Here is a 101,272-nt window from a genome sequence, read left to right on the forward strand (position 1 = left end):
GGGAAGATGCCCGGAGTTCAAAAATGTCGACCAGAATATCCAACTGTGAATCAATTTACTTTCCACAGGATAGCGTTTCCAAAATAACTGTGCACCGTCTGACGAGTTTTCCCGGGTTTTAGAAGAAAATTCGGGCAGTATTGCCATCGTTTGATGTACTTGCTTCCAACCCGATTTTGAACTAGCTCTTTCTCTACTTCATCGACCAACTCTTTTGGCTTTACAAAAGCCAAAGTTTCATTCTTTCATATTCGCTCTTAGCAGAAATGTTTTATCGGGGGTTATTTTTCCATACAAACTTTGGGTAAAAAAAATGGATATATCTTGAAAATTTGTATTAGAAATTACGAAAAAATAAAATAAAAAAGCTCTACACACCAAACGCTTTCAGCAATATTTTGCCGAGCTGAAGGGTCCAGTATTTTTTTTGCTGAACTTTCAGCAAAGTTTGCTGAATTTCAGCAAAACGTTACTGGTGATCAGCAGAGTTTACTGAACATAGCAGCAAATTTTGCTGAATTTCAGTTTTTTTTTGCTGAAACCTTCAGCTCGGCAAAATTCAGCGAAATTTTGCTGAAACCCTCAATCGGTTTTTGGTGTGAGAATTCCCGAATAGAACATTTTCATCTTAGCACCAAATTAAAGAGAAGACCCTTAGCTTTCATTTGAGGTACACCGCAGCAAGATGAAACGCGGTTTTAGAAAAGATTTCAATTTAATTTAACCAAAAGATTGTTTAAATCAAAGACTTTGTGTTATGAAATTCAAATGGATCATTGAAGCCGACTTTTCCGTTACTCATCGCATCAAAACAAAAGCGCCACCGTATATGGACGGTAACACAGTGACAGCAGTCGAGTTACGTCAAACACACAAGGCTACGGTGGCGCTATCTGCTCATTTCATAGCGATCGTTTTAGTTATTTTAGTGATCCATTGTTTATCATGATAAAATATCATCATATTAACCCGCTGTTTAAGCTTGCCCCGGTGTACCTTATTGAGTAAATTAGCGATACTGATTATTTTTCGATAATATTTTTTGTTACAAACATCGTGTATTAAACATAAACGCGTACTTATTTCAAATTAACAATGCTTTAGGTATGCTCATAAAACACTAAGCTCATTAACATGATTGGAACTAGTTAAACCTTACGACAAGAAGAAGAAAAAAATTATGGTAGTCATCCCTCAACAAACCATGTAAACTTTGTGTTTATTTATATCTTTATTGTGGATACCTCACACGATTTCATAATCCATATTTATTATATTTTCCCAGCAACAATATCCACTGCTAGACCGCTGATTTGATGATCCCACGCTTTGTTCCACTTTTCTTTGGCTTCGGTTTTCTCCTCCGAGTTCATGGCACTGTACTCGATCGAGTTCAGAGCCAGTTGCTTCAGCAATCGTAAATCCTGTTTGGCTGATGCAATTCCAGTGAATGCCACATAGAAGTCGTGACTTAATGGTGTTGACCGCCAAAATGAAGGATCATCCGAAGATACCACCACCGGGTAGTTGTCCGAAAACAGTAGGGCGGCTGGATGGTTTCTTTGATCCTGGACCAGTTTCAACACTTGGTTCGAGATGGGATTGATTTCGATGCAAATCTGGCGACGTTTTATCTCCTTGAGCACTTTGGGGTGTTTCAGAACAGCAAATCCATGGCCAATGCGCTTTGTGCCCAGCAGAACTGCGTCGACCTGGAAGAATGAGAAATTAGTAATCACAACGACAAGGATTGATCAATTCATACCAAATTCTGATCGGTTTTCATTCCATACCAATTGGTTTCACCAGCGTGGAAGAAAAAGTTGATCGATGCTGGAAGCTTCAGCAGTGCTGGAGCGAATTCAAACAGTGACCTTCCCGGATCTTCTTGTCCGACCAAGTCGAACCCTGCTAAGAAATTGGGAAACTTTTTGTGTAGACGATTGGTAGTGTCCAAAAGCTTCTGGAACTCTTCATCAGTCGCATAGCGACCCGGAGCGTAGATGAACTTGACACCGATGAAATCTGGGTATTTTGCTTTGAATTGCTCTGTTTCTTCGTAGTACAACTGAACAATCTCCTCCGCACTGTAAACTTTCCCATCCAAATCGTAAACCTCCGGAAGAACTCCTCTGAATTCCAAATATTGCACATGGTCGTCGTAAAATTGCTTCAAAGAGTCGTGATAATACTGTCTCCACACCGGGGCGTATGTGATCAGCGGTGCGAGGCACACGAATAGGTTTTGGAATTTGCTCCACACGTTATCCAAGCTTTTGTAGGCATTCAACGGATCTGCATTGTATAGACTGAATACCTCGGCCACCTTAGCGTCGTAAACCTCATTTGTCATCCACTGACGTATTTCCGACACTAACGACCATTCCTTTCCAGGGCTTTCTCTGGAAAATTTAAACTCTGGCCCGTGGTTTAATCCGAAGTTCCCCTTCTGCCACAAATTCTCCAAATAGGTGGCATTCACAATCAAATCGGTACTACCCAAGGCCATGTCGTGCGCATGTAGCACACCCCCTTTGGGCAGCCTTCGAATAATATTGAACACTTTGGATTTCCCAAATCGATCCAGCACTTCGAAGATATGCCTGGCCGGTATAAAATTGTAGCTATCGTTGAAGCCCTTTTCCATTTCATCCAGCTTCATTTGCATGATAAACTTATTTACAAGTTGTTCATTCTCGGTCAAAGTCACATTGGCCCCGAGAAGGTGATGATCTTCCGTTTGCAAAAAACTTTCCCGTTGCTGTTTGTACTCTTCGTATGTTGGTCTTCGCCCAACCGGTTTGCTCTCCGTGAGGGATGGGCTTGATGTAATTAGATGTTTTGGCACGGCGAGATTTGTCAGGTTTAAGACAAAAATTACTGCTAATAGAATCTTCATGATGTCTTTGGTGGGATTTTTTTTCTTTTTGATTACTTGTTGGTCAAACTAGTTTTTGTAGGATATCTGTAAAAAGGTTTGGGTTATAAGTGCTGTGAAAATAGTTCATAACATGTAATTAAAATGTTTATTAGTCGAGCTTTGTCGCTTCTATACACAAATCTCGACAAATATTAAAGCAGGTTGTCCGTTTTGTCGTGCATGTGGAAGTCCTCAGGCTGGTGTCGATGTATAGTGTCTTACTTCATCTCAGCTTGGCGCTTTTAACTACATTCACAGTATGTACTTAAAAGATTTGTTTTCATTCATGCATATGCAAGGAAAAAACAGTCTATATGCCAGTTATTTGAGAATCAATAAATTCGGTATTTTGACTTAGAATTTAACATGATATTGATTAATAGTTTACCGTTAATTGTATGGGGACGAGGCACGTTATCTTCCACTTTGGAAATTTGTGCCACTAGGTATAAACATTTTTGTGTAAACCTTTTATATAGCGATTCCCGAATTTCGCAACTTTTATAAACACGGGTCTTCAATCTCAATTCGGAAGATAACAAAACAATCTAAACTAATTATTTAGAGCGGATCACTTCCACAGCTCATTACGCATGTTAGTTCAAGTTGTGTGATAAGATAAAACGCCATCGATGTTACGATGCAGGGTCGATGAATTACCTTAATTTTGCTGTCATGTTGTAGCGATTGATAATGACAAAAAAAAACAAGAACCACTTCATTATTCTTATCTAAACATCTAATTTTGCTGTCATTTGCATAACTGATTCCTGCTAAAAATACCTAATTATGCCACCTAGCGGATGTTTGAGAAAAGCACATACAAAAATATTTAAAAAATATTTATTAAATTCGGTATTATTAGCACATGAAAACCTACCCTTCCTAAAGCTTATGTTTTGTTAATATTTTATAATTCAACCGATTTTTTTAAGAATCTTCTCGAAGAATGTTTAAAAATGTTTGTGATATGGTGTCGTTTCAAATTTCAGAAGAAACAGTTTGTGGAAGTTTTGCACGATCTACTAAAAGTATATCTGGCTTGGTTTCTAGAGAAATTCAGGATAAGAATTTTTCAAACCTCATGGGGATTCATTTTGAAACTCCTTTAGTTACTTGTTTTTTATGATTGTACGCTCCCACTTGACTTGCCTGTTTATTTAGCGTTCTTCGAGTATATTTCATAGTTATTAATTGGGGGACTTTCTTTGCCTGACTTTTGGAGGATTTCCCAGAGAATTTTTATTTTTACGATTTGCTCTAAATTAGTTTGAACTAGGGTAGAGTTAGCGTAAGTTGAAAAATAAATTTCTGACACGCGTGTAAAAACTCTGTTTAGAAAAAATCTTACCGAATTCCAAGTGGTAACCATGTGGAAAGCTATGAGATATCTTAGAGGATCCCAGAAAAAAACCTTTAATGGAAATCTAGACTAAGTTTTGGAGAAATTCCAAGTATAGAAAAAAAATATATTTTCTAAAAGTATTAGAATGCCGGGGCCCGTGGCGTAGTGGCTGCACGTTTGCTTCATAAGCAGATGGTCATGAGTTCGATCCCAGCCCCGGCACTTTTGTTAGTTGCTCTTTCCCCCTGAGAGCAGCTGACACTGACCCTCTTCTGAGCCCATGGCTCAAATGAACCCGGATACTTGGACATCGACGAACGGCAACCCATAATGGACCCCCAATCGGACTGGAAACAGGAACAACCAACAGCCACACATCAACACAACCAACAGCCACACATCAACATCCTCGTGGGTCCCGAGATGAACTAGCCTCTGGGGCTATAAATCTTGTTAATACAGATAAAAAAAAATCTAGTACTTTCAGAGGAAATTAAGTTGTCTGAAATCTTAACGTCTAGAAACAATTTCTGATACCGAAGAAATTCTAGATTATTCCTTTTATTTATCAAGCATTCTGTCTTTCATTCGACGATTGCATCATGAAATTCTCAGAGACTTCCCAGGTAACAATTTGGTGCTGTACAAACGTGTTTCCAACTATTTTAAAGCAGGCTTCATTTGAACAAAACTGAGCACAAGAGGTACAATCCTTTATTCAGCTCCTAAACATCTAATTTTGGTGATTTTTTTCTACCTTAATTAGTTTGAGGTTCATTGGAAGGCTGATTTAAGGTTTAATATGCGCTTAATCAGTAATCAATAAAAGTTATTAATTGTGTAGAAATAAAATGAAAACTCTTTCGTGAGCCTATTTTTAACCATTAGTTACATCTATTTCCAGGGGAGATGTTTAGAAATATACAAATCAATCTGTGGGAAAACTGGGAATTGAACCTGATCTTGTACCGACTTTTCGAACCCTCTAAGCAGAATACCCTCTATGGATGAGTGTAATCAGTTTCGTACCTTTTAATTCCGCCCTATGTTGATTATCCTTTGACAGATACGCGTATTTCGACTACCACTTGTAATCTTCCTCAGTGTCAGTTATCCACTTAGTGGATAGTGGATAACTGACACTGAGGAAGATTACAAGTGGAAGTCGAAATACGCGTATCTGTCAAAGAATAAGCAACATGGGAATTGAACTCGGACCTCCAGATTTATAGTTACTCGCCTTAGCACATACACCATACACAATTGTATACATATACTCGAAAACAAGAGCATTACCTGTTGTGTCTGAATAGTCAAGAACATAAGTTGAACTAAGTCTGTATTGAGACTGAAGATATGGACTCCATGAAAACATGCTCGGGTCAGCTGTCAAAAATTATTTGATTAAATGTTGAACAACAGATGATTAATTTTGCATATTAGTGATTGTTTTAAAGCTGATTACCCAGATGAATAATGTGGAGTTTAGGATTTCTCTGGGAAGGAATCACCCCTCACGTGCAGCACACACAACTTACCCAGGCTGACGTTGGTTCGCAAGTGGCAAGAGTGAACGCGGTTGGGTGACGCCTGGAGTTGTTGCTACGGAAGCAGGGATGCTAACATTGTCTGCTTGACAGTTCGCATCACATTCAAATGCGCTATATCGCCTGCTGTGATAATTCTCTTTATCACAGCTTTATTCAGTATATCTTATATCTCACATCCTTCTTCTACTCTAAAGAAGTTTTACACATTTTTAACATAAAATTGAATTTCCGTATCTCAATTTGGAGTATTTACTTACAATAATTCAACATAATTAACTGTTATACTACATCGTCACATACGTTGCAGCTGCTGCCTAGGCTGCTGCCATGGCTGCCGAATACAGTTTTCATTGTGAGGTACCATTCCGACTATGCTGCTGCTACTTTGTTTTCCAAAAAGATCGAACATTTTAGTACTTAATTGTAGGAATGATGTTTTCCGACGAGCAATGGTAGCTTGCACAGTGACGTCATCATTATCTCTCTCTCTCTCTCTCTCTTTTCCTCTCGTTCGGGGTCGCCGTCCTTGCTCTCAAAATACTTTTGAGGGCAAAAAATCATGTGATTTTGTTGAAGTTTTGTTTGTAATGCAAGGCTCTATACTTGTAATATTTAAGGAAATTACCGTCTTTATTCAATCTTATTCCCGAATATATCCCATTGCTCCGTCATTTAAATTCGAGATGTATATCTATAGATAAAGTGAATAAAACATTGTCATTCATGAAACACTAGCCACAGAAAACAAACTGCATCAACATAGTCCTTCTTTTGGCTAGCCGACATTGACGACACCTTAAACAATACATATATTGTAACCATTCGATCCCACATTGGTACGAATCAAAACTACGGGATTTTTCTAATATTTTTTTTTGCGTACATTGCTAAGATTTATCGGCCACGACAAACAACACGATGTAAGCTTCAGATCCGACATTTGCACGAAAGAAAACAACGCGATCTTGCTAACCAAGCTTTTCGTCAGCGGACATTGCCGGGACTGTCCCTCCACGGTAAGCAACACGCTGTAAGCTTCCGATCCGACATTTGCACGATGCAAAACAACAGGATTTTTCTAACCTAGCTTTTCGTCAGCGGACATTTTCGGAACTCTCCCTCCACGGCAAACAACATGCTGTAAGCATTCGATCCGACATTTGCCCGATGCAAAACAACAGGATCTTTCTAACCTTGCTTTTCGGCAGCGGACATTGCCGGAGGTTTTCCCCCACGGCAAACAACACGCTGTAAGCATTCGATCCGACATTTGCACGATGCAAAACAACAGGATCTTTCTAACCTTGCTTTTCGGCAGCGGACATTGCCGGAGGTTTTCCCACCCGGCAAACAACACGCTGTAAGCATTCGATCCGACATTTGCACGATGCAAAACAACAGGATCTTTCTAACCTTGCTTTTCGGCAGCGGACATTGCCGGAGGTTTTCCCCCACGGCAAACAACACGCTGTAAGCATTCGATCCGACATTTGCACGATGCAAAACAACAGGATCTTTCTAACCTTGCTTTTCGGCAGCGGACATTGCCGGAGGTTTCCCCACCCGGCAAACAACACGCTGTAAGCATTCGATCCGACATTTGCGAGAAGCAAAACAACAGGATCTTTCTAACCTTGCTTTTCGGCAGCGGACATTGCCGGAGGTTTTCCCCCACGGCAAACAACACGCTGTAAGCACAAAATAACAGAATCACTATAGCTTTTCCTTACCAGTTACTGCTGCTGCTTTATTCTTTTCGTGTTTTATTTCTTCCTCGATAATTGTCCAAGCAAAAAACAATCATCCGGAAGCATGCACCATCCGGAGCCCACGATGAAAATCACACCACATGTTTCACTTTTTTGTGTTGTCGTAATTTTCTCACTTTCGCATGCAAATTGAAGAGTGATTCCTCCCAGCAAAATAATAGATTGGTTCGATTTTTTTTTCGCAATTGAACGAAAAACTGGCAGGAATTCGCCAATGTGGAGTTTAGGATTTCTCTGGGAAGGAATCACCCCTCACGTGCAGCACACACAACTTACCCAGGCTGACGTTGGTTCGCAAGTGGCAAGAGTGAACGCGGTTGGGTGACGCCTGGAGTTGTTGCTACGGAAGCAGGGATGCTAACATTGTCTGCTTGACAGTTCGCATCACATTCAAATGCGCTATATCGCCTGCTGTGATAATTCTCTTTATCACAGCTTTATTCAGTATATCTTATATCTCACATCCTTCTTCTACTCTAAAGAAGTTTTACACATTTTTAACATAAAATTGAATTTCCGTATCTCAATTTGGAGTATTTACTTACAATAATTCAACATAATTAACTGTTATACTACATCGTCACATACGTTGCAGCTGCTGCCTAGGCTGCTGCCATGGCTGCCGAATACAGTTTTCATTGTGAGGTACCATTCCGACTATGCTGCTGCTACTTTGTTTTCCAAAAAGATCGAACATTTTAGTACTTAATTGTAGGAATGATGTTTTCCGACGAGCAATGGTAGCTTGCACAGTGACGTCATCATTATCTCTCTCTCTCTCTCTCTCTTTTCCTCTCGTTCGGGGTCGCCGTCCTTGCTCTCAAAATACTTTTGAGGGCAAAAAATCATGTGATTTTGTTGAAGTTTTGTTTGTAATGCAAGGCTCTATACTTGTAATATTTAAGGAAATTACCGTCTTTATTCAATCTTATTCCCGAATATATCCCATTGCTCCGTCATTTAAATTCGAGATGTATATCTATAGATAAAGTGAATAAAACATTGTCATTCATGAAACACTAGCCACAGAAAACAAACTGCATCAACATAGTCCTTCTTTTGGCTAGCCGACATTGACGACACCTTAAACAATACATATATTGTAACCATTCGATCCCACATTGGTACGAATCAAAACTACGGGATTTTTCTAATATTTTTTTTTGCGTACATTGCTAAGATTTATCGGCCACGACAAACAACACGATGTAAGCTTCAGATCCGACATTTGCACGAAAGAAAACAACGCGATCTTGCTAACCAAGCTTTTCGTCAGCGGACATTGCCGGGACTGTCCCTCCACGGTAAGCAACACGCTGTAAGCTTCCGATCCGACATTTGCACGATGCAAAACAACAGGATTTTTCTAACCTAGCTTTTCGTCAGCGGACATTTTCGGAACTCTCCCTCCACGGCAAACAACATGCTGTAAGCATTCGATCCGACATTTGCCCGATGCAAAACAACAGGATCTTTCTAACCTTGCTTTTCGGCAGCGGACATTGCCGGAGGTTTTCCCCCACGGCAAACAACACGCTGTAAGCATTCGATCCGACATTTGCACGATGCAAAACAACAGGATCTTTCTAACCTTGCTTTTCGGCAGCGGACATTGCCGGAGGTTTTCCCACCCGGCAAACAACACGCTGTAAGCATTCGATCCGACATTTGCACGATGCAAAACAACAGGATCTTTCTAACCTTGCTTTTCGGCAGCGGACATTGCCGGAGGTTTTCCCCCACGGCAAACAACACGCTGTAAGCATTCGATCCGACATTTGCACGATGCAAAACAACAGGATCTTTCTAACCTTGCTTTTCGGCAGCGGACATTGCCGGAGGTTTCCCCACCCGGCAAACAACACGCTGTAAGCATTCGATCCGACATTTGCGAGAAGCAAAACAACAGGATCTTTCTAACCTTGCTTTTCGGCAGCGGACATTGCCGGAGGTTTTCCCCCACGGCAAACAACACGCTGTAAGCACAAAATAACAGAATCACTATAGCTTTTCCTTACCAGTTACTGCTGCTGCTTTATTCTTTTCGTGTTTTATTTCTTCCTCGATAATTGTCCAAGCAAAAAACAATCATCCGGAAGCATGCACCATCCGGAGCCCACGATGAAAATCACACCACATGTTTCACTTTTTTGTGTTGTCGTAATTTTCTCACTTTCGCATGCAAATTGAAGAGTGATTCCTCCCAGCAAAATAATAGATTGGTTCGATTTTTTTTTCGCAATTGAACGAAAAACTGGCAGGAATTCGCCAATGTGGAGTTTAGGATTTCTCTGGGAAGGAATCACCCCTCACGTGCAGCACACACAACTTACCCAGGCTGACGTTGGTTCGCAAGTGGCAAGAGTGAACGCGGTTGGGTGACGCCTGGAGTTGTTGCTACGGAAGCAGGGATGCTAACATTGTCTGCTTGACAGTTCGCATCACATTCAAATGCGCTATATCGCCTGCTGTGATAATTCTCTTTATCACAGCTTTATTCAGTATATCTTATATCTCACAAATAATATTCTATTCAACTTGATATCCAGCCATCTATGTATTGCTGATTAAAGAGGTTGAAGAAGCCATACTTCAGACCAATAGTACGCTGCCATTGTGTTCAGCCATTGACAAAACTAACCAGCTATTGTTCAGCTAATACTCTCACTGTTCAGCATTCATTGTTACTTGGGTTTTATATAGTGGCCTTAGATAATTCCTGGGCTGCAAAACGGTGAGTCGATAAGGAGAGCATCCAATATAGCTCTGGTCCTCACAAGTTCCTACCTCATGCTTCCACGGGTCAAGCGATGACAAATACCGCCAGCTAAGAATTGTGTGCTTAGCTGATAGTGCAGCCTGGGCACTGTTGTCCTTCTGGCTTCAGCTAGATTGAGGAGGTACGATCCGAGTGTCTGTTCACCAAGGAGGTGCGGCTCAAACAGCGTCTGTTCTGGCATCCAGCGGCTGAGCAAGAAACGCTGCACCACGCCCAGCTAGATCCAAGGTGGTAGCCCCATCAGCGTGGTCGTCCCAGTGTTGGTTGGGACGTTAAACAGAACTGGCAAGATGGCCCTCCGGCGAGACAGGAGTGTTGGCGTAGGCCCAATAAGCAACCCGTAAAAATCCCCATTGCGAATAACATAGGAGAAAATACGACTCGATACAATCGGCAAAGACCCACGCGACGAAATAAGGACTACGATTGGAAACTTGGAACATGGAATTGCAAGTCACTAGGTTTCGCAGGATGTGACAGGATAATCTACGACGAACTACATCCCCGCAACTTCGACATCGTGGCGTTGCAGGAACTTTGTTGGACTGGACAGAAAGTGTGGAAAAGCGGGCATCGAGCGGCTACCTTCTACCAAAGCTGTGGCACCACCAATGAACTGGGAACAGGATTTATAGTGTTGGGCAAGTTGCGACAACGTGTGATCGGGTGGCAGCCGATCAACGCAAGGATGTGCATGTTGAGAGTTAAGGGCCGTTTCTTCAACTACAGCATCATCAACGTCCACTGCCCACACGAAGGGAGACCCGATGACGAGAAAGAAGCGTTCTACGCGCAGTTAGAGCAAACATACGATGGTTGCTCGCCGCGTGACGTGAAAATCGTTGTCGGCGACATGAACGCGCAGGTAGGAAGGGAGGAAATGTACAGACCGGTAATCGGGCGAAACAGCCTGCACGCCGTATCGAATGATAACGGCCAGCGATGCGTAAACTTTGCAGCCTCCCGTGGTATGGTAGTCCGAAGCACCTTCTTCCCCCGCAAAGATATCCACAAAGCCACCTGGAGATCACCCGACCATCAAACAGAAAACCAAATCGACCACGTTCTAATCGACGGTAAATTCTTCTCAGATATAACCAACGTCCGCACATACCGCAGTGCAAATATAGATTCGGATCACTACTTAGTCGCTGTATGCATGCGCTCAAAACTTTCGACAGTTATCACCACGCGTCGAAGTCGAACGCCGCGGCTCAACATCGAGCAACCTTGTAACGTAGAAGTGGCTCAAGACTACGCGCAGCAGTTAGCAGTGGCCCTACCAACGGAAGAGCAGCTTGGCGCAGCTACACTTGAAGATGGCTGGAGGGACATCCGATCCGCCATAGGTAGTACCTCGGCTACAGCACTAGGTTTCGCGACTCCGAATCACAGAAACGACTGGTACGACGGCGAATGTGAACAGTTGAAAAACGAGAAGAATGCAGCATGGGCGAGAATGCTGCAACACCGTACAAGAGCGAATGAGGCACGTTACAAACAGGCGCGGAACAGGCAGAACTCAGTCTTCCGGATGAAGAAGCGCCAGCAGGAAGAACGAGATCGCGAAGCGATGGAAGAGCTGTACCGCGCTAAGGACACACAAAAGTTCTACGAGAAGCTGAACCGCTCGCGCAGAGGCTTTGTGCCACAAGCCGACATGTGCCGAGATAATCACGGGAATATTCTCACGAGCTAGCGTGAGGTGGTCGAGAGGTGGCGGCAGCATTACGATGAGCACCTCAATGGCGACGTTGCAAGTACCGAAGGTGGCGTGGTAACAGATCTAGGAGTATGTGCACAGGACGAAAGACTTCCGGCCCCTGACCTTCAAGAGATTGAGGAGGAGGTTGGCCGGTTGAAAAACAACAAAGCCGCTGGAGCAGATCAACTACCAAGCGAGCTTCTAAAATACGGTGGAGAAGCACTGGTGAGAGCACTACACTGGGTCATTACCAAGATTTGGGACGAGGAAGTATTACCGGAGGAATGGATGGAAGGTATCGTGTGTCCCATCTACAAAAAGGGCGACAAGTTGGATTGCGGGAACTACCGCGCGATCACACTACTGAGCGCTGCCTACAAGATACTCTCTCAAATTTTATGCCGCCGTCTATCACCGATTGCAAGAGAGTGCGTAGGGCAATATCAGGCTGGATTTATGGGTGAACGTGCTACAACGGACCAGATGTTCGCCATCCGCCAGGTGTTGCAGAAATGCCGCGAATACAACGTGCCCACACATCACTTGTTCATCGATTTCAAATCTGCGTATGATACAATCGATCGAGAACAGCTATGGCAGATTATGCACGAATACGGACTCCCGGATAAACTGATACGGTTGATCAAGGCGACGATGGATCGAGTGATGTGCGTAGTTCGAGTATCAGGGACACTCTCGAGTCCCTTCGAATCTCGCAGAGGGTTACGGCAAGGTGATGGTCTTTCGTGCTTGCTGTTCAACATTGCTTTGGAGGGTGTAATAAGAAGAGCGGGGATAAACACGAGTGGGACGATTTTCACGAAGTCCGTTCAGCTGCTTGGTTTCGCCGATGATATTGATATTATTGCTCGTAAATTTGAGACGATGGCGGAAACGTATATCCGACTAAAGAGTGAAGCCAGGCGAATCGGATTAGTCATTAATGTGTCGAAAACAAAGTACTTGATGGCAAAGGGCTCCAGGGAGGAATCACCGCGCCCGCCACCCCGAATTCATATCGACGGTGATGAAATCGAGGCGGTTGAAGAATTCGTGTACTTGGGCTCACTGGTGACCGCCGACAACTACACCAGCAGAGAAATTCAGAGGCGCATTGTGGCAGGAAATCGTTTTTACTTTGGACTCCGCAGAACTCTACGATCGAATAAAGTTCGCCGTAACACGAAGTTAACCATCTACAAAACGCTTATTAGACCGGTCGTCCTCTATGGGCACGAAACATGGACCCTACGTGCAGAGGACCAACGCGCCCTTGGAGTTTTCGAACGGAAGGTGTTGCGTACCATCTACGCCGAAGTGCAGATGGAAGACGGGACTTGGAGAAGGCGAATGAACCACGAGCTGCATCAGCTGCTGAGAGAACCAACCATCGTCCATACCGCGAAACTCGGGAGGCTACGGTGGGCGGGTCACGTCATCAGGATGTCGGATAGCAACCCGACTAAAATGGTTCTCGAGAGTCATCCGACCGGTACAAGAAGACGTGGAGCGCAGCGAGCTAGGTGGGTCGACCAAGTGGAGGACGATCTGCGGACCCTACGCAGAGTGCGGAACTGGAGACAAACAGCCATGGACCGAGTGGAATGGAGGCGGCTACTATGTACAGCAGAGGCCACCCCGGCCTTAGCCTGACCGGTAAGTAAGGTAAGTAGATAATTCCTAAGACATTTCTTAATGTATCGTACCACGATTTGTAAAACACTTGAATATTTTAAGTATTGCCTTGAAAATCTAGTTGTGGAAGAACTGCATTATTTACAAAATTCTCTAGGACTATTCCAGATGTTTTTGAAGACCTCCCTGGAATTAAGTAATATAGGTAGGTAGCCCTATATCTAGGTACCAAAAATTTCTTCAGGAATCCTTAAAAAAAATCTTTTTAAAAAGTCTTTATCCAAATTTTATATTTGTTGAAAAGTCTTTATCCAAATATTCGGACAAAAACTCCCGCACCGATTCTTTCAATACATCTTCCATGGATTCATTCGGAAATTTTTTTTTAGAGATTTGATCAGAAATTCCTCTTATTCCACTAATTCCATAAATAATACTCTTGAAGCATCTTGCCTGATTCACTTCTGAAATTCCCACTTTTTTTTTAATTATCCATGAATTTGAGCAGAAACTCCTCCATGAGTTCCTTCTAAAATGTATTAAGAAATTTCTTCGGAGAATCTTTTAATAAAACTTTCAATGTTGCCTTCAGAAACTATTCCATTTTTTTTTTTCAGAAAATGACAAAAGTTCCTTCAACAATTTGTACTGAGGTTATTTTGAAAAATCCTCCACGGGTTTCACCAGAAATTCCAACAGCAACTTCCAATTGCTCCAGCAATTGCACAAGGGATTCCTCCAGAAGCTTCACAAAGAGTTGTGTGACAAAGTTGTGTATGAGTTTCTGCAGAAAATCCTACCCTATTTTCTAGATTTTATTGTTCCGAAGAATCATTCGTGAATTCTTTTAAGCATTCTCTCAAACGATTTTCCTAGAATTTATTCCAAAACTTTCTCCTTGATCAATAACACTAGTTTACAGCATTTTTGAACTCGGTAAGCTGATGATCGTTTTTGGTGTAAAATCATACCCTGAGCTCGAAAACGCGAAGAAAAAAAATTACAGTAGAGCGGAAATTTTATCGACTTTCCATACAAGGTTGATGGTTTGAAATCGATTTTTGTTCTATTTTTAAGCAAAGTCGCTCACTTCACACATCTCATTCTCCGTAATCAATGCTCTGATTTAGCTGAATTTTTACTGAATCTCGCCTACTTATGATATGTCAAAAAAACGTTGAGAAAGGATTTTTAAATTGTTTTTTTTTTCTTATTGAAAAAAAAAATACAATTCTTCATATATTTTCGGAAATTTTGCTAAAATTTGAGGAGATCGTTCCCAAAACTTAGAAATATCTTGAATTTCATCAATCTGAAAAAGATTTAAAATTGGTTGAACAAAACGCAGAATATTTCAATTTTATTAAATTCCATATTTTAAAAATTTGTAATACTCGATATTCAGCTAAAACTCAAAAACTGTTCTACTTTAAATTTTTTGAAGCACGGTTTCAAAATTAGCTTAGCTTAGACTAACTGCACATATCTATGGTTGCTACTCCGTGATTGACTCGAACCAATGACAGTTGCACAATGAATCAACTGAATAATTGACTGGGAGTGGTCAACATTCTCACTGTGCACGCTTCAGAGGCTCTCTTTAACAGTACAATAACGGCGCCGGCCACGTCCTTGCAGTCAGGTTGGAAGAGTGAAGGAATGTTAATAGCAACCTTTGTTATGTGAAAGTTGGCGTTTACCGCACGTCTCCACCAAAGGCTGCAGGAAGGAGTGATTGTTAGTAGGGCAGGTATCGTTGGGTCAGGATTCACTTCGATAAGTAATATGACCTTTTAGAGTTGCAGTATGCCGTGCAAACTGCAGTGATGTTGTTTGCTTCACGCGGAAAGCAAACAATCGACCACCCACGTAAGGTGAGATATTTATTCATAAAAATACATACAACAAATATACATGGACAGATACATAGAAAAACAGTATGTCGTTAAGAGATTGCACAGAAAAATGAAATTCAATAAAAAGAAGAGATAGTTTGTAAAATGCCATCCCGAACAGTGACAAAATGGAACGAAAATCCAAGTCGACACTCATGGTGACGAACTATACAAAGTCAATGAAAAAATATTTGAAAAGAGGATATTATAAATATATGGTATAAAATTGTATTAATATAATAACTGATGTAGAATCCATAGTTAGAGAATAACAGGGAACAAACTCACCGGATAATCGCTTGCCATCAATCGAACCAAAAATGCGAAACGAAAAAAAAAATCAGAGCACCGAAGGCAACGCGCGCGCGAATCCGGCCTCCAGCTGCTGAGCCGTCACTACACACACTGACTGAATCCGGGTCTTCTTCCTCTGCTATCAATCGGACCAAAAAGCGCAAAAAGCAAATGGAAAAAAACTAAATCGGGGTACCGAAGGCAACGCGCGCGCAAATCTGGCCTCCAGCTGCCGAGCCGTCACTACACACACTCTTTGAAGCACGGTTTCAAAATTAGCGCTAAATTATGCATTAGAAATTTTGGTCGTTGACAGAAGTTCACGCCTTTCGTTTTATTTTGTAAACTAGTATAATTTTTTCAAAAAGATCTCCAAATTTTCCTCCAGCGAGTTCTTTACAAATTTCCACAAGGATAACTATGAAAAAACTTCCACAGATTTTTCGATAATTCTTCCATGGACCCTTGCTGAAATCCATCCTAGAATTCATTTACAGATTTTTTTACGAGTTCCTGAAAAAATCACCCTGGGATTATTGAAAAAATTCTCAACGATTTTTTTCAGATTTTTCCGTAGGTTTTCTCCAGAAATTTTCTATGAACTTTCTCAAAAATGCTCCATGGATTTTTTTTTCAGAAAATGATTCACTGATATTACTGATATCACTGATCAGAAACTCAGAACTACTTTAAACACTTCTCAGCAGCTTTCTCAAGATTGTTCTTCAAGGATTGCTTTAGAAATTCTACAAGAGATTATTAAGGAGATTCCCAAAGTTTGTTCACATTCCTTGAGATATTCCTTCAATACATTTCCCTTCCAGAAATTGTTCCAAGGATTTCTTAAAAAAGTCTTGAAAAATCCTGCAACGATTCCTTTAGAAACTTTTCTATAAATTCTTTCAGAGATTCTTATAAGGATTTTTACGGAAAGCCTGGACGACATCTTTGCTGGGATTCCTGCAGAGATTCACACAGAGATTTCATCAGAAATTTTGCCGGGTGTTCCTCTATACATTCCAAGCGTACCTCTAGAAACTTCTCTACGCATTCAACCAGAAATTCATAAAAAAAATGTTTAGAATTTTTATTTGGGAATTTCTGCAAGATTTTTTTTTCAAAAATATCTCAAGATGTTTTGTTAGGTATTCCACTATGTGTTTCCAGGTACTTCTTCATATATTCCTCCTGGAATTTCTTCAGAAAATCCATATATGGCTTCTCAAAATATTCCTGTTTTGTTCTAAGAAATTCTTTGAGGAATTTATTTATAATTTTCTTAAATTTTTTTAAATACCTTCTGGAATTTCTTTAGCGATAAGGAGAAACAATGATAAATAATTTTATTTAGGGAAAATACTTTCTGTAAATACTCTAATGTAAGCTGAATTACTTGATTTGAAAATATGGCACAGAATTATGGTTGCAAATGTTTAAACTATTGCATAAAATATCATGAGAAAATTAATTATATAGATTTTCGGTTGGTTAAACATCAAAATGGGATTGATAAAAGCTAAAATAAATAGTTCTGTGTAGAAATAAAGACGTATCCTCATGCCTCTAAAGTAAAACTGTATAATACTAGCATTACTAAATGAATTGGAAGACTTCCAAGCGGAAGAATAGCTAGAAGAGTCGAAATTTTTCAACCCTGTTTATTTTAAAGCAGATTTTCATACCGAAATGCATGACATGGTCAAAACTTTATTATTTCATTCGTTCTGAAGAAATTTATTATAAATGAGTCTTGGATTTTAATTTCATACATTCTTAACTTGATATATTTGAAAACAAGTAGTTCATGCAAAAAAATTGAATACTTTGGGTGCCATTTCTCGAAATGTATGTTATTTCAGCCAGAATATAGTCTTGAAGACATTAGAAGCTAAAAGAAAACGTAAAAGTAGTAATTGCTGTGATTTATGCAAGTGATACAATCAAATTTTATCAAAACAATACTTAAATGCGTGATTTTTTGATGGTTTACAACATTTTTTTCTGTTAAATACTTTCTTTTTCGTAGATTTTCAACCTGCACTCGTCGTGATACTTTTATTAGAATCTTTTGAAACCCTTCCGACAAGGTTGCAACCATCCATTTGCAAAAATTTACATTCATTTGCTATTATCTCAGTTCAGAAGCATGCAATCGAAAAACAATGTATGGATGAATTGATCCTTGTAGTTTTATCTGAAAGTTCGCCGAATAGCATTAGGGTCGCACACGCATACCAAAGTCGTGAGAGAGCTGTGAAGGCAACTCTCCACGCGATGAATATAAATTTCATTCACGCTGTGGAAAGTTGCCTTCACAGCTCACTCACGACTTTGGAATGCGTGTGCGACCCCAATGTTATTCGGCAAACTTTCAGATAAAACTACAAAGTTAAATTCATCCATTCATTGTTTTTCAATAGCATGCTTCTGAACTGAGATAATAGCAAATGAATGTAAATTTTTGCAAATGAATGGTTGCAACCTTGCCTTCCGATGAAAATAACTACAACAAATCTTAAACAGTTTCAATATTATAACATATTTATATGAAATGTATGTAAAATGACTGGCAACACTTCCAAAAACGATCAAATTCATGATTTACATGTCGATCTATAATGCAGGTCACCATACAAAATGTTTGTGTTGAATATTTTCAAAATTTGATAGTTTTTTATTAGAGAATTCTAAAAATTGTCCAATTCGGCTAAACGAATGTCTAGGCAAATTTTCATTTTTTCTTATATTTAACGACCAAAAAACAAACAATATATTGTTTCATCCCATTGGCTCAAGCAAATTACCTGGAAGATCCTCCAGAAATTAAAAAAAAAAGAATATAAAATTATTACAGTTGCGAAACAAATAGAAAAAATATGCCTCGGCTAAACAAATGTCTACCCCTGTATTTTAAGGCATCATCCTTAAAATATCCGTAATATATTACAATTCTCGGTGAGGAAGTCATAAGAAATCTTAAAAAAAGTTGGTTAGAAAGCTTTGAGGAAAAGTCTGGCGAATGGGAAGTTTGCGCCATAAAATCACCCCTCCGCCCATCGTGATCATCGACAAAACGAGAGATATTTATAAAAAACCCAGATTAATCCACCTAGTGGTGATAGTGCCTTTCTCGTCGAATATGTACTCAACATTTTTTTCCGGCCATAAGCCGAAGTGTTTCTGAATCCTGAGAATACTCTTGAACGGAATAAATCTCATTTTCTTCTTTTGTCACAGTGCTCGTTGACTCGTCAATGGGGGGTGAAGTTGATAAATAAGAAAAATATTTGATGAAAAAATTCTCAAAAAATTAAGCAAAACCGCTCAACTTATCGGTTTTGATAAAAAAAATTTCTAGAAGACTCTAATGTCACTTTAATATTGAAAAATTTAGCGGTTTATTTATTTGTGCCCTTCTTCAAAATGTTGAATTTCGACCAAAATTTCCAAGGGGGGACCCCTCTGGACTTAAAAGAAAATCGAAATTTGTGTCAGCCTTATTCAGAAAAGCAAGAATTTTATCAAAGCCATAATTAAATTTGGAAACTTATTGATGGCTCATATTCCGACTCTATGTTAAACGTATAGGCCGAGCTGAAAAATATCAAACCTCTTAGTTGACTGCTTGACCACCTTCACTAGCACTGGATGCCGATCATTATCATGACATTTCGGCATTTTTTTTTCTGCGCACTTTAGCCTATATTTTATTATCATCTTCTATATATATAAAAATGCAGTGGCATACGTGGGACCGTGCATAAGTTGCGAACAGATGGTCCAATTTGGGTCGTCTAAGTTTTGTTCTGTTAGTTTTCACCCAAGGAAGGTTTATGATACACAAAACATGGGAAAATTGAGAGTTTTTAAAAATCGGGTTTTCATACACTTTGAACGGGAACTTGGGCTTGGCTAGGGGCTTGAAACGTCAAAAAACGCAGTAGGCAAGACAAAGTTTGCCGGGGAAAGCTAGTTAGTTATAAGGTTCATGTAAAATTTGACAAAAAAAAGTGCAAGCTAGCGAAATTTTCCATATTAAAGCCCATTCAAATTTCAACCGTGTTACAGTGCGCGAGGGCTCAACCAGTTGCATCAAAATTGTTTGCAGTAATTTTAGATGCAAAAGGGGATTGGTGCTATAAAATTTAAGTTTTTCCATGCAACGTTGATCCATCCTACTGCATTATGACGCCTCAGGAATCTAAAATGATGTAATTTGACAAGATCGCTTAAATTTTTATCAAGATTTTGTTCTTTTACACATATTAATCGCTTGCATCGATTTTGTTCACCTGCGTAATTTCAGCAATGGATCCAATCCTGATTCTGTTACACTGCCGGTAATCTTAAGTGTGGTCAGAGACTATTTTCTTGCTGCCCGTTTATCTGGTTAACGAACATTTTTGATGATTTGATGTTTCGCATGCATGGGTTTGGTTTAGTTTTTTCATTGGTCATTTCCGACGGGACACCTGGAACCGGTTCCGGAACACAACCGGTTTAGATACGCTATGAAACTATTTTCCTGCTTACTCTTCATCTGGTTATCCAAAAAGCCACTCTTCGATGTGTCACATGCCTGGGTTTAGTTCACCTTTTTAATTGCGGCCACTTCCGGCAGGACATCCGGAACCGGTTCCGAAATACTATTAGTTCAGATATGGTCTGAAATAGAGGTGGGCAAAAAGGCTCACTTCAGTGATCGGATCCGAACCGGATCCATCACATTAGTGAACCGGATCTTTTGAGCAGATCAGCGGCTCAGTTATGGCATGAATGACCAAGCTTCACCGAACCAGATGGGATTGCTTATTTCCAGTTTATTCTCTCAAGGGGACCACGAGCATCAATATCGCTACTTTTTGACGAAATTTCCATCAAACCTTGAGCTTAATCAAAAGATTTTCCAAAAAAACATTGGGAAAACCACGAGTTTGACGAAAATTCCAACAAAAAGTATTGATATTGATGAAGTATTGATGCTCGTGTGGGGCCCGCTTCACACACAGCAAGCGACACTCAATCTCTTGATTTGTTTTAACATACAAGCATTATCTCTCTCCCAGCGCCAGCACCACACAACATACTGGATACTGCTGAAGAACCGAACGAAAGAAGTGATAATGTGTGAGTTCGTGTTCGAGTTCGGGTTGTTCGGATCAGATCTGTCCGGACTGCCGGTACTGCTCTCCCGCTTGAGCTGAGAGCGAGAGATCGTGTGCGTTGTTTGCGGCTGCATGACCAGAGGGAGGGAACTGGACCAGCGCTGTTGGTGGTGTTTACTTGGCGCGTTTCGTAGAGCTGTGTATTGGAAATGAGCCAGAGCAAAACAAAGAGAACATATCGGTTCTTTTAGGCTCTTTCTCACGGAACCATGTAAACTAGTGACGCGGCTCTCTCTGTAAAAGATTCACGGTTCACTCACTCACTTTACTGATACGAATCTTTTGAACGGGTCCGGATCTGATTGCCCATCTCTAGTCTGAAACTATTTTCTTGCTTACCGTTCATCTGATTATCGAAAAAGCCGCTCTTTGATGTGTCGCATGCCTAGATTTGGTACACTTTTTTAATTGGTCACTTCCGACAGGACATCCGAAACCGGTTCCGGAACACAACCGGTTCAAACATGGTCTGAAACTATTTTCCTGCTTACTGTTCATCTGGTTACCGAAAAAGCCGCTCTTTGATGTGTCGCATGCCTAGGTTTGGTACACTTTTTTAATTGGCCACTTCCGGCAGGACATCCGGAACCGGTTCAAACATGGTCTGAAAATATTTTCCTGCTTACTGTTCATCTGGTTATCGAAAAAGCCGCTCTTTGATGTGTCGCATGCCTGGGTTTGGTACACTTTTTTAATTGGCCACTTTCGGCAGGACATCCGGAACCGGTTCCAGAACACTACCGGTTCAAACATGGTCTGAAACTATTTTCCTGCTTACCGTTCATCTGGTTATCGAAAAAGCCGCTCTTTGATGTGTCGCATGCCTGGGTTTGGTTCACCTTTTTAATTGGCCACTTCCGGCAGGACATCCGGAACCGGTTCCGGAACACTACCGGTTCAAACATGGTCTGAAACTATTTTCCTGCTTACCATTCAACTGGTTATCGAAAAAGCCGCTATTTGACGTGTCGCATGCATGGGTTATGTCCACTTTCTTATTTGGCCACTTCCGGCGAGACTCCCGGAACCGGTTCCCGAACACTATCGGTACAGATATAGTCAGAGACTATTTTCCTACTTCCCATTCATCAGATAATCGAAAATGCCGTGGTTTGATGGGTCGCATGCATGGGTTTGTTGCATTTTCATATCTGGCCCCTTCCTGGGGTACCGGTCCGGAACACCTAAATGGCCATAACTCCGGAACGGCTGAACCGATCTGAACCATTTTCAATAGGAAACAATGGGACAATGTACCCCGTCGAATGAACCATCGGTCGTTGAAATCGGTTCTTATTTACTATCTAAAAATGAGGTGACCTTTTTGTACACATACACACACACACACACACATACATACACACACACACACACACATACATACACACAGACATCACCTCAATTCGTCGAGCTGAGTCGATTGGTATATAACACTTGACCCCTCCGGAGGCTCTATCAAATTTTCGTTTTTGGAGTGAACATATAGCCTTTCGGTACACCTTGGTGTACGAGAAAGGCAAAAATGAAGTCAGGAAGAGAAGTAGATTAAGATTAAGGTAAATAGAACTAAACAGGTATGCTTTGGAGCAATTATGGGTGCTTCACAAAATAATTTAATGATATGAAATGCTTCGCGTGTCAAAAAGCTAAAATCCCTGCATTAAAGGTCATCATAATATAAACTGCATGTTTTTAACTGATTGGATGTAAAAAATTTTCCTTCAAAAAAATAAATAAAAAACGAAGTAGGGGGATTAGGGGCATAATGGACACCCGGGGCGAAATAGACACCACTGTTTTTGTCGAAACCGTTGACTTTTATGTAAAACTTTTAATGCATAAGTGTAAAGGAACAAGTCATTGTTCTATTTCTCAAAAGTATCATTAATATTCCTTCAAAATAATGAAAATATCATTGAAATTGAAATATGTTTTACATATGGTGGATTTCTTATAATTTCGAAGCAGCAGCAAATAAGGTACTACACGTGTTTGAGTGTGTCCACCATAAAACAAATAAAATGTTAGCATATCTACATGTATACGCAGATTTAGCAATGGTTAAAGTATTATATTTTTTATCAGAACTTACTCAAAATAGAAATTTCAATGTTGTAGTCGATTCGGGGCGAAATGAACACTGGCATTTATGAATGGATGTATGCGAGTTGCATACTGTTGGGCGTTTTAGAGAGTTGCGTTGCGTTGCGTTGCGTTGTAACGGAGTAATTCGTAGATTGCATACTGAAAGTTGTCATGTTAAAACTTTAATACTCCTATTCTAATTGCTTATGGAATGCTATTTGGGAAGGAACAGCTATCCAATCAGATATTGAAGTAAAAAAGACATGAAAACTTCCATTGCCGGCCACGCCCATCTTCTCCGTTACGAGGATAGGAAAGGATGTGATGATATGACACCTACTTTATGAAAGGCCAGCGACTCACCGGCGCCCCCATAGGTGTCAAGGAGTTGGATATTTGGAAAGGGTTGATTGGGGATTCACTATAAGCGAGTGATGCGGCAAGATTCAGATTGTGTGAGTGTATTTGAGTTGATTATGTTGATGTGTTGATGTGAGTGTAAGTGATTTTTAACACCAACGTTGGGAGTGACATAGCTAAGAAATTTTGTCACTCCTTGGGCCTTTTTGCTTCCGGGATGGGGCACAGGCATTTGGACCATGTGTCCTGGCTAATAAGCCTAGGCTTAAGCGCCATTGATCGCTCTCTGAAACGATAAGAAACACGTTATGTGGATGGGAAGGGATAATAGGGAAGGGATGATATCTATTTATCGAGATGCCAGCGACTCACCGACGCTCTCGTAAATAGAATGGAAATAGGATTTTGGAACTGGAATGGTCTGGAATTTAGGATGATTAAGTTATGTTGGAATTTGGATGAGATGTAATGGGCGAAAAACACAACAAATACGTCAATAAAATAATTTACCTTTATCGCTGAAACAGAAAGTATTAGGAATAATTATTCAAAACTTAAATAAATGATGCCCTTCTTATGGCGTAAATGTTCAATTGTGATAAAATGCAAATCCCTACTTCCGATTTTTGCTCTACAGCATCATTGAGTTTCTTCATACTGTTGGGCGTTTTAGAGAGTGTGGAAAAAATCAATCCGATTATTTTAGCCTAAAGTTTATTTATTTAACTTTGATGTTATGTAAACTCGTCTAAGATGGAGTATTATATCTGTGGTATTGATCTACGTAGGCAAATTACTTAACTGGTCGATATTATCAAAGATACAGCATAAAATATGGAGGGGTGTCCATTATGCCTCGATGGGTGTCCATTTCGCCCCGTACCTTTCCTGCCAGCCCCAAAAAACACACGGTTTACAATTCATTATTTCTTCGCAATAATGACATTCTACCTGCTGTAAATGATTGAAATACGTAGGAAACAAGTTGAAGTTGTAAGCCAACTGATAATATGTTAAGTTTTTGTCTGTTATACAGGCCAAACATACTCATTTGCTAAGGGTGTCCATTATGCCCCTAATCCCCCTACCTACACGAAATTAAGGGTCTATATAATCGAGCGTCTGCTAAATCGAGGTATACCTGTAAACGATGATTTCTAGCGCCATGAAATAGATGTTTGTCAAACATATGAAAGTGTGATATTCATCAACGAGTCACTTGAAATTTGTTGAAATGGGTTTCGTGCCTTCGCGAGAAAGGCGCCGGGTAGGTTAATTAAGGGTTTTTTATAGTGTATTCGTTCTTCCTATAGTCCCATGAATTGCCCAAAATATTTCCGAAGACAGTTCATCAATCGGACAAACAGTTATCGATGTTTTGCTTTGGCCCCTCTCAAAAGTAATGCTTAAGTCAAAATAGCAAGCTGATGATATAAATTGTTCGCTTTGGTCATGAAAAATAGCTATGAAAAATATGAGGTAAATAAAAATATACAAAGGATCTCTTAGCTTAGCCTTTGTACTTGCCTCACAATCTAAAAATTCATGTAATGGCAAGGCAAAGGAAGTATTTCAATTAATAACTGTGGAAGTGCTCAAAGAACATAAGTTGAAGAGAGGCTGGTCAAGTTTCGGTGGGAACGTAGGTCCACATTAGAGTGGGTCAACGTTGTATGGAGAAACTTTAAATTTGATCGTATCAACCCGGAACAAAGCTTTTTCAATCTATATTAGCGTCCAAAACAACTGTGCAAAATTTGGGAGCGATTGGTTGCGTCCCCGTATTCCGCATTGCGATTGAAATTTGTATGGAAATTGGTTTGAGAAAACGTACTTTTTTGCATTTTCCTCATAAGTTGAATTCTTTTGCCCAATACCATGTAACTAATAACGTTAAAGTATAGCCTAGGATATGCTGAAAAACTTTGCCGAAGACCGCAAAGTGATCCGACGCCTGTGAAAAAAGTTATTCGCCTGGTAACTTAGACCAAAAATTGAGATTTTATTATTGATGTTATTCCTTTACATGTTAAATGTTAAGCACCACCCGGCAATCTGTACGTTATAGCTTTTTTCACAAGTGTCGGATCACTTTGCGGTCTTCGGCAAAGCTTTTTGGCATATCCTAGGCTATACTTTAACGTCATTGGTTTGATTGTTTTAGACGAAAAATTTCAATTTAAGAGAAAAATGCAAAAAAAGCACGTTTTCCCATACTAATTTCCATACAAATTTTAATCGCAATGCGGAATACGGTGAAGCCACCAATCGCTCCCAAATTTTGCACAGTTACTTTGGGCGCTAAAATGAATCGAAAAAGCTTTGTTCGGAAAAATCGACTTTGTTGACCCAGTCTAGCCCACATAGAAGAAAAAAAAATTGAAAAATAAAATTTTAGAAAAAAAAATGTCATTTTTAAAGGAAATGTTCTCCTTTCATCTTGTCTACTTCATTTTCTCACAGTTGGTACATATTTGGATATTCCAAAAACTATACCACCCTTCAAAAACACTGTTACACCAAAACACTAAACCTTACTTACTTCCCCGATTTGGTTTCTTAGATTTCTTCATGTCAGTAATGATTATAAGTGTCAATGATAAACGAGATCGATTCTGTTCTCAACTGTTGCATTTGGCGGCTATTTGGATTGCTGCAGGAAGTATGTATTACATTTATCCAAGAATCGGTAGTTGAATGCTAATTTTGACCAATGGTACCGTACAGGCTATGACCTGTTTTGTACATCAGACTAAAACATTACCACCCACGAACTCTCGAAATTGACCACTTCTATTATAAGTTCTGATTCTAGTTCAAGATTATCTTCCATAATGGTTTTAACAAATTCACATCACCTCACACTTGAAATTTCAATCGAATCACAGCCATTGATAACTAATATCACATTTCACCGTTTATATTCTTACTCCAGGAAAGCAAAAAATACTGGGAATACCGGTCTGGAATTTTCAACTCTTATATATTCTCACCATTCCCACCGTGGTCAGGAAACCACACTTGATAACTCATTTGACCACGCTACTTCACTCATTACCGACCTAAATAAACAATCCTGAACTGAAACTAATTACGTTACGCTCCGCGTTATCGTTTCGTTTTGTTTACAATGTGAAATCGTAAATGGTTTATTTTTTACCTCAAAAGTGAGAAGTCTATTTACGTTTCGCTTTTAAATTAATTTGTTCACATACGAGCTACTGAATGCCATGCATTGCCATTGATGAAAGTTACCATGTCCACATCAAGGAATTACCTTTCCAATGTTCTGGTTTGCTTCGGTACGCTGCGCCGGGTATCTACGCCGCTAGGGCATCAACCTAATCAGCGCTTCAAATCCAATTGAACTTTTGATCCCTTCGACAGCACGTGTAGATCTCAGCTGTGCGAATCCTGAACAAATTCGCTGATTACGGGTTTTGTGAATCGTGCAGCAGCTGCTTTCACTAAAATAGTGACTGGGAACCTGATGTTCGGTGTTCGGTTGTGTCGATGAACCGCATGCACGGAACGAAGCTTTGCGCGCGCCGGGTGTGACTGGCTTCCCTGTGATCTATTATATGTTATTACTCGCACCGACAAACGGCACAGACTGACCGCGACGGTACTGCCAATCGCATCTTATACTCCTTACATTTGATATGTGGTAGGGGAGAGCGGAACAATGTGGCTTCTGCGGAGGAAGTACCTACTCTTGAGAGTTTGGTCGGGATTGGGATTTGGCAGACAATTCGACGAACGTGAGATATGTACCTAAAATTTGCTGCTAGCCGAGGGCGGAAAGTCAGGAATGTTGGATGCTAATTGAAAACTCAATTCTGAAACGCTGATTTAGGCCTCCATTTAGGTTATACTTACTTACTTTCAGGCCTGGGCACCCACGGTGGTGCAGAGGGCCGAATTGAAAGATTTCTATTCTGGGCGATTGCCAACCATCGCCTTGACCTGTGGCCATGTCAAATTTCTGTCAACTTGCTTTATTTCCTTGTTGAGGCTGCGCCGCCACGAGCCTCTGGGTCTGCCTCTGCTGCGATGTCCTGCTGGGTTCCAATCTTACGACTGTTTGCAGATTTTATTCCCGCCCCTGCGTAGAGTGTGGCCGACCCACCTCCTCTTTCGCTCCCAAATTTTTCGCGCCTACGGCTTTGCTGAAATAAACGCTGGAGCTCCACGTTGGAGATCCAATTGTGAGGCCACTATACACGAATTATATACCGCAGGCATCTATTGATGAAGACCTGCAGCCGTTGCGTATTCTCCACTGATACACACCAGGTTTCACTGGCGTATAGCAGGAAAGATTTCACGTTCGAGTTAAAAATTCGGACTTTGGTTCGTCGACCAATCTGGTCGTTTTTCCATACATTTCTTAAACTCGCAAAGGCAGCCCTCGCTTACTCGACCCGCGAACCTATGTCCATCTTGGTGCCACCATCATCGGCCATCATTTTTCTACCAAGATATTGGAAGCGGGGGTGGAAGCTCAGGTAAAATATTATCTCCTGGGCGCCCATTAAAAACACCACCCCCGGCGAAGACTGGCGCTCGAGCCTAGCTATTTAGCACTGTAGTTGGAGGAAATGCCAATGCAGAACCCGTAGCTTCCGGGAAGGTAAGCCCAGCTCCCTGGGTTAGTGGGTTGGTGTCAGGCCCTGCGAGCCAGCCGTAAAAAAGACTAGCACCGGAAAATCAACAAGAGAAGAATGCGAACCGATACCAATGGCGACGACCACAGCGACGAAAAGGGACTTGCGATTGGAAGCTCGGTACGTGGAACTGCAGATCTCTCAACTTCATCGGGAGCACCCGCATACTCGCCGATCTACTGAAGGACCGCGGGTTCGGAATCGTAGCGCTGCAGGAGGTGTGTTGGACAGGATCTTTGGTGCGAACGTTTAGAGGTAATCATACCATCTACCAGAGTTGCGGCAACACACGTGAGCTGGGAACAGCTTTTATAGTGATGGGCGACATGCAGAGGCGCGTGATCGGTTGGTGGCCGATCGACGAAAGAATGTGCAGGTTGAGAATCAAGGGCCGATTCTTCAACATTAGCATAATAAACGTGCACAGCCCTCACTCCGGAAGCACTGATGATGACAAAGACGCATTTTACGCGCAGCTCGAACGCGAGTACGACCGCTGCCCAAACCACGACGTCAAGATCATCATAGGGGATCTAAACGCTCAGGTAGGCCAGGAGGAGGAATTCAGACCGACGATTGGAAAGTTCAGCGCCCACCAGCTGACGAACGAAAATGGCCTACGCCTCATCGATTTCGCCGCCTCCAAGAACATGGCCATTCGTAGCACCTTCTTCCAGCACAGCCTCCCGTATCGTTACACCTGGAGATCACCACAACAAACGGAATCGCAAATCGACCACGTTCTGATTGATGGACGGCACTTCTCCGACATTATCGACGTCAGGACCTATCGTGGCGCTAATATCGACTCCGATCACTACCTGGTGATGGTTAAACTGCGCCCAAAACTCTCCGTTATTAACAACGTACATTACCGGCGGCCGCCCCGGTACGATCTAGAGCGACTGAAGCAACCGGATGTCGCCACCGCATACGCGCAGAATCTCGAGGCAGCGTTGCCGGACGAGGGTGTGCTCGATGTGGCCGCTCTAGAGGACTGCTGGAGTACAGTGAAAGCAGCCATCAACAACGCAGCCGAGAGCACAATCGGGTACGTAGAACGGAGTCGACGAAACGATTGGTTCGACGAGGAGTGCAGAGTGGTTCTGGAGGAGAAGGATGCAGCGCGGGCGGTAATGCTGCAGCATGGAACCCGACAGAATGTGGAGCGATACAGACAGAAGCGGAAGCAGCAGACCCGTCTCTTCCGGGAGAAAAAGCGCCGCCTGGAAGAAGCGGAGTGCGAGGAAATGGAACTGCTGTGCCGTTCACAGGAAACACGCAAGTTCTACCAGAAGCTCAACGCATCCCGCAAAGGCTACGTGCCGCAAGCCGAAATATGCAGGGATAAGGAAGGGAGCCTCCTGACGGACAAACGTGAGGTGATCGAAAGGTGGAAGCAGCACTTCGACGAGCACCTAAATGGCGAAGAGAATGTAGGCACGGAGGACCAAGGCAGCGGAGGAAATGACTATGTTGGTGCAGCAGAGGACGGGAACGAACCAACTCCCACGCTGAGGGAAGTTAAGGATGCCATCCACCAGCTCAAAAACAACAAAGCAGCTGGTAAGGACGGTATCGCAGCAGAACTCATCAAGATGGGCCCGGAAAAGTTGGCCACCTGTCTGCACCAGTTAGTAGTCAAGATCTGGGAAACCGAACAGCTACCGGAGGAGTGGAAGGAAGGGATAATCTGTCCCATCCACAAGAAAGGCGACAAGTTAATGTGTTAGAACTTTCGAGCGATCACCGTTTTGAATGCCGCCTACAAAGTGCTATCCCAGATCATCTTCCGTCGTCTTTCACCTAAAAAAATGAGTTCGTGGGAAGTTACCAAGCCGGTTTCATCGACGGCCGGTCGACAACGGACCAGATCTTCACCGTACGGCAAATCCTCCAGAAATGCCGTGAATACCAGGTCCCAACGCACCACCTGTTCATCGACTTCAAAGCGGCATACGACAGTATCGACCGCACAGAGCTATGGAAAATTATGGACGAGAACAGCTTTCCCGGGAAGCTGACTAGACTGATAAGAGCAACGATGGACGGTGTGCAGAACAGCGTAAGGATTTCGGGTGAGCTATCCAGGTCATTTGAATCTCGACGGGGACTACGACAAGGTGATGGACTTTCCTGCCTACTATTCAACATCGCCCTGGAAGGTGTTATGCGACGAGCCGGGCTCAAAAGCCGGGGTACGATCTTCACGAAATCCAGCCAATTTGTCTGTTTTGCGGATGACATGGATATTATTGCCAGAACATTTGGAACGGTGGCAGAACTGTACACCCGCCTGAAACGTGAAGCAGCAAAGGTCGGACTGGTGGTGAATGCGGCTAAGATAAAGTACATGCTGGTAGGTGGGACAGGACAAGCCTTGGCAGCAATGTTACGATAGACGGGGATACTTTCGAGGTGGTAGAATTGATTGATTGATTGATTTGTCTTTATTAGAGAGACTTTCAGCCCTTGGCTGGTTCGTCTCTTAGGTGGTAGAAGAATTCGTGTACCTCGGTTCCTTGCTAACGGCTGACAATAACGTGAGCCGTGAAATACGAAGGCGCATCATCAGTGGAAGTCGTGCCTACTATGGGCTCCAGAAGAAACTGCGGTCAAAAAAGATTCACCCCCGCACCAAATGTACCATGTACAAGACGTTAATAAGACCGGTGGTTCTCTACGGACACGAGACATGGACGATGCTCGAGGAGGACCTGCAAGCACTCGGAGTTTTCGAGCGACGGGTGCTAAGGACGATCTTCGGCGGTGTGCAGGAGAACGGTGTGTGGCGGAGAAGAATGAACCACGAGCTCGCTGCACTTTACGGCGAACCCAGCATCCAGAAGGTGGCCAAAGCCGGAAGGATACGGTGGGCAGGGCATGTTGCAAGAATGCCGGACAACAACCCTGCAAAGCTGGTGTTTGCAACTGATCCGGTTGGCACAAGAAGGCGTGGAGCGCAGAGAACACGATGGGCGGACCAGGTGGAGCGTGATCTGGCGAGTGTTGGGCGTGACCGAGGATGGAGAGCTGCAGCTGCAAATCGAGTATTATGGCGGCAAATTGTTGATTCAGTATTATCATAAATTTGATGTGAACTAAATAAATGAAATGATATTGGAAGCATTCAGGCCCGGATTAAGGATTGTGGGGGCCCGAGCGGATGCGGAGGCCCCTTGGCGATGGACATAAAACAAATTTCATTGTTTTCAAACAGTATTTGAGCAATATAAAACAAAAAGTTGGTGTGTAATAACCAAAAAAGGTCTTTGTGGGGGTCCCTAAAAATTTCTCAGTGACACGCTTGCGCCTGAGGGCTCGAAGGGTCGAATGTTTTTAGTTATTAAGGACAAACGCCTTGAAAGCCCGCTTCAACAATGCATCAGAACTTCAGATGCACAAATATCATGAAGCAAGCTTCAAACAATAGCGCATTTCATTATTCTGTTCTTGCTCACTTCGAATAAGCCTAAAATAAGAAGCTCAGGTGCACTGATTTTGTATACGAAGAGATTTGTGCCCGCGAAATCGTGAGTAGGTGCCAAAGTCGGCCATTGTGGCGGCCATTTTGGGATTCTAACAAGTCTGTCCTTAATGAACACCAGTTAGAGAAAATCTTGGAGTTTATTGATTTGCTCCAAGATGGTACGGAGCGTGACAATATAGTACACACAAGATCATTCGGCACGGTTGCTTGCTGTTGCCGAAGAGTTGCGCCAATCTTACAGGAATTCGTTTAAGGATCACTTTGCACAGAAACATGAAATTTTATTTTTGCTGCCTTTTGATAACCACATTAAAAGGGAGTGCCAATATAGAAACTAGTATAAATAAAACAGTCAGGAACAACTAGTCAGACCTGAATCTCCATTTGTGTAATGAGTTGAGACTGCCTAAATAGATTTTTAACTCAAATGGATACATTACCCAAATAGATTCCGTTCATCTTTCAGACGTAAAGGGGCTAGAGGAATTTCAAGGAGGGGGACGGCGTTTCCAGGCGTTCCAGAAAATTTGAGAGAGCTTTCAGGGGGCTTCATAGCAGGGATGCCATATGTACAGATTTATCTGTACTATACAGATTTTTGAGCATCCGTACAGATTTCATTTTATATGAAATACAGATTTTTGAGCTAGAGGGGCTATTTTATTTTTGTATGGGATACAGATTTTCCTGCCAAATTTTGTATGGGATACGGATTTTTGAAAAATTGTGATACAGATTTTTCAAAAAATCATCTGACATCCCTGATTCATAGGCTCTCAGATGATTCAGCAGATTCAGACTCGTTTTAAAGCGTTTCAATGCGATTTGGGACGTTTCAGAACGTACGAGAGGCTGCAAGAGGGGGCTTCGGAGGTTCTTCGGCTAGTTTCACAGTGGTTCCATGGGGATTATAAAGGCGTTCCAATGCATTTCAAGGCGTTTCAGGTGGTTTCGAAGGGATTTTATGGGGCTTCAGAGGCACTCAGTTGAGTTTCACATAAATTTCATGGTGATTTCAGGAGCGATTTCGGGGACTTCAGAGACTCTCAGTTTTCATGGAGGATTTCAGGGGCGTTTCTGAGGCGTTTCAGGGGACTTTTGAGCGTCTCGAGTGAGTTTCACGGAGATTTGTGGGAAGTTTCAGCAGCGTTTCAAAGCATTTCATGGCGTTTGAGGAGATTTAGGAGGGGTTTTAGGGGGTTTCAGAGGCTCTCATGTGATCAACTCGGAAGTTTCATGTGAGCTTCAGAATTATTTCAAAGCATTTCAAGGCGATTCAATGCTTGTCAAGGAGTATCAGACAATTTCACGAGGTTTCTAAGGGGTTTTGGAGGACTTTTGAGGCTCTCAGGGGAATTTCACGGCGGTTGCATGATAATCTTAGGGGTGTTTGAAGATGTTTCAGGAGGTATCAGAGGGGTTTTATTGCACTTCTGTCCCTCTCGAGTGAGCTTCATGGAGGATTCCGGGGATGGTTAGAGACGTTCCGGGGCATTTTAAAACGGTTCAAAGCGTTTCAATTTGTTTCAGGGTGTTTCAGGAGGTTTCAGATAAATTTTAGGGGGCTTCACAGACACTGAGGTGAATTTCATGGAGGTTTCAAGGAAGTTTTAGAGGCGTTACAAAGCGTTTCAAAACATATCAGAGAGGTTTCTTGGAGATTCTGAGGCTTTTAGGTGAATTTCTCGGAAATTTCAAGGGGGTTTTAGAAGCGTTTCAAAGTGTTTCAAGGCATTTCAGGAGGTGAGGGATTCTAGGGGGCTTCACTTCAACTTTCAGAAGCGTTTGATAGCGTTTCAAAGCATTTCAATACGTTTCAGGGCGTTTGAGGAGGTTTAGGAGCAGTTCAGAGGCTCTCAGGTGAATTTCACTGATGATTCATCGGGGTTTTAGAGACGTTACAATACGTTTCAAAGCGTTTCAAGGCGTTTCAATGCATTTCATGAGCTTTCAGGGGAGGGGGTGTTTAAAGAGACTTCATAGGCTCGCAGGTGAAATTAACGAAGGTTTTATGTGAGTTTCAGAGGCGTTTAAGGCGTTTCAATACGTTCCATTACGTTTCACAGGAATTTTAGAGTGCTTCAGAGGATTTTAAGTAAACTTCACGAGCATTCCAAGGCGTTTCAGGGCGTTTTAAGGTGTTTCAAGGCGTTCAATGCGTTCAGAAGCGTTTCAAGAGGTTTCCGGGGTATTTAAGGTGGCTTCAAAAGCTCTCAGGTTAATTTCACGGAGATTTCATGGGGGTCCAGAGGCGTTTCGGGGTTACATGAGGCTGTATTAGTATGAACCTTAGTCGTAAAGCTCTTAGAGACAACCAACTACGTTGGATCCAGGTATCAGTGGGTCGGCTCCAGAGGCACGTTTTCCTCCATTTGGGAAATCTGTGGTACATCCGATGATCTATACTCAAAAAAGTTTTTGAAGATTCTCAAACAGACAATAAACTCACCATTTGACATCACATAGTTGCATGAGGCTGTGTAACCATAAATTCCAATAATACTGCTCCAATAAATCACTAATTACTTTTGTAGATCAGATTAGATGGCCTAAACTCCAGGGAGCTCTCGGATACTCCTACACTTTTAACCCGTAAACACGCCATAAATGCCCCTTACCTCTTAAAACCGCTTTTTTCCCCGCAAACAAACTTTATCCCTAATATTTAGTATTCTAACGGCTCTGAACGTTATCAAATTCCATTTAGGTAACGTTACCTCAATGAAGGGACCTAAACAGATTTTTTCCTAAATGGATTCTACCTAAATGGAGGTTTGGCTGTAGTAGATCGATTGATCAATACAAATGACGGCGACTCCAAAAATGTAAGTCGACTTGTGGTTTGAAGCACGTCATATTAAAATCCAGATCTTAATTTGATATAATGCATTGCGAGAAAGTTTATCGCGCAAAGTTGTGCAAAAATATTAATAAATAAGCACGATTGCATTTAATCGTTTCGGTGTCTTCTGCGCAGCCAATCTTTAACCAATTGCCGGACTTATTGAAGAAGACACTAACATGATATGCTAAAATGGCGACGGTCTATGATCTATTTTGGACATTTTTGCGCGATAATCTACGACGAACGTGCAATAAAAGTCCGCAAAACAAAAAAACAGGTCATTCAGGGTGTTCTTCCTTGAAACATTCAAATTTCTGATTTTCTCTACGTCGTCGTTTTGCACCACCCCCCTCTATAGTCACGATTAACGGAATGTTGTTCATTCGATTCGCTCTTGTCAGAGCTCCTAGACTAGAGAGTGTGTCATTTGTTTGCTTATTGCGAAGAATGGACCGCGCGCGCTGGCATCGACGACGACGACGACGGGATGAAACTGGACACAACCTACACAAAAAGCCTTTGGTGCTCGTTGAAAACCCAACCAAACTGAGTGGTCGTAAACGTAGCGAACTATCATCGGTTTTACGTATTTGAGGGGCCTGTCATTGATGGATGGTAGTCTTGCGCCATTAACAACTGAATGGAGAGTGCGGGCGCGAATGAAGTTAAGTTGATTGAACGGCATAGTGGAATGGGCAGGCCATACCGTCAAAACACTTCAATGAATACGACGGAGTAGACGAATGTGACAAACGGTATGCTAAGTTAAAGATTTTTTTATAATTTTCATGATTGTACTTCGGAAATGTCGAAAGGTCTCCTATTATTTCTGTTATTCTGAAAATATCAAAAGTTATTTACTTTTCAAGTTTAGGTTTTATTTGTTTTATTTCAAAGAATTTAACTCTTCAACTGACGTTCATGTTGCACAGAGACGAGCCTCTGAATGTAGCATTTTTATGAGCTCTATATACAGCTATTCACTTGCCCGGAGAAAGATTGGAGCATTTACAGATCAACACACGAAAATATATTCCATTTTCCCCTAACAGAAAAGTATAACAACTGAATAGCATATCAAGGTATTAATCCTAAACACCACTATACCTCGATATGCCCTTCGTTGAGCGGTAATAAGTGGCAAAATAACAAACACGAATACTAGGGGCGGGACAGCTCTAATATTGATTAGCGGTATTAGAGGTATTAGGAAACAATAATCCCATAGCCAGACCATTGTTTAATCAAGTAAGCCATGCTAATTGAACTTGATTGACGACAACAACAAGAAATGACAAAAAAAGCCATTCTGCTTTCATTGCTTCTAGAATATGAAAGGGACTATCTCTAATTAGAACAAAATTACTAGATATTGGTTCTACACCGTTCTTCATACTCCGGAAGAACAAACTACGGAACTTACTGTAGGACAATATTCAATTTGTTAGGCGCACCAGTCTTGTGTTGGTAGTGATATCCAAACGCAAACCGACATTGTACAGCAGATTGTCAATGACTTTGCTTGTAATAATACGAATATAAATAGCAATTCCCTCTCAATATAGTTTTTTTCTTTGATTCAATCAGCTCACGTGATCGGCTACGAGATATAGTTTTCGAAAGAAAGCAGGATTAGCCAAAATTTGTAAATGCAAAGATAAGCGACAAAGAGTTGTATTAGTAGGGTGAGCTTTCATATCTAGTTTATTTCACTAAATGATCTTCGAAATTAACATACAACAGAAATTCTTGGACATTGTGTGTTCCTTTCACATATATAGAAGCTTGTTAATCACATAAAATGAAGTCTTCCGCATCGATTTCTCAAAACACAGCCCTTTCAGTTTTCGACAGCCACATCCGTTATGGAAGTTGAAGCTGAAATAATCAACAGCGATTAAATTTTCAATTGGACGAACAGAAAAAAAACATCACAGACAAACCAAGAGACAAACCGTATTTCCACCTCTCGTCTTTGTGACAGTTACTTGTTGTATGAAAATTCATGACATACTACAAATAAAATGCTACGGTGGACGGTAAAGATAAGGAAACTAATATTTATTAGGCGGTATTAGCGCCGGTATTAGGAACTGTCCCGCCCCTAGCACGAATACCATTAATGGTTGGCGTTAAGTCAGAGAGAACCATGTGTTTTTTTCTCCAAATTTCGAGAAAAACGACTTTAAAGTTTACAACTCTATTAACTATGAGTGAAAATTTTCTTGAAATTTTCCGATAAATCTTGATAACTATTTATCGATGCCTCACTCTGTATTGATTACGAAAAAACGTAAAAAGAAGCCTAAAACAAAGCGATTGCTAAGTAATTTACGTACTTGGTCCACTCTGGCTGAGCTAAACTGGAACAGCTCAAAAAATGAGTAAAATGCATTTCCAGCGATAGCGCTGGCCCAAGTGCAAAAATACAACTGGTTTAAGCCGTATAGTATTCTTCACATCATCAATAATATTATACGGCTTAAACGGATGAGATTTTTGCACTTGGGCCAATGCTATCGCTGGAAATGCAATTTACTCAGTTTTGAGCTGTTCCAGTTTAGCTCAGTTTTGTGTGAATTTTCTGACCGTGTAGGGTTGAATTTCTATAGCCTTGATTCACCTATGTTAATCAGAAAACACGAGCAACCTATGTTTATTCTTTACTTTTCCATTTGTCTAAATAATTTAACAGTTTGATTGACTGGCATCCAAGTGCTCTAATATTTATACAGCTGGAAAGGTATAGAATAAACGGCAGTGTACAGATAATAGTGGATGTAATTTGTTGCATTCCGTATAATCTAGAAAATGCGATTTAAATCGAAAGCAAGAAAACTCCAAAAATGTTCGCCCTACTCTAACCGTCGGTAGCATCATAAATTAAAGAAAAGTTATAGGCAGCTCAAAATATATACACTAAAACCTTATTTTATGCAGGTTATGCATCTATATTATCCCCTGCATAAAAAGAGGAAGAGCTATTAGGAACCAACATTGTGAATAAGAGCACGTTATGACGGTAACTAAGACTACGACATCCAGTGAGCGTTTCAGGGAATCTCGGGGGCATTGCAGGGGGTCTCAGGGGATACCAGGAGGTCTTGGGGGAGTTTCAGAGTGTTGGAGGGATTTCAGGGAAGTTCCAGGGATTATCATTGGCACTTGGTGTCTTATTGACGTTAAAGGGGTCTCAGTGGCATTTAGAGGGGCACCAGAAGCCTCAGGGGGTTCCAAGGCGCTTCAAGAACGTTCCAGGATCGTGGCATGAGGTCTCATGGGTATTCCAAGAGGTCTCTGGGAAGTTTTAAGAGGTCTCAGGGGCTTAAAGAAGGACTCAGAGGCATTTTAGGGGGTCTCAAGCAGTGCTGCAAGGTATGAGTCACAGTTAGGGGCTGTTCATAAACCACGTAGACCAAAATTTGGTCATCTCAGACACCCCCCCCTCCTCCCTAAAAGTCTACGTAGTTTATGAACAGCCCCTTACTGTTTTCAGCCGAAAACACAGCGTAACAAAAATTAACTTTTGGTCTGTCTCAAGAGCAACTCATGTGTCTCTGACAGATTTTAGGCCGCTGAATCTGAATCCGGGCTCAGATTTGCTCCAACACGTCACAATTTTGAGCTATACCTCAATTTATAGGGCAAAATATGCGATTTTTCGCATTTTTTTACCTGCAAGTTATAAAGCATGGAAATATTTTTTTAAGCAATCAAAAGGTTAATTGGTCAATTAACATCTAAATTAACGACTCATGCAAAATATTTCGTTTTACCAAATCTAATTTGATAGTTTTAAGCGATTTATGTTAGGTACGATATTTCCCATACAAGTCACCCTTCAAAAGTTGCACGCCAGTTTTCATACTAACAAAAAATGCTTAAATCTATCAAATTTGATTAGGTAAAACGAAATATTTTGCATGAGTCGTTAATTTAGATGTTAATTGACCAATTAACCTTTTGATTGCTTAAAAAAATATTTCCATGCTTAATGGCTTGCAGTTAAAAAAAGCCCAAAATCGCATATTTTGCCCTATAAATTGAGGTATAGCTCAAAATTGTGACGTGTTGGAGCAAATCAGAGCCTGGATTTGGATTCAGCGGCCCAAAATCCTTCGGGGTCACATAAGTTTACTCTAGACAAACAAATGTTGCGCTGTGAAATGAATGACGCCGGCTGTCGTTTTCAGTTCCGCGTTGTGAGAGCTCCGTTCTTGAGTGACCGAACCAAGTATCATTCCCAATCATCCAAGCACTTCTTGGGCCGACTGACCGTTCGTCTCAAACTATGGCTAGTGAATGCCTTATACACCACTTCTTCGGATGAAAATTCTCACCTACACAAAATTGAATGGAAATTTGCCGCTGTAAGCTCTCGCGTTTAGTTTTCTAAGTGCGAGTGTGAGTAAATTTTTCATTCATCTTCCGTGTTGTCGATTGGAAGACAAATGGCAGGCAAACTAAAACGGTAAACATGAAAAAAGCTAAATATCGCCCTCATAAAATACTGTCGAATTTTTTTAGCTCTAGTCTCAAGGGTTTTCAGAGGTTCTTAAGGGGTTTCAGAGGGGTCACTGGTGTACTCCAGTGGATCTTAGGGGCGTTGCACAGGGATCTCAGAAGAGTTTCAGGAGATTTCAGGGGTTTCCAGGGAGTCTCGGGGCTGCTTTAAGGGGTCTTATGGGCGTTCCAGCGAGTGTCAGAGAGTTCCAGGGCCTTCCATAGGATCTTTGGGAGATCGGGGATTTCTGGGGTGCTCAGAAGCAAGGATGGATATCTAGGGATCATTTCGTTGTCAATCACACAACAAACTATGGTTCGCAAAGAATGATTCGCTCGGCATGTTCGGGCGTGATGCGATCGTTATCATAAAGTAGATATGATAAATTCGTGATATCATTCACCTTTTGAGCATTCTTACTGCTTCCAGATATGTTTATGAATGTATTATTTCCAATCATGAATTCGGTTAACACGTGCAAAAATGGCATAAATTGTAATGAATAAAATTTATCTCGACATATAACATAACCCGATAAAGCGTGGGGATTTTTTTTATTACCGAACAAATTGGGCAGAAGGGTCAACAAAATAAAATTGAGAAAAATTCAGGGTCGCCTTTTTTTCCCGGAAAATTCAAATTTGGAAAGCTTCTGAATTTCCCTGATACTACTTACTTTGAAAAATCATAACTCAAGAACGAAGCATCGTAGAAACAAAGTTTTTCTTTGAGAAATGAAAAGAAATTTTCTCAGAAATCAAAAAAAAAAAAAAATTGAACTGGGCATAGTTTTTTACAAAATTTTCCACAGTTGAGATAATTCGTAAAAAAGCCGGAAAAAAACTTTGCCCAAACACGCGGAAAATTTTCAAAAAAATATTTTTGGGAAGGTTATTTCATAGGCTTTATTCGCTGAAATTTTTAGAATGCACTTTTTTCGTTTTTCAGTTATGGCAAATTACGTTTAAAAATGTCCAAATATGCCATATAAGCCTTTTTTGAAAAATAATAACTTAAGAACGAAGCATCGTAGAAATGAGGTTTTTTAATGAAAATGAAAGCAAATTTTCTCAGGAATCCAAAAAAAAAAACAATATGAAATGGAAAAAGTTTTCCACAAAATTTTCCGCCGATGAGAACATTCATAAAGAAAAACCGGAAAAACTATGTCCGAACTCGTGGAAAATTTTAGAAAAAAAAAAACAAAAGATAATTTCATAAGCTCTCATAAGCTGCACTCTTTTTTCGTTCCTGAGTTTTGGCCAATTTTGTGAAAAATGACCATATAAAATAGGCTTACATGGTCATTTTTCACAAAATTGGCCATAGCTCAGAAAAGAAAAAAGTGCATGTCATAGTGCTCATCATTCTACCATGAACAGGGTAGAAGAGTGAAAGAAGCACAAAGTAGAATAGAATAGAATACATTTAGGCGCTGTACAAAGTGGAAGTGCAGCGTCCAATTGTAATCGCTCACGTAGTACCCTAGTGGACAAAAAGCTGTAAACTAGGTTAAGTGAATAAGAATAAAAAAAATATTGTCTTACGTTATTTGGAGAACCTATAGTAAACAATTATATTTTTCAATTTGTGCCGAAAGAACTAATGTTTGACAAGTTTTTACATAATTACACTATGATTTTTGGGTGAAAAAATAGTCGTTTTTACATAACTACACTATGATTTTTGAGTGAAAAAATAGTCGGAAAACTCAAAATTAATTTGATACACCTCTTAATTTCAATGGATTTGGCTGAAATTTTGACCAATTACTTCTTTAAGGATGCCAATCAAAATATAAGGGTAGACTTGAGAACCAGAGAACATTTTTGAAAACCTGGACAGGCCTACAGTGAGTATAGACCGTTTAGTGACTCGCGATAAAATTCCAAACTCTGCTTAGCACGAATTGTAATAACATTCTCATTCCATTGAAAAGGTATCATAATAGAAAATAATAATAATAATCAAGTCTGTGATATCATATAGTACTGAAGGTGCCTTCAAAGCATTTTATTGATGCAGTTCACATTAAACCTATGGAATATGCTACTTCATGTCCTCAAAATCAATAAACCGATAAAAAAAGCAAAATGATGGAAATCCAAATGATGCCTCCGCTATTACCAATCACACTCTTCTCAGAAGGGGCAGCAAATATTGCCGATATCGTCCGCATTGAAGCAATAACCACTGGGGAAGCAAACCATATTGTAGCGCACGAAGTGGTACACGTCCAGTTCCGTCATGCCGAAGCTCGTTTCGAAATGATTCAGCAGATTGGCGGCAAAGTCCGGCGGAGGTTCAACAAGTTCCTGAAATTGCGAAATTTTCCGATTTATTATTAGAACCATATGTATGCGAGTAAGTACGGGGAATCATCAATAACCGTAGCAGTGGCGGCAGACGATGGCAGCTGGAGCGCAAGCGGTTGACGTGGCATGATAGCCCATAATTATTTTCCAATGATTTTAGCGATTTCCCACGATGGTACAAAAATCAGACCCAAAATGGAATTCATGTTTGTGGCAGTCGGTAGTGGCGATGTGAATGTGTTTGATTGGCAATTAGCACGCTCTCGTCATGCGAAATGGATGGTGGGGTACATTTTGCTCACAAATTACAAAACTCCCGGTACGTTCGCTTTGATGTAATTCAGGTGAAAACCTAAGCAGTAGGCATGCCGTGAAGCAGGAGATTAGAGTTTGTTTCAACGCATTGGTAGCAGAGCAGCATTTTATTTAATATGGGAAATTGAATGACCACATTCTATTCAGTCAATACGGAATCGCTGTAAGTACACTGTAAGTAACTTACACACTAGGAAAAACCTTAAAATTTCATTAGTCGGATGCAAATATGCAAATAGGGTATTGGTTCCCTTCTTAAGCATGTGGCTTCCATTTTCATCTTACGAAAAACAAAGGATTGAAGCGCTCTTTGTTTTGTTTCTTATTTTTGTATTTTTTGTTAGAAGTGAGCACCCATGAAAACAAAATGAACGGAATCAATCGGTGACGTAATCGCTTGTTTTCGAATAGGATGAATATGGGAGCGTCAGATTACTGATGGCACACATACAATAAAAATTTACAAGCATCTTTTTTTTGTAAAACAATGTCGTGAAGGACGAAAAATGTTGGCAGCTCTTTTTAAATTAAGTCTTGCAGTGCCAACTCAAATGAGTTAAACTGAAACAATAGCATAAAGTCCTAAGTGAAGTCGTATAACCATCGCAGTACGTAATTATGTGAATTTATTTGACGCTGTGTAAGTTCACTCGCATACTTATGGAGCTACGTTATGTGCATCGCTATTAAACATTACGATAAAGTCATACCTAGTATAAACTGATTTGAATTCTCATACGACTTTATCAGATACATCGCAAAAAAGGAAGATGATGTGCGATGAAAATTGTCCCTCCGTCGTACATTTATACGATAGTAACTTAAAATAGTACTTTATACGATGCAAAGTGTGCATTCTTATTTGCTCCTGCTACCTTTATGACAATATACTTTATTTATCATACATTTCGGAAGTCTCTAATTTGGATAAATGAAAACTGGACCTCCAACACAGGAACCGCTTACAAACGTTCCCTTTGGCAAAGCACATCTGTTGCTTCAAACCACAACAACCATCCAGCCGGAAATTCACAAATAAATATATTTTCCCTAATGCAATCAATTAGGAACAAAAAGCGAAACGACAAACCGATCGCCCAAATGGGACCACTTAATCGCAGGATTGCGCGTTATTGTTGGGGCCAGTGTTTTTTTTTTTCGCCGGCTACTACTAAATTGCAATTTGATTAAAACGGACAGCATATGTTGGCGATATTGGTGGGATCGATGCATCCGGAGCTGTAGCAAACCAGCGAGTACTTGACACAGTTGTCAGGTCCGTTCACGTTCAGCGCAACATCCACTACGTTGGGCGGGACCGGTGATTCCTCGGCGGATGGGCTGTCTCTGGAAGTGGACGATGCCGAATTGGAGTCCTGTTTTGTGTCCGGAGAGGCATGGATCGAATTGATGGTGGCGAGAAAGCAAAAAACTAAGCATAAGCGACCAGTTTTTCCAGTGCGATGGATGCAGTTTTGTTTGATATGATTGTGAATCAAATAAATGCGAGAGGACATGTGTGACGCTGTGTTTGATGAATGGAAATGATTGACTTTGATGTCTGCTGCTATCCAGGTGCAACATATTTTCGATAGGAGGATTTAAATTGACCGTTCATGGTTCATATTTCTACTACATATTTAACAATTTTCTGTAAAACTGACAAACTTGGTGGTGTAATGGCTGCCGCTTCTGAATCGTTTATTAGTTTCTCTTGTTCCTGTAGTCTTTCAAGTTCCTATCATTCTTGTAGTTCCTCAGGTCGTCCATGTTTCTCCAGTTTCTCTGGTTCTTCTAATTTATCATGTCTATTTAGTTCTTTTAAATCTTCTTGTTCCTCTAATTCCTTAAGCTCGTTCAGTTTATCCAGTTCCTTTAGTTTCTCTAGTCCGTCGATTCTTCTAGCTCCCCATATTTCCTCTTGTTCATCTAGTTAACCTAGTTTACGGAGTTCTTTAAGTTCCTTCTTTTTTGCTCTATTGTTCCTGTGAATAATTTCTCTAGGTGCTCTGATTCTTCTAGTTCTGCATGCTCCTAAAGATCCTTTAATTAATCTAGTTTTTAGATTTTTTTCCCTCTATGTCCTGTAATTTATCTAGTGCATCTAGTTGCTCAAGATCGTCAAGTTCCTCTAGCTCTTGAGAATACTCCTTGCCAAGGTGAAGATGCTGTGGCGAACGGTTTTGAACATATGTACATTCCTTCCCTTTCCCGATGACCATAATGAAGTGGTCGTAGCTGTTATTGACGATTGAAATGCTGAGGTCTCGAATTGTACACATTGGTTAGTTAGTCGCAAACCTAATTCATGTGTACGGCTATCTAAAAATGACACGGTGAAGGCTAGATATTACGTAATTTAGATCCCATTAAACCTCTGCCAAGCAACTCCGATTTCTACCTCCCTGTGGTACCGGCTGTGAGCAAGCAACCTTAGAGAAGATCGGGTAACCAATCCAAGTGAGAAATTTAGTCGTAGGATGACAGGGAAAGGGAATGCACACTGGAGAAAAACCAAAGAAAACCAGCAAAAAAATATATATTTTCTGACGCAGTTGAGTGCAAATTGCCAACAAAGACATTTCCGCTTGGAAAATTCTGAATAATCGAATGGAACCAGTGTCGATCACCGGAACACACTATATGTGTCGCTGGACCTCACAGATAAAAATAATGAGATTTACACGTCATGTATGTAAACTTCATATTAGTCATGTTAACTTAAGTGTAAGGTGATTTACATGATATTTCATGTAAATTTGCGTTATATGTTATGTAAACATTAAGAGTCATGCTGAAATACATGATTTATAATGGAAGTTTACATTATATTTTATGAGTTTTACATGATATTTCATGTAAACTTCTGTGATATCCCACGCTCCAAACATGTGCATCATATGCCACAGAGATTTACACTCTTTTTTCGATCTGTGCTCCTATAGAGTCGATTTATCATCGGATTCTTGATTTTCCATATTATTTGATGCGCTTTGCTAGTATTTTTCATACAATTTATTGAAATTACACATTTTCTCTGACATACACTGAGGAGATTTTTCGTATAATTATTATGTGTGAAACTACATGTTTTTTTTTTTGTAATTTGGCATCACCTTTAAAAATCATGTTCGGAAACATAAATTTTATGAATTTTAACACAAATGAAATTTATGCGTCAGATCAAATGAAATTTATTAGCATGGTAAATAAAATTTATGTTTGAGATTTATAACATTTATGCATAAGCGGTATAAAACAATTATGTTTCAATTTTACATAAAAAATCATACATCTAACCATAAACAAACAAAAACAAACAATTTTAATCAAATATTATTCTTTTATTGAAACAAAATGAAAAGCAACACAGCATCATAATTGTACTATTTCTTCATTCCCCGCTGCAAGTTACAGTTATGATGCATTCACGGTGTCATTTCGGCTTAGGTTCCAACCTCGGTTCGAACTGCTGGGGAAAAGGCCGGGGAAGGATCTTGTTGTTTCTCACAACCGTCGTTCCAGGGAATACTGTGAGTGAACGACGCGACGTTTCACAACTACTTGATCCTGTGTATTTGTGTAAAAGATGTTGCCTCATGTGAAGGGTATGATTCTAAAAATTGAAAAATGAAATCCACTAGAGAAAAAGAAGAACATCAATACTAAATTTTTCCAATTACCGGTTCTTGAAGAGAAAAAAGTCCGCAGTCGAAAAGCGTCTCTGGATATGGCCCAATAGCGGTGAGCTGCGCGTTCGTCTCAACACAAACGACAAGCTTGGAGAAGTAGGCAGCCGACGGTGGAACCGGAGCGGATTAAAAACGCTACGAAAAATCCCTAATTCGTTGACTGGTGGCGCTTCCACTGGATTCCGACCTTCCAATCCATAGCCGCTTCGATAATTGACCTCAGCTTATCCTCCAAAGCTGGAGCAAACTTGCCGGCCTATGCATGACGATTTTCTGAAAATTATTGAAAATGTTCATATGATGGCATAAAATTATGCACAAATTACCTTTATCTTGGAAACTGTAGCGTTCACGGATTTTTCAACCGTTGCAACTTTGTTTGAAATCGTGTCTAAACCAATCATTAAAATTATAAGTGAACTTCTATAATTTTTAACTAGGGGAAATTACCTATTCTCGGCCGTTTTGTTTTCTTCGTCTTTGGGGGTTTTTTGAAACTTATTGAACTCAGAGTTGGTCTCAAATCCTTCCCAACTTAGCTGAATTATATGGCCAAGTTTCAGGCCATTTGGCTGACAAAAACCCCCCATGACGAAGAGAACAAACCTGCCGATAATACCCATTGTCACCCTATAACGAAGTCTCTTATAACTGTTTTGTTTGCGCAAACATGAATGATATAGAGTCGAACATACTGCTTATAAACACACTCATACAGTATAAAAAGTTCGATTTAATGTTTATAGTCACACACATAAAAATAATACTTCGAGAGTCTTATGAATTATAAGGTTGACAACTACATAAACTTTAACTTTGGATTTTATTTCGGTGTATGAATCTATTTAGGTGTACACATACAAAATATTTGATAATTTAGATTTTTATGTCGACTAAAAGAGATAGTTTTTCCGTATATCGTCGATTTCCACACAGATCGAAAAAAGAGTGTAAAGTTCTGTTACATATGATGCACATAATTGGAGCGTGGGATATCACAGAAGTTTACATGACATATCATGTAAAATTCATGAAACATCATGTAAACTTCCATTATATGTCATGTAATTCAGCATGACTCTGACTTTTTACATGACATATAACGTAAATTTACACGATATATCATGTAAACTATCATAACATTAAGTTTACATTATTAAAATTAAGTTTACATGACGTGTAAATGTCATTATTTTTATCTTTGCATACAAACATTTAAAATTTTGTCATATTCGGCTTAGAAATTCAATATTTTAAACACTTGAGTTATATATATCCAAAACCACTCAATATAATGAATGTGTCTTTATACACTCAAACCTCCATTTAGGTAGGATCCATTTAGGTAAAATCTATTTAGGTCCCTCCATTTAGGTAACGTTACCTAAATAGAATTTGATTGTGTTCAGATCAGTTGGAGTACTTAAGATTAGGTATAAGATTGGTTTATGGGAAAGAAGTAGTGAGTGGTGTTAGGGGGTGGGTATGGGGGAGGGCGGATGCAATGTTGCCCCCCCCCCCCCTTCCATGCAGTGTTGAAAAGTGTTAGTATCCAGCGTCATATCCAGCTGAAATTGAGATAATCAACCATCCTTCCATCATTCAATTGATATCAGCTTCAGCATTGATGACGTCAAACCCGACATCAACCTATCATTCACCTGTTTTTATTTTGGCCACCAAACCCAAAATAGACCCAACAGTATTTCGATGTTGGTCCAACAATGGCCCAACATACGATAAAAATTGACCCGACTTTGACCCGACATTCAATAATTTTTCAGTCTGGCGGAATTTTGCAGGGTTTTCGCAAGGTTTTTCGTGTTTCGTGCCCAGCTAGTCATTTGAATGACAATTCTGATCTAAGATCCTCCAAAACCCCCGAAAACGCCCCTGAAGCCCCTCCCCTCCTGAAACTCCTTGAAAGCCATCTGAAACTCTGCATGATCTCCTTTAAATCTCTAGTAACTCTCCCTTGTTGAACTTCGTTGCAACCTTGTAATCCATTTAGCTAATAAACTGAATCCATTTAGGTAATGAATCCATTTAGGTAAAAATTCTATTTAGGCAGTCCCGACTCATTACCTAAATGGAGGTTTTGGTGTATCAACTTTGTTTTAGTCCATTTTAAGTTTTCCATTTGAAACTAAGTGACACGGTAAAGCCTGGGTGATTCGCGCAATACAGATCCTTTTGAGATCACTACACAGCTCGAAAAGATAGTGTAAATTTATGTGACATATAATGCACATAATTGGAGCGTGGAATTTCACAGAAGTTTACATGACATATCATGAAATATAATGTAAACTTCCATTATATGTCATGTAATTCAGCATGACTCAGAGTTTTTACATGGCATATGACACAAATTTACATGAAATATAATGTATACCATCGTAACTGGAAATTTACATGACTAAAATGAAGTTTATATGACGTATAAACCTTTTTATTTTTATCTGTGTAGCCTCTGCCCAGCAATTACCTCCTCTACCTCCTCGTGGTACCGGCCGCAAACTTCGAGCAACCGTAGGAAAGATCGGGTAACCTACCCCAGTGGGAACTTTGGTCGTAGGCTCATAGGGAAGGCTCAGGTTTGCTTCGGCAAACCTGAGCTTCTGTTCTCCATGTCAGGGGCGGCTGATCAACGTCCGAGTGCCAGGGAAGGACTGTAAGCCCAACTATGCACTAAGGTCCTCCGGAAAGTAGGGGGTTGGTGTCAGGCCCTATGAGCCAGCCGTAAAAAGCCATTGTAACGGAAAATCTCGTTGCATATCACATTAGCCTGGTACACGGATTATATGGGAAAATACAAAAAATGGAAAAACTCAAGTTCCTGTATACTTTTTAAGTTTTACTCTGGTCCCATATCAACTGTGCAAAATTTCAGATCGATCGGAAAAACTATATTTTAGCGCCCGCCATTCTTAGTTTTTCATACGATTTACTATGGGGAAATTTTACTCCCGCAAAGAAAAATCGCTAGGAGTCACCCCTAGATCCCTAAAAATAAGTCGACGAATGATTTCTGTAGAATACTTTACTAGAAATCAGACCTTCGTAGACAGCAAATCGATGCGACGTTCGTGGAAAAAATTGTAAGGCCTCACCCGATCGATAAAATAACGAGATTTTATTATTTATTGTTATTCCTTACATGTTAAACAGCTTTTGCATGCCATTCGGTTTTCAGTCAATAACTTTTTCCACACGCCTCAGATCGCTTTGCGGTCTTCGGAGGGTTGTTTCCTCGTAAAATTTCCAACAGAAATCATTCATCGATTTATTTTTAGGGGTTAAGGGGCAACCTGTGGCGATTTTCTTTGAAACAGTGATTTTCCCCATACTAAATCGTATGAAAACTTAAAATGGCTGGCGCTAAAATATAGTTTCTCCGATCGATCTGAAATTTTGCACAGTTGATAGGGGACCAAAATGGAACCCAAAAAGTGTACAGGAGTAAAATGTCTTTTTGTGTCTCACGCTAATATCACATCTTCCATATTTCTATTCTGAAGCTTCAAGGTCTCACCATTAAATTGTGAGGTGACGCAATTGCTTGTATATATGTTTTGTTTATGCTCATAGTTGCATGGAATACATCACTTACCAAAGTGAATCCTGCTCTTTGTAACTCTCCATACCTTTCTACTAACAAAAAACTCCTTCCCGTGACAATTGTGGAGGGCACAGTAGTTTACACAACCTTTAGTAGCAACGGTTGTCAAACTAACTTTCCTTCCCTTCCCCGGTTGACCGTAAAGACGTGGCCAGCGCCGTTATTGATCCAATAAAGTTAGAGTTCTCGGAACGTGTAAATTGAGAAGTTTGTGCTAATCCCAAGCCTATTCTGTTGGTTCTCTGCGCAATTCCGCTAGCTCTGGTCAATCACAGAGTAGCAACTACGAAGTGTACGGTCACCAATGATCATGCTCATGCCAATAACGAAATCTTCTGGAACTGAAGTTACCATAATTTAAAAATTATGAATGCGCCCATTTTTTCGCTTCTCAAAACAAAATTTAATTGTGTAACTGTCGTTGTAGATAAAGGAAAATATCAATCCAAAGACCAGAAAGTTTATGGATCTATGACGAAAGTAACGCGGATAAAACTTCTGATTTTTTTCTTCTGAATATTTTTCAGGAACTCTGGAACGAGAATTCACCTAAGAGATACCTCCAGGAACTCCTGAAGAAAGTTTTTATTAACATTTGTGCAGGAATCATCGAAAAATGTCTCAAAAAACTCTACAACATGTTCCTCCAGCCGTTTGTTCAGATATTTCTCCAAATTTTCCTCTAAAAATAAATTGATTTTTAAACAGATTGAAGAGGAGGTCCTCTAGCAATTACTTCAGATGTTTCATCAAAGACTTCTCCAGTCTGGGGGGTAAGATACTAGTTTTTCCAAGCCGAAATATAATAAAATATAAAAGACGAAAAAACCTGGTAACACAAGCAAATGCTTGGCCGTTTTTTTTTCAGTGGATATACCGACTTTCTATGGTACATTCCGACTTTTTCAGGTTGTGAAAACTTGTGTCGTGTTGCCTGGCTCAAGTTATTACTTTAGTATTTCTTCAAGTGATTCCTGTAAGAAATTCTCCAGGTATTCAACCCAAAATTCCCTATCGATTCATCAAAACTTCAGGCTATTTTTGATATGGAGGCTTTCTGAAATTTATGTTGGAGTTCCTCGAGAGATTTCTCTGTAAATTTCACAAGGGTTCTGAAAAAAAACATCTCAGGAGATTCTTTTAGAAGTTCCTAATCTGTAGGGTTTTATTAAAATGAATTATTTCTTTAAAGGGAGGATCCTTCTGGAATCCTTTCATGATACATCCATCAATTCTTTATTTTTTTTCCTGGTGTTTTTTCAGGAATGTCTCAAGAAATTATTCTTGAAATTACTGCAGAGCATTCTTCAGTTCCTCCGGAGATTTCATAAAATAACAATTCCTAAAGATTTTTTTTGTAATTCCTTTATGAATACTTTCAGATTTGTTTTATATGTCTGCCTCTAAATTCTCCTCCGCAAATTCGTCTTGGCTCTAAGGATTACTTCAGAAATTTCTTCAGGTTTTTATACTAATACCTTTCAATCATTTAGCAAAAAAAAATCAAGAATTCCTCCAGGATCTGTAACTGTAATTTCTGCACGAATTAATATAGAAATATTTTCAAGAATTCATTCAGGAAATACAATTCTGATCGAGCAAGTGGTAGGTGGATGGCTCGATTCCGTACGGCAAAGACATTAAATTCACAATAGTTCACATATTTATTTACGTAAAAACAACATACAAAAAGAACGTGTCAAACTAGGTCTACGTTGTGTTACTGATTATTAATTGTAGTGGTTGATGATGGTAGGGCTCTGCACCGGTAACGTTTTGCCCGAACAAATTCTTTCGGAATTCTTTCGAAATTTCTTGTAATTTCATAAAATATTTCTGTAAAAATCTGAAAGAATTTCTAGAGGAATTTCCAAAGTAATCTCAACGATATTTTTCATGGAATTTCAAGAGAAATTCCAATGAAACTTTCTAGATATTTCTTCTGTTACCTCTTATGAAATTTTCAAGAAAATCTAGATGAATTTTTGGAAAAAGTCATGGAAAAATTTCCGCTTGCTTGCTTGCTGACATTCATGAGGAAATCCTTAAACTATTGAAAGACGCCAGTAGAAGTTTTTAAAGGAATCCGTAGAAGAATTTCTGATGGAGTCTTTGGAATATTTTTTTTAAAATAAATCTTCAATGTTGAAATCACTCTACATTTTATCTTCAAACATTTTTGGAGGAATATCTGAAAGAAAACCAGGAAAATTCCTGAAGGAATCCTAGAAGGGGCTGCTGAAGAAATTTTTGGAGAAATATTTAGAAATGTTCAGAAAAATTCAGGAAGAAATCCCTTACCAAAATTCATGGAGGGATTTCTCAAACAATTCCCGGAGGAATTTGTAAACGTATTTTAAAAGGAATCCCTGAAAGAATGTCTGGAGACACTCTTATAAAAATTCATAGTCAAATCTTATGATAAATTTCCAAAAAACTATCTGTAGAAGTTTCTACGTATTATTTCTGAAGAAATTTCAAAATTTCTTAACGAATTCTTGTATCAATTCCTAAAGGTATATTTGGTTCAAATCCTGGAGAAATTTCTAAGAAAAATACATGTAGGAATACCTGGAGGAACTTCTAAAGAAATATTTGTATGAGTTTCTGCAGAAATCTCTCGAGAAATGCCTGATAGAATCACTGAAAAAACATGAAAGAGCTTCTGAAGTAGACATTCCTGCGGGAATATGCAATATAATAGTCGGAGACATTTTTGAAGAAATATCTGGATAAATCTTTCAAAAAAATACATGTTAGGGTAAAAACACTATAATTCGCCCCCCTAAAATTATGCTCTATTATTATCTTTATTATCGAGATTTTCAGCCAGGGGCTGGTTCATCTCCGAATTATGCTCTAATAGCCACTTCATACATAAAAATGGGATTTGTATGGAGGGGGCGAAGTCTAGTGCTTTTACCCTACTGATTACGCATTACTGATAGAATCCCTGGAAGATTTTTTTTTTTTTTTGAAGAAACCGCTGGAATGATTTCTGGAAGAAATACTGGAGGAACCCCTGGATACCCCGAAGGCATTCCTGGGAAAATTTTTATGAAACCCCTGGAGAGTTCAACATAAAAAATCCCAATAAATATTCTAAATACACAAGAAAAATCCCTATAATCTCTTGCCGAGTTTTTGATGGATTCCTTGAAAGAAGAAATTATTGAAAAAATGTGAAGAAATCACTTCAGATATGTTCGAAGGAAGCCTAGAAAAAAATTACTGAAATATCGCTGACAGAATGATGTAGATGGAATTCCTGAAAGAATCCTGTGCTTGTTTACAGGTTACTGGAACTGGTCCGTTTCCTCGTGTTTCATAATGAATACTTGTGAAAGTCTTATTTTTAAGCTATAACTATACATATTTCATAATGCGTTTTTATGTACAGTCGGTGACAAAAGTAAGTCATCGAATGCTGTTTTTTCATACAAAATTAGAGCATTTTTGAATGTTGTATCTTGTCTTCTTACCACCCTCTGAAACTTGTTTTTGCTCCCTGTCGGAATGGAATTAAATCCCGGCAAACTAAAATTCGTTAATGTACGGTACCGGCGACCGCCACGGTTCAATCTACAGTGACTGAAGCAACCGACTTCACTTCTGCATTCGCACAGAATCTCGAGGCAGCATTGCCGGACGAAAACAAGTTCGTGATGTAAAAGCAGCCACCAACATGAAAGTCGAGAGCTCCAACGGCAACGTGGAGAATAGTCGGCGGAACGATCGAATCCACGAGGTGTTCAAAACATAGAGCGATATAAAATAACGCGGAACCAGCATACTCACATTTCTCGGGAGAAAAAACGATGCCTGGAAAAAGCGGAGTGTGAAGAAATGGACCTGCAGTGACGATCTCATGTGACACGGAAATTCAACCAGAAGCTTAACGCATCCCGCAACGGCTTCATGCCGCGAGCCGTAATATACATACATACAAGGATAAGGAAAGGAGATCAAGGCAACGGACAACGTAGTCGAGGACAAAAACTGATCCAACTCCCATGCTGAGGAAGCTAAAGATACCATTCCACAATGGTCCACGATTTACGAGGAAAGATGCATTCAGCGCCTTCAAATGATTTTCTAGATTAATATGGATCTCTACAAAGTTGTTCCTTAAAATAAGATCCTCTTTTCAAGATACATGAAAATTAGGGTGGTCCATATTTTCAAAGAAGTTAGTATCCAATCTTTTTTATTTGCAAGAATAACTGTTTACATTCTTTGGGAAAGTTGTGGATCTATCAATTCTGAGCAAGTTTGCTGAAGACACTTTTTAAGTAGCTTTAAAATTGACCGATCAAGAGGTATTTTTCTGAATAAGTTAGGGTGGTTCAATAAAACCCGGTTTTCTGGCGTTAACTTTTTCAGTTTCGATTTTTTATTAAAGTTGCCCAAGAAACACTTGTAGAGCATTTGAAGACGCGTCTTTTCGTGCTCTGAGATGGTCGTTATCTTTTTTGTTCAAAAGTTACATGCGTTTTTCTTTAAAAATCATAGTTTTTTTTTAAAAGGTGTTATGACGGGTTGGGGCAAACATAAAAAATATCTTTTGCCCGCATTCCAAAGAAGAAATGTTGTTATAAAACATATCAAAAAATTGGAGGGGTGTTATTTTTGTAACTCAAGTGAAAAATAGGGTCTGGGACCATTTGGGCAGGAGCACCTATTTTGGGCACTTGCTGCTACAACTCAGTCAATTTCAAACCGATTGACTTGAATTTTTGTACATGGCTAGATACTGTGCCTAGTTCATCGTGTCTCAAAAATCAAGTCAATCGGTTGAAAATTGACTGAGTTATAGCAGCAAGTGCCCAAAATAGGTGCTCCTGCCCAAATGGTCCCAGACCCTACTTGAAAAGTGCCTATTTTTTCTAGAAAATCATCAATATCTTTTGAATGGAATGGCGTAGCAACATTCTCAGCACACGAAAATGCGCGTTTTCGAAAGCTCTAAAAGTGGTTCTTAGGCGACTTTGACGAGAAATTTGAAACAAAAAAGATAAAGCAATGAAACGATTTGTTCTAGCGCCACCCTATGAAAACTATGGGAAAATGCTCCAAATTAGGTCAAAACAGTTTGAACGCTTTATCTTTTTTGCTTCAAATTTCTCATCAAAGTTGTCTAAGAACCATTTTTAGAGCTCTAAAAAACGCACATTTTCGTGCATTGAGAATGTTGCTACGTTATTCCATTCAAAAGATATTGATGATTTTCTAGAAAAAAATAGACACTTTTCAAGTTTTTTTCACTTGTGTTACAAAAATAACACCCCTCCAATTTTTTGATATGTTTTATAACAACATTTCTTCTTTTAAATGCAGGCAAAAGATATTTTTAATGTTTGCCCCAACCCGTCATAACACCTTTAAAAAAAACTATGATTTTTAAAGAAAAACGCATGTAACTTTTGAACAGAAAAGATAACGACCATCTCAGCGCACGAAACGAATGCTCTACAAGTGTTTCTTGGGCGACTTTGATGAAAAATCGAAACTGAAAAAGTTATCGCCAGAAAACCGGTTTTTCTTGAACCATTCTAAGCTTATTCAGAAAAATACCTCTAGACCGGTCAATTTTAAAGTTACATAAAAAGTGTCTTCAGCAAACTTACTCAAAATTGATAGATCTACAACTTTCCCAAAGAATGAAAACAGTTATTCTTGCAAATAAAAAAGTTTGGATACCAACTTCTTTGAAAATATGGACCACCCTAATTTTCATGCCCATTGAAAAGTGGGTCATATCATTAGAAACAACTTTGTAGAAGACCATCATATATATAAAAGCCCAGAGTTGTCTGTCCTTCCGTCACGCTTTGAAATGTTTCATTGAAATGTTTCACCTTAGTTGTATCACTTTAGAAATAATAAGAAGAACTTTTTTGGAATGATCTGGAACATGAATATTCTAAAAATTCCCATAACTTTCTGGAAGTTATTGAAAGCTTCAGAAAAAAAGAAGAAGAAGGTTCTAGAATTTTCCGGAGTAATAAATTTCTTAAATATTTAAGACCTTCTAGAAGTTTCTGGACGCTCCAGAAGAAAAATACAATATTATGAAACATCTTTCTTCTTCTTTTTCTTGGCATAACGTCCCAATTGGAACAAAGCATGCTTCTCAGCTTAATTTTGTTGTAATTATTGAAAAATTCAGAAAAAAAGAACGTTCTAGAATGTTCTGAATTATAAAACTACTTCAATTTTCGAGAACTTCCCGGAAGACTCTGGAAGTTCTCTTACCCTCAGTATAATTTTGCTTGATACCCACGAGTTTACTGCTCGGCTGTATGCGCTCCGAACATTAATTCACGGTGACTGAAATGAAATGAGAAATTCGTAGTTCCTGAGAAGCTTCTAGAAGTTTCTTACCATTTCATAGATCAGAACCCTGTAACAGTTAAAGGTGTATACATGGAAGTATACTTTCTGGCGTTTTTCATTTCTGAATACATGATAGTATACCTTCTGGCGCTTCTGATGAGTCCATTGCAATGTTTCACATATTTACAATGGCTTCTGAAGAAACTGCTGGGAATTGTTATTCCAGAATGCTCAAGAATCTCCTTGAGAGGGATGACCATTTTCTAAATCTAAATTAAGGAGATCAAAAACGGCATATCATTCCAAGTGCTGCCTATCTGTCCTCCCGTCACGCTTAGCAAAGTTTGTCTGAAATATTTCACGTATATTTCGGTGAGGCCAGCATGATAAGATCTGCGTGTTCGAGATTGAAGTCGAATCGAAGTCGAAGAATTGAATTCGAAGAAACTCCTTTTCTATCAGAACGTCAATGTAATTCGAGAGGTTTCTATTTCAAATATAAAGATATTTTTCTAACTTTTCTGGGCAAAGAGGAAAAAGCAGAAGAGAAGAACAATATTCTAGAACATTGTGTATTACCCGGAGAGATGAAAATACTATTTATACAAATGCTCAAGAGTTTTCCAAGCATAATGAAAATTCTCTGCTTGGCATACAATAAAAAAAAAACTTCACCATGAAGAAAAATAAGTTTCTGGAACATCCTAGAATATTATTTGAAGGAATCAATATGCTTTTCTTCATTATTGGAAGAAATTTTCCGGAACTACAACAAGGAAAAGAATATATTCTAGGACATATTTCGAAGGAAGGACAGGCGTATTTCAAAACTTTCCATAATAAATTAAATATTCGTAAACTTTTTGTTTCGAATTGAAAGAAATTTCTGAAACTTTCTTGAGCGAAGAAGTTGGAGAAGAGGAACGAGAAGAAGATAAAGATACGCATATTGTAGAACATTTTCTGATTCAGGATATTCTAAAAATGTTCGTGAATTTTTGATAAATAATGGAACATTTAGAAGCTTTCTGTTTCTAATTCTAAAAAATTAGGAACATTCCTGTGAGAATCAGGAGACGAAATCGAAGATTCATAAACATTCTCGAACATTCTTCGTAGGAATCAAACCAATAACATACATGTTCAAGGATTTTTCACGAATAATAGCATATTTGAAAACTTTCTGTTTAGAATTCGGAGAAGTTTTTTGAGCCTTACATTGCAAAGAGATTAAGAAGAAGGAAATTCTAGAACACTTCAGAGGAATAAATATGGTTTCTGAATTAAGTTGTAGATAAGCAAAAAATGCATACCTACCAACATTTTTAAGCCATCGTCATAATTCTCGGGATTGTGAAAACGTGGCTAGCCACGTCGGGTCAGCTAGTATTTGCATAAAAACTCATTTGAAGGCGTTGAATGCATCTTTCCTCGTAAATCTGGTTCGTGGACCACTGTGCATTCATCAGCTCAAAACCAAACAAAGCAGCTGGTAAAGATTATATTGCAGCAGAACACATCAAGAAAGACCCAGAAGAGTTGGCTCACTAGTTGATAGTCAGGATAGGTCATGGATCTGGAAGCCGAACAGCTATCGCATTGGAAAGAAGAGGTAATCTGCCTCATTCACATGAAACGCGAAATTAATTATGTATGTAGGTCATCTAAAAATATGAATTTGGATTTCATGATGGAAAGAGACCTCAATTTTGAATTATTAGAACAAGAGATTTTTCCACGATGTGACATATTAAATTAACATTGCTGCCAACACGCTTCGCCCGCCTGTCAAAGTGACATCTTGTTGCAGCAGAACTTCTTCCAATTGCTCGTTTCAATTTCAAATCAATCACTTTGACCCAGTAAATTGAGCAGTAAAGAATCAATTCCTTAAAATCGGCTCTGCGGAATAAAGTCACAGCAGACTGGTCGTCTTCCACTTCCTTGCCACTTTCCCCCAAGCAGAAATCGCGCCACGCCAGCTAATGATAATTGCTGTTCGCTTATTCCATCGGCGTCGTTGCGAGAGGAAGGAAATTGAAAAACGATATCGTTAATTTTCCGCCCTCGTTTTTCCTCATGGGTGCATTCATATTATCATCGCTCTTTCTTGCTGGCCTCCCGCACCCGCACTCATTGCCGGATCCGGGGGTCGAGTCTGTCACACAGTATGGGCACTGCATAGTAGGGCAGCACGTTTACGGAACTCCGGCACAGATTGAGCACATCTCGTTGAGCTCGTTGTCGCCTTCGGGCGGTATACGCCTCAAATGAAACATGGAGGAAAATTTATCCCCAGATTGTTTCTTTTGAGTGATGGCTTCTGCGGTGGCGGTGTCACGCTTCATGAAAAGATTTCATATTTAACAGTAAATGATTATGTTCTTCAACACACAAAGCACCCAGTGGAAATTTCCGTTAGACGAGAGTTTTCTCCGACTGGAACTCTGAATTGGAATCGAACCAACACGTTGAGGCTTACGAAGCACCTAGACGACTGACACTAATTTACTGGCTAGTTTGTGGATATCTTTGCGGGGGTAGAAGCATGTGCGGACTATCATACCACGGGAGACTGCAAAGTTTACGCATCGCTGGCCGTTATCATTCGATACGGCGTGCAGGCTGTTTCGTCCGATTACCGGTCAGTACATTTCGTCCCTTCCTACCTGCGCGTTCATGTCGCCGACAACGATTTTCACGTCACGCGGCGGACAATCATCGTATGTATGTTTGCTCTAACCGCGCGTGAACGCTTCTTTCTCGTCATCAGGTCTCCCTTCGTGTGGGCAGTGCACGTTGGTGATGCTGTAGTTGAAGAAACGGTCGTTAACTCTCAATACGTACATTCTTGCGATGATCGGTTGCCTCCCGATCACACGTTGTCGCAATCTTGCGCAACACTATAAACCCTGTTCCCAGTTCATTGGTGGTGCCACAGCTTAATTAGAAGGTAGCCGGCTGATGCCCGCTTTTCAACACTTTCTGTCCAGTCCAACGAAATTCCTGCAACGCCACGATGTCGAAGTTGCGGGGGTGTAGTTCGTCGTAAATTATCCTGTCACATCCTGCGAAACCTAGTGACTTGCAATTCCATGTTCCAAGTTGCCAATAGAAGTCCTTTTTCGTCGCGTGGGTCTTTGCCGACTGTATCGAGTCGTATTTCTCCTAAGTTATTGGTAACGGGGATTTTCACGGGTGGCTTATTGGGCCTACGCCAACACGCCAACACTCCTGTCTCACCAGAGGGCCATCGTGCCAGTTCTGTTTAGCGTCCCAACCAACACTGGGATGACCACGCTGATGGGGCCACCAGCTTGGATCTTGCTGGGTGTGATGCAGCATTTCTTACTCAGCCGGTGGATGCCAGAACAGACGCTGTTTGAGCCGCACCTCCTTGGTAAACAGACGCTCGGGTCCTACCTCTTCAATCTAGCTGAAGTCAGAAGTATAACAGTGCCCAGGCTGCACTATCAGCTAAGCACACAACTCTTAGCTGGCGGTATTTGTCCTCGCTTGACCCGTGGAAGCATGAGGTAGGAACTTGTGAGGACCAGAGATATGTTGGACGCTCTCCTTATCGACTCACCGTTTCGCAACCCAAGAACTACGACCTAGGTCTCTACTCACCCAACCTCAATTGACTATGTGCTGCCAGTGGCGAATTCGGTTTAGGGTCTCCAAGAACTCCCTTGAGTATGAGTCTGTGATCATAACTAGGTAGCTTGCGCTGTATTATGAATACGGTTTATACTCACATAGGCGCATAGATATATGTTTTAGCAATTCTCCCAGGGAGCAAGTTGACGAAATTGTGTAATTTTTGATGGATTCTAAATGTTTTGCGATAAAGAGTTAGATAATGAAATAGGCAATTACTTTTTTGGCTTTTTGAATCCTACGCCAATTGCATCAGAATCACATATATGAACTTAGATATACACTCTTTGGCGAGCGTTCGTTCGAGACAGTCGCAACTTTTCGTTCGTCCGGTTTGTCTCCAGTTCGGTGGCTATTTTCGTGCTAGTGTTTCCGAGTGATTAAGTTTATTAAGTAATTATCCCTAGTGGGACGCGTGCGGTTGGCTAGGCCACAATTTTTGCCGCAAAAGTTCGTTTAGTTTGAGTAAAGTTCACGTTTTCATTATATTACGTGGCGCATTGACCGATTATCGAGCACAGCAGTGCAGCACCCCGGCATACCGCGCCGCTCACGCGGCCGTGATCGGCTTCTTCCAGTGAGTACCCAAGCTCATCGTCGTCGACAGCAGCAGCCCACCGAGAGAAGAGCAGAGAGCGTTCAACCGCCGCACACCGCTCGCCTCCTCCAGTGCGGGCGATCCGATCGCTTGGACCTGTCGTCGTCGAGCCTGTGGCAAAACAGAGCACAAAGCTAAGTATTCAAAGTTACCCCTCGTTGTTCCCCCCTCTCCACTGACTCTTTGATTAGATTTAATTTGGTATATAAGCAGTTTTTTTTTTCTCTTTTTTTCCTCACTTTCCCTGTACAGTTAATTTTGTCCCTTTTTTTTTGATTATTTCGTGCCCGTGATAAGTGTTAGTTTAAGATTTTTGAGTGCCCCGTGGTGGTAGTTAGCTGCCACAATGGGCGATGATGATGATGGCGGGAGTACATCGTACCACATCAACGAAGCTTTGTTATTGGCATCGGATTGCTCGAGCCAACAAGGCGATTGAAATGCTAACCCCTTTGCCCCCCTTCACCCTGGTGCTTCTCCAATGGACACCAACAGTAAATCTGTTTCGACGTCCCCCCGCCTCAAGGCCTACTCTCCCGACTTTGGCGGGCCATATGTTGTTTTCTTCCGACCCAAAGGCAAACGTTTGAACTCCGTTCAAATCAGCAAGGATCTGACTAAGCGGTATTCTTCCGTTGTTTCCATTGACATGGTCGGTACAGCTAAGCTTCGGGTGACAGTAGGCGACCGAAAACACGCTAATGAGATTGTGGCCTGCGAGTTGTTTACTCTTGAGTATTTTGTCTACCTTCCGAGCGCGTCGATAGAGATTTCGGGGAAGGTCGCCGACGCATCTTTGACCTGCGAAACGATCATGCAAGGCTGTGGTCGTTTCCATAACCCTTCTCTACCTCCTGTCCAGATACTGGATTGCCGGCAACTGCATTCGGCATCCCAGGAGGGCGAGAAGAAGGTTTACACACCATCTGAAGAATTTTCTGTGACCTTCTCCGGATCTGCATTACCAGATATGCTGGTGATTGGCAAACTTCGGCTACCTGTGAGGCTGTATGTACCGAAGGTAATGAATTGCATGTCTCTCGATGATCAGGGCTCTGACTCTGAGGTTGGGGACGGGGTTCCCTTTGTTTTTAAGGGTGAAACGAGGAAACGGATGAGGCTCCAGAGACCCACCAAAAAACCTCGGAATCTGCCTAGCAGTGACCCCCAACCCACCGTGACAAATTCTAAGAGTGTTAAAAAAGGTAACAAACGCTCACCTCCTGGATTCAAAATCCAAGATGAACGAGACTTTCCTTCGCTCCCGGGAACATCAACAATCCCAGATGTCCCAAATTTTTCGACTTCTCAGCCAGAGGGACAGCATTCGGAGAACCAGGAACAACCTCTTGGTGCTCCGATGTTTACGCTTTCTGGCATCGTAGACATCGTCCTTAACTTCTTTTATGCTTCTGACTCAGTGAAGAGCATTGCCAAAGCACTTCTTCCTTGTGTGACCCCTCTTTTGAAGCAATCGGCTTCTAAAATGCCCCTCCTTGCGAGTTTCGTATCTTTCGATGGCTAATTTAACCACCGAGGTCGAAGATATGATTTCTGTGCTACACTGGAACTGTCGTAGTATCGTATCAAAATTAGACTCTTTCAAATTTTTAATTAACAATTTACAATGCGATGTTTTTGCGCTATCCGAAACATGGCTGACACCCGATGTAACCTTACCTTTTTCCGATTTCAACATTATCCGTCTTGATTGGTCCGACTCGTACGGAGGGGTGCTTTTAGGGATCAAAAAGCATCACTCATTTTACAGAGTCGATTTTCAACCGATGACAGGCATCGAAGCCGTCGCATGTGAGGTGACAATCCGAGGTAAAACCCTCAGTGTTGCCTCCATATATCTTCCACCGAGAACTGCGATATCTCGCAGGGATCTCGCCCACATCTGCTCGGTTATGCCTGAGCCACGGCTGCTCATGGGAGATTTCAACTCCCATGGTACAGGCTGGGGGGAACTGTACGATGACAGCCGTTCAACTTTGATATATGACCTCTGCGACGACTTCAACATGACAATTTTGAACACCGGAGAAGTTACGCGAGTGGCACCTCCAGCTAAAGATGGCAGTCCTAGAGACAGCCGATTAGACCTCTCAATCTGTTCGAGCTCACTATCGCTGGAGTGTACATGGAAGGTTATCCAGGATCCCCATGGTAGTGATCACCTTCCGATCGTTGTTTCTATTTCCAATGGTTCACGTCAACCTCCATCTATCGACATTTCCTACGACCTCACGAAACACATTGACTGGGGAAAGTACGCGGAAGCAATTATCGACGGTGAGCAATCGGTAGAAATTCTTCCACCGCGGGAAGAGTATCAGTTTCTATCAGAACTGATCAGCAGTAGCGCGCTGCAAGCACAACGTCAGCCAGTTCCAGGTCCTTCGGCTCGCAGGAAACCCCGCAATCCGTGGTGGGATAGCGAGTGTACAGAAATCTATCGCGAGAAATCTGCTGCGTTCAAAGAGTTTCGGAAACGCGGTTCGGTTGAAAACTTTAAGCGGTACGTTTCCCTTGAAAGCAAGTTCAAGAACTTGATCAAGGCGAAGAAAAGCGGTTACTGGCGTCGGTTCGTCGAGGGTTTATCGCGCGAGACATCAATGAGAACTCTTTGGAACGTCGGGAGAAGAATGCGTAACGCGTCGTCGGTAAACGAGGATCGAGAAAGCTCTCCTCGGTGGATTCTCAGGTTCGCAAAAAAAGTTTGTCCAGATTCCGTACCCGTGGAGCGAATAATTCGGGATGTTTCCGAGGATAGGGACGACATGGATAGGCCGTTTTCGATGGTTGAATTCTCACTTGCTCTTCTTTCATGTAACAATTCCGCTCCAGGAATGGATCGAATTAGGTTCAACTTGCTTACAAACCTCCCGACGTCGCTAAGAGGCGCTTGTTGAACTTGTTCAATAACAACATCATTCCGGATGATTGGAGGCAAGTGAGAGTGATAGCTATTCAAAAACCCGGGAAACCCGCGTCGGATCATAATTCGTACCGTCCAATCGCGATGTTGTCTTGTCTACGGAAGTTGTTAGAGAAGATGATTCTCTTTCGACTGGACAAATGGGTTGAATCGAATGGCATGTTGTCTGATACACAATTTGGTTTCCGCAGAGGCAAAGGAACGAACGACTGTCTTGCGTTGCTTACTTCAGAAATTCAGCTTGCCTTTGCTCAAAAGCAGCAAATGGGCTCAGTGTTTTTGGATATTAAGGGAGCTTTTGATTCAGTTTGTGTCGATGTTCTCTCCGACAAACTACACGGAAGTGGCCTTTCACCAATTTCGAACAACTTTTTGTACAATTTGCTGTTTGAGAAGCAGATGAGTTTTACTCATGGCGACTTGACAGTTTCACGAATTAGCTACATGGGTCTCCCCCAGGGTTCATGTCTAAGCCCCCTTCTTTACAATTTTTATGGTGTCCGGCCATTTGGCCGAATGCCGTTTGGCCGAATGCCGTTTGGCCGAACGTCATTTGGCCGAATGCCATCTGGCCGAAAGGGTCGTTTGGCCGAATGCCGTTTGGCCGAATCATGATCAAAAGAATTCATAGGAAGTTTTTGACATTCTAACTGCCAATATGATTATCAGAAGTATTTCCTTCTTTTTATCATAGGCTATTCTTTCTAGTTTAAATATTCAGTGATTAGTTGGCGTTGAAACTGTCAATATATCATCGAAGATTTTTCCTTCTTTGAATCATAGGCTGTTCTTTCGAGGTATACTGGGACGCGGAACAGTGGTATGGTCACTTGATTTCATCATTCATTTTTCGGCCAAACGGCATTCGGCCAAATGGCATTCGGCCAAATGACCCTTTCGGCCAAATGGCGTTCGGCCAAACGGCATTCGGCCAAATGGCGTTCGGCCAAATGACCCGGAACCAATTTTTATGTTAGAGACATAGATGATTGTCTCATGGAAAATTGCACGTTAAGACAGCTTGCGGATGACTGTGTTGTTTCTATAACGGGATCAATAGCAGTCGATCTGCAAGGACCACTACAGGATACTTTGGACAATTTGTCTACTTGGGCTCTCAAGCTGAGTATCGAATTCTCTCCGGAGAAAACTGAGATGGTTGTCTTTTCTAAAAAACACAAACCAGCAAAGTTTCCGCTCCATCTGATGGGTAAGACAATCACTCATAGCATGTCTTCTCAATATCTCGGCGTTTGGTTCGACTCCAAATGCACCTGGGGGAACCACATTGTGTATCTGATACAGAAATGCCAAAAGCGAATCAACTTTATGCGAACTATTACCGGAACATGGTGGGGAGCACATCCGGAAGATCTGATCAGGCTGTACCAAACAATTATTCTGTCGGTTTTAGAATACGGTAGCTTCTGTTTTCAATCCGCGGCGAAAACACACTTGCTGAAGCTTCAACGGGTTCAGTACCGTTGTCTTCGGATCGCGTTAGGTTGCATGAACTCAACTCACACTATGAGTTTAGAGGTACTCGCTGGTGTACAGCCTCTGACAGACCGCTTTGCGGAGTTATCGTTCCGGTTCCTCATCCGATGCGAGGTTGTGAATCCATTGGTCATAGAAAATTTCGAAAAGCTGCTCGAACAGAACCCTCAAACTCGTTTTATGAGTGTGTACTACTGGTACATGACGCTGGAGGTAAGCCCATCTCCGGTTAACACCAATCGTGACAACTTCTCAAACTTCGACAGCTTCTCAGTGGATTTTGATCTCTCTATGAAGGATGAGATCACCGGTATTCCGGAATCTTTTCGTTCCGTAGGTATTCCACAGATCTTTGCAAGTAAGTTTGGGCATGTAAGCGGGGACAGACAGTTCTTCACAGACGGTTCGAAAACCGATGACCAAAGTGGTTTCGGTGTCTACAACGAATTTCATAGCACCACCTACATGCTTCAAAAGCCAAGTTCGATATACATTGCTGAGCTAGCGGCTATATACTACACCTTAGAGTACATTCGCACTCTTCCACCTGAGCACTACTTCATTTTTACCGACAGTCTAAGCTCTCTGGAGGCTGTTCGGTCAATGAAACCGATGAAGCACTCAGCGTACTTCCTGAATGGGATACGCCAAGTCTTGAGTGCTTTGTCCAAACGCTCATACATCATCACCATAGCTTGGGTCCCTTCACATTGCTAAATTCCGGGCAATGAGAAAGCGGACTCTCTGGCTAAGGTGGGCGCTAGCGAAGGCGATATTTATGAGCGTCAAATCGCTCTTGACGATTTTTTTGCATTGGTCCGTCAGGAGACCTTGATCAGCTGGCAACACAAATGGAGAGATGGGTAGATGGTTGCACTCCATCATTCCACAGGTGTCGAAGAAGCCATGGTTCAAAGGGTTGGATTTAGGCCGCGATTTCATTCGTGTAATGTTTCGGCTGATGTCCAACCACTATTTTTCATTCAACACATACCTTCCGTATTGGGCTCTCAGAAAGCAATCTCTGTGTCTGTAGCGTAGCTTACCAGGATATCGAACATGTCGTGTGGGGATGCAATGATTATCGTGAGGTCAGATCTGAGCTGCATGAAATTCTCCGGGTCCGAGGAAAACAACAGAAACCCGTTAGAGAAGTGTTGGCAGGACTTGATTTGGAGTACATGAACCTGATTTACCAGTTTTTGAAACGTGTTGATGTCAGAGTTTGATGTAGTACTTCCTTGTTTTCATTGTCCGCCTTTTGGTTTTGTTGTTCGCCCCTGTCTGTCGTCACCCCCCTTCCGTTTGTCCTCTTCTTGTCGTTTTCTACCGATAAAGTCCTTTCTTTTTGGTTCCGTTACAGATATGGACAATTTGCCCATCAATGTTTTAGTATAAGTTAGCAAATAATTTAGTTTTAAACCCATAAATCCCTCCTTCCCATTTTTTTTTCTCAATCCTTAACCTCGAAACAGCCGCGAGTACTTCGGCTTCCCAAACTAACATAGGTTAAGGCAGTAATAAATTGTAAAATGTAAAATCATTGTAAAAAAAACAAAAGATTTCGGCTCAGTTATGCTCATGTGGCGCCCGAGTTGGAAGGCTCGAATAAGTTAAAAAAAAAAAACTTAGATATTAAGTTACTTGTATCGCCAATATTGACAAAATATTTGCACCAAAAGTTGTCCTGATGTTTTGCATATTGCATACCCAAAAGAAACTATAAACTAATTGCACTTATCTCGCCAATGAGGCATGCTTAAGAGTTCGCAACAATCTCCAAAGGGGCTAACATCAAGCTAAATTTTCACCAGAGACGTCGAGTTAAGCAGACGCTATAAACCCAAAAGCATCAACCGGGCGATGAGAGCAATCCTTGCGTCCCGACATGTGGACCGGTTGGTGGTAGATGGGGCAGGAGGAGGAAAAATTAATTTATATTTAAATTTTCATATCAATTTTCCTTCTTGTTCACTTGGCTGGAGCTTCTTGAGCGATGATGAAGTGACGTTGCTTTCTGCGCTGCTACTCAAAACTTGCACGATGCAAAGCGGAAACTCTATAAGAACCGAGTGCGATTTCATCCTCTCCCCAGCAGCGGACGACGACATGAAGCTAAAGTTTAAGAAAATGTTTCCTTCTGGTCTACGACGGAGGAACCACCAACGACGACGACGACGACAAGTCGATTTGAGGTTCCTTTGTTTCAGCGACCGAAGCGTTTGAGAAGCACGCCACCATCCCTGATGTGCCGCCGACGGTGACGTGTCGTCGATATGCGATGCCAGGACTTGGCCATCCCAGCCAAGCCCAGCGCAGCGGAAGCACTCGGGAAATAAGTTCAATGCTCGACAATTTCCCCTCAGTTTTCATTTCCTCCTTGAGGTAAGGAGCTCCAGATTGGCAAAACGAGAGAGTACACCACCGTGGGCGAAGAACGCCGCCACTGCACTACTGTGAGAGAGCGAGTTGCTTGATTTTAATGAAGCGTACAAATTGATTGTGCTATATTTGATGACTGCGTGACATCCAGTTCGTGCAATTTGGCTTACCCGAGTTGGTTGTCGCCGTTCTGTGCGGGAACTCTTCGGGGAGGAGGATACGATGCGTCTAACAACCGCAACAGAAGCGACACATGTTGGAATGATAACAACGATATGCATGATTTAATCCCGAAGAGGGAAATATGGCGGGCTTAATGGGTAGATTGAATAGATGTTATGCGGTACCGTACTCGAATACGGGGACCAGACGTGCGTGGTTTCATGGCAGCATCGTTCTATAGAGTTGTGCAACGTGAAACGAGTTTAAGCTTGTCAACCGCATGTCGTCACTTTGGGGAAGTAAGCATGCAGGAGCGATCCGCGAGAGATTGATTGATAGATTTAAGCAAGAAGAGTACTTGCTGGTTTTACTATGGTATGATGGACCGATTACACTTGAAAGTTTTGATCCATCTTAGCGAATTCCGGGGCTGCAAAAGGGTGTTTCGATAAGGAGAGAGGCCACCATTTCTCTGGTCCTCACAAGCTCCTACATCATGCTTCCATTGGTCAAGTGATGACGAAGACCGCCAACAACGCGAAATAGCGGACAAGAATTGGAACTTGGAATGTATTAACCCTAGCCCAGCAGGGTAAACTGGCACAACAAGTCAATGAGGCACGTCGTATGAAGCTTGAGATCCTAGGACTGAGCGAAGTCCGTTGGTCGAACTTTGGAGAACACAGATTAGCGTCGGGTCAAATTCTGCTATACTCTGGAGGTGAACATGTTCCTCGCCACTGTGGAGTTGGTTTCCTGCTCAGCGCTCACGCCCACGCTGCGCTCATGAAGTGGGAACCTAGTAATGAGAGGATAATTATAGCCAGATTCAGAACACGGATTCGAAACCTTACTATGATCCAATATTACACGCCAACCGATGCTGCCGAATTGCACGATAAAGAGAACTTTTACAGCCAACTGAATGCTGTCGTGGACAAGATTCCGAAAGGTGACGTCAAGATCCTCATGGGCGACTTCAGCGCGAATTGGTTCCGACGCCATGGGACGCCATGGTCTCGGAGAAATGAGCGAAAACGGAGAGCTGTTTGCGAAGTTTTGCAGCAACAATGACATGGTGATTAGGGGATCGCTCTTTCCTCATAGACCAGTGTACAAAGTGACATGGGTTTCCCATGTTGATGTCATGGAAAATTAAATCGATCACATCTGCATCAGCCGAAAATGGAGACGGAGCATTCTTGATTGCAGGACAAACGTGGCGGGACAAACATTGCGTCCGACCATCATTTCTAATCGACGAGATCCGACTGCGCATTGTTAGGATCCATCGACAGGAGAAGAAAATCAGGCGCCGGTTCAACACACGCCGACTGGAAGACGCTGTGAGGTCCTTCTTCGAGACACTGCAGAACCGTGCTGCGGATATTCCGGAAGGTGGACGCGTAGAAGATCAATGAAACGCTAACTAGAACGTCTTCACCGCGTGCGTTGCCAACCTTCCAGATTTATCTGGATTTTTCCAGACATTTGTTTTCGGAATTTGTAAGGTTTTTTTGGTATTTGTAAGGTTTTGCCCGGAATTTGTAGGGTTTTTCACACGATCCAGACTTTTCCAGACCAATCTTCCTTTTTTTATTAATGTGTATTTTAACTAAAAGCTAATTCTGCACTTATGCCGTTACAAATATTTATTTCACATTTTTGTCCCACATCTCTTTGGCAGGATAAAAATAATACAAAGCATTTAATCTGAAAAATATTTAAAACTCATCGGATTTGTTAAATAATTTTCACCAAACCCCGATATTATGTTAAATCAATACAAAACAAACAAAAAGTCAAAACTAAATTTGTATCGGCCTTATTACAAACCCAAGTAACAATTCAAAATCATTAATAAGCATGTCAGTTGATTAAATGTGCTACAAAGGCGCCGACAGTTGTACAAGAGTATATGTTGAACAAAATGGCGAATAAATGTTTCATGCAGTGGAAACTGCACGTTTGTTAAACATATTTCTGCTCATTGAATAACCAATGGTATAAAAGTTTAAAGACAGTTGCTTAGGTATTCACATCATCTGTCCTATAGTGCTCTAATAATGATAGAATGCAAGCTGCTTCCGACGTATTAGATGCCGTTATTCCACATAAGATCTTCAATGGAACAAGTAGCTTATTTAAAGTTTAACAACTTTTGCTTGATCATTTTATTCAACCACACTAATATAGCTTAACAACAAGATGTTACTACGTTTCTTTAATACAAATGTTACACTTTTATTCAAGCAATGTTGATTAGCAGTGGTACTGTGACACTTAATTATCGTTGTTCGCCATGCCCCTTTGTGTAAACACGATTGCTGATTAGGAGCCTAAAAAGAGCAACCGCGGCTACAAGCTAGAAGACCAAACAAACTTCTTGCAGCAGCTCTAAATATCACACTTTTCACACTTTTAAAAACATTCTGACTCACCTTTTACATTACACGCTCCAACGACAGCAAAATCGGCAACAAAAACACCAGAAAATGCAGCTTAAGTGGATCCCGGGTTAAATAAATGATTAAGTAAAAAAAGTGGATCTCGGGCGGCTCCTCTTTTTGGTATTCACAATCTACTCTATCCACTTTGGTGCCACCGGTCAAACCGGGCTCAGCTTCCTTATGTTCATATCTTATAGCTGCCTGGAGATATACACAAGTTTTACACATTATCCTCCCGGCACAAAACAGGAGCAGTGAAAATTCACTTGTTTGTACGTTAGAATAAAAAAAAGTTCGAAGCGATACCAATCTCACAACACAACACCGTGAATTTCTGACAGACAAACAAAATAATTAGCGTGCATGCCTTATGATTAAACGTTGCGGTCACAATTATTCAAACATTGATCAACTTCAATGTTTATGAAGATAATCAGTTGAATAAAATATTTATTTAAGCAATGTTTAAGCAACATATGTACGGTAATGTATTCGACTCAGGGATTGAATATTTATTGCTGCTTTAAATCTGCCGATTCATGTAATTCGGATTTGAAGCAGAGCGGATGCAGACGAGTGTGAACCCAAAGGTCCAGAGTTCGAGTCTTTCCATTGATGTGATTTGTCCCATAAAATGTAGTAAAATAAAAAGATTGGGGGTACATAATCAGAGAGAGATATTCCAGACACAAATGCAAAAATATAGAAAGTTAAATCATTTTCTCATTTTATTGTTACAATGATATTGAAGAAACATTAAAGAAACGTTTTTGTAGCAATTATTAAACCATTTCTATAAATAGAAATAAATTTCATAAGTTGTATCACGGCTCCAGCATGTTTTGATTGTATTATGGTGGAATAAATATCGATGAAAGCTTGCTATTATGCACTATGCTGCTAGTGCATAATAATGGTTTCTAAAACCATTCTTAAATGATTGAACAAATAGCATCATACAACATTGTTTAATAAACGTTGAAGAAAAGTTTATGATGTTTGTGTAAATTGCTGATGGTTCTAACGTTGAACAAGAGTTTCACAACCGAGGTACGATCATTCGATAAACATTTATTTCATCGTGCTTATAGAACGGTTGATGTTGAATAGATTCTCATTTTTGGGCGAACAAGAGTTGATGAACAGTTTTATTTCAAAATTATTCAAATATAATACGACTTCCAGTTTAACAACGTTGCTTTGAGAAACATTTCTTGAAGCAAAAATTGTTTCTTGGGAATCTTCCTAAATCATCCAGATTTTTCAAAAATTGACCTGGCGCCCCTGTTTACCGCTACCCGTGCTGTGAGGACCATATTGTCACGCTCCGTATCATCTTGGAGCAAATCAATACCTAAATTCCAAGAATCTCTCTACCTGGTGATCATCGATTACGAACAATTTTTCGACCGTCTTAATCATATGGGGATCACTCTGGCGCAAGAGTGTCCCTGAGAAAATCATCGGCCTCATTGAAGAAGCACTGTACAGGGCATTTTTGTGCGATTACTGCATAATAATGAATAATGAAGTCTTGTCCGATCCCATCCGGGTCGTTGCTAGAGTCAGACAAGGATGTACCCTGGCACCTCTACTGTTACTCATCGTAATTGACGAGATCCTGGCAGATTGTGGTTGATTGTGAACCAAATCGTGGGTTACTGTGGCAGCCCTTTTACCTTGGTGCACCTAAATCACTTCGAATTGGCTCATGACGTTGCTCTTTTAGCTCAAAGGTGCTCTGATATGCAGAGTAAGCTCGATAATCTTGCCAATGACTCCTCAGCGGCAGGTCTTACTATCAACGTCAACAAGACTAAATCGTTGGATGGAAACACGCGGTTAACCCCTCCAGCTTCATGATAGCTGGGCAATCAGTGGAGAATGTTGAAAGCTTCCAATATCTTGGTAGCCAAATGGCAGCCGATGGCGGCACCAAGATCGAGATGAGAGCTCCTTTGCGAGTTTAAGAAGTGTATGGAAAAACAATCGGATTGGTCGACGCACCAAAATCCGAATTTTAGCTTGAACGTGAAATCGGTGCTGCTGTACGCCAGTGAAACTTGGTGTGTATCAGTAGAGAACACTCAATGGCAGCAGGTCTTCATCAATTGATGCCTGCGGTATATAATTCGTGCATGGTGACCTCCAGGATTTCCAAAAGTACTGCTGCATGACAGCAATCTGATGAATGTTACCCATTTTTCCTCGTGACAGCCACGCAACAGGGCTGCGATTGAGAGCAGTCTCGTGACGTTCATCAAAAGTGGTTTCTGCTTTTACTGGTGCTGCATGTACGTACACGTTGCATTACACGAACACTACCTGATTTACTGATAGAAAATATATACTACTAGTTTATTTGTGGACGCAGTAGCGCCCGTATCAAGTGATTTTTTTTTTTTCAATATAAACGGTTCATGTGTTATTCACGCTTGCAGATTTTAAATAAGAAAAGCATTACGTTTTTCTACGTTTTGAATAGAGTTTTTATTCGGTGAGTTCAATGCAGCTTATATTTACATCTGAAAAACTACGGTGAAGTCACCGGACAGACAAACAGGGCTATCTGTGTTATTTGAAGCAACTGCTGCATTCGATTGTCTAAGAGTGACTTTTCTGCATTCTGCTGTGTCTGGTTGTCACTGGATTTGTTTTCTGCATTTGATAGTAAAAAAGAATTAAATTGTCGAATATTTAAAAAAAAATAAAAATAAATCAACGTCTGTTGTCTGTGATTTTTTTTTCATCAAATGCTGTGTCTGGTTGTCTAAGGTTGTCACTGGATTTGTTTTCTGCACCTGATAGTGAAAAAGAGTTAAAGTGTCAAATATTGGAAAAGAAATTCAAAATTTTCAACGTCTGTTGTCTATGATATTTTCAACGTCTGTTGTCTATGATTTTTTTTATTAAATGCTGTCTGCATCTGATAGTAAAAAAGAGTTGAAGTGTCAAATATGAAAACAATCAAAACTTTTAACGTCTGTTATCTGTGATTTTTTTTTCATTAAATGCTGTGTCTGTTTGTCTATGGTTGTCACTGGATTTGTTTTTTGCATCTGATAGTGAAAAAAGGCTGAAGTGTCAAATATTTCAAAAAAATAAAAAAATTCAACGTCTGTTGTCTGTGATTTTTTCATCAAATGCTGTATCTGGTTGTCTAAGGTTGCCACTGGTTTTGTTTTCTGCATCTGATAGTAAAAAAGAGTTAGTGTCAAATATTGAAAAAAAATCGAAATTTTCAACGTCTGTTGTCTATGATTTTTTTCATTAAATGCTGTATCTGGATGTCTATGGTTGTCACTGGATTTGTTTTCTGCATTTGATTGTAAAAAAGAATTGAAATGTCAAATATTTAAAAAAAACAAAAATTTCAACGTCTGTTGTCTGTATTTTTTTTCATCAATTGCTGTGTCTGGTTGTCTAAGGTTGTCACTGGTTTTATTTTCTGAATCTGATAGTAAAAAAGAGTTAGTGTCAAATATTGAAAAAAAAAATCGAAATTTTCAACGTCTGTTGTCTATGATTTTTTTCATTAAATGCTGTATCTGGATGTCTATGGTTGTCACTGGATTTGTTTTCTGCATTTGATTGTAAAAAAGAATTGAAATGTCAAATATTTAAAAAAAAATTAAAAAAAATCCACGTCTGTTGTCTGTGATTTTTTTTCATCAAATGTTGTGTCTGGTTGTCTAAGGCTGTCACTATTTTTGTTTTCTGCATCTGATAGTAAAAGAGAGTTAAAGCGTCAAATATTTAAAAAAAAATCAAAATTTTCAACGTCTGTTGTCTGTGATTTTTTCATCAAATGCTGTGTCTGGTTGTCTAAGGTTGTCACTGGTTTTGTTTTCTGCATCTGATAGTAAAAAGGAATTGAAATTTCAAATATTTTATTTTTTGAGAGAATTTCCCCGCGTACTGCGTCTGATTGGCTAGTCACCGGACAGACAAACAGCCCGAGCAAAGTCCAACAACAAAATTACAGCAAATCGAAAACATGATTTGTATTCAGCAACAAATTGATATCACATTTTGATATAATTTTATCTTTACTTAATTTGATTTCAAATTTTGCTTTCGGTTTGCTGTTATTTTAAATTAATGGAAATATTTAGTGTTACAATAGTTTTTAAATCTTTTAGTAAACTATTTAAAGTAATTCTAGGGATATATTATTAGTGCAATTGTATTATTGCATTCATGATTTTATATCAGCCGAAAAATCTCTACATTAAACGATTTTCTATTTTTCTTGCGCTGATAACAAAAACAGTTATCAATTTGCTATCATCGATAGCAGGAATTGTTTTCAATTTGCTGTCACAGGAACATTTTTCTGCTCTCATTTTTGATGTTTTAACCGTTAAAACGACCAAAACGACAACAACCTGTGTTATCAAAATTTGCAATATCACAACATCAAAATTAGTTTTCAATTTGCTATCAGACTTTGCTCGGGAGGGCTATTATATATATGATGATTGAGATAAGTGACATTTCAACATACGATCAATAGCGTGAATTTTTCCATACACTAAAATGCACGCCAATTAAAAGGCTATTCAGTTTGCATATGCAAATATTACCCAATTGATTTGTGTAAAACGGCTAAATTATGATAAAAATAACAAACGCGGTAAGAGTGCACATAGTTTCCCCCAAGTTTCACAACTACATCTACAAAAGAGACACGCAAACATTTGAACGTGATTACTACTATAGTAAACAAAGATCAGCTGTTCCCGTCAAAATCAAATGGACATATTTTCAACCAGCAGGTTTGCATTAGTGTTCGTGGCACCGCGCTGCGAGACCACTATGGCTGTTTCATAGTCGCACGCGTAACGGTTCATAATGAACTGACATGCTAGAGCAGCTGTTGTTTTTGCTTTCTACGCCAGGCCGAAGTTGAATCAATCAGAGCTTCGCGTCATTCGCTCACCGACGAATCGGTCGTGTGCGCTAATGCAAATATGCAAATCGGAGTGGCAGAAAGTGGCGGAAATAATTCAGATGGTCGATATGAGGCGGGATGTAGTGTAACGGGTGGTGGTTCTCAACGCGGGATTGCTGGAAACAGAAAGATCGTGGCAATCTGCTTGGTGCTTGAAAATGGATTTTTAAAGTGCAAATTTGACGCGAGTGCAGGATGCGCGTACAAGCCAAAACCCTCGTGGCTAGATTCTGAATATTTTATAGCGACCTGGCTCGAGCTCGCGGACTGTTTAAGACTGATGATAGTGAACCAAGTGGAACGAAGAAGCGATGGGTGGCAAAAGTTCCGGTAGCGATTGACCCCCAAACAATGGAGTGGAATCGGTGGTCAGAATGACCGGAGTTGAAGACGTTCCAGTGCACAAGCGCTGGAATGAAAAGTATTCCGGTTGCTTTTGGATCCGCTATCGGATGCTTTGGGCATGAAAATCAGCAAAAAAAAAAGTGTGATTAAGGATTTGAGTGCGTGTTAAGGCAAAATCAGGAGCTTCATCCGCGAGGAAGTGCAAGAAAAGCTTATATCGGTGAAAATAGATTCAGCGTCGTGTCATGACCGTCATATTCTGGGCATTAACGTTCAGTTCTGGGAAGGTCAAAGCGTGGGTTATCTGTACTCTTAGTAAGTTTTGGTTTTTCACTGATTTACATGGTCGGTGTTAAGTCAGAGACGACCATGTGTCTTTTACTTAAATTCTAGAAAAACGACTTTAAAGTTTGCAACTCTATAAGTTTTGAGCTTTTCAACAAATGTTCTTGAATTTTTGCCATAAATCTTAGTAACTATTCATCACAGCATCGCTCTGTATTGATCGCGAAAAAACGTAAAATAAAGCTTGAAACTGAGAAATTATTAAGTAATTGATTGTACTTAGTCCACTCTGTCTGAACGGTTTTTGGAAAATCTTTAACCAACTACAGTTCACATTAAAGTTTTTACATATTTGAAGAAAAAATAATGCACAAGTAGGACAACAGTTAATGGGAGTAGTGTATAATGTGAGCAGGAAGTTTGAAATTTGATATTACTGTTATTACACTGTTGATTACCATTTCAATTTTTTATGTTCAGTCAGAGTGGACCAAATACAACAGTTCAATATCACATGAAGGGTAGTCAATTAATGAGCCATTTAAGAATTCTTAACTTGAATATTTAAGAGCTAACAACTTTTGAATGTATTTTTATAGTTCGGTTCGTTTTTTGAAATATTGTAGTTGGACAGTTCATAATAATTTATTCAGAGGACTGGCATTTTTCAAAAATTCATTCAGACAGAGTGAACCAAGTACAAAATTCTTGAATAATCAGTAGAATCAATTTTTTTATGAAACAAGTATTGGTACATTTCTATATGAGGCCCAACAGCTACTAAACAAACGTATTTTGATTTGGAAAGGATTACGAAGAATAAGGTAATTTCAACTATTTTTCTTAGAGACACATGGTCCACTCTGTCTGCACGCGAAATGCCACAATATGCGTCAACACGATGATCTGTAAAATACGATATTGACCATAATAAAATGGACTTTCAGGTCTTTCTTGATCAATAATCATAGAAAATTGCGTTAGGGAGTCATACGATGCAGAAACGTATTACACTTTGATAATAAACTATTTTATTTATTGGATTTTACCCAATACACATTTTTTTCGACTCTCCTGACATCAAGCATATGGTCCACTCTGACTGCACACTATTATAGATTTTTGCGGTTCAATCAAAATAAAATTGTGCTATAACTCTCGTTGATTGTAATATTAAGAAAATTGGGTGAATGTTCCAAGTAGCTTAAATAATGCTTAATCAAAAGCCGTGAAAATATAATTTTCGTCAATTTGGTAACTTGGTCCCCTCTGACTTAACGCCGACCACATACGAGGCACGTAAATAAACCCTAATATACTAATAGTTTATGATTATCGACACTTGATATTGAAATTATGAAATTAATTTGTTTATATTTAAAAATTGCCAGGCTTAGATATAACTCAAAAAAAATTCAAAGATCTATTGGAAAAACTCGCGAGAGGTAGTTTGGAAGAAATCCAGTGAAAAACTGGAACAACTCGGAATAAATAAAATCTGGGAGTGATGCTCGGGATCCTATTGAAAAATCAGTTCGGAATTTGTTTGGGAGCGATTTGTCGAATCACCTCTCGTCGCATTTTGTACTGGGCGGAGCTGTCAAGCAGTCGACTCATGACAAAAGAAAAATATTCCACAAATTCAATAAGTTTTATAAACACTCCGATAGGGTAATTCATGTATTTTGGACAGGCTGAGGACAACGCTGGAAAAATCGTCCCCTAGCTTCCTCAAAAAGGAATTGATTATTTTGCAAAGTTGCTATTACGCTTGTAACATGATTGTACTTTGCGTTCCTGGTGACAAAAACCTTAACGAAAGCATTTTAAGCTGAGAAAATCACAATTTCCGATCGCCTGTAAGAATGGCATTTTGGACACCGAATATATGTTTTGGACACCCTCAGGTATATATAATTTGGACAGGGCAATTATCTCAATGTTTAACCATGAATACTGCAAAATCATGGAAGTAGCATAAATTAACAAATATTTTCTTACAAATAATCAAATTTCTCCGCTTAACAGGCATCTATTTTGATAACTATTACAGTTTTTGTTAAAATCGAGGAAATATCGCCAGACCCACAGAATACGCCTCCAAGTATGCAATCGCACAGCTTCCCCATGTAGTTCGTCAGATGACCAAAATATATTTACAGTAGAAAACTTGTAATGTATTTTGGACACCACCTATTTTAGGCGTTGTAGACGAATGTTAAGAGATTGGCTGCCCAATGCTTCTTAATTGAACAGTTTTCATTGCAATAAGGCTTTTAAATTTCAATTCAACGATTTTGAGGTGAATATTGTATGTGACTGTGAAGTGTTTGTCGTCTTGCATACCTGTGCATTTGAGGGGTTTCAGTGAAAAATTTTACATTTTCGATAATTTCGAAGTAAATTCTTAATTGTTAAGCGTATTTTCAACGTAAGTCATCAGAATAGGGTATGTTTGATCCAATAATCGATATTCAAAAGTATCTACTTTTATTAGCGCTTCGGAACAAGACATACATCGCAGTGCATGTCCAAATTATATACATGTCTAAATTATATTTTTTACCCTATGCTGCACAAAACGTGACCCATAATTGTGTGATTTTCGGTGTTCCTTAGCACAATAATGAGTCACTTAAATTTTTCCCGAAGTAAGCTTTAATTAGCTGCAGTCACATGAATTTCTGCATTTTGAACGTAAATTATACCTTTGTTCTGGTGACGATACCATTTCTCACTTGAAAATCACTAAAGCTCACTTTTACAGAGCTTAAGAAAGTAGCACACGCATTTTCCGATATTCACATTCGAAGCGTTACTTTGACAAATGGTTTTGCGCCGAACAAAAACTTATTGAAAATATGTATGTTTAGACTATAAGCCTATGTGCGATAGGTGTAGTGACACGAAACAAATCAACTAATGAAAGAGCAATGATAATGGTTAACAAAAGCTTGCAATTAATTAGTATTTATCTATTAAAGTGGAAAGTGATTAATAATTGTGTGTGACCCATAATTGTGTAATGAGTGTATTATCAAACAATGGAACAGTGCAGTTGAAACTAGAAATCAGTTTGTCGTTATAGTAAACTGAAAAATCCGCAGTTTATTTTTCATGATAGAGGATTACACTTTCTTATATTTTACTAAATCTATTTTTATCAAAATTTTAAATAACGGGATTTACTAAACAGATTAAACAGCTGCGTAAGCCATAATTATCTGATTATTGGAATGTTTAATGAAATCGTGAATGAAGTAATCGAAGATTGCATTAGCGATCGCGACGTTTAACCAGCGGTTTACGCTGTTTAATGAATCCCCCTAACATGAACAGATTTGAATGAACTAAAGTTTGTATTCCTTGTAAAGATCTAAATTGAACGGGCAGCACCGACATTTGCATGTTTTGAAATTGAAACTTGACTGTTTGTAATACCAACATTTCGGTGTTCAAAATTTAACTCGGACAGGCTTTTTTGCCTCACAAAATTCAACAATTGAGTAAACGGTCCACGTTCCGTTAATAAAATAAACACCCTGCTATAAAAGTATCTACCCGGCCGTTATGCAACACCACCAGTGCATCTTAAATACCAAAATTGGTCCATTCAAAAGTATCTTGACCGTGGAAACCGGAGTGAAATTGCCAACAGAGCTCCATCATCGTCTTCCTTCCAACAGCATAACCCATGGGCCAATGTGTCCCCAACGGAACCCGATTCGCGTGCGTCCGGAAAAGTCCCGTTCCATTTCAATGCCTTTTATTGAATATTAAGCGTTTTTCGATAGCCGATGCTCGAGAACATTTACCAGCAGCACTCACAATCCACGGAATGCGACGAAGAAGCTACCACGCCATCGTCCAACGACGATGACTAGGACGACGACGACGACGACGACAGCAGTATTTTAAGATCGTAAAGCGAGGATAATGCCGTCGAACGTGCCAACGATGGAAACTGCTCTGGGAATTGTCAGCGCCTTGTTGCCCCCGCCGCCCGTATAGTAGTCAGTTACCGAATCGCCGCCACCGACACATACCACATTTCAAGGGTGGTGGTGGTGCTAGGGATCAAGAAAAACTGCCACCAAGCGGATCTAAATGCGCCACTTCTGTGGTTGGTGGACGGAGAAGCGCCCTCGAAGGGTGCCTTATGGAATGCTGTGGTTTGAGATTTCATTCACTCATTCGTTTGCTGAGTAGAAGGTTACTTAAGAAAAGGGGAGTCGAAATAAAATACACTGCTGCGAATAAATCCGTTCACCCAATATTCTAACGATATTATCCGAAAAACTGATGGTATTTGAGAATTGTTATGGAATTTTAGACATTACTATTCCACCGTTCAAGAATTAATGGAGTTTTAATACTGTATTTACAATTTAAATATCTAGTTTCCAAGAGACCGTACTTCACCCCCACCTCCCCTCTGAAGCAGCACAACAAAGAAGCTGATCCGCTCATACACAAAGTAGAACCACATGCGCTTTGCAGCTTGTTTAGATAATGCTTAGTTTCTTTATGGCGTAAACGGCAACCCGTTTTATGAACCCATGCTTCATATTGGGTTGCAAAATGTGATGACTTACGATAGCTCGAACAAATTTCCGTGTTACCACCAGCCCCATCTTTGGTACCATCACCACATATCGCTATTTATATACGTGTATTCTACCTCCGAAAGATGATGATACAGCGAACCGAACGATTTTATAGCCAGACAATAAAGTAGGGCCAATTCGTCCTTATCGGTTTGGCCGCACCTCGTGTGCTTTCCGACGACCCTGGTTATTACCTGCCGATTTTGGCTGGAAATCTCGTGTTCACGCGATTAAACCATGATTGGGTCGTTTCAAGCCATTTTTACAACTTATTTTAGGAGGGCAGACATCTTCGGACTTTAGACAGTGAAAACGATCGATCATAATGGGGTTCCAATGCTGAACAAATGATATTTAGGCATAGACAGATGATTGACGAAAACAGTACATATCATCTGAAGATAAATTTTACCTCATAAATGATGAAGGAGAAATCGGCAGGAGTTATGCTGCTATATGTCGGATCACGTTCCTCGAGGGCTTTGTCCAAGTAATATTTCAGGAAGGCTTCTCTATCTGAAAAAAAGGAAAAATTTAAATTAATATTCTGCAGAAATATTAAAATGAATCATAAGGTCTCCTTCAAGCCATGCGATGTCAAAGACTGCCAGTTAAGAATTTTGTGCTTAGCTGATAGTGCAGCCTGTGCAGTGTTGATCTTATAATGAGGTACGTAGCGTTTGTTCACCAAACAGGTGCGGCTCAAACAGCGTCTGTTCTGGGCTCTGGCATCCAGCGGCTAAGTATGAAATGCTTCTCCACCGGAAGCTATACCTAACATGGCAACTCCACCACGGTATATACAGGGGATAGACAAAATGATCGGGACAGGCAAAATTTTCACTTTTCAAAAAGTGTTCAATTAGCTGTAACTTTTCGAAAAGTGCATCAAATATTTTCAAATTTTTACTGCAAGTTCCTCAACTAGTTGTGTATCAGTGGACAAAATTTGGAAAAGATCGGAAAATTCTTCACGAAGTTATAAAGATTTTTGAAAAAGGTAAAATTATCCGATAGCCAACTTTGAGCTGTTATATCTCCGAATTCAATGAACCGAATGCAATGAAATTTTGTCCATTTATGACTTATATAATGAGCTATGAAAAACCATTGACTTGACTTAATATTCTTAACACGGAAGAAAGTTATAACGATTAGATTATTTTTCTAGAAAAACATCAAATTATCCAAAACATCAACATCGTTTCAAAATTCAAGATGCAAATTATAGTTTATTTAGTTTCCCTCTAATTGACTTATATATAAATGCGTTTTGAAGGAAAGTAACAACATAGCCGCCAATAAATTGAAAAAGTAATGGGATGCATATTAAAAATAGACCAATTTACTAAAAAATCGTGAAAAAAATAAAATCGCTATAACTTTTTCGCTTGTTAAAAATTTCAAGTTAAGTCAAATGTTTTCCAGAGTTCATTATATAAGTCATGAATGGTCAAAATTTCATTGCAATCGGTTCATTGAATCCGGAGATATAACAGCTCAAAGTTGGCTATCGGATAATTTTATCTTTTTCAAAAAATTTTATAACTTCGAGAAGAATTGTCCGATCTTTTCCAAATTTTGTCCACTGATACACAACTAGTTGAAGAACTCACAGTAAAAATTTGAGAATATTTGATGCACTTTTCGAAAAGTTACAGCTAGTTGAACATTTTTTGGAAAGTGAAAATTTTGCCTGTCCCGATCATTTTGTCTATCCCCTGTAGGTGACCTAGGCCAACAACCTACTGTTCCCAAAACCCAAAAAAAAAACCGTTACAGAAACCTAAAATGAACGATTACGAACTGATTCAACGGCAACGATATTTTGCGCGAAACAACTGGAACTTGGGATGTGTTAATCTTAGCTCAGCAGGCACAACTGCCAATGAGGCATGCCGTATGAAGCTTGAGAACCTAGGACTGAGCGAAGTGCGTTGGTCGAACTTTGGAGAACACAGATTAGTTATTCAGGTCTGATTCACTTCATATTCAAATGATTTAGGTCTGATTCACTTCATGTTCAAGTGATTCAAGGCTCATCCACTTCATATTCAAGTGATTTAGGTCCGAGTCATTTTAATCAAAGTGATGCAGGTCTGATTCACTTCATATTCGAGTGATTAAGGTCTGATTCACTTTATATTCAAGTGATTCAGCTCTGACTCACTCCATAATCAAGTGATTCAGGTCTGATTTACTTCATATCGACGTGATTCAGGTCTGATTTACTTCAGATTCAAGTGTTTCAGGTCTGATTTACTTTAAATTCAAGCGATTCAAATCTGATTCGCTTGATATTCATGATATTCAAGTGATTAAGGTCAGATTCAATTCATGTTAAAGTGATTCAAGGCTCATTCATATGCAAGTGATTCAGTTTTGCGTTATTTTAATCCAAGTTATTCAGGTCTGCTTCACTTCATGTTCAAGTGATTCAAGGCTCATTCACTTCATATTCAAGTGATTTAGATCTGAGTCATTTTAATCCAAGTGATTCAGGTCTAAGTCATTTTAATTCAATGATTCAGGTCTGATTTAGCTCATATTCAAGTCTGATTCACTTTATGTTCAAGCGAAACAAATCCGATTACTTTTTTTTATTCTTAATCACTTAACCTAATTTACAGCTCTATTGTCCACTGGGGCACTACGTGAGCTATTTCAATTGACAGCTGCACTTTTGTACAGCGCCTACATTCTATTCTACTTTATCGAACTGGTTGCCTTTCTGCTGCTTTCACTTTTTCTACTTTATACCTAGTAGAATGATGAGCACAAGGATGATGATGGATGGCCGTTGTTACTTTCCAGTCCGATTGGGGGTCAATTATGAGTAGAAGTTCACCGATTGCCAGGTATCCGGGTCCGTTTGAGCCATGGGGCTCAGAAGAGGGTCACAGTGTCAGTTGCTTTCTTGGGAAAAGCAACTGACGAAAAATTGCAAGTGCCGGGGCTGGGAATCAAACCCATGACCATCCGCATATGAAGCGAACGTGTGACCAACTACGCCACGGGCCCCAGCCCTTATATCCGATTACTTGATGTTCATGATTTTCAAGTGATTCAGGTCTGATCTACTTTATGTTCAAGTAATTCAAGGCTCATCATATACAAGTAATTCAGGTCAGATTTACTTCATATCCAAGTGATTCAAGTACGAGTACGATCGCTGGCCAAGCCACGACGTCAAGATCATCATAGGAGATTTAAACGCTCAGGTAGGCCAGGAGGAGGAATTCAGACCGACGATTGGTAAGTTCAGCGCCCACCAGCAAACGAACGAAAACGGCCTTCGACTCATTGATTTCACCGCCTCCAAAAATATGGCCATACGTAGCACCTTTTTCCAACACAGCCTCCCTTATCGTTACACCTGGAGATCACCACATCAGACGGAATCTGATGGAATCCGTGGCGACCGAGACGGTACAACCTAGAGCGACTGAAGCAATCGGATGTCGCCTCAGCACACGCGCAGAATCTCGAAGCCGCGTTGCCAGACGAGGGCGAGCTCGATGAGGCCCCTCTAGAGGACTGCTGGAGTACAGTGAAAGCAGCCATCAACGACGCAGCCGAGAGCACCATCGGGTACGTGGAACGGAATCGACGGAACGAATGGTTCGATGAAGAGTGCAGAACGGTTTTGGAGGAGAAGAACGCAGCGAGGGCGGTAATGCTGCAGCAAGGGACGCGACAGAACGTAGAACGTTATAAACAGAAGCGGAAACAGCAGACCCGCCTCTTTCGGGAGAAAAAGCGCCGCCTGGAAGAAGCGGAGTATGAAGAAATGGAACTGCTGTGCCGTTCCCAAGAAACACGGAAGTTCTATCAGAAGCTCAACGCATCCCGCAACGGCTTCGTGCCGCGAGCTGAAATATGCAGGGATAAAGACGGAGGCCTCTTGACGGACGGACGTGAGGTGATCGAAAGGTGGAAGCAGCACTTCGATCAGCACCTGAACGGCGTGGAGAACGTAGGCACGGGAGCCCACGGCAACGGAAGAAACGACGACGCCAGTGCAGCGGAGGACGGAAATGAACCAACTCCCACGCTGAGGGAAGTTAAGGATGCCATTCACCAGCTCAAAACCACAAAGCAGCTGGTAAGGATGATATCGCAGCTGAACTCATCAAGATGGGCCCAGAAAAGTTGGCCACCTGTCTGCATCGGCTGATAGTCAGGATCTGGGAAACCGAACAGCTACCGGAGGAGTGGAAGGAAGGGATTATCTGCCCCATTCACAAGAAAGGCGACCATTTGGAATGTGAGAACTTCAGGGCGATCACTATTTTGAATGCTGCCTACAAAGTGCTACCCCAGATCATCTTCCGTCGTCTGTCACCTAAAACAAATGAGTTCGTGGGAAGTTATCAAGCCGGCTTCATCGACGGGCGGTCGACAACGGACCAGATCTTTACCGTACGGCAAATCATCCAGAAATGCCGTGAATACCCAACGCATCACCTGTTCATCGACTTCAAAGCGGCATACGACAGTATCGACCGCGCAGAGCTATGGAGAATCATGGACGAAAGCGGCTTTCCTGGGATTGATTAGAGCAACGATGGACGGTGTGCAAAACTGCGTAAGGGTTTCGGGTGAACTATCTAGTTCATTTGCATCTCGCCGGGGACTGCGACAAGGTGATGGACTCTCATGCCTACTCTTCAACATCGCTCTGGAAGGTGTGATGCGACGAGCCGAGCTCAACAGCCGGGGAACGATTTTCATAAAATCCGGACAATTTGTGTGCTTTGCGGACGACATGGACATTATTGGCAGAACATTTGGAACGGTGGCAGAGCTGTACCCGCCTGAAACGCGAAGCAGCAAAGGTCGGACTGGTGGTGAATGCCTCAAAAACAAAGTACATGCTGGTAGGCGGAACCGAAAACGACCGGATCCGTCTGGGTAGTAATGTTACGATAGACGGGGATACTTTCGAGGTGGTGGAGGAATTCGTCTACCTCGGATCCTTACTGACGGCTGACAACAACGTGAGCCGTGAAATTCGGAGGCGCATCATCAGCGGAAGTCGGGCCTACTACGGGCTCCAGAAGAAACTGCGGTTGAAAAAGATTCACCCACGCACCAAATGCGCCATGTACAAAACACTAATAAGACCGGTAATCCTCTACGGGCACGAGACATGGACCATGCTCGAGGAGGACCTGCAAGCACTCGGAGTTTGTCACTTTACGACGAACCCAGCATCCAGAAGGTGGCCAAAGCCGGAAGGATACGGTGGGCAGGGCATGTTGCAAGAATGCCGGACAACAACCCTGCAAAGCTGGTGTTTGCAACTAATCCGGTTGGCACAAGAAGGCGTGGAGCGCAGAGAGCACGATGGGCGGACCAGGTGGAGCGTGACTTGGCGAGCATCGGGCGCGACCGAGGATGGAGAGCGGCAGTAACGAACCGTGTATTATGGAGAAATATTGTTGATTCAGTTTTATCTTGAATTTGATGTAATACTAAATAAATGAATGAAATGATACACTATGAAAACGTGTTAAAACTTTTTAACCATGAAATGGACCCTGTTACTCCAGTGTGCGACGGTTCAACACATGCCGACTGGAAGACGCTGCAGTGAGAAGGTCCTTCGTTGAGGAGCTAGAGTACCGTGCTGCGGGGATTCCAGAAGATCAATGGAGCGCCATCAAGAACGCCTTCATCGCCACCGGCGTGAATAATGGGTGAGAAAGCAAAGGATCATAGATGATACCTGGAGGAAGATAGAGGAGCTAAGGAACACCAAGGCCGCTATAGAGTGAGCGAAAACACGAGGAGCCAAAGCCGTAGCTCTACAGCGCTATCCGACTCTCGAGAAGGAAGTGAAACATTTATATAAACGGGACAAAAGAGCGTGAGCGGACGAAGGCGAGAAAGCCGCAAACACCGACGAGATTCGTCTCCTCTACGATGATTCGCGTCGCGTTAGTGAGACTAAGATGAATGCTACGATGCCCGTGAAAGGCACGTCTGGATAGTTACTGACCAACTCGGCTGACCAGTTGAAATACTGGTTCGAGCACTTTGGAAACCTTTTTGAAGTGTCGTTGATTGCCGGAATCAAATTATAAAATTAGAAAATGCTATCCGTTGAAGAGATTGTTCATGCCAAAAAAAATTTCCTATTTCAGCTCTTATTTTGTTGATGAATCCCTTAGAAATTGGGATACTCGCAGCCATATAAGATTGACATCGGTGCACTGGCATTGGGCAATTTTAAATCGATGTTCGTAACATGTTGGAGCATGATGTTTTTGTTCCTATTAATCGATTTTTTGAATCGATGTTGAAGCCCCACGTAGTCGACCGAATCGATGTTTTATATTCTATTTTTCATTCGATTTAAAAATATTATTTTTTTTTCATAATGCATACAATCGAGGTAAAATATACATAAAATCGAGAGTCTATATCTATATAATCTAGGATCCATTAAATCGAGGCATACCTGTATTGAAGATGGGAAACTGATTCAATTTTGAGAGTGAATCGCAACTCATCTCCGTAACTTGATGAAAAAGGCCATTTTTTATGTTAGTCAACTCCTGTTTTACATGTTCAGTTTTCTAGTTAATCAGCTTGCAAGCTATGATCGTTGACTTAGGGTACACAGGTTCTCGTTCCTTCCACTAAAGAGTCGAATCACTAGCGCGAGCCAATATACGAATGAAAAATTAACAATTGGCAAAGATTGCGATGTTCTGTGTGTCTAATCATCACTAAAGTACGCAGTCAATCCAACTATTTTCGCCTACTTGCTCTACTCGTAATAAACTTTAGCGAATTGTAGCTCTTTTGAAACGAGTCATTATTCACTCACTCGGTTTCGCGAATCGATTCTTTGAGTCGACTCGCGAGTGAGTTACCCATGTCTAACCTGTATATCTCAGGTTTCTTGGGCAATCTTTCCCAATCTAAGTGAATCTTTCCCATGATTCTAAAGGAACCCTCCTTATGGTTTAGAGAGTCCTTTTTAGGGTTCTAGCGCATTCTTCTCAGGATTCTAGGTCAGTCTGGATATCGGACATTTTTTTCTTTTCTTTTTTGAGAATTCCTCTCAGGATTCTAGATGATTTTCTCTTAATAATGTGGAGAATCCCGCTCAGGGTTCTTGCGCAATATTTTTCAGGATTCTAATGTCTTTCAATACTGCAGGATTCTGGAAGATTCCGCCAGAGAGTTCTGGGGATATCCGTGTAAGCATTCTAAGAATCCCGAGGAAAAACTTCTCTCAGGATTCTAAGGCAACCCGTCACAGAATTCAGGGAGGATACATCTCGGGAATCTGAGGAATTCCCTGAGGATTCTGGAAGAATTCCTATTAAAGATACTGAGAGAATCCATCTCTGGAAACTGGAGTAATCTCTCTCAGGATTCTTAATAGAATTCAGGGACAATTCCTATTTGGAGGAGTCTTTTTTTTTCTAGAATAAGGTCTCTCAGGATGCCGGTGTGATAATTTTCAGAATTTTGAAGGAATTTCTCATAGAATTTTAGAGGAATCCTCACAGTTACGGAAGAGTCCCTTTAAAAATTCTGGAGGATTTTTTCCAAGTAGTACTATATGGGAATACCTATCTCAGTTCTAGAGAATCTCTGAATTGTAAGGGAATTTCTCCCTACCAAGGGTGAAATCCCTTTCAGGATTCTAACAAATTTCTGAATGATCTGGGTTGATTCTTCTAAGGATTCTAGAAGACTCTCACTTAGGATTCCACTCAGAATTCTGAGGAAATATTTATCAGCATTCTCAGGAAATCCTCTCAGACTTCTTAGAGAATCATACTCAGCATTCTCAGAATTGTGGCGAAATTCTTCTTAGAATGCTGGGGGAATATTTCATAGGATTCTAGGGGAATTCCACACTGGATTCTAAGGGTATCATTCTCAAGACTCTGCGATAGATCCTTTTAAGATTCTGGGGGAATATCATTAAGTATTCTTGGGAAGATTCTCTGAAAATTCGGCTTTGTGTGGGGTAATCCTCGTCAGGAATCTGGGGAAATTTCTCTAAAGATTCTGGGGAATTTGTCTCGTGATTCTGGAGAAATTCTTGGGATTCTTGGGCTATATTTTTCAAGACTCTAGGTCACTTTTTTCAGAATTACTAATTATTGAAGAATCTCTCGCGAGATTCTAGGCAGAATTCTCTAGGGATAAATGGATTTTGGAAAATTCCTCGCATAGATTTTGTGATTCCTCTTAGGGTTCGGAAGAAATCCTTCTCAGCATTTTACGAGAATCCCAGTAGAATTCTGTTTTCTGTATTCTGGAACAGTTGCTCCCAGAAAACCCTTCTCTAAGAGTCGCTCTTAGTAATCAGGAAAAATCCCTGACTATATTATGGGAAGAATCTCTTGAGATTCTGGTGTAACAATTTAAGAGAAATCACTCTTAGATTTTTGGGACAATCCCTTTCAGGAGTTTAGGGGAGTCCTTTCAAAGATTCTAGCTGAATGTCTTTCAGGAATAGGCGGTAATTTTTCTGTATTATGAGGGAATATCTATCAGAATTCCAGGAAAAAACCTCTTATTTTTCTTAAGAATCTGGAAAACCACTCATATTATCCCTCTCAGGATTCTGGGAGAATCACTCGTAGAATTCTGGAGAATACCTTCCGGGATTCTGGCAGAATTATTCTCGGCATTCTAAAGAGTACTACTCAGGATTTTAGGGGAATTCTATGAGAATACTTTAAAGGATTCTGCAAAAATTCTTCTCAGGATTCTGGGAGAATCCTATTTCAAAGAATTCTGTGAGAGTATATCTCAGGTTTCTTTGGCAATCCCGCCTAGTATTGAGGGGTCATTTCTTTTAAGTTTCTTGGGGAATTCACCCGAGAAATCCGAAAAATCTTTTATTTGTGAGAGTCTTTCTCAGTATTCTAGATGAATTTATCTCAAGAATATGGGAGAACCACTCTTGGAATTCCATATAGGACTCTGGGAGAATTCATCTTAGAATTCTGGGATAATCCATCTTAGGATTCTGGAACATTTTGGGAGAATCTCAAGGGGAAGCTTCTTTTAGGATTCTGAGACAACCTATCACATAATTCTGGGAGATATCTCTGAAATCTATGAAAACCAGGAAGAATTCAGAGAGAATTCCTATCAAGATACCGGAAGAGTGTTGCTTTATTGTGTAGATAATGTCGCTCAGGATCCTGGTGTAATCATTTTTAGCATTCTGAAGAAATCTCTCTCATAATTCTATAGGAACTCCTCTTAGAGTTCTGGAGGAGTCTCTTTAAAGATACTGGGGGAATTTATCTCAGCAGTCTGCGGGAGTTTATCCCAGTACAATATGGGAATACTTCTCAGAGTTTTTGGGATTATCAGGGTTTCCCCAACAGGAGAAGGATAACATTTCCACAGAAATATGTTCCAAAACATTCCAAAAGGATATGGAGGAATCTCAGAAGGAACTTCCAGAAGAATTTCAGAAGGAACTCCTAGAAGAATTTTGTAAGGAAATCATAGAGAAATTTCAAAATATACTCCGTGAGGAGTTCCTTGAGCAAATCTAGATGGAACATTTGGAGAAATCTTGCATAAACTTCTGGAAGAGTCTCAGAAGGAGATATTTGTAAATTCTCAGAAGGAACTCCGGGTTCAACTTCTGAAGAAAACGCCGAAGGAATTTTTGAAAGAATCCAGGAAAGAATCTCTGAAGGAATCCCGAATGTAACTTTTAGGGAATCACGGAAGATTAACTGGATATAACTCCTGGTGAAGTCTAAGACAGAAAATCCTGGAGGAATTCCAGAAGGAACAATGGGAGGAATCCGTATAGGGATTCCTCGCGGAATTCTATGGGAATGGAGGGATGCCAGAAAAAGTTCCTTGAGGAGTCCCGGGCCTGGATAAATCCTAGAAGAAAGTCCTCGAGGAATTCCAGAAGAATCCAAGAAAAAAAAACCCTGAAGGAATCCGAAAAATAACTCCTGGAGGAATCCCAGAAGCAATTCCTGGGAAGGTTTTTAAAAAATGGCGGTGGGGTTTCTTGCCGAGATCTCGGAATAAATATCTGAGTGAATTCCTGAGGGAAATCGAGAAGGAACTCCTGGAGGAATCCCGGAAGGAACTTCTATGGGAAACACAGAAAGAAGTTCTGATGGAATCTCAAAAGAAATTCCGGTTAAAATCTCTGAAGAAACTGCTTTGGAAGAGAGGAGAAGACAGCCTTGAAAGAACTCTTGAAGGAAACCATTAATCCAGAAAAACATTACAAAACAAATTCCTGGAGAAATCTCAGAAGGAACTTTTGGAGGAATCTAAGAAGGAACTTCGGAAGGAGATATTGGAGGGATCTCTGAAGGAACTTCGGAAGGAGATATTGGAGGGATCTCTGAAGGAACCCCTGAAGGAATACAATAAAGAGGAATTTTCAAATGGAATCCCAAAGGAAATTGTTGGAGTAATCCCAGAAGGAAGTCCTGGAGGAATTAAAAAGAAAGAAATTCTCACAAACGGGAATCCCAAAAGAAACTCCTTGAAGAATTCCAAAATGAACTGCTGTAATAATTTTAGAAGAAACTCCTGCTGGGTCCTTCAAATGCCGTGGTGAATTTTATTCAAATGAAACCAATTTGATATTTTGAAAAGATTTATTAGTGAGCAAACTAATATCTTCCGAAGAGCAAAGGCTAATATGGTATATAACCATGTGATTGAAATCAGAGCTAAATTTGAGTTTTTTTTTTTTTTGTTTTTTGACATGATTTTTTTAGGGGGGGGGGTGTGTTTAAGAAGCTTCGTCATTTATAGAGGGGGTATCTGAATTTGTGACGAAATGCTACGAGGGGGAAGGGGGTATTAAAAATCGCTTAAAAAAGCTACGTCATTTATGGACGACCCCAAAGTATGGGCACAACTTTGTATAGCGAAAATACAATCATTTTCTTAACAAACAACAATTTTTATATTTCTCTATTTTTATTCAAGGTATTTTGATTGATACCTGTAAAGAATTTATTCATTTAAAAGGGTTTTTCTATGCAGAATGTTTAAAATGAAAAAAACATCTTTCAAAACTTCTGCACAAACTACTATTTTATGGTTTTGCCAAATATCCAAATTCGAAACATTTTTTTTCGAATTTTTTTCACATGATATATTCGAAAACATGTTTCCTCAGATGGTTGATTGAATTTTTTTTATTAAAATATGTTTTGCCTATGCGCACGGGTATTTAAGAATTTTGAGAAAACTGGAAAATTCGCCTTTTCTGTTTCTGGATAAGACATGCCCACAGATATTCGAGTTTTTAAACATGTTTTAACGAGAATAAAAATAATTCAATCTACACTTTATAAAGCTGGAGCATTTATTTTACCTATAGTGAAATTGACATGTAATTTTCTGCATGTTGTGATATATATTCAGAAGCTAGTTTTCAACTATTAGAAAAACGGGTTTTCAAAAATATCGATTTTGGTGTTAAAATTTATTTTTCAGGTTCAAAAGTATATGTTTTCAATTCAAACTAAAGGTTGTATAATACATAAGCATATAGAGGAACACGGATATATTTTTTGAAATTTTTATCGAGCCTAACTTTGTGCGTAGAAAACAATTTGTTAAGCGATGTTATTGAAAAATATAGCAAATTGTGCAGGAGCTTTAAAAGGTATTTTAGGGAATGTTCTACCGCATTCAAACGAAGTATCAAATTCAAATTTTAATTGATTTGATGTTCATACATTAAGGCAGGATATGTGTGAAAATAAAGTTTGTTTATGCATCCATTCCCAAATGGCAGAGGTGCAAAGTTGTGCCCATACTATCTGGGACACCCTATAGACGACCTACCCTTAATTTCTTAAGTGTGGACGGTCCAGTGTTGGGCAGATAATGGAAAAAATCTATTATGCTGATTCGTACAATGCTTGATGGATCTAATTATGTATACAAGTGTACGGCTTGTGAATGAAATTTCGACATCCAACTTTCCAGCTTGATGCGCTGTCAAACTTGTTGTTCAATATTTCTCTAGGACAACTGGCATGCAAAGAAGCAATAACGGCTATCACACGGGCGCAATGTCCAAAATTTTGTGAACAATAGATCGATATTATCGGAATTGACCGTTGAAGAGGCGGAAGAGGCATTCGTGCCTTTAAAAGGGAGACAGCAAGTATTGGTTGCAAAATCAGTATCAGCATGAAAAGGTACATGATCGCTAGTAGAGACCAAGGGTCCAACAGTTATATTGGGAATCTATGAGAAAAGGTCGAAAGACAAGGTCGAAGGACAAAAGGTCGAATGGATAAAAGGTCGAATGGACAAAAGGATGAAAAGGGCAAAAAGGTTAAATAGACTAAAGCCAAACTGGAAGACATGAAAATGTTATTAGAAAAACAACGATTAAAAACTTGAACGAGTGTTACCAAAATTATACAACAACTTTAAAACAATCATTATTGGAAGATAGGAAAGTGTCTACTAAAACTTGCATTAGCTTATATGCAGCAATTTATTACCGCATTACAATTCGAAATAGATGTCCATAAATGATGGAAAGTAATGTTATTCATTAAGGTTAAATATGGAAAACATTATTCCTTGAAAGAACACCCTATGGGTTGAAGGAGGATGAATCATAGATCGGAATATTGTCATTTGAAGTAGAAAAGGACATGAAGTACGTCACGATAATAGGGGGTAGAAGGGTTTGCAAAAGTGTAACAAGCAATATCGTTAGTATAGAACAGGGAGAGGGGGATCGAAAATTCACAATTTTCGGCTTCATGCCTGTATGAGCCAACAAAATTAAACTGTTTACTTATACAGTATAATTATTAGGATCTACCTATCAATCCAAGATGGCATGATCACTAAGCACAAGTAGTCAATGAATATTTCCGCAGTACAGTTAAAAAGAACAGCTATTGAAAAGAAGAAGGCAAAATTTCTGATTGCCTAAGGAGTAGACCTGTGCGCCGATTACATTTTGCTCGGCGGCGGCGTGAGGGCCATTTTTGACCGGCGGCGGCGGCGTCATCGGCGTCACGCCGGTGGCAGCTTTCGGCGGCGGCGGCGGCGTGAATCGGCGTGACCAAAATTTGATCATAATTTCAGCATTGGCAATGCGAATAAGTTGTTTTACGCTCCAGAATGTAGTCTGAGCTTTTTCATGACCATTGATGGCATAAAAATGAATACCTTTTTTATTTCTGTTCGGGTCCGTGACTGCGTGATTAGACTTGTTGCGATTTTTTTTACTTATTCGTTTATTTGAAAGGCTCAGGCACCACATCCCAAGAAACAGAACTAGTTGAATAACAGTTTCTTAAACTAAAATTTGCTCAAGAGTTTTTTTTTTGTTCCACTCCTGTACAGCTAAAATGTTTGTTGGGATGGGCATAAATGAGCCGAAATGATTTGTATATTTTTGTTTTTACGTTGTTAACATTTTGCAAATTTTTAACTGCCTCTTATACTATATTAGTTTGGGAAACCGAAGTACTCGCGGCTGTTTCGAGGTTAGGGATAAAAATTGAAAAGGAATATTTAGACATTACCAATATCCTTAGTATAATTATTGTGTTACTCCATTGCAAATTTGGGGCAATTAATTATTGATTTTGCTACAGTTTTTGGTTTTGTTTCCTCAGAATCTTCAGAAGCTATCAAACTTTATAATAAAGTCACATTATTTACACTAAGGAATTGTCGAATTATTTCAGGGAGGAATATCAGAAGCAATCCTAGGAGGAGCCTGAAAGAAACTCCTGAAGAAATCCATGAAGAAAATTCTGGACTAATCTCTGCAAGACTGCTGTATGAAACCCTGAAGAAACTTCTGCAGCAATCTCTGGCGGTTCAAGAATCTCTTTTAGAAGAATTCTCTGACTCATTTTTTTAGGTTTCGTGCTGAATCTCTGAATTGAAGTTTTCGAGGAATTTCAGAAGGAAATCCAGGACGAATCTCCGAAACAAATTCCAGGAGGATTCCTTAAACGAATTGAAGCAGGAATCCCATGGGAATTATGGCAGGAATTTTCAAAAGAATTCCAGGAGGAATCCCCGACGGAATTCTCGGAAATTTCTAAAGAATTTCGAGAAGGAATCTTCAAAGGATTTCAAGGAGGAATCAACGAAAAATATTGAGAAGGAATTCCAGCAGAAATCTCCGAGAGAATGCTAGGAGGAATTTCCAAAGGAATTATAGGAGAAATCACCGAAGAAATTCAAGAAGGAAATCCCGAAGGAATTCCAGGAGGAGTAAGGATTTTTTTGAAAGAATGAATGTGTTGGGACAGTTTCCCCCGGAATAAAACACTTATTGACAGCAGATCCTCTTCGATTAGCTTCAATGCTGGAATATATTATTTTTAATAACTACAACTAATTACTATTTACAAACTTACATCCTAGGATTTCATATAATTCCCGAAGGAGCAACTTCCCAACATATCGTTCGCCTTGAGCACTTTCTCCACTGAATCTATTATTCAATTAAAATAGTAGATAGAACCTATTATATATCCATCGAAAAATTATTTTCAGTTTCAATACAAATAATTCTGAGAATCTCCGAAGGAAACCTAAGAGGCATCACCAAAGGAATTCCAGGAGGAATCCACGACAAGAATCCCCAAAAAAATCTCAGGACGATTTGATGAAGGAAGTCCAGAAGGAATCCCCAAGAAAACCCTGATTTTTATTTGAAGGAATTCAAGAAGAAATCCTCAAGTATTTCTAGGGGGGAGCATCGAACAATATCCAGGAGGAATCCTCGTAGGAATTCCATGAGAAAATTCCAGGAGCAATCTCCGAAAAAAATCCAAGGCAAATTCTCGTAGACATTTCAGGAGGAATCCCCGACGGAATATCAGGAGGGATCCCAAAATAAATTTCAGTTCAAATCCCCTAAGAGATTCTAGAAGGAATTTAAGGAGGAATCTTCGAGTTAATTCCAGGAGGAATCCCTAAACGAATTCCAGAAGGATTCCCCGAAGGAAGTCCAGGAGAAATCCCTGAAGGAGGTCCAGCAGGAATATCCGACGGGGTTCCTGGAAGAATTCCTGAAGCAATTCCTGGAAAAATCCCCGATGAAATGAAAGGAGAAATCCCTGCAGAAATCCCAGGGGGAACCCCTGAAGGAATTCTTGGAGGAATCTTCAAAGGATTTCCAAGCGGAATACTCGAAGGACCCATATAGCCGAGGCAGTAAACGCACGGGTATTCAGCATGACCATGCTGAGGGTGACGGGTTCGATTCCCAGTCGGTCCAGGATCTTTTCGTAAAGGAAATTTCCTTGACTTCCTTGGGCATAGAGTATCTTCGTGCCTGCCACACGATATACACATGCAAAATGGTCATTGGCAGAGGAAGCTCTCAGTTAATAACTGTGGAAGTGCTGGAAGCTGAGAAGCAGGCTTTGTCCCAGTGAGGACGTTACGCCATTAAGAGAGAGAGAGACTCGAAGGATTTCCAAAGGAATTCCAGGAAGAAACCCTGAAGAAATTTCTAGGAGAAATCACTGAAGCAATTCCATAAGAAAATCCCAAAGAAATTCCAGAAGGACTCCTGAATGAATTCCATGAGGAATCACTGAAGCAAATCCAGGAAGACTCTGAAGGAATTCTAAGAGGAATCATCAAAGAAATTCCAGAAGGAAACCACGAGGAAATTTCTGGAGAAATCCACGTTAGAATATCAGGAGAAAACCCCGAAAGAATTTCAGGAGGAATCCATGAAAAATGTCTAGGAGGAATACCCGAAGGAATTCCAAAAGGAATCCCCAAAGGAATTTCATGAGACATTCCAGAATGAATTCTAGGAGGAATCCCTGAATAAAGTGCAGGAGAAATCCCTATAGGAATTCCAGGTGGAATCTCTGAAAGACTTCTCATAGAAACCACCAAACAAATTTGACGGAATATTAGAAGGAATCCCCGAAAGAATTTCAGGAAGAATCCTCGAAGGAAGTCTAGGAGGAAACCCCGAAAGAAAATCTAGAGAGAATCTCTGGAGGAATTCCAAGAGGAAACCCCGAAAGAATTCCAGGAAAAAGCCAGGAGCAATCCTCGAAGGAAGTCCAGGGGAACCCCTGAAGGAAATCCAGGAGGAATCCCCGAAAAAATAGAAAATCCTGAAGGGATTCCAGGGGAATGCTCGAAGGAATTTCGGTAGGAATATCCACAGGATTTCCAGGCGATATTCTCGAAGGATTTTCAGCGGATCTTTCCGGGTAGGGGGAAGAATTTGCAGTAGGTATTCTCTAAAGAATTCCAGAAGGAAATCCTTGAGAAATTCTTGTAGGAGCTCCATGATAGATCCCTCAAGAATATCCTGGAGATTTGCCTGATTATAATCCTAAGGGAATTATTGAAAGGCCTCCTACAAGATTTCCTGAAGGAACTCCTGTAGGAATTCCTGAATGAGCTTCTGGAGAAATCTCTGATGTAGCTCCTGAAAGCATCCGTGAGTCTTCCTGACAAAAAATCAATCTTAATCTACACTCTGAAAGAACCACAGGAGCGATCCCTGGAAGAACTCCTGGAAGAATTCTTGAAGGACCTTCTCGAACAATCCCCTATGGATATCTTGAAGAAGACTTGGAAGGAACTCTTAAATAGGAATCATTGAATACACTTCTGGGGTAATCCCTGAGTTCTCCTGGATCTTCGTATAAGATTCTCTGAAGGAACTTCTGTAGGAATCTCTGAAGAAATTAAGCAAGAATCTCTGAAGAAACATCTGCAAGAATCCCTGAAACTCCTAGAGGAATTTCTGATGGAACTCCTGGAAAGAACTGCTGTAGGAATTTCTAATGGTACTTCAGAAGAAATCCCTGCAAGAACTCCTAGACTAATTTCTAAAGACCTTCTGTAGGAATTCCTGAAGAAACTTCTCACGGGATTCTTGATGGAACTTCAGGTGGCATTTATGAATTCTCCTGAAAGAATATTAAAAGGGACTTCAGAAAGGATACCTCAACGAACTTCGTTTAAAGAAGTTCTGAAGGAATTCCTAATGAACCCACGGAGGCATCCCTGAATCCTCCTGGAGCTATTAGGGAGGCCCCAGAGCGAACTCCTGGAGAGATCACCGAATGAACTTCTGGAGCAATCCTTGAAGAACTCCTGAAAGAATCTCTGCAAATTTTTCGAGAAGATCCTTCAGGAATTTTTCATAGGAGGTTCTTCAGAGATTAGTCTGAGAGTTCGGGATGCCGAAGTAATACCAAGAGGAATCCCCGAAGGAATTTCAGGAGGGATTCTTGAATAAATTCCAGGAATTTTTGATAGATTTCTAGATTCTAGAGATACTCCTGTAGGAATTGCTGAAGGACCTTCTGAAGCAATTCATGAAGGAACTCTCAGGCTAATCTCTGAAGAACCTCCTATGAAGAATTCCTGAAGGATCTTCTGGATGAATCTCTGATGTAACTCTAGTAGGCATCCCTGAATTCTCTTGAAATTATTTTTGAAGGTGCTCCTGTCGAGATATTCATGAAAAAAAAAACATCCTGGAGGCATCCCTGAAGATTTTTCTGGAGGAACCTCAGGTGGATCTCCAGAAGGCATCACTAAATCCTTCTGGAAGATTCATTGAAGAAGCGTCTGGAGAGATGTGAATGTGTGTTCGAAGAGTTGAGAAATCACTTATTGTAATCGAACTTTTATGATAGTGATCGTGAGATTTGTTTATCTCAACTTTATATAAACTTAATTTTGTTAGTGCACTGATCAGCGGCGCGAGAAATGAAAATCGGCGGCGTGACAAACAGCGGCGTATGGCGCGCCGCCGATACCTGGATCGGCGTCGGCGTGGGACAAAAAGTGTCGGCGGCGGCGGCGTGGCGTGGCGGCGCACAGGTCTACTAAGGAGTCAATAATTATTTCTGTAACAAAAGTTAAAATCAAACAAAATTGCCATTAAATAAATATTACATGACCAGAACTTGAAATAACAAGTTTCGAGCATTTGTCCTTTCGACCTTTTTTTTTATCTGTATTGACGAGATTTTTAGCCCTGGGCTAGTTCATCTCGGGACCCACGCTTTACTTCCCTTCCGAAGGAAGAACTCACATTTTGTGAGTTTGTCGGGAGTGGGATTCGATCCCAGGTCCTCGGCGTGATAGTCACGTGTTCTAACCATCCAACCAGGACCTTTTGTCCCATTTGACCTTTTGTCCCATTCAACCTTTTGTCCCATTCGACCATTTGTACCTTCGACCTTTTGTCCATTCGGCATTTTCTCCATTCGACCTTTTGTCCATTCGACCTTTTGTCCATTCGACCTTTTGTCCTTCGACCTTCTGTCCCAAAGCCATTAATGGGGACATTAAAGCACTCGACGTCCAGAGGACTACAAGCGATTGGCACAGGACCGACACCAGTGGAGAAGGTTTCTTCATTCGGCGTAGGGTAAGGTGGGGTAAGTTGCCATTTTATTTTCAAACATTCATCGTTTTCAATGATAAATAGATACCAAACAGGCAATCAAAGCGGTAACAGCAACTATATTTGCTTGATACTTCAGCAGTAATATTCACGAAACTAATGCATTTTCAACGATTTTTAGCGATTTAAAAAATTGTTGCGTAAAACGGAAGTGGCGCAAAAGAGTCATCTGTTATGCGGTAATATGCCACTTTCATCGGTTGAAGATAATCACCGTGGATCTTTACTATTATTTGGTTTGATTGGCTTTTATCGGTGAATTCACCGATAAAAGCCAATCAAACCAAATAATAGTAATATGCCACTTTATTTCATCATTTTTTGGGCTTATCAAACCCTCTCAGTCTGTCTTTTACGTATAATCAATACTTTCACACTTTCACAAACCCCCTCACCCCTAAACGATGATCGTCATATTGGAATGACCCTTAACGTAAATAGCGTAGACATGAACAACCATGCGCCTCCATGTGTTTCTCTTTCTCCTTGGAAACATTCGGCTGATTATAAAATCACTAGAAAACCTTAATTGCAAGCAAGAAAAACCGGAAGTTGTCAATTTTCATTGGGAAATCTAAAAATTTTCCGTGGGTTCTGCCAGGCTTCTAGAAGGGCGTTTCATGCAAACATATCATGACATTAATCACTTAGGCGCTGTCTGTTGGGGCGCTTGATTGCCCCAAGGGAAATGGCCAGGGGTTGGTCTTTCCTCGGAAAGATAACGGGAAGGGGTGGTCTTTCGCAGGAGAAAGATGACGTTTATTTACGATGTTGTTGACCTTTCGCCAGGTCGGAATGGACTGTACTTGTTTGCCCTGGAAGGGTGGCGTTTTATAGGGCTGTGAAGGTGTTTGGAACCTTCTGGAAGGCTACTGCTGTCATGGTGATGCCTTAAATACAATATAACATATAATGTACATAACATAGTTACTTATTCCTAATAGATTGCTGCGATGCATTTGTCCGTTGGAGGCGAACGTAGAAAATCTGAGCTGACCACGTGGTTTCCGGAGCGGTTTGGGCGCGAACACTGTCCATAAACTACGTAGATTCATTTTTGGCCACCTCAGAACCCCCCTCGTAGATTTTTTTTCGCAAACAAAATCTTCGAAATTTGTATGGAGCGTAGACTTTGGTCAGACCCCCTGTCCCCCCAGGAATCTACGCAGTTTATTGACAGGCCCTTATAATAATGATCAAAACACATTCAGAAATGTTTTGGGCTTAGTTTCCCTATTCCAACGGAACAAATTGTAACCCATCAAGACCAATTAAGTATTGGAATAAAGGTACGCTAAAGCTATCAAGTTACAGGAATTTTTACACAATAATTTCAATATGTCTAGCACTCATTTTACTTATCTAAGACAAAGTTTTAAACCCTTTTCGCAAATCATTCAAGAAACATCACAACACTATGTAGCGAATGTTATCATTACAACATTCAAAATACCAACCTTCGGGTGCAACGGCATCAAAATATCGTTGTGCAGCGGAAACCTCGCCTCTTGCCTTTCCATGGCTAAATGCGAAAACTTTTCCCGCTAATCCGACGGTAATCAGCAAGATTACGGCTGCTAAGCTTCCCGTTTTTCGCATCTCTGCTGATATTATTGCTTCCGTCTCTGTCTGTCTAATTTCATAACCGCACTTGTCTCCCACCCAGCACCAACCGACCAACCGACTGGAGCGCGCACAACAACTGAAGCAAGAAATGAAAATCTCGATTTCCGCTGCCGATCAATGATGTCTTTCCTTAGCTTATCTCCGCAAGCTCTATGACGGAACCCGGCGGCACTTGTTTGCACACACTTTTCCCGACACACAATAACTTGACACAATTTCCACTTAATGTTTCGTTCACTTCCTATCCCAGCTGGGATCTTCTGGCTCACGCTTCCTTTTCAGAGGATTTGTATCAGCTCGTTCAAATCAAAAGTGCTAATCTGCTCTGCTTTGTCACTTTTCTAGCGCCAATTTAGCGCGTCGTCCTCGTCGTCGAATCTTCTTCCCTTGGGAATGGGTGTTAACTACTGTGGCATCGAAGGCTCTTCACGCTCGATTGGAAGGGGAGGCAATCGAAGCCGAAATAAAAATTAATTCCTGCTCAAACACGGAGGGCCAGTCATCACCCGTTCAGGCGGCCAGCAGTACAGCGGTCCCACCAACAAAGAACAACAACACCGCTGCCGCCGCCGACGACCCGAAAGCCAAACGGATTCAAGATTAGAGAAACGGATCCAATTGGGCCAATCAAGCCGTATCGGGTCGGCATAGGTGTAGCTAGTGGGTGGTTCTTCCTTTTTTCTCAACTATATTTTTTATTGGTTGTGCGGTAAAAAATGGTGAGTCGATAACTTGAAAGAATCGTCCAGCATGGATTTGATCCTCACAAGTTCCTACTCTATGTGATTTATCTTCTTTATACCTACCAATTTTGGAGGAGCATTCGTATAAATTACGTTTTGTATGAAATATAGATACATATTTGAGCTGGCGGAGTTATTTATTAATTGCATGGGATCTCACTAGCCATACCGGCCGGAGTGTCCTCTACTGTACGTAGGAGTCGTTTCAATTGCACTCTGCGAAGGGTCCGCAAATCAATCCATCTCGCTCGCCGCACAGTACGTCGTCTTGTACCGGTCGGATGGCTGTCGAGAACTCTTTTGATCAGGTTGCTATCCGACATCCTGATGACGTGACCCGTCCACCGATTCCAGCCTACCGATTCTTGCGGTGTGGACCATGGATGGTTCTCACAGTAGCTGATGCAGCTCGTGGTTCATTCGCCCTCTCCAAGTCCAATCTTCAATCTGCACTTTGCTGTAGATGGTGCGCGCAACATCTTCCGTTCGAATACTCTAAGGGCGCGTTGATCCCCTGCACGTAGGGTCCATGCTTCGTGCCCATAGAGGACTACCGGTCTAATAAGCGTTTTATAGATAATTAAATTCGTGTGACGGCGAACTTCGTTCGATCGTAGAGTGCTGCGGAATCCAAAGTAAGCTCGATTTCCTGCCACAAAGCGTCTCTGAATGTCTCAGCTTGTGTCGTTGTCGGCGGTCACTAGTGAGCCCAAGTACACGATTTTAATCACCATCGATAGAAATTCGGGGTGGCGGGCGCGGTGTTTCTCCCTGGAGTTCTTTGTCATTATGTTGTTTTCGAAACATTGATGACTAATCGGATTCGCCTGACTTCACTCTTTAGTCGGATGTACGTTTCCGCCACCGTCTCAAATTTAAGAGCTATAATATCAATATCATCAGCGAAACCAAGCAGCTTAACGGGCTTCGTGAAACCCGTATTTATGCCCGCTCTCCTTATTACTCACCCTAAAGCAATGTTGAACAGCAAGCACGAAAGACCATCACCTTGCCATAATCCTCTGCTAGATTCAAAGGGACTCGAGAGTGTCCCTGATACTCGAACTACGCACATCACTCGATCCATCGTCGCCTTGATCAATCGTATCAGTTTATCCGGGAATCCGTATTCGTGCATAATCTGGCATAGCTGTTCTCGATCGAATGTATCATACGCCGATTTGAAATCGATGAACCAGTGATGTATGGGCACGTTGTATTCGCGGCATTGTTGCAACACCTGGCGCAGGGCGAACATCTGGTCCGTTGTAGCGCGTTCACCGATGATATCC

At 40.5% G+C, this 101,272-nt stretch overlaps 2 protein-coding genes across 5 annotated transcripts; both read right to left on the reverse strand.

Annotated features, from left to right (window-relative positions):
• Window positions 1-1,212: 1,212 nt before the first annotated feature.
• LOC109423014 (adenosine deaminase 2) lies at window positions 1,213-27,084 on the reverse strand. Of its 3 annotated transcripts, none has more exons than XM_019697929.3 (3): window positions 26,780-27,084; window positions 1,766-2,965; window positions 1,213-1,712 (listed from the first exon to the last, which is right to left on the reverse strand). In XM_019697929.3, the coding sequence occupies exons 2-3, from the start codon at window positions 2,897-2,899 to the stop codon at window positions 1,272-1,274; spliced, it is 1,575 nt and encodes a 524-aa protein (XP_019553474.2). In that variant the 5' UTR covers window positions 2,900-2,965; window positions 26,780-27,084; the 3' UTR covers window positions 1,213-1,271. The 3 variants fall into 3 exon arrangements, with proteins under 3 accessions (XP_019553474.2, XP_029734696.1, XP_062709015.1); XM_029878836.2 differs by lacking the exon at window positions 26,780-27,084 and adding an exon at window positions 26,361-26,505; XM_062853031.1 differs by lacking the exon at window positions 26,780-27,084 and adding an exon at window positions 26,045-26,309.
• A 13,905-nt stretch (window positions 27,085-40,989) lies between these two features.
• Window positions 40,990-99,818, reverse strand: LOC109425679 (uncharacterized). 2 transcript variants are annotated; one of them, XM_019700962.3, is made up of 3 exons: window positions 99,069-99,800; window positions 79,585-79,688; window positions 40,990-41,323 (listed from the first exon to the last, which is right to left on the reverse strand). In XM_019700962.3, exons 1-3 carry the CDS (start codon window positions 99,208-99,210, stop codon window positions 41,150-41,152), a joined length of 420 nt encoding a protein of 139 aa, XP_019556507.3. In that variant the 5' UTR covers window positions 99,211-99,800; the 3' UTR covers window positions 40,990-41,149. The 2 variants fall into 2 exon arrangements, with proteins under 2 accessions (XP_019556507.3, XP_029734698.2); XM_029878838.2 differs by lacking the exon at window positions 40,990-41,323 and adding an exon at window positions 42,511-43,014 and having other exon boundaries at window positions 99,069-99,818.
• Between the last annotated feature and the right edge of the window lie 1,454 nt (window positions 99,819-101,272).

Source organism: Aedes albopictus, chromosome 2, assembly GCF_035046485.1.
Source record: "Aedes albopictus strain Foshan chromosome 2, AalbF5, whole genome shotgun sequence".
NCBI lineage: Eukaryota > Metazoa > Arthropoda > Insecta > Diptera > Culicidae > Aedes > Aedes albopictus.

Excerpts from the sequence above, each read along its gene's own strand:
- LOC109423014 (XM_019697929.3), bottom strand. The coding sequence starts at position 2,899 with ATGAAGATTCTATTAGCAGTAATTTTTGTCTTAAACCTGACAAATCTC. Across the intron at positions 1,713-1,765 it reads TGAAAACCGATCAGAATTTG|GTCGACGCAGTTCTGCTGGG; the intron begins GTATGAATTGAT and ends TCATTCTTCCAG.
- LOC109425679 (XM_029878838.2), bottom strand. The coding sequence starts at position 99,210 with ATGCGAAAAACGGGAAGCTTAGCAGCCGTAATCTTGCTGATTACCGTC. Across the intron at positions 79,689-99,068 it reads TGATGCCGTTGCACCCGAAG|ATAGAGAAGCCTTCCTGAAA; the intron begins GTTGGTATTTTG and ends CCTTTTTTTCAG. Across the intron at positions 43,015-79,584 it reads TCTCCTTCATCATTTATGAG|GACTCCAATTCGGCATCGTC; the intron begins GTAAAATTTATC and ends GACACAAAACAG.